The 134,055-nt window shown below is 41.4% G+C and overlaps 10 protein-coding genes across 16 annotated transcripts; 6 read left to right on the top strand and 4 right to left on the bottom strand.

Moving 5' to 3' along the window:
- Positions 1–13,316: 13,316 nt before the first annotated feature.
- LOC137124553 (trace amine-associated receptor 13c-like) lies at positions 13,317–16,191 on the bottom strand. The gene is made up of 3 exons (XM_067499624.1): positions 15,915–16,191; positions 14,366–14,546; positions 13,317–14,127 (listed from the first exon to the last, which is right to left on the bottom strand). The coding sequence occupies exons 1-3, from the start codon at positions 16,189–16,191 to the stop codon at positions 13,317–13,319; spliced, it is 1,269 nt and encodes a 422-aa protein (XP_067355725.1).
- Positions 16,192–28,812: 12,621 nt separating this feature from the next.
- Positions 28,813–34,055, bottom strand: etaa1a (ETAA1 activator of ATR kinase a). The gene is made up of 6 exons (XM_067499152.1): positions 33,807–34,055; positions 33,542–33,673; positions 33,246–33,316; positions 32,745–32,857; positions 30,741–32,221; positions 28,813–29,694 (listed from the first exon to the last, which is right to left on the bottom strand). The coding sequence occupies exons 1-6, from the start codon at positions 33,937–33,939 to the stop codon at positions 29,588–29,590; spliced, it is 2,037 nt and encodes a 678-aa protein (XP_067355253.1). The 5' UTR covers positions 33,940–34,055; the 3' UTR covers positions 28,813–29,587.
- Positions 34,056–45,048: 10,993 nt separating this feature from the next.
- Positions 45,049–76,028, bottom strand: meis1a (Meis homeobox 1 a). 3 transcript variants are annotated; one of them, XR_010913924.1, is made up of 13 exons: positions 75,603–76,025; positions 72,671–72,924; positions 70,570–70,711; positions 70,136–70,186; positions 69,154–69,204; positions 68,784–68,930; positions 67,573–67,684; positions 61,682–61,827; positions 53,057–53,133; positions 49,760–49,818; positions 48,293–48,382; positions 48,020–48,128; positions 45,460–45,600 (listed from the first exon to the last, which is right to left on the bottom strand). XR_010913924.1 is itself a non-coding variant. In XM_067498905.1 (12 exons), the coding sequence occupies exons 1-12, from the start codon at positions 75,612–75,614 to the stop codon at positions 45,317–45,319; spliced, it is 1,425 nt and encodes a 474-aa protein (XP_067355006.1). In that variant the 5' UTR covers positions 75,615–76,028; the 3' UTR covers positions 45,049–45,316. The 3 variants fall into 3 exon arrangements, 1 of the variants encoding a protein (XP_067355006.1); XR_010913925.1 differs by having other exon boundaries at positions 45,461–45,600; positions 48,016–48,128; positions 75,603–76,026; XM_067498905.1 differs by lacking the exon at positions 48,020–48,128 and having other exon boundaries at positions 45,049–45,600; positions 75,603–76,028.
- Positions 76,029–78,433: 2,405 nt separating this feature from the next.
- spred2a (sprouty related EVH1 domain containing 2a) lies at positions 78,434–90,463 on the top strand. Of its 4 annotated transcripts, XM_067498940.1 has the most exons (8): positions 78,462–78,503; positions 78,854–78,965; positions 79,630–80,128; positions 85,403–85,577; positions 85,746–85,914; positions 86,239–86,303; positions 88,712–88,855; positions 89,083–90,463. In XM_067498940.1, the coding sequence occupies exons 3-8, from the start codon at positions 80,103–80,105 to the stop codon at positions 89,773–89,775; spliced, it is 1,272 nt and encodes a 423-aa protein (XP_067355041.1). In that variant the 5' UTR covers positions 78,462–78,503; positions 78,854–78,965; positions 79,630–80,102; the 3' UTR covers positions 89,776–90,463. The 4 variants fall into 4 exon arrangements, with proteins under 4 accessions (XP_067355043.1, XP_067355041.1, XP_067355045.1 ...); XM_067498942.1 differs by lacking the exon at positions 78,854–78,965 and having other exon boundaries at positions 78,434–78,503; XM_067498944.1 differs by lacking the exon at positions 78,854–78,965 and having other exon boundaries at positions 78,486–78,503; positions 79,633–80,128.
- A 6,580-nt stretch (positions 90,464–97,043) lies between these two features.
- On the bottom strand, positions 97,044–105,509 carry actr2a (actin related protein 2a). The gene is made up of 9 exons (XM_067497042.1): positions 105,364–105,509; positions 102,977–103,087; positions 102,348–102,563; positions 102,054–102,126; positions 101,474–101,610; positions 100,717–100,866; positions 99,689–99,834; positions 99,212–99,344; positions 97,044–98,768 (listed from the first exon to the last, which is right to left on the bottom strand). Exons 1-9 carry the CDS (start codon positions 105,409–105,411, stop codon positions 98,598–98,600), a joined length of 1,185 nt encoding a protein of 394 aa, XP_067353143.1. The 5' UTR covers positions 105,412–105,509; the 3' UTR covers positions 97,044–98,597.
- Positions 105,510–106,193: 684 nt separating this feature from the next.
- LOC137123380 (E3 ubiquitin-protein ligase TRIM21-like) lies at positions 106,194–108,834 on the top strand. Its single transcript, XM_067497025.1, has one exon. It carries the CDS (start codon positions 106,700–106,702, stop codon positions 108,428–108,430), a length of 1,731 nt encoding a protein of 576 aa, XP_067353126.1. The 5' UTR covers positions 106,194–106,699; the 3' UTR covers positions 108,431–108,834.
- A 324-nt stretch (positions 108,835–109,158) lies between these two features.
- LOC137123381 (E3 ubiquitin-protein ligase TRIM21-like) lies at positions 109,159–122,397 on the top strand. 2 transcript variants are annotated; one of them, XM_067497028.1, is made up of 2 exons: positions 109,159–109,289; positions 118,534–122,396. In XM_067497028.1, exon 2 carries the CDS (start codon positions 118,536–118,538, stop codon positions 120,165–120,167), a length of 1,632 nt encoding a protein of 543 aa, XP_067353129.1. In that variant the 5' UTR covers positions 109,159–109,289; positions 118,534–118,535; the 3' UTR covers positions 120,168–122,396. The 2 variants fall into 2 exon arrangements, with proteins under 2 accessions (XP_067353129.1, XP_067353128.1); XM_067497027.1 differs by lacking the exon at positions 109,159–109,289 and adding an exon at positions 117,434–117,588 and having other exon boundaries at positions 118,534–122,397.
- Positions 109,164–114,961, top strand: LOC137123382 (E3 ubiquitin-protein ligase TRIM21-like). The gene is made up of 2 exons (XM_067497029.1): positions 109,164–109,289; positions 111,505–114,961. The coding sequence occupies exon 2, from the start codon at positions 111,507–111,509 to the stop codon at positions 113,151–113,153; it is 1,647 nt and encodes a 548-aa protein (XP_067353130.1). The 5' UTR covers positions 109,164–109,289; positions 111,505–111,506; the 3' UTR covers positions 113,154–114,961.
- Positions 122,398–123,618: 1,221 nt separating the features above from the next.
- On the top strand, positions 123,619–127,315 carry LOC137123387 (nuclear factor 7, ovary-like). Its single transcript, XM_067497038.1, has 2 exons — positions 123,619–123,872; positions 124,354–127,315. The coding sequence occupies exon 2, from the start codon at positions 124,363–124,365 to the stop codon at positions 125,860–125,862; it is 1,500 nt and encodes a 499-aa protein (XP_067353139.1). The 5' UTR covers positions 123,619–123,872; positions 124,354–124,362; the 3' UTR covers positions 125,863–127,315.
- Positions 127,316–127,910: 595 nt separating this feature from the next.
- LOC137123395 (ras-related protein ORAB-1) lies at positions 127,911–133,729 on the top strand. Its single transcript, XM_067497050.1, has 6 exons — positions 127,911–128,092; positions 129,983–130,055; positions 130,174–130,269; positions 130,360–130,455; positions 131,413–131,544; positions 132,411–133,729. The coding sequence occupies exons 1-6, from the start codon at positions 128,079–128,081 to the stop codon at positions 132,606–132,608; spliced, it is 609 nt and encodes a 202-aa protein (XP_067353151.1). The 5' UTR covers positions 127,911–128,078; the 3' UTR covers positions 132,609–133,729.
- Positions 133,730–134,055: the final 326 nt, after the last annotated feature.

Raw genomic sequence — 134,055 nt, 5'->3', positions numbered from 1 at the left:
AACTGAGCTATAGCCGCCCTGTGCCTTGCAGCAGGAAGAATATGTCAGTTTAAATGAGTCAAAGCCCCCAAGTCATATTAATTATCATGTTCCTAGAAGCACAGGCTGAGGTGGAGGAGTAGCAGCAATCTTCCATTCTAGCTTATCAATAATTCCTAGACCTAAACATAGTTATAACTCATTTGAGAGACTTACTCTTAGCCTTTCACACCCAAACTGGAAAACTCAAAAACCACTATTATTTGTTATCGTGTACCGTCCTCCAGTCCCTTATTCAGAGTTTTTGATTGAATTTTCAGATTTTCTATCTGATTTAGTGCTTAGTACAGATAAAGTCATTATAGTGGGTGACTTTAACATTCATGTAGATGCTGACAGTAACTGTCTGAGCACTGCGTTTAATTCATTATTAGATTCAATTGGTTTTTCCCAAAATGTAAATAAACCCACTCACTGTTTTAGTCACACGTTAGACCTTGTCCTTACGTATGGAATTGAATCGGATAATTTAACCATATTTCGTCACAACTCTCTTCTGTCTGACCATTTTTTAATAACATTTGAATTTACAATAACGGACTATATAGCAGTTAGGGAAAAATTCCACTATAGCAGATGCTTAAGTGAAAAAGCTGTCAACAAATTTAAAGCAATGATTCTTTCATCATTTGCTTCACCATTGGTCAATACAATGGAAAGTAGCCACCTTAATGTTACTCCTGCACAAGTTTAGAGTTCATCATAGTACAGAAACAGCACTGGTAAAATGTCACCAACAATCTTTTCATGGTCTAAGATAATGGACTCATCTCTATACTTGTTCTGTTAGATCTTTGTGCTGCATTTGATACCATTGATCACAACATTTTATTACAGAGACTGGAACATGAAATTTGGATTAAAGGAGCTGCACTAGGTTGGTTTAAAGCTATCTGATAGATTTCAATTTGTTCATGTTAATGATGAATCCTCCATGCACACAAAGGTTAGCTATGGAGTTCCACAAGGCTCTGTGTTAGGACCAATACTTTTTACTTTATATATGTCTCCTTTAGGCAACATTATTAGAAAACACTCTATAAATATCCACTGCTATGCTGATGATACCCAGCTATATTTATCTATGGAACCAGATGAAAGTCTGGATGTCCCACAATTTTTTACTTCTAAACAAAAATGAAGTCATAGTATTTGGGCCCAAAAATCTCAGAGATATGATGTCCAACCATATTGTTACTCTAGATGGCATAAGTCTGGCCTCCAGTACTACTGCAAGGAACCGTGGAGTTATTTTTGATCAGAATTTGTCCTTTACCTCACGTATAAAACAAATCTCTAGAACAGCCTTCTTCCACCTATGGAACATTGCCACAATTAGGAGCATCCTGTCTCAAAGTGATGCCGAAAAACTGGTCCATGCATTTGTTACCTCTAGGTTGGACTACTGTAATTCCCTACTTTCAGGATGCCCCAGTAACTAAAGAGCCTGCAATTAATCCAAAATGCTGCAGCAAGAGTGCTGACTGGAACTAGCAAGAGAGATCATATTTCACCTTCACTAGCTTCTCCCCATTGGCTTCCCATTAAATCTACAATAGAATTTAAAACCCTGCTTCTTACATATAAAGCTCTGAAACGTCAGGCTCCATCATATTTAGAAGACCTCATAGCACCATATCATCCCAGTAGAGCACTTTGATCTCAGAAAGAATCTTTCCTTCTGGTCTCAGTTTTGGACACTGATCTTCCTCCTCCCTCATGATATGTGCCATCCTCCTCATCTGCAGAAATTCTCCTCTCATGTAACAGGTTGCTTTTAGTTTGTTTTCGCTGTTGCACTGACAGCTGAATCAGTTATGGCCACAACATATATAGACTTTATTTAGTAGAAATATGTTCCAAAACTTGAAGATATGCTGCCGACACCTGACCTATGAAGTCAGACCCACTGAACAGCACTTGTTATATTGCACAGATGTTCACTCCTAAAGGTTTTTGAGTGAGACTCACCATCTAATCAATCAGAGAATTTTAAGTGTTTCTGCTTTACTAGTAAGTTCTGCACCTTCTTATTGATTGCAAATGGATAATGACTAATAGCTGAGAGTTTGTGCAGTGTGGCAGAGTGCAGAAGAGAGACAGGGCAAAGCAGCATGAAGCAGCATGACTTCTAGTCTCATGAACAAGCTTAGGTTGCACAGTGTAGCCTCTAAAATTGGCATCACAAACAAGATTTAATCTAAACTGACTGATGTAGTTGATGAGTAGGTGGATACTGGCAATATTGTGGCTTTCACAATAGTAGAAGAGTGAGCTACTGGGAAGAATGGCAGTACTTAGGACTTGTTTGATGATTGCCATCAGTATGGGGTAATGTCAAAAATATGAAAAATGTTAGCAGACAATGTTCAGACTCACTTAGCCTTACGTTTACCTAAGTTTGCTGACATTAGTGTGACCCACTCAGAATGAAGCCACAGTTTGGTCTCTGTATCTGCTGGGTACTTATGTAAATGTACTAGAAACATTTGGATTAGTATAGCTTTCCGCATGGTAAGCAGTCTGAGATGGGATCATGACCAGGAGAGTAGGGGGCAGTAAAGGAACGCTTGTTACTGAGGCATTGCCTTCATGCAGAGACAGCCAGCTTCTCGTCATTCTGCTGAGAGCGACCATGCTGACAAGTGTTTCTCTGGCCATTTCTCGTGTTAAACAGGTTAGTTTGATGTGCAACTCCACCAAACGTCTTAAAAACCATTTCTAATTGGGTTAAAGATGTAGGCCACAGTTTTGTAGCTCATAGAGTGAGCCGAGGGCAAGCATGCTAATGTCTACGTACTGGCGTGAGTAGTCACAGGTTTACCACTCTCCCTTGTGAAACAGTAAGACGTTACTGCTCTGCGTTTTACTTGTGTTTTGTATGTTTGTTGATGAGTTTAGTCACAGTGAGGTTATGATTCATCCAACAGCTCAAGTGTGGTGGAACTTGAGAGAACCTGAATCAGTTGTGGTAAAGTTTATTCAAATACTGGGTGGAAGTAGATTCTGCTGAGAGCGTCCGCTCATACAAGTGTTTCTCTTGTCATTTCTTCTGTTAAACAAGACCTTTATCTCTTGCCGCTGGTCTTTCACCCAGGACCTGCAACAGATATTTGGAGGCTCGTCTGGGATCAGGGTTGCCATCAATGAAATGAGAACTACTGATCCAGTGATAAGTGAACTTCAGGACCAGAGTAACTGAATGCCAGCTTGTGACTACAGAGGCAAAGTGACCAGCTTAAGGAGGGAAACAAGCCAACAGAGTGCAAGACTGTAAATCCAGGTGCCTCCAACAACCAGGATGTCTGTTAAAGAGAGGAAAGGACTTGTCTGGACTCTTAAAAGAAACTTTATCAACTTACTGCCAGTGAGGCCTTTGAGGTTGCCACCAGTATTGGATTAGTTGAAGGACTTGACACAACCATATTAAGTAAAGATGATGAACAGAAGAATGTTGAGTATGTCTTAGCTGACCTGAACTGTTCAGTATAATTAGAACATGACGATGAAGGGATGCCAATACTACAAAGACTGGAACACATCATCAATGGGGTCATCACAAACCGCTACTGTGTGTGAGGTTGAGGTTAGCTCACCTGAAGCAACCTGTATGTCTTCAGAGCAGACTGCTCCTAAATGTGGGACAGACGATGTTGATATGCAGACACTGCTTGCTTGTTATGAGGAGTTAAACCAGAAAAAGAAAAAAGCAAGATATCCACTGATCTCCAGGCCAAAGACATATAACATCCTACTGCAGGCACACAGTCAACTTCTGGTGACCACAATCTAAACTTCGCACATGAGTATACCACACATCAATACTTCTGTCACTTTGACAGTGACAGAACTCAAAAGCTTCCTCCAATCCCACCTGGGTGAAACAAGTGGCACAGAGCTCTTTCAAGACTTGATGTGTACCAAACAGCATGAACATGAGACATGAAAACAATTCTTGTACTGGATGATTGAACCTAAGCAAAAGATAAAGTTCACCACCAAACTGACTGATTCAGTGGTCAAATATGATGCATCCACAAACCAGTGTATATTTTCAAACACAATCTGTTAGGGCATTGGAGAGGGGAATGAAGATGTCCCACGAGAGCTCAAACCTCTTTTGGCTGACTAGGCTAAGTGTCTGATTAGGCTTAGCTGCGATAAGTTATAAGAACTACAACAGAGGAAAGTGAAAGGAAGACACCTGAGCATCACTTTGCTTGCACCAACTACTATAACCCTGATAAACCTAAACCAGAAAGAAAGTAATGAAAAGCCGCTGGCTGCCCGCAATCCACCGCACAGAGCAAACTAGGTTGCAATCACTGCTTTGCGTGTGGAGAAGAAGGGCATCATGCTGCTGGCTAAGAGAAAAAGAACAGGCTGTCAGGAAACATGCCCCAGTCAAAGCAAAGGGACAACCTGGCTATGCTGTCACTGTTCTTCTCGACACGGGGGGCAAATGTAAGCCTACTTGACCGAACGTGGAAGAGCAAGTACCTGCCTGACCAAGCTGTCCAACCCCTCAGCGAGCTTAAGGATGATGACCTGAATGTATCTGCATTCACAGGGGATAAGGTACCGTATGATGGATCGGTTGAGGTTGAGGTAAACCTTGAAGGTAATTATGATCCAGATTTATCTATCCTGGTGAGCTGCTTATTAAGAGTAATGAGAGCCAACCTAAGCTCATATCGATGTTGTCCAATCTTCTCCCCGGTGCTATGGAGATAGATAGTGCTAATGCAAAAGCTGCAGAAGTGTCATCCAACCCCAAAAACCTCCAAAGCAAGATAAAGGTTGGCTTTAAAGGGATCACAATTTCCCTGTGTCATGTAGCTCACGTCATGTGTAGGGTACCAGTAGAAATAGGTTTGACCGTGTAAAGCTGGAGTCCCTGAGCATTGGTGCAGGACTCTGGGAGATTCAGCGGGCTGGGAAGCGCTTTGTTAAAGTGCCGTTGTCCAGTCACTCTAGGCACCTTGTAACTTTGCCTGGCTTAACAGTCTTAGGCAGTATGGAACCAGTTGAAAAGATCATTGACACAGACAGATCAAGCAATGATGAGAGAATCCATGTAGACACTGTTGACTCAGTACCATCTCTGTGCAATGACCAGAGCCTGCCCTCTCCAAATTTGTGGCACTCACCTGTGGATATTAATCAGCTAACAGATAACCAACAGAAGGAAGTAAAACAGATGTTGTTTGAGGAATCAGGGGCCTTTGCAGGCAATGATGGTACATAGGCAAACCCAGTCTTCAAATGACACAAGGCTCTGTGTTAGGACCAATACTTTTTACTTTATATATGTCTCCTTTAGGCAACATAATTAGAAAACACTCCATAAATTTCCACTGCTATGCTGATGATACCCAGCTATATTTATCTATGGAACCAGATGAAAATAATCAGTTAATCAAGCATCAAGCCTACAAGACATAAAGGCCTGGATGTCCCACAATTTTTTACTTCTAAACTCAGACGTAACTGAAGTCATAGTATTCAGGCCCCAAAATCTCAGAGACACAATGTCCAACCATATTGTTACTCTAGATGACATAAGTCTGGCCTCCAGTACTACTGCAAGGAACCTTGGATTTATTTTTGATCAGGATTTGTCCTTTACCTCACATATAAAACAAATCTCTAGAACAGCCTTCTTCCACCTACGGAACATTGCCAAAATTAGGATGCATCCTGTCTCAAAGTGATGCCGAAAAACTTGTCCATGCATTTGTTACCTCTAGGTTGGACTACTGTAATTCCCTACTTTCAGGATGTCCCAGTAACTAAAGAGCCTGCAATTAATCCAAAATGCTGCTGCAAGAGTGCTGACTGGAACTAGCAAGAGAGATCATATTTCACCTTCACTAGCTTCTCTCCATTGGCTTCCAATTAAATGTAGAACAGAATTTAAAACCCTGCTTCTTACATATAAAGCTCTGAATGGTCAGGCTCCATCATATATAGAAGACCTCATAGCACCATATCATCCCAGTAGACCACTTCGCTCTCAGAATGCAGGCCTACTTGTGGTTCCCAGAATTTCCAAAGGTAGAATGGGAGGTAAAGCCTTTAGCTATCAAGCTCCGCTCCTGTGGAACCAGCTCCCAGTTCAGATTCAGGAAGCAGACACCCTCTCTACTTTTAAGTCTAGGCTTAAAACCTTCCTCTTTAATAAAGCATATAGTTAGTTATAGTTATGCTGCTATAGGCTTAGACTGCTGGGGGACCCACCCCCCGATGCACTGAGCTCCTTTCCTCCTCTTGACCATCTCTCTTCTCACCCCACAATTGTCACCACTGTATGTCATTAACTCTGTGTGTTCTCTCCCGTAGTTGTCTTTGTACTTTTCTGTCCCCCTCTCTCTGTCCCTTTCTGCAGGTGTCTCTGGCTTTGAAGCTGTGTGTCTTCCAGCGTGCAGCTACTGGTCCTACCAATCTGCCCAATGTTTTGTTGTTGCTTTTTGTTGCTCTGTTCTTTTCTCTCTCCCCTTTCCACTCACCCCAACCGGTCGAGGCAGATGGCCGTCCACCCTGAGCCTGGTTCTGCTGGAGGTTTCTTCCGTTAAAGGTAGTTTTTCGTCTCCACTGTTGCCTATGGCTTGCTGCAGGTGGAATTGTTGGGTTCTCGTTATACATTTTTATAATCTTGATTTTTTCTGTAAGGTGCCCTGAGATGACTTTGTTGTTAATTGGCGCTATATAAATAAAGTTGAATTATAGAATTATATTGACCTCAAAGACAACATTCTGGTCCAACACACATATGCCTTAATACCTAAACTACTCGACAAAGATGTTAAGAAGTACAGTATATTCAAGACCTGCTTGCTAAAGGCTGGATAGTCAAGTCAAAGTCACCTTTCTCTGCAACTATAGTCTGTGTCAGGAAATGCGATGGAACTCTCAGACTTTGTATTGATTATAGACTTTTTAACCAGAAAACAGTATCAGACCGCCACCCATTGGCCCACATTTAAGATCTCTTGGACACCCTGGGCAGCCACAGTTGGTTCAGCATTGTGGACTAAGGTGAAGCTTACCACCAGGCCTATGTGGCTGAAGAATCTTGTCACATGACTGCCATAACATCACCTTGGAGACTCTATGAATGGGTGAGAATACCATTTGGCCTCTGCAATGCCCCTGCTGCATTTCAGCTAAGCAAGTAGGAGATGCTAGATGCTCTGCGTGATGACTGTTGTATTCCCTACCTTGATGGCATCTCCCAAGTCCTTTACAGATTATGTGGGAGTGTTGCTTCTGGTCCTGAGAGCCCTTCAGTACCATGGTGTTGAGCTCTGACCAACAAAAAATGAGTTGTTCAAACAAAAGGTCAGGTATGTGGGAAGAGTGGTCTCAGCTACAGGCTTTGATATCACTGAGGGAAAAAAAACACCTAACACAGTGGGAGAGGTTCACAAGTTGCTTGCTTTCCTTAGCTACTACAGAATGTTTATTCAAGATTTCTCCCGCATTGCCAATCCAATTTATAAACTGCTTCACATGAAAAGAAATCCTGGAGGGGTACAGGAAAAATAGAAAAAAGTAAAGGAGCCCAGCTGCCCTCGAAGACCCCTTTACAGTGGACTGATCAGACAATCCTGATCCATCAGGCAATCCTTCAGCAGCTCATTGGTATCCTTTCACACCTGCCTGTACTTGCATACCCTGATTTTAGACGACCCATTGTTCTTCACACAGATGCGTGCAATCAGGGACTCGGCACTTCACTGTGTATACAGACAATAATCCACTTACATATGTGATGAGCACGGCAAACTGAATGCAGCGGGCTATAGATTGGTTGGAGAGCTCTCTGACTTCAGATTCAACATTAAATACAGACATGGAAAGGTCAATGTTGACGCTGACGCCCTTTCTCACCTCCCACTCCTCCGGGTACTGAGAGCTCACCAAAGATGACATCCATGCCATTTGGAAAGAATGTGAGGCTGCTAAGAGGCATGACATTGCCTGTGTAGCGGCCCTCCACCTGTCACAAAGCCCAGGGCCACCAGTGGGATCACCATTACTAACCATTAGCCTCAGTGAGTTGATCAGATCCCAGCAGGCTGATGTGGCCATCCTGGAAGTAATCAAACTGAAAAAGTCGAAGGAAGTACTGACTAATGATGACAGAAGAGCAAGTGGCCCCGTTAAAAGACTTATGCATGAATGGGAGAAATTGCAGATGGAGGGTGACCTGCTATACAGGGTTACTGGTGAATGAAAACAGCTCGTCTTACCTGTTGAATATCGACCTCTGATATTGAGACATCTTCACAATGACATGGGTTTTTTGGGGTCAGAGAGAGTCATTGGACTAGCCAGAGACCGTTTCTAGTGACCCCTCATGAAAAAAGGCATTGAGGCCTATGTCACCCAGCAATGCCCTTGTATAAAACAAAAGAAACCAGTGGTCCATGTCAGAGCATCTATGGGGAACATCAGAACCAGTGCACCTTTAGATTTGGTATCGATAGACTATATGCATCTGGAGCAGAGTAAAGGTAGATATGAATATATTTTAGTAGTCATAGACCACTTCACAAGATTTCCCCAAGTGTATCCAACACGCAGCAAGTCGGGTAAAACAGCTGCAGAGAGAATATTCAAGGACTTCATCCTTCGTTTTGGCTTCCCAGCCAGGCTGCATCACGATCAAGGTCGGGAATTTGAGAACACCCTGTTTAGGACTCTGCAATGGTTGGCGGGTTCTCTCACTAGCCCGTACAATCCACAGGGAAATCCAGCTGAGAGATTCAACTGCACACTATTTCAAATGCTGAGAACACTGGAGAAGAAAAAAAAAAGAACAACTGGAAGGAGCACTTACTACAGGTAGTGCATGCATATAACTGCACTAGACATAAGGCCAGAGGTTTCTCATCCCACTCTCTCAAGTTCGGGGGCCATCCTCACCTCCAGATAGATTTAGTGTTTGACCTCCCCACTGACAAGACAAATGAAACACCACAAAGTTACGCTGCCAAATGGGCTACCAGGTTGATGAGGCCCACTGGATTGGACTGCAAACAATCAATTCAATTGAATTCAATTCAACTTTATTTATATAGTGCCAATTTACAACAAGGTCATCTCAAGGCACTTTACAAAAAAAAGTCCAGACTTGGTGAACCATCCTATCAGCCACAGGCATTTATCGACACTGCTGGACATTATGGAGCACAAACAATACCACTGTTTGAGGTGCAGTCAGTCCCGGTGCCACATTATATATTCAATCAGGCACCTCCATACCAGTCTTTGTCCTACACCGTCCCTGCATTTGTATATTAAAGCAAAGATAAATACACATTCAAATTATGTTTATTGGTTAAGTGAAAGAAAAAGGTTGAATGTTTGTGTGACCCACACAGAATGAAGTCACAGTTAGATCTCTGGATCTGCTGAGTAGCTAAGGTGAGTGTGTTGGTCTTTAGTTCAGGGCAGAGATAGACACAACCATACAGTGGAGTTTCATAGGGCGAACATCCTACTGCAGACACTTTGTAAGAGGGTTTCCAGAAGGGAAGGGTCTTTCAATGTAGGTGGATTCCCAAAGCACTTTGACTTAAGAGCTTCTTATAGCCCCCGTAAGAAATGATAAATGACATATGCAATGGGCCAGTGGCAATCGACACACTTACTTCTTTTTTGGCTGCATCTGTGTATTGAGGGACCCAAAAAGAGGAACAAATAAGCGTATGATATTAGATACAGTTGCCCCTCTGAAAAAGAAGGCAGTGAATCAGAGGAGCCGACCTCCATGATACAATTCACAAATGCGCAGCTTAAAGCAGCGACACGAAAATTAGAAAGGAAGTGATGTTCCACTAATTTAGAAGAATCTCAGAAAGTAGTCTCCTTAATGTTACTCCTGCACAAGTAGATTATCTTGTTGACAATTCTGCAGCCTCACTACGTACAATACTCGATAGTGTTGCCCCTCTAAAAAAGAAGGCAGTAAACCAGCAGAGCTGATCTCCATGGTATAGTTCACAAACACGCAACTTAAAACAGGAAACACGAAAGTTAGAAAGGAAGTGGCGTTCCAGAAAGTTAGAAGAATCTCATTTAGCCTGGAAAAATAGTTTAAAAATGTACAAAAAGCTCACTGTGATGCCAGAACAGCATATTATTCCGCACTAATAGAGGAAAACAAGAACAACCCCTGGTTTCTGTTCAGCACTGTAGCCAGGCTGACTAAGAGCCATAGTTCTGTTGAGCCTAGTTTTTCCTTAACTCTGAGCAGCAATGACTTCATGACTTTCTTTATGAATAACATTGTAGCTATTAGAGAAAGAATTCACCAGATCCTCCCCCCAAAAATTACAGATAGTACTTCATGTACAACAGCTCCAGAATCCTCAATAAGGCCCCAATCCCTGTTAGACTGCTTTTCACCCATAGATCTCACTGAGCTAAGTTCAACTATCGCTTCCTCAAAACTAACAACATGTCTTTTAGACCCTGTTCCAACCAAATTGCTTAAAGATGTTCTACCTTTAATAGACACGTTCATATTAGATTTGATTAACCTATCTTTAGAAACTGACTATGTACCAAAGGCCTATAAAGTTGCTGTAATCAAACCATTACTTAAAAAACCTCGTCCTGATCCAGGTGAATTAGCCAATTATAGACCAATATCTATCTTCCATTTATTTCTAAAATCCTTGAAAAAGTAGTTGCAAAACAATTATGTAAATGGTAAAATGGTATTTTAAAATTATGTGATCACCTTTACAGGAATAATTTGTATGAAGACTTTCAGTCAGGATTTAGAGTTCATCATAGTACATAGTACAGAAACAGCACTGGTAAAAGTCACTAATGATCTTCTCCTGGCTTCAGATAATGGACTTGTTTCCATACTCGTCTTACTAGACCTTAGTGCCGCATTTGACACCATTCACCACAACATTTTATTACAGAGACTAGAACATGGATTTGGGATTAAAGGAACCACATTACATTGGTTTAAATCTTATCTGTCAGACAGATTCCAACTTGTTCATGTTAAGGATGACTCTTCTTTATGCACCAAAGTTAGCTATGGAGTTCCACAGGGCTCTGTGTTAGGACCAATACTTTTCAATCTGTATATTTCACCTTTAGGCAAAATTATTAGGAAACATTCCATAAACTTCCACTGCTATGCTGATGATACCCAGCTCTATTTATCTGTGAAACCAGAAGATACTAACCAATTAGTCAAACTTGAAGCATGTCTAAAAGACATAAAGACCTGGATGTCCTACAGTTTCCTACTTCTAAATTCAGACAAAACTGAAATTATTATCTTTGGGCCTAAAAACATGAGAAATATGCTGTTTAACAATATAGTTACTGTAGCTGACATAACTTTGGCCTCCAGTGCTGCGGTGAGGAACCTTTGAGTTATTTTTGACCAGGATTTGTCCTTTACCTCACATATTAAACAAATCTCTAGAACAGCCAGAACATTGCCAAAATTAGGAGCATCCTGTCTCAAAGTAATGCCGAAAAACTAGTCCATGCTAGTCCAGTAACACACATGTTACTTCTAGGTTGGACTACTATAATTCCCTACTGTTGCGGTGTCTTAATAACTCTCTAAAAAGCCTTCAATTATCCCAAAATGCTGCAGCAAGAGTGCTGACTGGATTAGGGAAGAGAGATCATATTTCACTTTCACTAGCTTCTCTCCATTGGCTTCCCATAAAATCTAGAATAGAATTTAAAACCCTGCTTCTTACATACAAAGCTCTTAATGATCAAGCTCCATCATATTTAAAAGATCTCATAGTTCTTTATCATCCGATTAGACCACTTCGATCCCAGAATACAGGCCTACTTGTGGTTCCTAGAGTTTGCAAAAGTAGAATGGGAAGAAGAGCCTTTAGCTATCAAGCCCCTCTTCTTTGGAACCAGCTTCCAATCCAAATTCGGGGGGCAGACACCCTCTCTACTTTTAAGACTAGGCTCCAACCTTCCTTTTTGATAAAGCTTATAGTTAAAAACTGCTCAGTCAACCTGAACTAGCTCCTACTTAAGATGCTATAGCTTTAGAGTGTTGGGGGAGTCCAGCAAGTGCAATGAGCTCCTCTCCTCCTTTTTCTCTATACATTTATTTGTCACCATTGTATGCCATTAATTTTGTGTCCTACCAACCCGTATAATGTTTTGTTGTTGCTTTTTGTTGTTTTTTTCTTTTCTCCCTTCACCTTCAAGCCAGATGGTCGTCCACCCTGAGCCTGGTTCTGCTGGAGGTTTCTTACGTTAAAGGGAGTTTTTCCTCTCCACTGTTGCCTATGGCTTGCTCAAGCTTTTTCATTCACTGAAGTTACTTCTTTAAAAACGCTGCTATGTGGGCTTTAAGCCACATTCATTACAAGTGTTCTTACAACACGTAAACCCTAAAACTAATTCCAGCTTGTTTACATGTAGACAGCACAGTAAATTCCAATATTCTACAATTTAAGGGACAAGAATTGTTCTCATCTTGATGTGACTTATTTTCACAATGAGGTGAAAACTCATGCACTTTAGTAAATGTCACTATGCTCTTGTCCCACTGATTTGTGCTTTGTGGGAAATTTCTGTTTTGACTGAATGATGTTTCATTCACAGTGGACTGTTGTAGATGAGCCTTCATATTTGTTTCTTTGGTCTATTTGCTTTTTATTGTGAGAAAACACTGTTTTGTGCAAAATTTCATAACTTTTTACATCAAATTTATTTAATGTTTTGAATTAAATATAATAGATCTCAAAACTGCTGTATATATAATATTAATTTCTCATCTTTGAGAATGAATTGAGACAATAATATTTGATCGGATAATTCTTTGAGTTTATTCATTTACTACCCGAGTACAGCAAGTAGGGACATTTTCAGTATGTATGAAAAACAATAAAGTGTTAATTTGTATGTAGCCCAGCTGGAAAAAAGAGTAAATAATTACAAAAAAAATGGCATTAGAATATTGGAACATGTGTTTTTTTTAACAAGAAAAACTTGTTGCTTATAAGAAAAGTGATGGCAGTTAGTTAAGAAATAAATCTGCAAGGAAGATCAGCTCAACAGTAACCCGAATGCTGTCAGTGATGAAAAAAAGCTGCAACAGACATGATGACATCACTACATGTTAGTAATATTACATATTGCAAGACAGAAGAAACAAATAACATTTCTTTGTCCAGACTGAGTGTTTTAAACTTCAGCAACAGTCCATAAAAACACATTTACCCTGAAAAAGAAAAGCTTGTGTCTCTTTTCAGTCTCTACAGTACATTGATCCCACAGGAGTTAGGCTGCAGTATCTCTAGTGTAACAATGAGCTTAACAGATTTTCTAAACCAGGGGTAGAAGAAGGCGTAGATCACAGGGTTTAGAGAGGAGTTAAAAAATATCAGAAGCACAAAAAAGGTGGTAGTTGAAGAACCAATCACTAGTTCACTGCCAGACAGAGAGACACAATAAAATGGACAGTAACAAATAAGAAACACAGCAACAACAACACCCAGAGTCCTCGCTGCTTTCAGCTCTGATTTCTTCACAGTTACAGTCACTGAACACTGCAGTGTAACAGCTGTGATGTGTGAGCGCATGGCACGAGCCTGAGACACAGCCACCACAAACACTCTCACATACAGGATGATGATGGCAGAGATGGGAATGATGAAGGTTAACACAAGGTCAACAAGTAAAGGTGTGTTCACCACACATTCTCCATAGCAGGAGTTGTACCTGCCTGGTTGTTTCAGGTTGTCATATAACAACATGAAACTGTAGAAAACACAGTAAACCCAACACAGGAGAACAGAGACTTGAACTCTTTTGATAGTGACTTTGCTGGAATAGTGCAGAGGGTCACAGATAGCCACATAACGATCAGCTGATATCAGAACCATGTTTACTACTGAGGTGCAAACAGTGATAAAGGCTAAGAAATAATACAAAACACACACCAGGTCACCCAGCATCCAGCAAGGTTCCTTTAAGAGGATTCGAAATGGCATCACAAGGAGGCCCACAAGGAAATCTGAGACAGCCAGAGAGAGGAGGAGGAGGTTGGTGGTGGTGTGAAGCTGCCTGCAGTGAGAAAATATCATACGAACAAATATGAACACATGCAGCATTATTGTGAAAGAAAATTGCTGTTTTGTAAAATCCAGTAATGACAGTTGAAACTACAGCACTTTCAAATAATGTGAATACAGCAGGTAGAAGCACTGCTCATGAACATATTCCCATCAAACACCAGAAATCACTTATTTCTGGTAATTACATTAGAACAACATATGATCAAAGCTAAGACATGAATCTCTGCCTGAAGTGGGAGATGGAGATGATGACCAGCAGGTTGAGAACCACAGTGAACAGAGAGATGAAGGACAGCAGAGTGTATGTGAGCATTGCCTCAAAGTGAGGGCGAAAGTGCTTTTTGCAGGAGGTGTTGAGATGTGGAAAGCAGAGTTCAGCTTCTTCCAGGGACTCCATCAGAGGAGAAGCTGCTAACACAGCTTTCTGAGCAATGTTCTGTGTAATACAGCTGATTTATCTCTGTCTCTTCTGATCTCCCTCCTCCTCCATCATAGTCTCCATCTGCAATTTCATCACTTTCTGAAAACATCATCATCTCTGGGGTAGCAGGTTGCTCTAGGCTCATTTGGCCTGATGCAAGGACTCACTAATGACCTTTGTAAAAAAAAACTTAAAAGCTAAAAGACTGCCACGATTATTTTGTTAACCTCTTTCTCTTAAAATGTTTCCCAAAGAAGAATGATTAATCAAGAATAAGGATGTTGTCACATCTACTTTATTTTAGGCAGCTGAATCAAACTTAAGTTAATTTTTCCCGTGGTACATTAGTTTGCTCAGCTTATGAGCCAATGTGGTCTCAGTCAAACTCAAACAAACTCTGGAGCACTTTGTTTGCGGTGAGAATGTGATTTGCCCTCGGTCCAGCCTGAATCAGCAGGTTTTAAAAAAGCAGTGAGTTGTATTCAGGGTCATTACAGAGCCATCTCCATTAAACACAGGCTGGCATGGAGAGCATGTCAGCAGCTCCTGATTTCGATGTCTCAAACCCTCACAGTTCTGGGCAGAGACAGACAGAACAATACAGTGGAGTTTCATAGGACTAACATCCTTCTGTGGGCACTTTGTAAGAGTGTTCACAACACATGAAAGAGGAAACATTCATGTTTTGAACATGAATCAACAGTGATCAGTCTTTTTCCATTTTAAGTTGTTTGTTCATGCAATTTGTGAAGCAATAAAATCATTTTATAGTATCTTTCTCATGGACCTTTGTGACCCAGAACCCACTATTTCCTACATTCTATTGGGCCATGTACTCTAAACATTACCCACCTTGTGACTCCTTGTCCTTTCTGTGGCCTCTTTAATAAACCTTCCATAGTTGTCTGTTTGTTTATTATCTAAGCTTTATGAATAGCAATGTTACCTCATACCATGAAAATACCCAGTTTCTCACCTAAAGAAATCCGCCAGTGAGAGGTCTCAAAGTTTCCTGACCCTGTGGTGACATGGTACCAACAATCCCTTCCTTCAGTCTTCATTGGTGGTAGAATTATTCTTCCATTTCCATCTCTGCTGCTCTTCCCTGATGTGTAGAGTTGGATTTGTGCCACTATCCTGCATCCTGGAGTGCACCCCTGCAATGTCATCAGAGAACTTCTGCAGGTGACAGGTTGCTGATCTGAACATGAAGTCTATGCTCCAGCTTATCCCTCAGATGTGCAGGCTGGATGGTATTAAAAGCACTAGAGAAGTCAAAAAATGCTGAGCTCCCAGTCCTCTCCAGGTGAGAGAGAGCTCTGTTCAGGAGGAAGAACACAGCATCTTCAACTCACATGCCTGGCTGGTAGGCAACTGAATTGGATTCATTGATGGCCTCAGCAGACGGTGAAGATGGTTAAGCACCAGCTTCTCCAATGTCTTCATCAGATGTGAGGTCAGCACCACCGGTCTGTAAACCCCAAAGTCTTTTGGGGAATAAATCTTTGGTACTGGTACCAGACCAAACATGTGCTGCACTATGCCACACAGCTGGTCTGCAAATGACTTAAGGAGCCTGGAGCTGATGAAGTCTGGGCCCGCAGCCTTCCTCGCCTTGGTCCTTCTGAGCATCTTACTGCACAGTCCTGGTGGGTAGTGTTCTCCACACAGAAGCTAATGTGGTCTGTTAAACTGTCAATATCCTCCTTAGGTGGAATTCACAAATCCTCCCACACAGCTGTTTCAAAACAGTCCCTCAAAGCCTCTTCCATCTCATCAGGCAATGTCCTTACTGTGCTGGAGACAGTGAGTTTGCATACTAGGTTAATGTGGGCAGAGTGGAGGATGGAGAAGCATGATTAAAATCTCCAGAGGTAATGAGGAGAGAATATGGACTCTTTCTCTTTCTCTATTCACAAGCCGCTTAACTGTCAGCAGAGGGAGGAATGTATGTAGGTATCGCAACAACATGAGACAATTCCCTCAGCAGATAATTTCATGCTAATTGCTAATAGCTCAATGTCTTTGCAGCAGATCTCATCTTTAACAGTGATTTGATTGTTACTCCATCTATTGTTCACAAATACTACAAACACCCCTTGTTATAAAGTTCTTGAATTGTAAATGTGGTTTAAATATTGACAGCTGCCACGGCCATCTGATCAAGGATGAACAGGAAGGCTTATATTCTTTAATGGCAACTTGATTATAAAAAGGGGATCAGAGGGTGGTCTACGATAAAGAAATAAAACAGAGTAAATACCAGTATGTGTTATATGTACAGATTTTCACATCTGCCAACCTTTGTCCCCTTTATCTTCCTCACCACCAGAGTCATTTTACACACCACCATCCTGTGTTGTCTGGCTACACTCCCCCTACCAACACTTTACAGTCACTGATCTCTTCCAGATTACAACAAGATGTCATCCACCTGAGTGCTCCGCTATTATACGTCACCCAATCGAGGTGACCCATCAGACTTTTCTTCCAACAGGTACAGGTAGCTCCATGCACTGGCATTGGGAATGGCCCTATCATTTCACACTAGATGTTTAGCTTTGGTTTTCAAAAGTGCACGCTTAACTGGATTTACATTTACATTTAGTCATTTAACAGACGCTTTTATCCAAAGCGACTTACAAGTGAGGTACAAGGCAGCAAAAATCTGAGTCAAGGAGAAAACATCAAAGCAAAGTCCTATAAGAAAAGTGTTCACAGTTTGCGAGATGCAAGTGCAAGAAAGAGCAGAAAGGATTTTCTTTTTTTTTTTTTTAGAGAGAAAGAGATTTAAGTGCATAGGAAGATGTGGAAGCATCAATGTTGATGCTGATGTTGTGTTGTGTCGAAGGTCTGGCTGGGAAGACAAGGACTTCGGTCTTGGAGAGGTTTAGTTGAAGATGTCTCTCACTCATCCAGGCTGAGATGTCTGAGAGACAGGCAGAAATGTGCGATGAGACAGTAGAGTCGTCCGATGGAAAGGACAGGAAGAGCTGTGTGTCATCAGCATAGCAGTGATAGGAAAGACCATGTGAGTGAATGAGGGCACCTACGGATGAAGTATAGATAGAAAAGAGAAGTGGAGCAAGAACTGAGCCCTGCGGCACACCAGTAGAGAGGCTATGAGAGTGAGAAAGATGCCCCCGCCAGGATACCTTGAAGGTTCGTCCCGATAGGTAAGTTTTACACGGCAAGGATGGGTTTAATGGGTTTAGCAGACCTGTGCAGACCTATGTTGAATGCTTTCTATGTCACAGTGTGTTGTCCTGTCGGGTGTGTCAGATTCTCTTGTATGATACAGCTTCAGCATGTATCATGGTATAAAAAAGAATAGCAGTAGTCTCTAGAGTATTTTCAAGCCTATAATCCTAAACCAGTATCCTTACTGTTTAATTGGCCTCAATCTCCATTCTTTTAATTTCTAGTTGGTATTGCAACTGGGCTTGGCAACTGAGAAGGATCAGGGAAAGGATCATAACGAGGAAGCTTGAATGGTGTTTTACCCCATTCATTTCCCTCTAAATCCATTTCCCCAGATTTTGCAGTCATCATTTGACATTGGGCTACCAGGTCTTTGTGTACTAATTCCATTGTCTGAATCAGAAGCCTCAGCACATACCAACACAAGCACTCCATGTTCCACCAATTCATTTGTAATCAAGGCCTTCTGCCTTTAATAATTGCTTGGAATATCTCAAAATGAGCAGCAATAACAACTAGATCCTTTTTCTTACAATACTCAATTTGATCAAGAGAAGGCTGCGCAATGAACTTCTAAATCAAATGACACCATACTTGCTGGTCACATGCCACCCTAAACCAACAATTTTAATTGTCAGGTAAACCAGGGACCAAGGTGCACTGGCTGGGAGTTAGATGGAGGATCTGGCAGGGGACTGTGGGGAGAGCTGGGTATAAATGAACCAGGGAACAGGTGAAAACCAGGTAGTACTGCTAAACCTTGACAATCTCCACTGATCTCCTGTGGATGGTTGTGGTTATTGCTGCACCCTGTTTCATCATACATTTCCAAACAGGAGCTGTCACAACACTCCACAAAGTCCTGCAGGCCTAAGCCATGGTGCTGTATTGGTCTTGAAAGCATAGACAAGAAGACCATGTCATCCACAAACTTGAGGGGAGACAGTTGAGGTGTGAAGGAGTCCAGAGAAGGTGTTTTTAGCCAGAACTCTTTGTGACCAGTTGGTGAGAAACTCGATTATTTTCCAGATATGCTGCTCGTTCAGATGAAAGTGGCTGTATATTCTCTGAGCCAGAATGAGGGGCTGCAGAGTGCGAAAGGTTGAGGACAAGTCTGCAAATAGAAGTCTGGCTGTTGTGTTGGGAAGTTCCAGGTGCTTGTGAACGGTGTCTATGATGAATGCTTTGGTGTCGACGCCTCCCCTGCCTGCAAAACGTTCGTCTTACTGATAATGTGTTTTTTTTAACGACCCTCTCCATCACCTTCATCATCAGAGAGGTGAGGTGCACAGGGCAAGCGTCATTCAGGACTTTGAGGGTGCCACGTTTCTTTGTAATAGGAATGACTGTGGAGTGTTTCTACAGTTTGGGCACTGTGCTGCAGGCCAACTAGCTCTGGCAAAGGAAGCTGAAACACACCTCCTTGCTGCTCAGCGCAGTACCTCAGGGTGCATCCACTGATGTTGTCTGGCCCTCGTGTTAAGGTCATTAGGGAGAGTTGCTGGGCTACTACCTACAACCTGGATGGTCCTACTGGTGGGGGGGAGCAGTATTCACAGCTGTCATGTTCTTGAGGCGCTGCCAGGCTGAGCAGCGATTTCCTTCAGCAAAAGATTTCTCTACTTTGTCTTTGTATTTCAGCTTGGCTGTTTCAATGGCACAGCTGACCTCCCTTTTGACATCCTTCTTTTCCATCTCAAAGGCAGTGAAGAAGACCCTCTTGTTTAGGATTTCCTTGAGTATTGCTGGTGAAGACTATGACAGTCTTGGTAGGAATGATAGAGTCCACACAGAAGGCGATGTATGACTGTGTCTACTTGCTCATTGATGTTGGAGGATAGAGATATGAGGCCGTCCCAATTAGTGGCTTCAAAGCATCCCTGTAGTTTGATAATGATAATAGTTTTCACAACCTTCTTTACTTCTGGATTGCATGCTGGTGCAAGCAGTAAAGAATGATGGTCAGTAGAGCTGAGTGGGGGGAGAGCCATAGCATTGGTCCAGAATCTTTCCGAGGCGGGTCATACGTGTATCATACTGATGAAAACTTTTCAATGACTTGTCCACTGAAGAGTGATTGAAGTCTCACAGCATGAATTTGAGAGTGTCGGGGGTTAATGTTTCAAATCTGTCCAGTTCTCATATTGTCTGTGGCTGTGTCTGCATTAGCCCTGGGGTGGACGTAAACCAGAATGAAAAAAAGCCGTGGAAATTCCCTGGGAAAATAAAAATGGACGTTGGGAAACACCAAGTTGTTCAATATTCCTGGTGCATAGTCTCGCTGATGATGACCTTTGAGCACCAGCGTGCTTACATACTGTAGACACACTTCCCGGCCATGTTGTTTCCCTGTGAGCTCACTATCACGGTTGAGTCTTGGTGGGATCCCAAAGCTGTTTATATGCAGAGAGTTATTGTTGTATTAAGTGGAAGGAGTGAAGCTGTCCTGTATTCATGGATGTAATTTATGTTTGCCTGAAGTCCATCTGTTTTATTGCACAGGAAACACACATTAACCAGAATAACAGAGCGAAGAGGACGATGTTTACCTTTCTCCCATTGGAGTCTGGCTCGAACTCCACCTTTTTTCTTTGCCCTTTAAGTTTTCTTTTGTTTGTTGTGAGAAGATTCCTCTCGGTTAGGAGATTGCTTTCAGAGTATTTTCTCTGGAAATGTAGCTGAAGTTCTGGTGGAAGTAGTTAAGCTGTAAGAGAAAATCTCTGGAGTATGTGGCGCGATGGCCGCTGGCAATAGTGGGTCTATTAGCTGTGAAAATCACCACAAAGCGAAAAAAGGGCAGAAATGCAAAAATCTAAAAAAGTACACGACTGTCTATAATGTTAAAATTATAATTAGAAAATTAGCGGCAAGCTGTGGTAAGAACAAAGAAGGAGGAGCAGATGTGAAGGTGAGAAAAAAAATGCTTGGCACAAAAAAAGTTTAAAAGCAGCATAAAAAAGCCTCATCTGCACAGAATGTTTCACTGTTGTAGCACATATCAGATACAAATATGACAAGAAACGGAAAAATAATATATACAAAAAACTACTCTGCGTTATGACCGGTCACTGCATGAACAATGAGTGGGAAGTCATTATTTCTTAAAAGAATTATCAGATTAAGTGATAGATTTTCTTTGCCCCACTTCCATTCAATTTCAATTCATCTTTATTTATAAAGCACCAATTCACAACAAAGTCATCTCAAGGCTCTTTACAGAATAAAGTCAAGATTATAAAGATATATAAAGAGAACCCAACAATTCCCCCTGGAGCAAGCCCTAGGCAACAGTGGAGAGGAAAAACTCCCTTTAACGGAAGAAACCTCCAGCAGAACCAGGCTCAGGGTGGACGGCCATCTGCCTCGACCCTTTGGGGTGAGTGGAAAGGGGAGAGAGAAAAGAAAAGAGCAACAAAACCAACAACAAAACATTGGGCAGATTGGTAGGACCAGTAGCTGCATGCTGGAAGACACACAGCTTTAAAGCCGGGGACACCTGCAGAAAGGGACACAGAGAGGGGGACAGAGAAGGACAAAGACAACTACAGGAGAAAAGACAGTTTTCTAGTTGTAGTTAATGGGCAGGGTGTCTGCTTTCTGAATCTGAACTGGGAGCTGGTTCCACAGTAGAGGAGCTTGATAGCTAAAGGCTCTACCTCCCATTCTACTTTTGGAAATTCTGGGAACCACAAGTAGGCCTGCATTCTGAGAGCGAAGTGGTGTACTGGGATGATATGGTGCTATGAGGTCTTCTATATATGATGGAGCCTGACCATTCAATTCAATTCAATTCAATTCAACTCAACTTTATTTATATAGAGCCAATTTACAACAAAGTCATCTCAAGGCACTTTACAGAATAAAGTCCAGACTACACAAGTATGTAGAAGTAACCCAACAAATCCCCCTTGAGCAAGCCCTAGGCAACAGTGGAGAGGAAAAACTCCCTTTAATGGGAGAAACCTCCAGCAGAACCAGGCTCAGGGTGGGCGGCCATCTGCCTTGACCGGTTGGGGTGAGTGGAAAGTGGAGAAAGAAAAGAAAAGAGCAACGAAAAGCAACAACAAAACAACAACAAAAAGCAACAACAACAAAAAAAAGCAACAACAAAGCATTGTACAGGTTGTAGGACACAGAATTAATGGCATACAGTGGTGACAAATAAATGTATAGAGAAAAGCTAGTTAGGGTTGAGTGAGGATTATTAACTATAAGCTTTATCAAAAAGGAAAGTTTCGGGCGATACAGGACTATGAGATCTTTTAAATATGATGGAGCTTGACCATTAAGAGCTTTGTATGTAAGAAACAGGGTTTTGAACTCTATTCTAAATTTTATGGGAAGCCAATGAAGAGAAGCTAGTGAAGGTGAAATATGATCTCTCTTTCCTAATCCAGTCAGCACTCTTGCTGCAGCATTTTGGATTAATTGAAGGCTTTTTAGAGAGTTAGGACACCCCAGAAGTAGGGAATTATAGTAGTCCAACCTAGAAGTAACAAACGCATGGACCAGTTTTTCGGCATCACTTTGAGACAGGATGCTTCTAATTTTAGCAATGTTCCGTAGGTGGAAGAAGGCTGTTCGAGAGATTTGTCTTATATGTGACGTAAACGCCAAATCTTGGTCAAAGATAACTCCAAGGTTCCTCACCGTAGTACTAGAGGCCAAAGTTATGTCATCTAAAGTAACTATATTGTTAGAAAGCATATTTCTCATGTTTTTAGGCCCAAAGAGGAGGATTTCAGTTTTGTCTGAATTTAGAAGTAGGAAATTGTAGGACATCCAGGTCTTTATGTCTTTTAGACATGCTTCAAGTTTGACTAATTGGTTTGACTAATTCAGAGCTTTATATGTAAGAAGCAGGGTTTTAAATTGTATTCCAGATTTAATGGGAAGCCAATGGAGAGAAGCTAGTGAAGGTGATATATGATCTCTCTTGCTAGTTCCAGTCAGCACTCTTGCTGCAGCATTTTGGATTAATTGCAGGCTCTTTAGTTACTGGGGCATCCTGAAAGTAGGGAATTACAGTAGTTCAACCTAGAGGTAACAAATGCATGGACCAGTTTTTCGGCATCACTTTGAGACAGGATGCTCCTAATTTTGGCAATGTTCCGTAGGTGGAAGAAGGCTGTTCTAGAGATTTGTTTTATATGTGAGTTAAAGGACAAATCCTGATCAAAAATAACTCCAAGGTTCCTTGCAGTAGTACTGGATGCCATCTAGAGTAACAATATGGTTGGACATCATATCTCTGAGATTTTTGGGCCCAAATACTATGACTTCAGTTTTGTCTGAGTTTAAAAGTAAAATATTGTGGGGCATCCAGGCGTTTATGTCTTGTAGGCTTGAAGCTTTATTAACTGATTATTTTCATCTAGTTCCACAGATAAATATAGCTGGGTATCATCAGCATATCAGTGGAAATTTATGGAGTGTTTTCTAATAATGTTGCCTAAAGGAGACATATATAAAGTAAAAAGTATTGGTCCTAACACAGAGCCTTGTGGAACTCCATAGCTAACCTTTGTGTGCATGGAGGATTCATCATTAACATGAACAAATTGAGAAGATTTAAACCAACCTAGTTCAGCTCCTTTAATCCCAATTTCATCTTCCAGTCTCTGTAATAAAATGTTATGATCAATGGTATCGAATGCAGCACTAAGATCTAACAGAACAAATATAGAGACAAGTCCATTTTCTAAGGCCATGAGAAGATGGTTGGTGACTTTTACCAGTGCTGTTTCTGTACTATGATGAACTCTAAATCCTGACTGAAAGTCTTCATACAAATTATACCTGTACATGCGGTCGCATAACACAGTGGTCCCTAAATGTATTTGTGCCCTTATAATTTTACTTGTCGATTATTAAACTGATACAACCATTACATGTAGTTACCTGCCTGCACGTTTCTCCTCAAAGTGAAGGAATAAACTTTGGAAAGCAGCTGCTGAGGTCAGTGTGTGTCTGAATTGTATTCTGTTCTGTGACTGTTCACAGGTTTAAGTTTTCTTTTTTGGTTCTTTAGATTACAACAGTAGTAGTAGTATTGACATTTGTTTTCCACCTCAGAAGAGATTAAGCTGCTGACAAGAGTTTTACTCAATTTTCACCAGCAGATGTCAGCGACACACTTTTAAATTCATCAGCAGCTTCACAGGTGAAAACACAACATTATCTTGACTTTAATACTACTGGAGAAAAGGAAATTGTCTTTGGAGACTGACTGAACACAATGAGCATCTTAATGTGATTGTTATGTTACTATGATGATAGTTTATTTTCTTTAGTCTTCAGATTTTCTATTTTGGTTTTTCATTTGGAAAGAGAAGAATCTTTAAAATCATTATGAAAACATAATCCATTATGCTATTGTTTAATCGTGACTATGGCTGCAAACAGCAGTTTTTTATGTTGTTTTAATTAATCATCAGGACTATACATTTTTAGGTACTTAAATATTAACCGAGTTTTTCAAATATTAAATTAACAATAATTTTAAACAGCTGACTGGGGGATTCAAACCTTCTAGTATATTTATGAAAGACATTTATGTGTGTTTTGAAAAATTAAAAGGAACAAAAAATTTTAAATTTAAATGATTAATTAATTATGAAAATGTTTGCTGATAACCTTTCAGTCAAAAATTGAATCATTAGTTCACACCTGTGTTAATTCTGGATCCAGATTTAGATTTTAGTTTTTCCTTTTAAGAAAATGTTAGTAATTGTTTCTCATTTTTTGTGCTCCTCTCAATATTCACATCTTCTAAACATTTTAAGTTATCTTCACTTTTTAAAACCCTCCACAGTCTTTTTGAGGGAACAAAATTCAAGACTTTTTAAATGCTGCAGACACTGATCAGCTGCTGCAGATTGAGTTATTCATCCCTCATCTCACTCTCCAGCAGTGTTTGCTAAAAAGTACGTCACTATAGCATATGTGGTCGTTCATGGATCACTTACCCAGCATCCTACAGCGCTGAGCTGGAGCAGTGGGGTTCAGAGCAACATCAGTGGTGTTGATGAGTGAGCGAGTGCTTGGGCTGCTTTTTCAGCCCAAGGACTGAACTGGCAAACTCGCTTCTCTAAGCTTTAGGGTGATGGTCAACCACCATCCTCTTGTTTGAAAGTTGAGTCGGTTTAGCAGACGCTAAGTAGCAGACACTAAGGACAAGTGTCTTTCCCAGCGACACTTCAACATGTAGCAGGAAGACTGGGAATCTAACCATTGACACTGTGGTTGATGAACAACTGAGCTACAGCTGAGCAAAAAAAGAAAAACCCCAATAGAGTTAAATAAAAATTAAACACACAAGAAAAAAACAAGAATTAAAATCACAAAAAGACAAACAGAACAAACAAAAAGACAAAATTACCAAAAAGAGACAAAACATGGTCTAAAGTTGCACAAATTGAACTTGAGAGATGTGACTCAGCTTGTCTCTCTCTTTCAGTCTGGAGGGTCCTGGTATTAAGGGGGTATTATGTTTTACCCTCTCATGATCTGTCCTGTCAAATGTCAAAACTACATTTTCAGTTTCAATTTTGAATCTCGCAGCTTTATTTTTTCACTGTAACCTTTCAGTAATTTTCTAGATAAAAGGTGTTTGACATGAATCTGAGTTGGTCACGTCACACAAAACATTATTTTAATGGATGTGAGTGTGTACATACAGATTTACAAAGAAATGTGCTAAAATGTAGTGTATGAAATGAATTTAAAAAATACAACAAATATGTCAACGCTAAAATCCAGTGTCATTGAGCCATTAGGTTTTGATCCTACTCTGATCTGGATCAGCCTTTGTGACAGTTTCCAGACGTGTCACAGTATCAACACGGGTTCATGAGCTGACGGTGGAGCTCCGAACTCTTCTAACTGAGCTGCAGGAGGCGGCGGCTTTGTGCTGTCACTGCAGATTAAAAGTCTCATTCATACTGAGCTGTCGCTTCCTCGCACCTCGAAACAGAACCTGCTCATCTGGTTGTGATTTGGGCTCCAGCACCAACTTGAAAGGCTGCAGATCCTGAAACGTCTGGATGACTCTGAGCTGGAATGACTCAAAATGCATAAACACAGATCCTAGAAATGTGCTACGGAGGAACAAAGAGGTTTGAGTCTCACTTTGACAAACTGAAAGTTACCACTGATGGTCCAGTTTTCTCCTAAGTTACCTCAGATTCTCTTTTGGCTGTAGTTTATTTCTACCAGCAGATGTCAGCGAGAGGCCAGTGGTTATAACTACAGAAAGAAATTGTGTTTTCAGACTGAACAGAGATTGTTGTTTTTCTTTAGTTTGATGGATTTATGTGTTTTTATTCTCATTTTGTAATAAAACCTCCTTTATTATACTAAAATACTCAATTATCATATGAATCACTGGCTCATCCAATTACCAAGGCTGCAAAACTCGTCAGTTTTAATTAGTTTTGTCTTATTCGTCTGTCACCCCCCCAACGTAAAATGTTCACTTAACATAAAATTATCATCTTACTCTAAATTTGTTGTTGTGTTTTGGGGTTTTATTGTTTTTAGCATTTTAATCAGATTCAGACTGTCGGCTTCTTTTAAATGGTAAATACTTTTGTAGTATACTTCTACTTGTAGCGCTTTTATCCAAAGCACTTTACAGTGTTGATTCCCATTCACCCATTCGCACACACACACACACACACACACACACGTGACGTAACCAGATCCAGGATGTCAGAAAGCGTCTTTAAAGTGAAACCTGTCCTGTACGTTATTGGTGGAGCTGCCCTCTGTGAAAGCCTCCACCAGCTGGACAGACACCAACCCGTCCTCTCACCTGTCACTGTCCTCTTTGACTGGATTAGGAATAATTAAAGCAGCAGAGTGAGGTGAGGGGGGGGGTCATTCAGAGTTCAGCATACCTCTCAGATAACTTCATTTCACCTGCAGGTAAGTGTTGGCTGCAACGGGGAGGACGACTCCGTAAACACTTTCAGTCGTGCTGTTGTAGGTGTCAGGGCCATGAAAGTGCTCTGCTGCCCGACAGGACGCAAACAGGACCTGCTGCATTTACCAGCTTCTCTTCAAATGTGAATGTTTGCTTCCAAGTTCAAAGCTGCTCTAAGCAATTTTTGGCCACTAGGAGTGAAAAAAATTAAATCACGTGAAGAATCTTGTTAGAAACTCCACAGTCATTTCACGTGTTTTTTGAAACATTTTCATAAACTAAAATAAAAAAAAATTACTCACTAATAAGTAAAACAAAAACTAAATATTAATGGCTGCTAGAAAACTAAACTAAACTAATTAAATGAAAATAAAATAGCTCTCCAGAGGCTAGAAGGAGACATGGTGCCTCAGGCCTCATCCAGTGACAAAGTGATGCTTTCAGGGAGAAAATGTAGGAGACTTGTGTGGGACTATTTTAAACCAATGCTGAAATCTATGGTTGACCTCACAGTCGGCCCACATCACACTGATCCCTTCAGCAAAATCAAAGGGAAACTAAACTTAATTTGAAATTCACTATCAGAGGAACAGAAAAAGCAGCAGCAGACAAAACCATGATAGCTCCAGTCAGTCAATCTGTTCATTGCATCTGGTTTAATCCGATGACACAAGCTGTCAGTGAATTCAATGCTACACTTTACCTGACACTTCAAAGTCTGTTTCAGTTCATTGTTTTAGTTAAACCCACAGAAAAAGTTGCTGCTGGTTCATAACATGGTGTAAATGGGCCAAATGTTCCATGACGATATGTTAAAAAGGTTTAGTGGAAAAGTTGAATCTTGAATCTGTCACACCACATTAGTCTTTGACAACTTTCAACTAAAACAAGTCCATGAACTAAAAACTAGACTGAAGCTAATAAAACCACTGGTAAAACTAACTCAAACCAAATGAAAATTCAGATTGAATAAAATTAGAATGGAGAAACTAAAATGTTTAACTACACTAAGTTGCTGGTTAGTTCACGTCTGTGGTTATTTTCCTCTGCAAACGGAGTAATGTGAATCCTTTAGTATGTTGGAGCAACAGGAGCGTGATAAAACCAGGGGAGATCACATGGTTGCGCCTGAGATTTGCAGCGACGTGCAGGACTACAGTTACACACCTGTCTGCTGATAACGGGGCTCGGTTTACCTGCTGGGACCCGTATCTGCTCCATCAGACAGCTGCCAGACTGCTAATGAAGAGGCCTGATGAGGCAGAGCGGGGACAGTGACTCCGACCGGCTGATACGAGTTACACTTTGAGGCTTTAGGAAGAATCAACGTTTCTGTACGTCCACCTGAAAAACACTGCTCTGACATGGTGTTTACTGTATGTTTCTGTTTTCGTGTTCTGTTTAATTCTTTATGTCTAACATATAATCACAGGATTATTCAGTAAACATGTGGGACAAGTAATGAGAAGTTTATGGAAGTAAAAGTATCAGTAGCATAGTGTAGAAATACTTTTTAACTAAAGTTTTAAAAGTAAAATTACTAATTACACAGAATAAAATTTCCTGTTATTATAATCACTGATGTAATAATGTTGCAGCTGGTAAAAGCTGCAGCTAATTTTAATTACTTTCACCTACAGTTCGATGGAAATGTTTGATCTGCTTGTTTTGCTTTTTTGCCATTTCAAAATAAAGATGTTTTTTTTCCATCAGCACAATATTTATTGTATATTGTTAGTACAAATATTCCTTTTAATTAGAAATTGGTCAGTGTATAAACAATTTATAGTAAAACATTGAAAATTTTATAAGTGCAAAACTTTGCATCACCAATGACGAATTAAATAAGATTAATTACAAAGAATTAAAGAATGTGTTTTGCCATTTCAATATAAGGGGATGCAAACTTTTTATCTTATGTTATCACATGTTAATAAGTCATAATTGTATTATTGTTTTCTGTACATTTCACGTCGACTCTCTTTTCATGTCAGTGTTTTTGGATAAAAATGGTGATAATATTCAGCCATTGTCACGAATACTGTGAATATTAGAGTCCACAGAGTCACACAGCTGTGTTCAGGGTGCAGCTGTGCTGTAATGTGAAAACAACTTAAAGATCCCAATAAAGATCAAGTCAATTTAATGGTAAACACCTACAGAACAGTTTGCTAAAGTGCTTTACAGAAAACTAATTTTAAAAATATCAAAGAAGAAATAAAACCGTGGACAGAAATTTTAGAAAGTGGACTAAAACCAGCATGATACAAAAAAGAGAAGAGCTGAGTTATAGGTTCTTTAAGGAGCAGTTTGTTATTTCGGAAAATCTTTAGCTTAGCACAGAGAGCACATGCAGAGGGAAACTTCATCATCGTAACCATTATTTTTCAAATCACTGTGTAAATGAAGGCTTCATTAATTAGAACAGGGTATCAGCCTTGCACATAAAATGGCCTGGGGGCACAAATGATGAGTCAAAGCTTTAACATTTGAAATGACTAAAGTTTGTTAATTAAACCCGACTCATTCACACAGTTTCAGTCATCTCTCTAAGGTTCTTCTCCAAAATGCCTGATAAATTGCCTTAAGCTGTTTTTAATAGCAAATAAGCTTTTTCCTTTTAAAACAACATTGTGCAATTCCAAAAAAGAAAACCTGGGAAACAAACGTGACAGAAGAAAAACACTACATAAACACGACATTACAGTACAAGTACAGTTTACAAGAACATGTGAGATAATGTTAGCTCCGCTCATATCGAGCTGATTTACAGACTTTAGGTTTTAAAAACTGACCTAACAATCAGAAATGTGTAATGCTGCTAGAAAAAACACAGCAGCGCACCTTTGACCGTCCTCAGCCTGGTGAAGTGGACCCGTTCAGCTCCACAATTTGTCTCTGCTAAGTCAAAGCTCGAAGGTTCTGGGTGGCCTGAAGTCGCTGTCGTCTTCTCTCCATTGCCTGCTGCTTCTTCAGCTCGATCTCTGCTGCTGAACATTTAGCCACAGCTGCAGAGGAGGGACAGAGAAAGCAGCGTTTCTGCAGGAACCTTTTTGAAAACCATGTGGAATAAACCTTTCGCAGTTGGACCAGAAAATAACCCATTTTAACCCAACTAGTGGGGTCAATAAGACCTGTTAATGCTTCTTTTGGTCACAATGTCAGTGTTTTTGAACAAACTAGAATCATGGTGTCTTTGTGGGAGACACACTGTGGTGGTCTGTGTCTCTGAGAGCCAGTAAAGTTGTAGTTTACATGCATGTCCTTTCACACGTGCTAAGTTTGAAGAAGCTCTTTAAGAATGAGGGACAACGGAATGTAACAGTGACCTCGATCACTGACGACTTTGTCCTAGGTCCCAGTGGATGCTGGTTTTAAAATTAAAGATAATTTCTCAAGTCATTTCTGTGCTGCATTCAGAGGAATCCAAAGGACATGGAGCCACACTGACCTTAACCTTTGACCCACAAAATATAATCAGCTCATCATTGACTCAAAGTGGAAATTTGCAGCAAAGTTGAAGAAGTTCCCTCAAGGTTGTTCTTGTGATATCGTGTTTTTAGAATAGAGAGACATTACATTTCTCTTTGATCATGAAAAACAGCTTATCCTTGATTTCAAGGGGACGTTGCTTCAAGGTTTCCTGAGATATCATGTTCACAATAATGGTACAGACAGACTTATAGACAGATAACCCCAAACTAAATGCCTCTGGCTAAGGCTGTTGCTGGCACAGAGGCATAAAAATCCATATTGGATTTTATTAAAGATCAAATTATTTGGAACAAATTAAACTTTGTAAAACTTCATCTCTTGATGAATTAACAGTGGCCTAATCTTTCTGAAGACTCGCAGAGCCCCTTTAATTAACCAAACCAAAGAGTTTCCATTTAATTAACCAAAATATGAGTTAAAACATTTAAGGGCTGAAGGCCTGTTATTCCACAGACGTAACTGCTAAAAAGAAGTTGTTGCTATGGACCAAACTAGGGCTGATAATAAATCAGTACCTGCTAAAAGTTTCAAACTACTTTGTGTGTGTTTGTGCTCGTACCTTTGTTGCCTACTGGGTTGTTTGGCCTCTTGAAGGTGACCTGGTCTTTGACTGTGGATCGAGGTGCTGCAGCAGCTGACGCGACCCTGCTGCTCCCCTGAAGACATGTGGAGCTGCTGGTGGAACCTGAAGTAGTTATTGATTGAGTGCATCTGAAAGAACCCTTCACCTGTTTACCTGCAGCCACGTTAGAGGCAGAACCACCAGCCAATGAGCAGCTAGCTTCTCTACCTAAATCACGGAGGACAGCACCACCTCCTCCATATGAAAAATGTTGGTTCCTGTCATCCCAGGTTCTGTTGGACGGTTGCAGCGTTGCTCTCTGCTTCCCAACCTGAAGGCCAGGGACAGTCTGTTTGATGGACATGTTATCCACACTCTGGATCTGGTTCTCCACGTCCTCACACATTTCACACAGCAGGTTGTCTTCAGCTGGATCATCCCAGCCCAGGTCACACAAGAAGAAAGAGTCCAAGTCATCGTCCAGGAAGTCGTGGACAGCAGGAGCCTCGTTGTGGCAAGAAATCACCTCATGTTTATTTAGAAAACCCTGAGCCTTTTTTGCAGAAAATGAGTTAGTTACAGCAGAAGCAAACACACTGCTGGAACCAGACGTTACATGATAAAACTGTGACTTCTGTGGATCTGACTTTGCTCTGTTTGACTGATGTGTTTGCCGCTGAGGTCCCACCTCAACTGAACAACCATTACTGGATAAAAACCTGCTTGGCTGACTGTGTTTTTCTGCTGCTTTTGAGCTGGACTCTTCCTTCGTATTCATCCATGTGTCTTTGTGGTTTCCTTTCACAGAGAAATTTGGGTTAGACTCCAGTTTGAAAGTTGTTCTTTGTCTCACAATTTCTTTCTCTACTTTAGTAACTGCTGATTGGTCGAGTCTGATGGGAATATTTGTTGGCGTTTGATATTTGACTTCAGTGGCAAGTTTCTGTGTTGAGCAATGCTTTGGAGCGGAGAAGTTGTGTGGATTCTGTGTCATCTCCAACACCAAAGAGTCATTCAGCAGGTCATCGTTATCCCAGTCATCCTCAAACTCATAATTTGCTGAGGGACTTTTAGAGTTTGCAGCAGACGCACCTAAATCGGGACCATGTGAGGAAAGTTTTCCAGAAGGCTGTGATGGAATAAGTTTTACTTGTGAACGCTGAGGTGATGGTGCTTGACTTAAATTTCTGCTTATGTGTTGGGTCGGTCCATCAAACAAAAAATCCAGATCATTGTCCATTTGTTGGTCCAGGTGCTTCTGCACATCTGTTCCAGCTGCTGCGTTCACAACTGCTTGACCAATTCCAGGAAGCAAAGCTGAACCATCGTTCTGATTGTCGTTCTCAAAATCCAAGACATGCTCAGTGAGGTGCTCCAAACTCTGCTGGTGCATGTCCTCCACTTCTTCTTCATCTCTACAGAACATGTTGAAGTCAAACTGTTTGGCCAACTTCAAGAGGTCGTCCACTCCATTTGGTCTGTGGATAAACAAAAAAATAAAAAATAAATAAAAAAAATTCTGGATAAACTTTTCTGATTTTATCTAAATATTTGCGCACTACTATGTTACAGATTTAATTTAAAATTGATATTTACCACATTTAAATGGGTTTTTGTCCATTAATCTACTCAATAACACATAGAATCGAATGAAGTGAAAGCAGACAGAGCTGAGGGGATCAGTCAGGAAGAATGGGACAAAATCCAAGTGTGAGAAGTTTCTAGAGACTTAAAGGCTTCTCCACAGTACTGAACTGAGGGCCAGAGTTTTCATAAACGTGAAAAAGTGGGTTATTGAGGTTAGATTAGTGATTTTACTGCACAATTAACACGCCAAACAAAAAACGTTTGAGATACCAAGAGTTTGGCAATGAACAACAAAAGTATTTGGCTGCAACATGAATGTGGCACAAATAAACAAGCTGGAAACTTAAAGCTACATTTACGTTTGACCTAAGAGAGAAAGTTCTTTCTCATAACTGCTGCTTCCTCTGAACCTACCTCGGAGATTTCTTCTTGGGTTTGGGAACTTGAACATCTGGAGTGCAGGGGATGGTGGCACTGTCCCCGATCCACTGCTGTAAAGTTGGCTCTGCAACCTCTGGTCTGCCATGCTTCACAAAGTGGATTAACATGAAATCTACATTTAGTCATTTAGCAGACGCTTTTTTCAAGCAAAGTGACTTACAAGTGAGGTACAAGGCAGCAAAAATCTAAGTCAAGGAGAAAAACCTCATCAGAAAAGTGTTTACACAAGTGCAGAACACAAAATTGATTCTTTATAGCTCAAGAAACAGGGTTTAGTAACTACATGGCTTCTGTCATCTCCTACTTAAACATCGACCTTCGTCCATGTTGTAACAAGCATATTTATCAGGGGCACATGAAATGAATCTGGACTAGATCTGTACATTCATGTTATGAACAGCATCAAGTTCCAGCATGAACTTTGTGCTGCAACTATTGAACTTGAAGTATTAACCCATTAGTGGTGTTACTGACCTTTGGTGCGATCCTGCTGACGATCTCTGAGATGTCCACGAGTCCTGTACCATATTTTTTACCTCTTTTACCTTAGGAGTCGCACACAACACAAACACAGTTTGTCAAAGTACAGTGAATCAAATGTCCAAAAATGTGAAATATGTGTATATATAGAAAAAAGCTTTGGATACGTGCATTGAATAAATAACTGAAATTATCTATTAGGTTTTTTTAAATAACCTGCCACATTATTACAACTAAAATAATGAACTTTACTCAGTAATAAGTAATGTCGCTATCAGGCTTCAGCTTACCTGGTCTGTTGGGTGAAGGAGAGGTGGTGTCCCAGATGATGTCCTGCTGAAAATCTGAGTCGTTGTGTGGAGACTCCCCACTGAAACCAGCAACCACTCTGGATCTGGGGATTCTGGTGGGAGTCTTGAAGTCTGGAGGAATGGAACAAACATTTGCTGGTCAGCTACTTTAACTTTAACTTTAACTAATCCGGACGTTGTCCAGCCTTGCGTCGATCCCAGAACCTGAGATAAAGGAAAACCAGCAAAAAATAAGGTCACTAACCGGACTTCTGGCTCTTTGGAGAGTCGCCCTCCGCCGCTGTCTGGGTCTGTCTGAAACTTCTGCTCAGGCGGTTCGGTTTTGGTCTGGGCGCTTCCGGCTCCTGCGAGTCAAAGTGTCTGCGGCCTCGGTTCATGGTTTCCCGGTAAACCGGTTTTTCTCTCGAAGCTTTTCTTTATTATTTACACTTCATTTTGTTTGAGACTGCTTCTGTCAGCGGAGGTTTCCAACGTCCCGCCATCTTGTCGTTCCCACAATTCCTTTCGGGGGCGTGTTCAAGAGCAACAACGCTGCGCGGAAAATACGCAACTGTTTACGACAATCGTTACTTTATTATAAAATGTTGAAATTGTCTATTTTCCTGGAAATGATTTTGTGTATTTTAAATGTTTAAATTAAATCTAGAAAAAGAAATAATATACTTTGGTAAAATTCTTTGTTGGAACTTACAACCTGTATACAGGATACAAAAATATTTAGGTACAGTTACACAGATTACACATGATTATTTCATGCACAGCCGTCTGCTCATCCAGCTACCACCGTTTATACAGCACTGTGAACAACGTGTTCCACTTGATGCAAGTACAAAGTAAAACATGCTACTTGAAAATTAGTCATTTTTGACTTTTAATAATCGATCTAACACTTGTGGTCACTGGATGGTTTTTATTATTGTTTTATGTGTTTTGTTATATACTTTCAAATATAAAGCAACCCATTTTATAAACCAAACATTTTCAGCCATATTGCAGGGAGACCCACACTTTTCTGCAGTATGTGGATCTGTGATGCAGTAACCATCATAAAAGATGCAGAGCAGCAGTAAATCCCAGTTAATATAGAGCATCAGAGACATTGTACATCATATACACACGTGTGTGTCCGTCAGCAGCAGCAGGGGTTGTTTGTGAACCTATCAGCAGAAACGTTCCTCCTCAGGCTCCTCCAGCATTTCCCCAAAGGAAGGATTAATCATCACATCCTGCTGCGCTGACTGTACAGACACACTGCAATGGGAGCGAACTTCTGTTAAAAACAAGTTTACTTTGACATCAAACATATGCCAAAAAATGTCCATGGTGCATAAACCCTTTTCTTAAATTACTGCGCTGCTACACTGATATAAGTGAGTCGGAAGAGGAATTTAAGCTCCACACCTTACACATCTAATTTAAAGTAATTGGACTACAAATATTTTTATAAAGTAAGAACACAAAGTTGAAGTTACACTGGAATAATGACATTAACTGTTGTATCTACATACAGTAAAATCATATACACACATTCATGTACACATTACAAATGTTACTAATTTGCTGAATTGTGTACACATTTAGATTTTATATACACTTATTTCTGCACACATTTAAAGACACAGATTTATTTACAAGCTTATTTACTTTATTTACACAGGAGTTTGTGTATATATTTACAAATATCACGTTTGTAGATTTGTTGTTTTACAGTTTTACAAAGCTCAGTACACTTTTACAGATTAATATACACTTTTACAGGTATCTCTGCACATTTCAAGAGAATTCAGAAAAAACCCATTCAAAGTGTGAATGAATGCACATTTACTTCCACTAGTGTAATGTCAGAATCTGGAGTTGGTTGATTGAAATAATAATAATCCATTTGGACCCATGAAATCACTGCAGAAAGAAATGAGGACACACTGAGATAAAGTTCCAATCACATGTCTGACAATGAAAATGTGTTTATTCCGTTGACATCACTCACCACTGATATGATGTTTTTCTCTGTTTCCTGAACATTTAGGTCATGTTTCACATACATCAGCACTTATTCACTAAGTTTCTTTTGTTTTAATACACACATTTCTCACCTTTTTACAAATTTCAAATGTTTTGCATTAACTCTCCACTTTTGAATGTGGTTGAGAGTAAGTGGAAAGAAGTCCACCGACTGTTTATTTTTGCATCCAGGACATCTCCCAGTTCAAATGATCCAACATGGTCATGCTTGGTGGATTTCACTGAATAGAGAAGAGTCCATTAGGACCGAGTCCAACTGTGAAATGTTTGCTGGCGGGAAACCGAGTCTGACTTTAAGGATACAGTAACTTAAAGAGTTCAAACAAACCAATCATTTTACAACATCTGCATCAATCATTTGTAATAAGGTCTGTAACAGCTGTGATGGGGTCTTTTAGTCAAAATGAACATGTTCCATTTACACAAAGACTCCAAAAACGTCAGTGTAACAAGAGTGCAGTCCTGTTTCCAGCTCAGCAGCTGTGGGCTGAGGTGAAATCCGAGCGATCCATCACCACCCTGTAGGGCCAATATGCCGACCCTTTGCCTGGACCTCAGCCAAAACGCAGATACGCACCATATTTCATGGCCCGTGCATGCGAATAGAAAACCTCGCTGCTATAAAGAAAACACTGAAGGAAGAATCAGCAGCAAAACTTTCACGAAAACACATCTACCTGGTTTTTACATTACAGTGGCAGAGGCTAAATGGGTCTCTTCCTCCAGTAGACATTGTCCGTCTTTGAAATGTGATCTCGCACATGGGTGGATGCTCGTCAGAAAAGGCGGTGGATCAGAGAGCAGTGTCGGATACGCTGCTCTCTAATCTCACCAATCTATCACTGTCTGCTTAGTACCACGGAGCCTCCAGGGTGTAAACTGCAGTGCCAACGTTGATCTGTACACTGCGGGAATCAAACCCCAGTTTGCAAGTCAGTGCACAGCCAAGATGTTCTGTAGGTGTTAAAAAAACTGAAAAGCTCCTGAAAGCTTGGCCTTCATTTTAATGACACTTTTCTGGTGAAAAAAGCTCACTGTAGGACTAAATGATATATTCTGTTAAAAAAAACACCAGTACCACACACCCCCCTCTCTGCAGGACACTCTTGGCTGAATTATGAAGCAAAATCACAACTAATAACCAAAAGTGTCTCAGGTAGAATAAACTACATTTTAGCAGAAAATAAGTGTGTTCACATAGGACCCCAGTACTCACTAACAATGTAGGACTTCATGTCTAAAGACTGTAAGGAGAAGAGTTTTTAGATGATCCACTGTTTCCCAGTTCCAGGCTTGAAAGATCCTGTGTAAATGCAAAATGTAATTAAGAAAATAAAAATCTACAAACAAAAAATACAAAATCTCTGACAGATTTTTAGTTTAGATTTAGGAACATGGACATCTGTCTTTGACCCACTTTCTGTAGACAGCTACCACAGACTCCAAACAAAGAATGTCACGAATGTCCACACACGTCCAACATTTGTTGAATATCTGAACATCTAAAAAAAAAGATATCCAGTAGCTTTAATATGTAGACATGTTTATAGGACCCATTTTACGCATCCAGAATGGATTAAAATTGCCTTTCTTATCTGGATACGCTTGTTGCACTCTGTTCCTGCTTCCTTCCACCTGAGTTCTTTACATTCTGCACCCCGTTTGTTCCCTCCTGTTTGAGCAGGTTTGTCACCAGTTAAAGGGTTATTTTTTCAATCCCAGGCTCCTCAATTGTGTTCACTCTTCCAGAAGTTTTGGCCCTGCTGTGGAAATGCAAGTTCCAATGCACTGGAGGGGAATTTCACCCCAGGGGGGGTCTGGAACATCAGTCCCTGTGAAAGAAAGTAACAAATACTCTCTGGTCGAACCAAAGCTTAAATGTGAAGTTTACAAGTCATCCTGAAATAATATTGCAAAAACTTTTTAAACCAAAAAATTTAAACCTTATTTAGATGTCTGCTGGACGTCTATAATCAACGTTCAGATGTCCCAAACAGACAAAGCTTAGGGGACAGCTTTTGAAAGTGTCACACAGGCTTATAGACTTCCATGGCACAAAAACAACTTTGAAACAGTAGATGAACTCCTGTCTCCTATGTTGTCCACCCTGACCCTCATTTACACATGGGGACAGTTACTCTGTCATAGTTACTGACTATAGACGTCTGACTATAACACATATGAAAATTGTGTATCATCAGGCCTACAGGTAGGTGCAGTTAGTTCCATCTGAACCACAATTAATGGCGTGATAAAAACTGTCAATAACCCTTTAATAGGGTATATCATCTTTTTGCACATGGTGTGACGTCTTAACAACCAGATACGACATTGAGTCAGGTTTCCCAGTGTGCAACGCAAAGAAGAAACTGATCCTTTAACTTTGAAAACATCCTGCAGATCTTTCAGGTGCTTTGAATCACTGCGATTTTCATTTATTGGCATTTTACTGCTCCCACAGGGCGTCTCTCTGTTGACAATTTCAAAACCAGTCGTGGTCCTGTGTAGCATCATTCCACCTGATTGCGCCAAAGCACTCAGCAGCTCGATGGTTTCTTTCTTACTCATTTAAATGTTTCTCCTCATGCAGCATTTTTCTGTACATGCAACATTTGACAGTTGTGCAAACAGCATCCTGCAAATAAATCTATTTATGGAGGTCATAGTAGAGTTTAAAAAAACTGGTTAAACCAAAGCCACATGAAGCAAATGAAACCAAGCTGAAGTCATCATGACGTCATTTGGGCATTGTCCTCCCTCAGAGCTGCAGCAAACAGACGGAGACGCGTTCCCCAGCTGAGCAGCCAGTTTACAGCTCACCACACATCAGGTCTAATGTTCCTCAAGCCTTCCTTCACATTTCCACTTTAACACCCATTTTAATGCAAGAGCAAACAACTCTGGTCACGGTTCCATTACTGCCCTATAAAATCCACGATAAGTGGCTCTGTCAGCTCCTGGTTTGAGCTGATCTCAGCCCTTTGTATCCTGTGTCATATGTTGTCTTAAACTTTTGGTTTTGACATGAAAAGCAGCACTTGTTTTACCTTTAAAGCAGGATTCACTCTGTGTCCAGAGACACACAACACGTCTCAATTTTCTACAGATTAACAAGTCACAACATGTTGATTGTGAAAGTGTCAGCAGAACATTTACTGATAACAGTTTGTTTTCCCACTACAGCAGATTTTTATTTTATGGTTTTGTTTAGATTTTGATATGAGAGTTAGGACGGGGATGTACCTGCTCTGTTTTCTAATAGCACATACATGTAGACAACGGCTGTGTTGGTGTCACTGATTATGTACTTTCTGGAGTATTTTGCCTACTGTGTCTGCAGGATTCAAAATCTTCAGCATTCCAGCAAAAAACAGAATTTCTACCTTGGGAACCATTTTTGCTCAAAGCAGAGGTTTTAGTTCTGATTATGTTGAGATGAGGTGATTCATAGGAAGCTCAATGATCAAAGCGGTTCCTTTTCTTTTGAAGTGTGCTGCTGAGATGATAGTGCTTCACGTAAAATGGTGTTAGTTTCAAATATGTTCCCTGTTTCTGCGTGTGATTAGTGGTGAAGACTGGTTGGACTTAGTAGGTCCTGGTCAGTCGGTGCTGATAGAGACTGGAGAGAGTATGGTCTTTGTGTCTGTGAAGATTCTAGTCTGTGGTCTTTGCCAGTCCATCCACTTACAGATTATTTTAAACATGTTTAATATTTACAACCGACACCAACGACCAGTTCCATTGGACCACAGGAGACCTACAGAATCTACTGCTTTACAGTAGGAGTTCTCTCTACTTTAAAACGTTATTTCAACATTTGGGGGAATCTGATGTTAAGTGGGAACTGTTTAGTCCTTGAAAGTCTTTGCTAGTGAAGGTGGATGGTGGACGACAAAATAAAAGAAGTCTGAAACAGACATTTGGTTCAAACCCAAAGTGTGTGTTTTTGACTTATTTTAACTCAAACCACAATTAATTAACTAATTTCTGATTATGTCCAGCCCTGCTGTCCTCTGCTTGAGGATCGCTGAGTGAGTCCTCTGGACTACATGATCAAAGATTATTTAGATTTATGGACGAGTTCTACTGGAGTGTGGGAAACCAAACTGTGATGAAATGATGACAGTATTCAGGTTCTGCCATTTATATTCAGACCTGTTCGGACAATACCTCTGCCTTCACACCTTATTGACAAACCAGTTCAGAGGTTGAAGGGGGGAAGATATGTGACAGGAGAAGCACTCGTGGACTATTCATCAGCTTGGTTTCACTTCCAATGTTAACACCCCAATAAATGACTGTTATCAACCCCATAGATGTGGGTTAGTAGGGCCCTTTCCACCTGCTGACCACCTCAGTGGGACTTCATCAGCATGAGTGCACTCATAAATGTGAAACGTGCCAGATTTCGGCACCAAAACTAACTTGTTAGGTTTGCAAAAAGTTTATATTGTGGGTTAAATAACCACTTAGTGGTTAAACTTCTTTACCTGCAGTTTGGACAGTCCTGCACAGTTCCCTCAGACTTCACACAGACGCAAAAATATACAACAAAGATCATTATCATAAGCTGTTAAATTATCCTGGCTAAAAAAGAACAGTACAGCAGCTAAAGACATAAGTACAGCTGCTAGTTCTGCTTTGAATCATGATCATTGTATGCAACTGATACAAACCATGTATTGGCCTGGGATGAAACGAAAACAGGAAGAAAAAAAACATTTTGAAGAATCCTGAATTGTCTGATTAGTTTAGCTCCGCTTAAATGCTCTCAGTACTGGTTTTACATGTGAGATGTTTTGCAGCACTCTGTTTTCCTGCACTGCCCAGTTACCGTTCACAAATTAGTCATTAAAAAACTGCACCAAACGAGAAGCTCCAAAACTTCCTGGTCAAGCAGAGACATTTTAAATCTCTGCACTGCAGCCAGTGCCGTTTAGTGAGTCTGTGTCACGGCTCAATTCGTCAAAGTCCAGAATAAGATCAATTGTGGAGCATTTGTCTGTAAGAAAAATTAGAGAATGTTACAAACTGAACCTTTAATGCCATTAATACTGGGACTGTTTCTAGCTTTCACTGTTACTATTTTACTACTTTTTAAGCTTTTGCTTAAATAAAAATTAATCTCTTAGTGTTTGTTAATTCTCAAAGTCTCACAGGTCCTTACTCATGTTTACTGGCAGTTTGGGCTCCGCCTCTCACTAACGAGCTGAGATAATTGATTTGAGCTGTAGGCGAATGCCTCACTCTCATTAACCTGATTAATACGAAGAGTCACAGACGTTGCTGTGATGATCAGCCTATTTTACTCACTTCTTCAAAAAGACTTGAAGCTCCTACAGATTGTTCAGAAGTCAGACAGTCTGAATCAGGGTCATTTCTTAAAAGGCATCTTTATTGAACTGCCTTTCCGGATATGTGAGACTGTTGTTTTAACATAAATAGTATTTGTCATTTTGCTTATTTTAACCTTGTGCTTTTCTTTTTAATGTACAGCACTTTGTACTTAGTTTGATAACTGCTTTATAAATAAAGCTATTATTGTTGTTGTGGTTATTATTATTGTTATTATTATTATTATTCTGTCTTTTGAACAGAACAAATAAATCTGGCCTTGTGTCAGACTGTAAAACACATGAGGACATATTAGTGACTGGATGCAGATGTACTGTAGCTGTTGTGGATCAAACATCCTGCCAATTCCACTGTGATGGTCAACAACCAGGAGGTGGAGCAAGACTCCTCCTTAAATACCTCCAAACCTTTCTGAGCATGTGTCTTCATGTCTTCATACATGCAGAAGTTACCAGATGGACCTATCACCTAAAGGCCGAGGAGTTTTGGGGGCTCAGGTTAGAAGAGAGTGTCACTATTTCATGTTCGAAATGACCACAATGTAAATTCAACTGACCAAAGAGACGAATCTTAAAGACGCAAAAATAACCACAGACACTTTAAAAGTGACCAAAATCAGACGCAAAATGTCTGCAGACCATGTGAAGGCCTCACAATCTGGAAGGTTCAGTTCCTTTCACCTGTTTGTGTACAGGCCAATTTGTCTGTGGCAAAAACATGAAGAGCTCTGACTGAAATTATGACATTTCCTTTTTCTCAAACACAAACGTTTTTTCATTTCCTTTAGACCCTTTTCCATCCACACTGTGTCCTGTTTCGAATACATGACTCTCTCTACTAAAGTACTGCAGTACAGTACGAGTTTACTTTCTGCTTTCCTGTGTAAAGAAAAATCTTTTCACAGTGAATAAATTAGTTAAATCCATCACTTATAGACTAACCAGAGCAAATCATAATAGTTCATGCTAATTTTAAATTAAGCAAATTCAGTGTTTTCAGGTGAACAGCTGAGTGTCTTTTATAAACGAGGCCAACTTCCTGTCCACCAATGGGGTAAATTGACCCCGTCTTCACCTCCTCCACTTCCTCCCTGAAGGTAACCATGATCCACCCCTCCCTGAGTCCCTGGATCCTCTGTCCGACACTGAATACCTTCCCCTGTTGCCCCGCACATGGGGAAACACATTTAATCCCTCCTGAAGCAAGCATTTAATTAAAGGCAATAAATTATCCAGCTTTCCTTTCAGTTCGCCTGGATCCCACAGATGCACACGGAGAACAGAGAGTGAGCTCATGGCGGCTGAGTATTGATGGACCAGCAAGTCACAGGCCCAGACCTGGAGGAGGCGGATGTCTCCCTAGAACATTTGTTAGGCGAGTCCAAATTAGGAGTAGGCTTTGTTTAGATAAACCTTGTTACCTCTGAGAACTCACAGCCTGCAGTAGAGAGGATCGTCCCCCGGGAAGCAGCTCCCATCGCTCCTCAGGACCAGTTTATCAGCATCAGTTCATATCTGCTACATTCTTTCCTGCTGAGAAAACGCAGACACCAAGATTCAGATGATACATATAATGTCTCAATGGCACAACAAACAGGGGAAACCTCGATTTATCTGACGCTGTATAAAGCGACGGCAAATCAGATGATAACAGAGATGCCAGAACCCACAAAGACAGAAAAATGTGACACAAAATGAAAGAAGTCACATTAACGAGTTCCTGCTCTACTCTTCTGTCTACTCATCAGAGCTTGGATGTCTCCAAAAACCTGATGCAGTGTTGCTCTCTCTTTTTTCTTTATTGTGAAACACTTTGTGCAGGGGTGGGGGTGGGGGGGTGTGGGGGTGTGGGGGGGTGGGTGGGTACTGAGCTGCATTGTGGAAAATGTGTTAGATGATAAACAGTGTAGTATTGACACACAAACATATAACACATGTACAAATATAATACTCTGTTACTTTGGATGAAGCTCCGTTGGTTTGATCAATATTCTGCTGCAGTGTGGGATTCATCCTCTCATTGACACAGGCAGAGGATGACCTTTGACCCCTGTGGAAATCCTTCATGTGTTACTTTCTGCTGTTTCGTGCTGCGTTCACAGACTTGTTTGTTTACCGTCACTGGGTTGTTGTCACCAGCTACAGTCCCGGCAGCCTCCAGTGCCTCCAGAGACCCTTCACTTTCTCTAACATGTTCGATTTTCTCTGCTCTTTTTGCATTTTTAAGCGAGCACGTGGGATCCTCCGAGGGGCGCTGAGAAAACAGACATGAAGGCAGTTTCCACAGTCCCCTAAAGAGGGCAGCCCAGCCTGGGAGTTGAAGCTGCCGCCTGTCAGTCACTTCAGAGGACCAATGTTTGCTTTAACGCTCACGTTTTCTGCTTTAAAATAATCTCCAGCCACTGGCTGCACGTGAAGAAGTCGTTTCCTCCAGCTGCTGAATATCTGCACTCTGCTACACTTCCTGCTTCAAATTAGAAATAGATTTTAGGAGGAAGATAAATGATCAGTTCTGTGGCCTTCGGCTTTGAAATGGGGTGTATCTAGGAAACTTCTAGCGGACTGGGAGAGCAGAGCGTTGAGGGGGCCAACTGGAGTGTGAGGGAAACTAATCTCCATTCAAGTGTTTGGAGCAGATTTTCATAAATTGCATTTTTATTTTATTTCCCTCCTCAGCCAAATTCCAGGGGATGAGCTGCATGAGAGAGACAGAAGGAGCCGTCCCTCAGGTCTGCTGCTCACCAGGAGAAGAGACCACTGGCTTTTCTGTCCCAACAGGAGCGACTCTCACAAACTTCCCAAAATTCTACTTCCCCTCATTTCTGCCCAAGGCTTCAGGAGGTGTTTGGTTAATGTGAGTTGAACTGAATTTAGCAGAGCTGTTGGAACAAAGCAACAACTTGAAGCTGTGGCTGAAATAATATTTACATCATTTCCCATAATTCTTTGGTTTTATTTGACCTAATGAAAAATCTTAAAATTCCTCTTTTGCTCGTGTCTCTGCTGCAGCTGCTACTATCACACCTCAATGTTCAGTTTATGTTCTGGCTTTAAATACATTTCTTTCCGTTTTGTTTTTAAAAGCTTACACAGCTTCAAAATGGGCTCAAATGTATTTTAGACATTTCAGGTTACTTCTTTTAACGCAATGCAAACTCATCTTTCATTTATTTCATGTACAAGTAAATTCGTGCTAGTTTATTTTGTGTATTTTGACACTTTCAAGTAGTTTCAGAGAAGAAAACCAATATAAACATTTTGTGAAAACCTACTTTACAGTAAAGCGGTTTCTGATTCAGATTCAGATTTTTTCTTTTTTAAGTCCAGTTTAAGTGAACAGGACTTTAACCAAAGCGCCTGCACAGCTCAAACCAAACCGCACTGACAACTCAGTCTCTCTGTTTACTCTCACAACTTTCCCAGTGAACATCCCTGAAAATGTGTTTGGTCCAATAAAACCTATTCATGTTCTACATAAACACATATTTTCCAGGGCAGCGATTCATGAACTTGATAAAATACTTTAACAGAATTGCAAAGCTGAGGTTAAAGTTTCATGTTTGTTTAATACTAAAGAGACAAAAACACCTGTTCCCACTTGGATCCTGTAGAGAAAGTCAAGAAATTGGCTGTAAAGTTCTGACATGCTGTTTGGCATTTGGTGCCATCACTAGACCTTGTTTTGGTTGTAGACCAGAGTACACGAACCGGTTTTGTGCTGAACTGGTCTGTTTGACAATCTAATGATAAAATTTTTTATCTGCTGATGAAACCTCAACCTTTAACCATCAGCAGGCATCACAATACGAGAGTTTACAAGGAAAGACATGCTGCTTCTCCACACAGGGACAACAGCAGGATTAAGGCCCTGGCTGAACAAGTGGTTGAACACAGACAGACTGTGATCCATCAGCCAAGTTAAAACACACTATGGACAATTCTGTTCAGCTTTAGATGCACCAGTTAAATAAACAAAGAGAAAAACGTCATCCTCCACAAAGTTTCCCTGAATAGAAAATCTCATCCTCTGAACTCTGGTCCATCCACAGCTCCAATTTGTTAGGAACTTGAGCACGAACACCCAAAGGTGGTCAATAACAAAACACAAGGTTTCTTCACTTTTTTATTTACAAACTCAAAGGTTTGTGATTTTCGAGGACAGGACGTCTCTGAAAAAAAGACAAACACACACAGTGTGAAAAGTCCTCTCAGTTTAAGACAGACTGTTGTGGAAAAGACTGCGCCAGAGTGCAGACCAACGTGTCTCTAAGAGTCCAAACAGCTCTGCAGTCCATAGTCCACAGCTTCAGTCTCTGCAAAAACAAAAGAAATAAAGACATTTCCCTTATTTCCCTCAGCTGTAGACAAGGAGACATGTTCAAAATGTCCATTCTGTAGTCCAGAGATGGCCCAGAAACACCACGATCCCGTTTCTGTCTTGATTTTTTAAAAACTCCAAAGAAAAAAGAACAAGAAAAAAAAAAAGACAGAGCAGTTTTTTTGGATCTGCCCTAATTCTGTGTCTGTTTCTGCTGGTGTCTGTGGAGACAGCAGTGCTGGTGGTCAGGTGATTCCTCATCATCCTCACGGGGAACAGGGGAGGACAAGTGAGGGAGGGTGTGGGGCCCTGTTCCATTGCAGCCAAGGGGGTCAAGCAGAGTCCTGCAGAGGAAACAGAAGGACACATGTGAAAAGGAAGAAATGCCAGGAGAATCTCCCCCACGTGTCCTCGGCTGAGATATGTCCTCATTAAATGTTGGTCCAACCAGAACGAGCAAAGCCAAGTAGAGTTCTAGTAGTGGGGTGTGTGCACGGTTCAGTGATTTCTATTTTAATTTTCTAAATGAATCTCATAATCCACATTCACCTTAAAGACACTAAAGACAATACAGAGTCTCCTCCACTGACGCCTGGTCAGGTGTCTGTCTGCAGCCTGGATTAGACCTGCACTGTTGTCCACACAGCAGCCAGACACAGCGCTCCACTGGACAATAGGAAGGGACGGATGGATCAGCAAACTAAAAATTATTATTCATTCTAGAGCACTTTTCTAATTTATGAATGAGCCAGAAAAATAATCTACATTGATCAATAACTGATATTTTTATGCTGGTTTTAAGCCACAAAATGTAGATTTTTATTCAAGTATAAAATAAATGAATGAAAGTGACAGTAGTGTCACTTTATTAGGAACCCCGTTCAGTATATGCTGCTATTCAACCGCTGGTCATTTACCCTGTGATGTAAACGGGCTGGACGTAATAATTGAAACATTTCTCTGTGCGAGAACCTCACAGCTGTCGAAAACATGCACACGTTTGATTCTGATTGGTCTGAGCACGAGTGGATCTGATGTCAAGGTCTGTAAGTCAACATATATACTACAGTGTGTTTCATGATGAGGCTTCTCCCCAGACTGATGTTCACGGATGTTCCTGTGTGACTGAGCACCATCCAATCCTCATCTCTACACTTCTTTTCCCCCACCCCACCACTGCCACCCCCACCCCTACCCCTAGACCCCGCCTATGCTGTGTTCACTGCCCCCCTCCTCCTGGCTAATAATGAGAACTGCTTACACACTAATTGGACTCAGTGTAATCAAATAAAGAGATGAGAGCATTGTGCGTCCTCGTACTAACGATGCTTTCATTAGACACAATGTGCAGAGGATCTCAGAGGATTAATTGGCCTTTAAATCACAGGGAACTGGCTTTAATTAGTGAGGAGGAGTTGTTCTGACGTCCTGTTTGATAGCACTCCGACTCTGCTCACTTGGTAATTCCTTTATTTTTCTGTCCTTTCATTGGTTCCTCCCTCCATTAGGGTTTCTTTCATCTTGCAGATTTGTCTTTTGTCTTCCATGTCAGCTTAAAGCTCTTAATAAAGGATCAGTTCACCCAATTTATAGAAAGACGAGACATCCTGATCCAATCCTAAGTATCTTTATCTGTGATGATCTGGGCATATTTCAAAGGGCTGATATCAGCAAAAATAAAGCCGAACCAATTCTGATCCTTATTAAGTTTTACTGTCCTGTATTTGAGCAGATTAAGGTTGTGAGCTTCCTACGATCTGCACGGACCCTGAACACCTCCCACACACACAGTTTCTTTAAGTCCAAACACAAAGGCCTGTGAGAGGCCCACTTACAACAACTCACTGTCTCTATACAGTCAATGCCATAAGTACTTGGACACTGACAGGGTTTGTTATTTTTGCTCTGCCTGACCAATAAAATGATAAAGTGTAAACTGTCAGCTTTAAATGAATGGTTTGGTCCAAATATACTTTGAAATACAGTTCATTCACATACCCCTAATTTTAAATACTGAGGACTATTTGGACAGCTAGTTACTCACATGCACCTCAAAACCTCATCAGCTGATTTACAAGCTCTAGAGTTTATTTCATGTGATGCATTTGGAACCTGTTCTTGAGAAGTGTCAGTTTGAAGTCCAAAGAGCCGTCACGAGCACTGAAAACACCAAAACAGACACATCGGTTTTGTCCAAATCAAAGAAGAACAAACAAACCAGTTCAGGAGCATCAAAAGACCAAAGAGACCACAGAAAACAACTGTGCTGGATGAAAACAACTGTTTCTAATTTGTATTTTTTTTCACTTTATGAAGTAAACATGTACTCATTCTATCCTGGACCAGTTACATGATGGGTACTGTGAGGTGTCCTGCACTGACTGATTGACTGTCCAAACACACAGATTCACCTTTAATACACCTTCCGTCTATATCAGGGGTCAGATAATAATGGGCCTTTGTGACTGACAACAACAAACTTTTGTTCTAAGAGACGTTGTCTAACCAGACTAGGAGATTTATGTAAAAACCACAGAAGTTAGTGAGTTTTAATAAGGTAAATTAATTATCCATCCACGGTAAAGTGACAGCTGTCCTGGCCAAAACATGGAAAGAAACAACAAACAAAGAAAACATTTTTCTTCAAGATGGCGGCTGCTGTAATAGTCACAGTGGACAGAGACACATTCGTTTGGACAGTGAATGTGTTAAGTGGGACCGTAAACAGGAAGTGATTTCAGAGACGAGCGTTGACTCACTCACAGTGTTTCCTGGGCCGCTCCTCTGACAGCAGGGTGGGGGTGGAGGTGCTGCTACATGTAGTGCCACTGTCCCTCCACTCCCATCCCCATCCCCACACCACCCACAGGACCTGCAGGACACACACACACACACACACACACACACACACACACACACACACACACACCAGTCAGAGCTGAGCCCACAGCATCTGCAGCCTGGGGTAACTGGGAATTTTAAAAGAATGAACCACCTGACTCAGACAAATGCCTAAGTGTGTGTGTGTGTGTTTACCAGGTGGTCTGATTCCCATGTGTGTCTGTCCGTCCATGGCGAAGCCTCCCATCGGCTGACCATCTGCACCGTACGGTCCTGCCTGGCTCACTGTGGATGGAGATGGTGATTACTCTTTTTAATTATCTCACTCTCACATTCACACAGTGAGGTAGAGGACGCAATGACAGCTGCTGCCTCACACACACACACACACACACACACACACACACACACACACATACAATTCTTCATCAATCTGTCATTGATCATTTCTCAGAGGAAGATACTTAACATAACCTCCGGTTATAAATAAAGGGGACAATGACTTGAAAAGGGTGATTTTGGTTGTGTTGATTTTTAGCAGCCCTTAAAACTTAAAAAGGCACAAAAACAAATAATTTTATATATTCTGACAATGTTCCTCTTTAGATAAATACTAAGCAAACTGTCTCTTTGTGAGGTTTGATTCCTTTAAGATCAGTATCAAGATCTTTGTTGTTTGTTCACTGAAATTGTGTTTGTGTATCTTCCTGTTTTTTCTGCAGCTGTTTGTGCTGCGAATTTTTAATCATTTCACATTTGATCTTTGTGAGGAAGTAAGCAGAGGAGGAAGAGGAGGAGTGGCTCATTAATCAGTGATGAGATGACTTTAAATCGAGAATATTTATCCTCACGAGGACGCAAACATCAGAAAGTTTCTCATTCTGAACATAAAAATTCCCAGGACCGAACCGTCAACAGTTTGTCATCGCTGTCATTCAGCGTATCGATGCCTTTGTGTGGAAGTCAGCCCCGGGGTTAATGCCCACAAAGAGCGGGGGCTAAAAGGCTAGCGGTACTTTAGCCCCGCTTTAGCTGGGCTCCCATTTGTTTTAATCCCAGGTTAAAATGTTCAATGGAGTGGTCAGTCAAAGCGATTAGCATCTTTGTCTGGAGCTAATCCTGCTGGGGTTTAGAGGCCATTCAATCTGAGTTTAAGCCTCTCAGTTCTCTTTAACGCAGCGAGGAGCCAAGAAAGCAAAGTAAAGCAGGAGGAACTTCTGTGCAAGTAAACATCACATTCTGGTTTCAGAAACTCAGATCCATCTGTACACGTCTGCTGGATGCAACGGAAACTGGAATACTGCTGATTACTGCTATAATACCTCTGAATACTACACGTATATTGTCACAGTAGTTTTTATCCTTTTATTTCCAACTTCCTGCTACAGGACTGAAAATTTCAGTGATGACTTCCTCACTTTCTGCACATTCTGGATATATCATAGTGCTATTTCTTTTTCACTACCCAGGCGGCCAAAATGGCGCTTGGTCAAGCAGTTAATGAAAGAAAAAGAAACTTTACCACAATTGTTACAGTGTTTGAGGAGACTTTGACCTCTGAGACCCACCGCTAAACAGGAACTTTACCAACATTTCAAATGTTCATATTTGCCTGTTCTCCTGGATTTGATTGTCTGGAAACACAGACATTAAAAAACTCACCTGCTCTGTTGGACTGGTCGATCATGGGCTGAACAATCCGCCGCCTCGCGTTGATAAACCTAAAAAAAGAAAAGAGGGAGGAAAACTGTTTATATGTTCACAGATAGAAAACTGACTGATGTTTCTCTGATCAGGTTTTATTACTTGAGTGAAAATAAAAACAACATACAGATGATTTTTGTGGATCTTCATTAGCAACAAAAAATTGATTTCAAGTCTGACAAGGACCCTTTTTTACAAAAGATTATTTTAAAAACATATTGAGGGTTTCTGTGCTAATTAACAGGGAATTAGTTTTATTCTTTAGCGGCTAACACAGTTTGGTTCAGGTTAGCCAGTGGTCCAGTTTTAAAACTGCAAAGTCAGGTTCAGCAGCTAAAGCAGTTTGGTTTCATTTGGCCTTTAGTTCAGGTTAGCAGCTAAAACACTGGTTCTGATTAGCTATTGGTCCAGTTGGTCTTCAGTGGGTTCAATCAACGATTAATACTGCCACGATTTTCTTATCTCCGAGTAAATAAAGTACAGTTAAACATTTAGTAAAGAGTTTACAGTTTATTAGATCTAACATTTGTTCCATTTGGCTAGTGATTCATTCACATTAGGTCCAGGTTATGGTTCTGTTTGACATAAGACTTTGGTCCCATTTAGCTGCTGGATCAGTTCTTAGACTACACTGGTTTCAGGTCGTCTAAACTTAATGTTTCTGTGCTTGGTGTCATTAAGCTATATGCTCAGCTAACAGTTTGATTCAAGGTAAATTCAGATTAATGTACAGTCACTTCTTTATCACTGTACGCAAGGCGACATTGTACTTCTACTGTGTTTAGTGTTTTTCCACAGTTAATGAACCAGGTGTTAACAGCACTGAAGGCAGAGGCTGAACTCTGCTGATGGTGTCAGGGTTTCGGGGGGGAGGGAGGGGGGGGGGATCTGCTGCAGCAGCGGTGCATTCATACATGTCCCCTGCTAAGTACATTCTTGAAAGCCATCATCCTGGTATGCGCGACCTATGACCCAGCACCTCCTGTGACCCCCCCCCAATCCACACACATCCCCCCCCTTAACTCCCCATTTTCCCCAATGCGTCCCCTATGCAGTGCAGCGCTCTGGTCTTCCCCAGCTCAAAGCCTTCTGGACCGCCTGCCGACCCCTCCTGACCCACCCCAGAGTGAAAACTCAGTGCTTTTCTAGTTGATTTATGTCCTGCCTTAACTACCCCATCTCCTCACCCCTGGCTTCGATGGTTCCATTTGAAATTGTTCGGAAAAGAGGGAGGAGAGGGGTTTAAAAAAAAAACTGTTTCCTTTTCAGGAAAACAAAAGCTGCAACAGCCTTTTCATGGAGTTAAACTGAAGGAGAAGAGGAGGCAGAAGGGTGAGGAGAGGAAGATAAACTATCACAGAATTAGATATTGTATGTCTGCTCGGTGTCAGTCCTCTTTGATATCCATGCAGCTTCCTCTTTGAAGCTGATAACACAAAGAATTCAGTGCCTCAGAGGGAAACTTCAGCACCTTCAGAGAAACTCTGAAAACAGTTTCACAGGCTCAAATGAATCTTTAAGTGCATTGTTTTTGCCTTATTTGTTCAACTGGGTTCCCAGTGTCTGTGGTTAATAAGTTGTGCGAAAGATAGAAAAGTCAAACTCCCAAAGTGTGACGCAGTGGAGGAAAAGCTTCATTCATTTGTGACCCCTTAACACCATGAGATGTCTGACAAATGTTTTACGCGGACAACTAACTTGGAGCAGCTTGCAGTTGGTGGTGGCAGAAGATTGAGTGTTATAAAGGCTGATGATGAGGGTCTTTGTGACATATAGAGCTCTGTTCAGACATGGAATCCTTCATATGGCACCTTCAGTAAGATGTTAACACGGCAGATTAGTGTCGGACATGGGTCATGTTGATGCTCCCTTCGCCTTTTTTCAGTCATGCAAAGGTTGTTAGGGAATTAACCACAAATCAGAGTAGACAGTACAGTTATGTGCATCAGGAGTTTCCCTCTGGTCCAGATAAGTTGCCTGGTTATGAGTGTGAGGGGAGAGCAGCCAACTGGTGTCTGTTTTAAGTCTGAAGGGAGCCACACTGTACATAACAGTGTGCTATGTCAATGCACCACAGACTTATGTCCTAGTGGTTATTTGAAGTACTGCATCAAAAATACCCTTTCACTACAGACCTCAGTGATAAAGGAGATGTCTCTAAAAGGACTGAAAGAAACCCTGTCTACACAGCCAGACACCTGTACACACCTGTATAACATTTGATGCTTTACAACTTTTTTCCTTTGTTTTATGCTCAAACAATGAGCCCGAGCCTCCAAGCTGCTGCTGACCTACACTCTGCACTGTCCCTGAACGTCTCCACAGACAGAGCTGAGCTGAGCACAGCAGCTACCCTACCACAATCACCAAACACACACATGCTGTGGTTCAGTGGGTAAGTCGCCCACAGACACAGGGGTTCGACTCCCGGTCCCTCCTTGCACTTTACAGGGAAGAAACATTGTAAAGTGATTTGGCTAAATATAAGCACACACACACACACACACACACACACACACACACACACACACACACACACACACACACACACACTGTTTTTGAATAAACCAGTGCTGGAAAATGCCAGGTCAGAGGTCAGAGCAGGATTAGTTAATAGGAGCCTCATTGTATTGATGGAGAATCCTGAAGGTGCATTTAAACACTTGTAATGTAGGTGCCATGCTTAAGTACAGCATTCAGGTACTTGTACTCTAACTTGAAAATTTAAATGTTACTTTTTACTCCAGTGCAATTACAGCTTCAGTTCCTGTTCAGATGTAGATTTGTTGGAACATTACATGATTAAAATCAGCTAATTACTGCAACATGTTCATGTAAAAATTATTACAGTACAATATAATTTATATCATTTTGCATAATTAGTAACTCTTACTTTTAGTACGGCAAGTATGTTTTAACGAAAGGTTAGCCTGACTAGTCTCTGAGCATGTACTTAATACTTCAACTTAACTTGTTTGTGTACTTCTACTACCTCTGTGTGAAAGTTACATGATACTGATTTTTTTTTACTGAATGCTGAATCAGTGGAGGCAAAACACACAAGTGAACGAAACGATTCAGGATGTTCCCTCCAGGTCTCTACCTCCACCCTCCAATTAACTCTCAAACATCCCCTCCACCCCCACCCCACCCCCAACTGTAACTGGGGGAAATTTGGAGACAGAACCCCCTCAGGAGCTGATCATAAGAATCATTAGACTCAGGTTGCCTCTGAGGCTTTGGGAGAAGACTCACCAGTTGTTGACCTGCAGGATGGTGAGGCTGGTGTCCTGAGCCAGCTGCTTCTTCTGTTCCTCCGATGGGTACGGGTGCTACAGGGGGACAAAACAGCAAGATGTGAGCTTTTAGATAAACATAACAACCCTGGTTTCCTCTTGTTGTTCCTGCGAAACTGCTGCTAATTAGTGCTCAAGAAGAAGGAAAGGGGCCAGACTCATTAAGGGAAGATGAAGTGGAGCATAATTAACAACAAGAAGGAGTGAACCAATTAGAGAGGGAAGCCAAGTGGAGGAGAGGCCTGTAATGAGACTGTTTGGGGGGGGGGATCAGAACAGGCCTGAGGCTGTTTGCATATATCCATCATATCTATCTGTACATCTGCTATCTCTATACATATACCTGTTCATGTTTTTGACTATGTAAAGCCCCATAAGTTGCCTCTGTATGAAATGCTCTCTTTTTGCAAAGATAATCACATTTTTGTAGATTATAATAACAGAATCTGTTCTGTTACACAGATTTCTGAACGATTGAAGCTCTACTGTGCATTTAAAACAAGAGGTGTGTGAGGTGGACGATCTGCAAAGATGTGCTGAAAGTCTAGAATTTCACTGGTGTTTAGTCAAAAATCTTTAATACACGAGGCTCAAAAGTAAGTGGCAAATTGGCTGCTCAGCTGTTCCATGACCAGTTGTGTTTTATTGCCTCATTAGGTCTACAGCTGACTTCAAGTGTGGATTCTGGAATCTGTTGTTCAGAAGAGCTGTAACAACACAGAAGAGCCCATGACCAGACCATCATGAGGCTGAAAAACCTGAACTAATCAGAGGATGTAGATATGGAGACATCAACAGCTGGGTAAATTCTTAAAAAGAACAAGCAGGTGAGTTAAGGAACAACAAGTAAACAATTTAAAAACCACTTTGCAACAACTGTCCATCTTGATTTTTGATTATGTTTTTTAGTAGATCTACAAAGAAAAAGAGTTTTTAAATGCACATGGTTCATTTGAAACTTTTGATTTAATGATTTATTTAGAATATTTTTTAGGAATCCACACTGATCACACCAACTGTAATTTCATAAAGCAGTGGTCCAGTGTCATCAGGACAAAGCATAGTAAAGTTCATTTAGGAATGAATCAGACTGAAGCCTCAAAACAAAGACTTTGTCTCTCACAGTGTTACTGTCCAATAAACAGGATGCTGACATCTTTCAATACTGCTGTTGTTGTGGGGTTCAGATCTTTACACCATGTCAGTCACTGGTATGAGCTTTAGGAAACAGTCCAGGAGATCACAGTGAACTTCAGCTCCTGTGAACAATAATTAATGTTCCTCTGCAGCAGCCGAGAGCGACGGAGTTTCTTCACGTGGTGACTGAAACCAGCTGCTGCAGGTCCGTGACACAGAAAACAGCACTTTTAGTTAAGTTCAGACTCATTTAACTGTGCAAAGACCAGACACCTGGTGGAGACACATTAGATGAACCTGTGGAAGATCAGCAAACACTACCCAAACATTTTCTGCTTGTCTCCTGCTTCCTCACCTTGTAGCTCATTTCTGTTTGCTTTGTGCAGGTTCACTAACTATTCTGCTCTAAAGCCTCACTGATCTAAATGTGAATGGACTTTTTCTTTGCCACAGAAGAACCCACACTGCAGCTTTAGACCATCAGGATTCACCACATCCCTGTCTGTGGTGAGGACAGAAACTAAGGTCTCCTGTTGTTCTGCCCGTCTCTCTGCTCAAACTGCGGTTTCCCTCTGTTCTGATAGCCGGTGATTGGCCTAAACTTTAATTTGCCACAAAGTGCAATAATCAGGAGGTAGTTTCATCAGAGTAGCCTCCTCGTTCAGGGAGGAGCTGTAAATGTTCTGCTGAAGATTTCATAGAAAACAAGATATCAGGTCTTCCTTCTCACGATGGTTCTGGTTTCCTTGTCTTATCTACTCAATTAAAATTAAGGTTTGCTAATCTGAACTAGCACCAAATGTCATCTGAACCTGGAAATAATCTGAACATTTCTCCTCATGAATCATTTCCAGATTAGACATCAATCAGTGTCCGGGACCACGTTTACAACTGTTTACAAAGCTTTGAGTTGTCCGCACTGAGGCTCAGGTTCAGGTGGATTTGATCGACTCATCATAGCTGTGCCTCACGTTTCCAGCAGAACATTGTGACACTGGAAATCATTTTTATACTATGCAAACAGAGGTTTTCTCACAGTCTAAACGGTTCGAAGGAGCAGGCACCAAAAATGCATCAAGTCTAATTTAAATGACCACCGTTTGTTTCTGTCTCTCAACAACTCACAAGCGTTTGTTGAAAAACCGCCTCCATGGCAGCAGGTGTCTGTTGAAATTAGCTTGAAAATAGCTTTGGCACCTGCCAAAATGACGAGTGGCGTAAGGCGTTTGTTAAAAAATGTTGTCGACATTGGAAACATGGTGGTTTGGTTGGTTTACGCACTAAATAAACACGATAAGGTTCAGGAAAAAAATGTCTTAGCTGTGATTTTTTTTCTGTATATGAGAGGTAATTTTTCATCACCTAACTTCATCATTATGTCTCTGCTGTTAAATTTTACAGGAACACAGTTCCTAAAGGTGAGCACACCATCATTTGTTTGTTGAGAGGAAGAAAAGCAGCTTCACACATACGGAACATACTAAACAAAGACGGCTGTCCAATAAGATCTAAGAGGATGAGTAGTGCTCTGTAGAGGCCCACCACAAGCTTTGGGCCTTGTCTTCCTTCCCCCATGTGACATTTCTGTGAACAGTGCTGGTATGTGGTGAGTTTAGGAAGATTTATGATAATTATCAAAACTCACACACACGCACTTTCTCGTTAGACAGTGGTTCAAGTTTACAACACGTTTGTGCAGTGAAGGGTTCTTTGAGGTTTGGTGAATATGACTTGGACAAATCTTAAAATCCCACAGAGAAAAGTGTGAGAAAGTTGGGATGGTTTAAGTGTGTGGTAGCGGGCAAGTCTGAACATAAACAACTTTTAATGGAGACAAGTGAGTGAGACACCGTGTAAACACAAGCTACACACCTTCAGCCACACAGCACTTGATGCCTTGATGTGGGGGAGGTGATGCTGGTTAGTGTGGCAGTAAATCTGTTAAGAGCCTGTAATTACTCATTTGGTGTGTAGCTGTTTTACAAACATGTCAGCACTGGGCAGCAGTGGTTCACCTCTGATACAATGCACTCAGATTTGTTCCATCTTAGAAAGGAACAAACAATGAGAAGCATTTATTTTTAGGAAGAAGCAGCAGATTATTCCTGGGAAAAGGAGAAATCAGCCAGTTTCTCTTCTCCATCTGTCGCTTCATTATCTGACCGACTCTCGTTTACTCTGTCAGGGAAGAAAGGCTGCTCCGTGATGTATGTGACCACATGCTGGACATTTTTATGTGTGTGTGAGGGGGTTGAGAGGTCAATAAAGGCGACCCCCACAGAGAACCGGGGCCCCGGGGTCCCTGGGGGGCCTGTCACTGAGGTAATGGATGATGTTTTCACAGAACAGCCTCCCTCGCACTGGGTCTGATCACAGACACCTTTATTTTAACCAAACCCAGAGACGCTGTGATGCTAAGACCTAACTGATGGTCCACATTTGGTCCTTTGCTGGTCTTAGCTTTCAGGAAGCTCTGCTGCACAGAAATAAAATCTCTAAACGATTCCTACACGTCTGGATCCATTTCTGCGTGAATTTGCACCAACAAGCCTGAATTTAAATAAACGACCATCAGTTTGTTTCTGAGCCACTGCAAATGATCAGATTTAAAACGGGCTCAACTTTACAGTCCGGGCACAAGGTACTGTGCACAGACACTAGGAACCTGAGCGGCCTCTTCAGTCAAGTTTAAAAAGGGTCTAAAGTAACAAGAACACAACTAAATAAGTCAATGTTAACAAGAATTATTCTTATTATTATGTGTTGTCTAGTTTTGAAGGAAAATTCCAGGAACTATTGAATTTAAAATCATCAGCATTATCAGGACCAGAACAAGTCAGCAACTTGTTCTGGTCCTGCTTCAGGGACTCTTATGGCTGAAATGCAGTTGAAGTTAAACATGGTTTTGTTCATAAAGAAGCTGCTGTAATCCAACTGTAATTAGCTCGAGTTCTAAAAGATTTGTTTTCTCTCTTTAAGCAGGTAAATTTCCACTAAGGTTAACAACGTGTTTGTCATGGCTGAACAGTCAACCCTCTGAAAGGTGTGAGGGGTCATTAGGAAAGTTTAAATGAGCTGTGAACAGGGATGAATAAATCTTTACTCTCTACAGCCGTGGATGCAGAGACAGAGTGTCTGGATTTATCTTTTACTGTCCCAATGTGTGGAAATATGACGTTTGAGTTTAAAGAACATAAGCAACTACTGATGCAGAACACAATCATGTACGTGAAGAACAAAATTGTAGCTTTTTGCTGCAGAGGTCCCATTTTCTCATCCACACATAATTATTGTTGATCACTTCTTCCAAATCAATCCAAATTAAATCATTCGCTAAATATGCAGACACACACAAGTCTAATGATGGACACGTTGGACTTCACACTGGCAGCGTTTGGTGCTGTTATTAGAGCAGCACTTCCTGTACGGCTGGGGCTCGATGGCGGTAATCGAACTGAACATGTGCCGGTGACCTTGGGCCGCCGTGGCCTTGCCATTACCTACATCTGCAGCTCAGTGGCAGTAAACAACCTCTGATGGATGGATGGAGGTGTCCTGGTGCCCTCCGACCTCTGATGGATGGCAGGCAGGGGGCGGCGAGGTCAGCGCTGGGGCTTCCTGCTAACTCTACGGCCCCGCTCGGCTGAGGAGGCCCATTCCTCAGCCTGCGGACAGCCGAGTGCGGCGAGCCTCTCTCTGTAATTGTGGTCCTGGCTTTGAAGCCCTGGGCTCCTTTCTCACATTACTTCAAGACGATGGTGGAGAGTTTTTTTTCTGTCCCCCCAGTCTTTGACGTGCAAAGTCCTTCCAGCTGTTTTAATATAGTCGTGTGTAATTAAGGAGTCAAAGCAGCTCTTTAATGAGCTGGGTGACTGTAAACAAATGGTAACATCCACAAAGCCTCCACCTGTTTGTGCTTGGGTTTATGAAAGGGCAAATAACGTGTGAGAGAAGGTTAATGACACAGTAATGACAGTAACGGGGGGGGTCATGTACAGTTTTACACTTCTACATAAAATGCTAAATAAAAACATAAAATGTGCGTGTTGGTCTTGTGGTTCTGCGTTTATGAGTTGTAGCTCAGAGGTTTCTATGAACAACTTCAGGGGACAAATCAGAAAACACACACACACACACACGCGCACACACACACACACACACACACACACACACAGCTGATTTAATCAGGCGTTGCATTAGTGAACACGAGGAGGCATCGCTCCATTTAACGTTCTCTGATTTTATCCGTATGCTTCCCTCCACTACTTTCTCTGTCTGCAAACTTTTGTCCTGCAAATGCTGTAAAAAGCTGATTAGGAACCTGGTTACATGTTTGGGGGATTCAGGCTTCTCTGACTGGCAGTCACACTGAGCAGGAACCTGAATGAACACATTGGGATTTGATTCCTAATAAATCTGCTTCCACATGTTGCTTATACAACATTTTCAGTACACGACTTCTCAGGTCGAGCATAGAAATAATTATGTTCTGTTTACCTATTTTGATGAACGTTTGACATCTCAATGGTGCCTGAGGTTACAGTGACATAATGAATAAATATTTGTGACCATTAAACACATCAGTGTAAATGACAGTACAGTAAATTATGAACCTGGACAGTCTTAACTGGCCCCAAGCCTGAATGAAAGGGGGGTGTTGTAGCAGGAAGGGCATCCGGCGTAAGAGCTCCTGCCAAATCAACATGCGGAACACGTTCTGCTGTCGTGACCCCTGAAGCCGAAAGCTGTTGATTTGATCTCCATTTTTACATCTCAAATCGAAAACATCTCTACTTATATCACTTTATTTTTAACTTTCTCGACTTTTCTCCCCGTTTTTGCTGTTTTGTACCCAACTTGTAAGTCGCTTTAACTGGAAAACGTAAATGTCTCCATGTAGTTTTTTTATTTGTGGTTTTACTGCTTCCTGTGTTGAACACAACGTCCTTCACACAACCTCCAAAAGCCAACGCCTCCTCCTCTTCTTCCCCCCCCAATATCACTTAGGAACCGTGTCCCCTCCCTCCCATCAGTTTCCTCACCTCCATCTGCTGTAGGACTCACTGTCCTCCAGGTTCAGCTCAGAGTCCTGGCAGCAGCCCCTGACCCCCGCTGAGCAGGGACCGATTTAGCATCTCCATGTTTGGAGTCAGGCAGAGGGAAACAGGGTGGGGGTGGAAGTGAGGTGGTGGCTTTGGTTGTTCTGCTGGTCTCAGCCAAAATTATGAGTCGGCCTGTGCTGGTAACACTCCCACCCCCCACTTTCATCGCAGATTAATTTCAGCTTCACACTCATAAAACATCATATTTCCCTTTAGGATCTTAGAATTTGTGCTGACAAACACACAGACACAGCTCTCACTGGGAAAGACCTTTGTTCTGATCCTCCACACACACACACACACACACACACACACACACACACACACACACACACACACACACACACACACACACACACACACAAACACACAGACACACAGACACACACACACACTTTCTATTTAAACTTGGACAACTAATAACTAAATATCTATAAACTGGAATATTTGGACTGAACCAGTAGATGAAACCCAGCAGAGTAACAGAGCTGCAGCCAGGAATTTAGAAACATTGTCTTACATCCGACTCCATCCAGCCCATATTTCTTCATGAGTTAGAAAAACAACTCAAAAAATGTGAGTATTTAAACAAATCCAATAGTTTTGGAAGAGCATGTAACAATGAGGCCAATTCCTTTATTTTTGCTGCAGACTGAAAACATTTGCGTATGACATCAAAAGATTTCAGCTTTTACTTGCAGGTATTTACATCTGGATCACATACACAGTTTAGTAGATAGCACGTTCTGTTTGAACCTACCCATTTTTCCTGTGAGCAAAAGTTTTGGAACAGATAGATTTAAAATAGAATAAAGTACATAATACTTAAGATTTAGCTGAAAATCCTTTACTTGCAATAACCGCATGAAGCCTGTGACCCACTGACGTCACCAAACGTTCTTTTATGATGCTTTTCCAGGCTTTAACCGTCATCTTCAGATGTAGTTTGTTTTAGGGGGTTACTCCCTTCAGTCTCTTTTGAGCAGGTAAAATGCTCTATAGGGTTGAAGTCCTTTGTTGTTTTGGGGTATTATGGTGCTGCATGATAAAGAATCTCCCAATCGGTTTGGTTGAATCTTTTTTTTAAATCGGCAGACAAAATGTTTCTGTAGACGTCTGTTACACAGAGGAGCTTGCATGTTTGGGATCATGTGCAGATCTTTTTCATCACGTTGGAAAAAGGTACATTTTTGTCTAATCAGGCCATAACATTTGTTCCAGAATTTCTGAGGCCAACTTCCAGCCTTGCCTTCCTATTCATCTTTGCATCTTCCAGTGTAGCCTCTGTACTTCTTTGAACAGTAGATTGTGATACCTTCCCTTCTGCCCTCTGGATGATGTTGCTGATTTCACTAACACTTGTTTTAGGGTCTTTCTTTACAGCTCTCACAATGTTTCTGTTGTCAACTGCTGTTATTTTCCTTGGTCTACTCCTTCAACATCTGTTGCTTCGTACAGTGGCTGTGGCCAATGTTTGTGCAATGGCTCTGATAGACAGCTCTCTGGTTTTCATGGTGCCTACACCTCTTAACTGACCAAATCTGAAACTGATCGTAGACTTTGATGGCTATTTTTTGTTTGAATAATCAGTTTCATAGGACACATCTAGGCAATAAAATACACCTGTCTGTCACATGTTGCAATACTTCTGCTCACATGAACAAAATGGGTGGATTCAAACAAAAAGTGTCATCTTCTAAGCTGTGCATCTGATCCAGATTTAAATACCTTGAAAACAAATTAAATATGGATCTTGTCTCATATTCATCTTTTGATGTCAAAAGTATTGGCCTCACTGTTCCAATACTTGATGAAGATTAATTATCAGACTGATTTTAACTAAGTGGGAACAAGAAATCAGTTGATCAGTTACTTAGATATAAGTATCATAACTACAGTGCACAAATACTTAAATAATAAAATACAAAGTAAACATTGTTTTCAGTACAATAGGTAGATTATTGGATTTGAAGTATCAAAGCCTAAATACATCCATTTCTTTAATGTTCTAAAGATCGAACTCAAGCTCAGGATGAGAGATTTATTAGACACCTTACAACCAGAGCCCAAACATTCAGGAAATGTTTTTGTGAAGGTTCTGAACTGTGCATCCAAAATATGTGGAGACAGCAAGATAAACACCAACAGCCACACACTCAAGTTTGTTCCTGCGGGAGTCATTTCAAAGTGGGACATCCAGTGTCCAAGAGCAAATGACAAACACTGAATAATTCTGAGAACTCAAAGGTGAAGACAAGCCACTGCAAACATGGCTGACATTGACACACACAGACTGCTTCAGTTAAATTACAAAGGGGGGGGGGGAGAGATTTTGATGCACCCACCGTCAGGTGCTGGAAGAGCCAGGCTCTCAGGATGTTTGTAGCCACTTTGGGGAAGATTCCTCTTTTTTTGTTGTGCAGTTTGTCTCTGTCGGGGTCGTCATCATCCCCCGTGCTGGGAGACGCCATGCCGTTATCCAGACAGTCACCTGAAACAAAGCCACAGGACATTAGTTAAGTCCAGTAAAGGAGGCCGTGTTTGAGTCCAGGCCTGTACAAGTCTCACTAAATCTCAGGTTACAACCCCTCTGAAGAAAAGTTTCTCTGGAAAAAGGAAAACAATTATTTAAAAGATGTTGGTCGCTAGGTTTAGAACAGTCCTTTTGTATCTTTGGTCAAACAGGACATTCTTTACACTTATGCACTTTACGCAAAAAAAGGAAAAACAAAACAGGGAGGAAAAGAAAAAAGTTCCAACAAAGACAGAAACTTTACTTTACATTTCTGGTAGGTGGTACTGTGTATATTACTGCAGTTTCCCACGAGTACTAGCTAACATTACCACATTTGAAGCCTCTCTGCTCTGTTCCACTGTTTAACACTTTGAGAAAACATGTTTTAAACTTTCCCTGCACGTATTTTCGCAGTTCAGTGGGGTGGTTTCGAACCGATGACCCTGCAGTGATGAGCCGGCCTTCCCTGCTCCGTCACCCAGTCCCAGTATCCCCTGTGGCTTGTGGATCGTGGCACATAATGCAGCATTTCAGCCGAAAACCACTAAAAGCTGCTGTTTTTACTGCATGTTCTCTGCCTGTTTAATGAGGCTCATTTTCTCCTCACTATTTTAACAGCAGCGGGCGAAGGTTAGGGCCACAGTCCCAGCAGCCTGCAGCAGGAGCTCCGGGTCCTGCCCACAGCCAGTGGTGGACCAGAGCCTCGCTTCACCTCAACAATGCCAGAGTTCTGCTGCATGGCAGAGCCTGAAAAGGTGGAAATAATCATAAAAATGATGCGTAACTCCATAAACAAGCTCTCAGCCTCATTAGGCTGAACCTCAAACTCCCCGAGGCTGATTTACACACCACCCTGCAACACACCCCACTCCCCTCTCCTCCTCTGCTAATGTTTTGTGACAACACCAACAACCTGTGGACTGGAGGAGAAGAGGAAGACCTTTGTGGGGCAGAGGAAGATGGACAAAAATAGAGAGGAGCCATGTCTGATTCCAGCCAAACGTTTTCCACGTTTACATCAACATCCACAAATTCAACCAGTCATTAACAAAAAGCAAATGAAAAAAGATGGAAATACATTTGTCCAACAGTGGAGAGGCAGTCCTCCTCTGTCCCAGACCTTTTTAAGAACTGTTCTTTAATCATCCCTGGTCTGAACACTCACCATGGAGAGAGGAGAGGAGCTAGTCTTTACTCTCCAGCACATTTCACTTCGCACAACTTCGCCAACACTGAACTAAGGGTGACCTCAGTGCCGAGGTCAGGATGACAACATGAATCTGATGTCACAACACACACACACACACAAACACACACACACACCTGCTGCTGTGAGAAATGCACTGTATATGATGAAAGAAAGCCATCTATATTTTATTGGATTTGTTTTCCACAGTAGTTTTGTGCTGTACTACACATGCAGTATAGAAACACTATGATATGTTAAAATTAACCTCTTTGTATGTTTTTTAACAGAAATATGCTCCAACACTTATCTTGATGGGAAGCTTCCGATGACCAAGTCACATTAAACATCACTGGCACCAGTCTGAAGTTATTTAGCTCTACAAGGCATTTTGAGCGATGCTTAGGCTACATGTAGCCATTTCTTCCTGCTTTCAGTGTCTTGATGTTAAGCCAGGCTAACCACATCCTGACTCCAATTCAGATTGATCCTGTTGTCCCGCTCCTTACAATTCTAAGTAACAGGATTATGATGCTCTATCCTGACGATGTGCTCATGTTTATGATGGCAAACGCACACTGAAGGTGTTATAGTTTGGGCATTAGCAGAAGCCATCTGAGGTTTTCCGTAAAGTAGCAGAAATCTCTTATTAATCACATTTGGCTGCATCGTAGCGAACAACAGTCGAACTGACGCAGGCTGTGGTCTGGCTGCAGATCCATCCAGCCCGAGTTTAAAACAGTCTGATAAAACAGATTCATTTCCATATGGAGGTGTGACAAAGATTTTTTTTAGCTTCAACTTAGTGGGCAGCTGAAATTCTGTTCCAGGCTGGGTCTTACTTCACACACACTTTGTGAAGTCAGACTCCTGTAAAAAAAAGGGTCAGATTCTGATGCTATCCAATAAAAAATTACTGGATTTCCCTTTATACCAGCTCGGGACATCTCTGTAGATAACTCAACTCAGTTCAATCTTTATTTAGATAGTGCTTTAAAAACAACCAAAGTGCTTTAAAACAGAATATCCTAAGCAAGCAATTACAAATGTTTTAGTAAGATAAAAACAATTTAATTAAAATAATTTATAAAATAAAAAGTATAACTTATTTAAAAAAAACTCAAAGGATTTCGCAACAGATGATGAAATCCACAAAATAAACAAATTTTACTTTTGGCTGAAATGGTGTTCAGCTGCTGTCCAGTGTTGCAGTAAATACTCATTAATCATATAGTGGGCAGAAAAACACAGGATCCTGCTCATTTTTGTACAGGGACACATTCTGAAGGCATCAGGAAGAAGGTCACTGTTTGAACCCCGGAGCATTGTGGACATCTCTAATACTAATACTAGTATACTAATACTGCCATTACTACATTATTGTTGTCTTTTGTGAGCATTCAATTACCTGCTGTTCTTGCGTAGGCTACATAACTGGGCTGTTTGTACAAAAAAGGAAACTAGCAAGTAATATCCTGGCCACCAACAATCTGACACATTTCACTGTTGTGTGCACCTGATTAACAAATTTTCTTCATGTGTCCAACTCTGCTGTGGTTGCTTTTCTTTATGAAGGTCAGACTGGAGGTGAACCCCCCCCCCCCACCCCCCCACCCCACCCCCACAGCGGTGTTAAACTGTAAATGTGGACAGCCGATAGAGAAACCGCAGGCCCTGTTTCAGTTGGCCCACTAACAGAACCTGCTGGACTGAGACCAGCAGCCTGAAGCCAGAGCTGCTGGACCCAAGTGGATGTGCTGTTAGTGTGTATGAACAGGTTTCTGCTGCTGTGTTCTTACTTGTGTGTGTTTGTGGGCATACAACAGTGATTGTGTGTATTTGACATCAAATCATTGTGTGTGTAAGATAGTAAAAAAGGGGGAAATGTCACAACTTTAAAGGCTGAAGAGACTAACATTCAGGAAGTATTCACAGTACTTAACTTTTTCCACATTTTGTTATGTTACAGTCTTATTCCAAAATGGAATAAATTCATGATTTTCCTCAAAATTCAAACAATACTGCATAACGACATCGTGAAAGAAGTTTAAAATCTCTGCAAATGTATTTTAAAAAAATAAACAGCCTTTGCTTAATACTTTGTTGAAGCACCTTTAGCACCAATTACAGCCTCAATTCTTTTTGAGTATGATGCTACAAGCTAACACACCAATTTCTGGGCAGTTTCTAACATTCTTCTTTGCAGTACCTCTCAAGCTCCATCAGGTTGGATGGGGAGCGTCTGTGCACAGCCATTTTCACATCTCTCCAGAGATGTTCAATCAGGTTCAAGTCTGGGCTCTGGCTGGGCCACTCAAGGACACTCACAGAATAGTCCTGTAGCCACTACTTTGTTATCTTGGCTGTGTGCTTAGGGTCATTGTCCTGTTGAAAGATGAACCATCATCCCAGTCTGAGGTCCAGAGTCCTCTGGAACAGGTTTTCATTGAGGACGTCTCTGTACATCGCTGCATTCATTTTTCTCTCGATCCTGACTAGTCTCATCCCCACAGTATGATGCTGGCACCACCAGGCTTTACTGTAGGGATGGTGTTGGTCAGGTGGTGAGCGGTGCCTGGTTTCCTCCAGACCTGACACTTGGCATTCGGGCCAAATAGTCAATCTTTGTTTCACAGGAGAGAATTTAGTTTGTCATGGTTTGAGAGGCCTTCAGGTGGGTAGCCATGCGCCTTTTACTGAGGAGTGGTTTCTGTCTGGTCACTCTACCATACAGGCCTGATTGGTGGAGTGCTTCCAAGATGGTTGTTCTTCTGGAATGTTCTCCTCTCTCCACAGAGAAATCCTGGCGCTCCTTCCAAGTGACCATCAGGTTATTGGTCGGCCCGCTGTACGAAGTGTCATGGTGGTTCCAAACTTCCATTTATGGATGATGGAGGCCACTGTGCTCATTGGGACGTTCAATGCTGCAAACATTTTTCTGTACCCTACCCCAGATCTGTGTATTACTACCATCCTGTCTCAGAGGTCTACAGACAATTGCCTGGACTTCACGGCTTGCTTTATGCTCTGATATGCACTGTTAACTGTGGGACATTATCTAGACAGGTTTATGCTTTTCCAAATCATGTCCAATCCACTGAACTCCAATGGTGGACTCATCAACTCAATCAAGTTGCCAGTGTCATGGAAAAGATACTTATATACTTATGTGCATGTGATTTTTTTAAATTTAGAACAAATTTGCAAACATATCAAAAAAATATTGTTAAATATTGTTTGTAGAATTTTGAGGAAAATAATGAACTTGATCCATTTTGGAATAAGGCTCTAACGTAACAAAATGTGGAAAAAGTTAAGCGAATAGTTTATCAATTAACAGAATTTGTCAAATTGCTCTGTTTAATTTACTAATTTGTTGAAGAAGCCACATTATAAATAATGTCAGGTTTTTTTTTTTCCTGGGCCTCTACGGAAGTAGTTTGGATGATGTACAGTTTTAAAATAACCAGTTTTACGCAGTACCACTTCTAGAGCTCTGTATTAAACTGTTTGTTTTAGCTCCTGTCTTCTTTGGCCCCTCTTCACTCCCGGTCCACTATGCTCTGGTTGGTCAGCCTGTGGAAGCCTGCTGGGTCGAGCAGACATGTCATAATAGAGGAGGTGGATGTGAAAACGCAAACCAGAAGTCCGTTTATGGACTGCCAAGGTTTGTATGTAGAAATGTCGGGAACATTTCATCATGACGTCAACATGAGGCCAATCTCGTATTTTCATTTCACTCACATGAGCATGAAGCAATAAGATTAGTGTATTATCCCAAATCATGTGAGATACATCACTTCTCCACTTTGCTCTGAGTGAGAAAAAAAAACAAACACTATTAGGAGGATCTGGAACCACCGCAATCCGCTATTTCAGATGTGAAGAACCGGAGATTCTACTCCAAACTCCCCCTGGATGTCTGAGGCTAAACCTGGCCACCGGAAGACAAAACCTCATTTCAGTTTGTATTACTGAACTCGTTATTTAGTTTACTACCTAAACAGCTAATCGGATTTGCTAACCTCATAAAACTGTTCGTCAGTCTCCCGTCTCCATTTTAACCTCACTCATGAACAAGAGATGCTTAAACTCCTTCACTCCGGGCACTGACTCCCATCAGAGAATCGTGGCCTCACACTCTGAGGCTGACATGTTTCAGTGTCACACCTAGCACCTGATCCTAAATATCTAAACTTCACTGGTTTCCAGCTCAGTGAGATTTAGGAGCAGGGTTTTGGATTGACAACAGATTTTCCTACATTCCTCTCTCTGCTTCCACTTCCAAAAAAAAATAAAAAAATCACACGGCGCAAAGGAGCCTTTACATTTTGGGACATAGAGCTCTTTCTTCCCACTCAGCACTCACATTGCTCTCACTCCAAATTCTCCCCTTACTCCTAAACTCAAGTCCAGCATGTGCAAAAACTTCGGCCACCGCCTCCTTGCCTCCTAACGTAGCGAGCAGCACACACACATTCCTGAGTTCACACTGAAAACACACACCTGCTCTACTCAAACATGTTCATCTGTACCTTGTTCACTGCTGTTGTCGCCGCTGTGAGACGTGTGTCCACCGCTGGATGGTCCCGGTGTCCCCGCCGACCTGATTGAAGCCGTGTCGTCATGATCTCCTCTCCACGAAATCTGCACAGGAACACGGTTTCAATGAAACAGTTACGGAGACAATCAACATGTAGTTTCTCTCTGCTGCACTGTGTGTCACAACTATGAACATGTTCTGTTCTCGGGTTGTTTACTTCTGGTAAAGGAGAAAAATGATTTAAAAAAACAAGTAAAAATCTGTAAAAAGGCAGGAAAAGCTCAGTAAACCCTGAAATGTCCAAGTCACAGGTACTGACGAACACAACAGGTCAAATTTCAGTACTGCTGCAAAGACAAAACATGCAGCCAGCATCAACATGACAACATCTTCTATTAAAATCCTAGTGGGCAGGAGTCTCAGGATCAAATCCAAGTCCACGCACTAGGTAGCCCCACTGCCCCCCCATGGGGATGGGTTGGACGCAGAGGATGAATTTCATAATAACATAATCATAGTAAATGTGTCCTCAGTGACGACAGCAAAACATTCTTCTTCTAAAACCTGCACTTACCGACAGGTGATTGACGGGTTTAGTAACAAACACGGGGACAATATGGACCAGGAGGACAATCAGGATCACAACCAAATGGAGGCACCTGAAACTGTAAGCAGAGGTTTCCAGCTGCCGGTCACCTGACACTCAGTGACTTAAAGCCTTAAAGCCCTGATGATTTCAAACCTTCACAGACAAAATCACTATTCACTTCTTTTATTTCCCGCTTCTCTGGGAAAAAAAAAGATCCATGTGTGGGTTTAAAACAGATGTGACCGTTGCAGCTGGATCATTAAACCTGCTCATATTCTGCACTGTTGGGGATTTTAGTTGTTGAACGAACCCTGCAGAGGCTCTGAGGCTGTAGTTGATACAAGTTAACTCAAAGTCCTCTGACTGCCTTTTCCCTCCACATGTCAGGGTCGGTTATTATTATCAAATTTAGTCAGAGTCGTTTACACGATCTCAACCAGATCTGTTGACTGATAAAGACCACGAGATGCTGGATTTCACCAGAAAAGGAAAGAACGATTAATTTTATCAAAATATTATTACAATTCATTTCTGTTTCTCTGTAAATACATGGACTCGTTTCAAACACTACACAGCTGTGAGGAAATTATCCCAAACCGTCTCGATGAACTCACCTGATCCGTGCTGTTCCCTGACGACCTGAGTAAGTCCTCGCTGTCTGATTTGTTTCCGTCTCTGTCATCTATGACCAGGTCGATCGGCATCTTCCCTTTCAGACAGCTGATGTATCGATGGCAGAAATTATCACAGAGCTCATGGACCTGAGCATAAAACCATGTAATTTAACAGTAACATCAAACATGGGAGGAATGCAACAACATTGCTGTCGTAACATTACAGAGATGCTGTGGGATCACACTGGTTTAAGCTCAGGACTAAGCCTGGATTAGCTCCACAGTGGACATCTTTGCTCTAATCTCATTATACAGATTAATCAGGAAATTAGATGCAAGAGGTTAAAGACACAAGTGTGTGTTTTCTGACCTTCTCCAGCTCCAGCAGGTGGAAGCGCAGCACTTGTATGGCCTGAATCATCTGGAGTGAGACAGAACACGGTCAAGTTTACCAGAGAAACAGTGGCCAAGATAACATTTTAGTTAATCTTAGGTAACAACATCTATTTTATTATGTGGTTGTCCAACCTTAATCTTGGAAATCTTGAAAGTGGGGATGTCCTGATGCTGATACTGCTATTGGGCATCAGGCAGATACTGCCTTTGTGTACTTGTACACCTAAAACTTGCAATGCTGCACCCGATACCACGTTATCCACTGCAGGTAGGTGGAGGTGGAAAAATGTCTGGTTTAGAGCCGTTTTAAGATCCATCCAGGATCTCACCCTAAATCAGTTCTGTTGTCTTTATCTTCTTTGTTCTTTTCAGTAAAAGTTGTTTCACACCAGTCGCTGCCACGTTTGGTTTGACAGGAAAACGTGTGAGAATTTCTGTTCTCGCAGGATTTGTTTAACCTTGGAGGTTCTAAGAGGATTTTACTGTCCAGCAATTCATACTAGAAACAAAACATTTTAGTACTTGTATCAGTACTTGGCGAGTACTCAAATGAAATATTTGTCTGGAAAAAAGTGGTATCGGGACATCGCTACTAGGAAATTTATCACCATTCATACACGTGTTCTCCCCAAACTAGAACCACAGGAAGCAGAACATCTGTGAAGGTGCTCTGAAAGAAATAAACCTGGACCAGAATTTAACATGAACCAGTTTAAACTGCAGATTGTGTTTTTCATGTGACAGAAGTTCAAACTGTGATTGGATATTTGACTATAATGCACAGTGGGAATTGTAGAAACGTCTTCCTTTAAAGTTTTATGAACATAAGCTGGAACCATCGTTGTTCATTTGTTGTAATGGTTAACGCAGAAAAAACAGCAGCGTCTGAAACAGCTGCTAACAGCTGCAGAGTTCTTACAAATATCTAATTTCAGTTGGATTTTAAAAGAACTCACCAAGTTATCCAGCTCAGGGTTGGATGAAAATAAAGGCTTCTCTGATCGAATCTAAAATTCAACAGGTAAAAGTTAGAGTACAATTAATGAAATTTGCAGAGTATTTTCTCTTTATGCTACTTCATACTGTTCTCTACATTTTAGAGGAGGATGTTTTCCTCCAGTACACACAGACACATTAATATTGATGCAAACTGAACTGATGCATTCATTGGTTTCAATTTATTTTCTGCTACTTTGTTGATTCAAATTAAAATCAGGATTTGGCCAATTCAATGTGAATTGTCATGTGAACGTAGTCTAAACAACAACAACAACCACAAACAGTGGGAAAGATTTAAAATCTTGACAAAGAGATGAAAAATAACACAACTATACACTTGGTCTCAGTCTGGGGGGTCCTACATAATAGGTGTGGGGGGCACTGGGTCTACCTGTTTGGAGAAGACAGCAATGTCTTCGTTGAAGGAGTCCGAGGAGCAGACGTCTCCTCCGGCCACGCCGCTCTCTCTCGGTGTGCTCGTTGCCAGTTCACATTTTTCAAAGATGAGCGCGAGCAGCGGGAATAACGGATGTCTACAGGAGAGCAGAGAGGGACGAAGAGGAGTTAAAGAGGTTTCTCAGCGGTTACAGGAGGATTTCACAGGAGATCACAGAATCTGTGTATGCAGATAGTTTCAGTTTAATTTCCTCAGAGGAAAGACGTTGGAGGATGTCAGAGTTTAGAAGGTTCTCACATCATCGTCTTTAAAGTGTAGAAGTGCACGAATGTAAGTATTCAAATAAAAGTACAGACCTATGATCAGCAATACCTTTTAATACCTAAATTTAAAAAAAAATATGCTTTCAATTTTCTCACCGAAGACGCTTTAACTGTTATTATGTCCACTTGTTTATTTTCTCTGATGTGATTCAGGAAAAATTTAAAAAGTGAAAAAATAAAACCTTTTATCGTCACTAAACTATTTTTTTCCCCACCCACACAAACTTAACTGTATCCTGCGTTACGGAAAATGAAGTAGTAGCCAGTGCTGTAAAGTGGCCGAACTTTTACTCAGGTTGTGCACTTTGACCCTCAGTAACGGGTCACTTGGTGCTTTGAAGGTAAACGATCGTAAACACGACAGTGACGTCACAACGCATCTGTAGGCCACTGTGACAGTTTCTGGGCAACGTGACGATTCTGTGTCCAGCTCTAAGTTTGGTCTCCTCCACTTCCTGAGGGACACAAATCTGCTCTTTAGCTGTTGAATGCTGCTCTCTGATGGAGTGTTTTCCTCTGCTGCAGCTGGTAAAGACGCACTTTTACACTCCACTTCATAACACACCTTATGTAACAAATCAGTGAAATGTTTCACTAATGCATGAATTAATTTAGGATGCATCATAAATTCCTGTTTGATTTGCAGAGCTGGGTCTCAGAAATATGAAAACTTTAACTGTTCAGACACACACATTCACATAGTGCTGCACCACAAAGCAGTTTTACAAGCTATAAAGTGCTTTTTAAAACTATTTTTGTTGAAATCTGTTGTGTCCCAACATGGGTGGACAACTTTAAAGGTCAACTGGGGACAGAACCAGGACCTCAGTCTTTGATTAAAGTGGCGTTTTCTTGTTGGAAACTCAAAGAGCTACAAGAAAACCAAGCACACAAAATGACTCAAATAGACGTAAAACAAGCTCACAAACAAAAACCAAACCAAACAACAATGGTAGAAAGAAATGTGAAAAAAAAAGAAAAAAACATTCTAATTTAGACACAGAACTGTGAATTCTAAATTTAAACACAAATGGCACAAAAGGCACAAAACAACTAAATGTAGACACACAATGGCTAAAAAAACAGGACAACTACAAATATATGTGAAAGGAGCACAGAGACACTAAACGGCTAATAAGCAAACACCAGAACAAGCACAAAATGAAGAATAAGCATGAATTAAAATGTCTCCATCACCTGTGCATCACAGCCTGAGGCCTTTTACAAACACTTAAATCATTTAACGCCTAAAGTTTGTGAAACTGGGACACAGAGGACTCACAGTCAGATCAATAAATATGTGAAAATGATTCATTCTGAATGATCAGAGACTTTTAGTATTTCAATCCTCCGGCATCCGTCAAACATCCGAGTTATTAATTATTACTTATTAGTAGTGGAAATACTACAGCATGTAAAGAATCATGAGACTGACGGGAGCCATTTTTCTGCGTAACAGCTACTGTAACTTTTGAAACTGGGAGCACGTTTTGTCATTTGTTGCAATACTTTTACTTGTACTGGAGTATTTTGACTTTAAGTGAAGCAGCTACGGTTTCCTCCACCCCCCATCTGCAGACATCTCTCTCTGTCTCCACCTCCCTGTGGACGAGCATCAGGCTTCATTTCATCACACCAACACTGCACACTGACCCGGCTCAGGTCAGAGCTGCTCGTCACTCACAACAGTTGACGAGAGGAAACCGATTTGACACAGGGAGGAGGAGCTTCTTTTCTGTTTTTTCTAAACAGTGTCAGTGAACTCATCATACCCATAAATGGCGTCTTTGTCCCTGCTGACAGCGTCTCCAGCTGGGGCGGCCATACTGCCGCTGCTGTGGGTGGACTGGGAGAACTGGTGTGGAGGGTAGGGACCAGCAGCAGAGGCTGCAGCAGCCAGGTGGACGGCCTGCAGGGAGCGGGCGGCGGCGGCCGCAGCGGCGTGATGGTGGTGGTGGTGGTGGTGGTGAGGGTCTCCATACACACCACCCATCCCCTCCAGCCCGTAGTGGGCCAGGTCTTCATACTGAAACACAGAGGGGTGACATGTGTGACCGTTGACCTTTGGAGCTATACATTTTTCTCTCTGGTCGATAAAGACGGAGAAAACAAAGCGACTGATGACGTTTATTAAACGTGTGTGTGAAAAAAGCTTCAGATTTAGAACAAAGTAAATGTTCAAATTAAACTCATTTTCAACAACTACACTAAAAAAACAACAACCACTGGTGGGTGTAATGTATATTGTATATCACACACACACACACACACACGCGCACATAAGTGCCTCCAATCCAAGTTGTGTATTTGAGTGCAGTTTAGAGGTATTTCTACTTTATCTTTTGATTTTTGTTTTTTCATACTTCAACTTTACAACATTTCACAGGGAAAAAAATTACTTTTACTACTAGTAACTATACATACTTTTTGTACAATCAGGTAAAAAAACTAAAACACAGTAAAATCAAACTTGTGGTGGACTTCTTCCAGCAGCACATAAAATAATTAGCATGTATCGTTTTTGCAGTCACTGTATGAGGTCGTAAGAATGAGCTCCATCATTAGCAACTGAAACACTGACGAGCACATTAACCATATATAATTATCATCCAGTAAAATCCTTTAAAATACTTTTGGTTTAATTTGATGCTGATACTTTTACTAGTACTAGGAACTTTATTTGTTACAGAGTATTTTTCACAATGTGGTACGGATATTTTCATATATTTTTATATAAGATCTGAGTACTTTTACTTCCATGGTGAAAGAAAAAAAAAAGACCAGCGAAGAATCAACACATCTCCTTCTTTTCTGGAGACATATTCAGAACTTAGTCTAATTCAAATACCGCACTATGAAAATACTTCAGTATTTCATTGTCAGTAAAAGTTGAAGTCAAGTCAGGAAACTGTACTAACGAAATGTAAAGTACTCTGAATAAAACTACTGACATGGAGCCAATTTTAACAGTTTTCTCCAGAACTAATTAGCAATGTGCTCCTGCTTGCTTTCTTTAATAATTATTAATTTACAGAAATATTAATTTACAAAAGTTCAGTCATGTGATGGAATTAGATCCTCAAATTAAAGAATCCATAAAAACAGCAGCTAATTCACTTTAGAGCTGTTTATATTATATTTCTACTTCAGTATATAGCAAATGTACTTAGTCCACCACAGGTTATAAGTGTTCCTGTTGTTGTGTCCACCCCCTATTTTTGTCTTTGATGTGATGATTTGGGTAAAATAAGTCTTAAACGTTTTGTTCCTTTACATTTAGTGTGGTCTGTGGAGCTTTTTAACTTTTATTTTGTTAGACACACGTCTTTCAGACGCATCTTTCAAACTTTTAAAATAGTAAATGCCACGCACACACTAAGTATTAATAACAGGGGGTGGACAAAATAATGTAAGCAATAAGCAAAAGGCCAAATTTATGAAAATCTGCTTTAAGATTTAAAAAAAGTGGATTTTATTTAAAAGGTGCAAAATTCCTAAAACACATCAATATTCATCATTTATTCTCTAACTTTATATAAAGTGATTTGTTTTTATTTAACCTGGTCCTGAACAGATGTTTAAAAATTCTCTTTGAAAACCATGTGACTTATATCAGTTAGTTTTTTCTTTTGAAACTGAAGTCTTTGTAGCTCCTTACGTGCAGATGTTGCAGATGCTGCTTTTATTTAATTCGAAGACAGAAATAAAAAAAAACTAAAAACAATAAATACTTAAATAATTACTGCAAGAAATAAATGTTGCAAACTAAAAATGAAATTAGCTCCATGTTTCGTTTTATTCCTCCACATAAACCGGTTCATGTTTTTATAAACGGTGTGAAACTTTTAACCTTCTGAACAGAATCGAACAAACTCCATCAAACTAGTACACAAATAACTTTTCCTTTAAAATTTTCTTTATTTTCGCTTTTTCTCACAAAATTTCTAAAAAACAGTAACAGTTTTTACTGGGGTTTAAAAACTGAATTGTTCTTTGTCGAAATTTACTTAAAACGTTTTATAGGGTTAAAAGCGGCTCCTGTTGTTTCCGATAATTCGACATGAAACTGATCAGAAACCAGTTTTTTTGTTTATAATTAAAGTAAACTTGATTTCTCAGTTTGAACGTTAAACGAACCGTGAACATACGAACTTTTCCTCTGAGAAAATGTTGGACTCTGCGCCGCCGGAGCGCGAGGACACGCCGTAAAGTCCCGGTCCCAAACGGGAACCAGCGGCAGCTATTATTAAAAAACCTAAAATTCAGTTGTTTTTTTTTACTTTTGCCATAAGCAGCTGAAAAACGAAAAGGACTGAAGCTCGAAATGAAACTAAATCAAATACACTTTGATATGAAAATTGAAACTATTTATGGGACAGATCGATGGTTTCAGTTTTTCACCGGCTCCATCTTATATTTAATGTGAACAGAAAGTGGCTGCTGCTAAACAAACGTTTTACTCAAGAGAAATTTCACGGAACAAAAATTATCGTAAAACGCGTTTTAATAAATTGAAAATTTGTCTTGAATTATCTGCGATGCCTGAGAAAGTGAACTAAGAAACTTTATTCTAACGAGCAAATCTGACATTAAATAAAACTCATTTTAAACCAGTTTGAAGAAAACTACTTCCCACGGATCCAGAAACTGAACCAAACTGGACTCAAACCGTCTCGTCGCTAATAAAAGTTGCTTTTTACGCACCCGCTGCGCCATCGGCCCCGTTTCTCCACCCGGACTCCAAGAAACTCCTGCAGGGAAAAACACTCATCCAACTCCCCGGTACCGGAGCGCTAGTCACTTAATCCAGTGTGGGTCCCAAACAGAGTCCTGCCCGCGGACTAACCCGTACGAACAAGCGCACCAGCAGCAGCGGCGGGTCCCTGCAGGCTCCGCTCCGCGGGAACCGAGCGGCGGTAACCAACCCAGGCACACGCTGTCCCGCTCGCGGCCTCCAGCTCCAGGCAACCAGCAAACAAGCAGCCCTGAGTCTGCAGGGTCAGTCCGATCAGGTTACATCCAAACCCGTGCCGTGCCGTGTTCTGTGCGGAGCTGCGTTCAAATCCCCATCACAACTCCGGCGCAGCGCCGTCCTCCGCCCCGAGATCCAGGTCGTCAGGGTGTGTGTGTGTGGGGGGGTCTTCTCTCACTTAAAGGAGCAGTGACTGTCTGCGCGTGCCCGAGAGGGAACGTTGGAGGAGACAAATGATAAATGATTTTAATACCTTAAAAACTATTTCATTATGGTACTTGTGCGTTTTTGTGAGGCTTGTACTTAAGGTGGAACTTCAAACACAAACAGAATAAAACGTGGACAAAAACACAAATCCAAAAAGTAAAGGAGACTCCAGGTTCACTATGAGACAAATACTCTGTGGTAATGTGGTAATTTACAATATTTCAGTCACAGTATTTAAAACTATGAGAAGTACTGGAGGTGAAATAGTTTTAGGGCCTTTATTTCCTACAATGATATTGAGTATTTCCCTAAATAAAAACAGTCAAACACCAAAACCTGTGGTGTTTGAGTGACACGTTTGGTCTTTACTGTCACTAACAGGTTCCTCGTGGTGCGTTCACTGAGGCTGATTACTCAAATATTACTGTAGTATTTCCTCAGATACTCAGACAAACATGCAGCATGATCCTCCAACAATACCTGTATTTCCTGCTCGTTTCTGTTCTTTCTGACGTCACGTTTCATGCTACAAGCAGATTTTGAAAGAACTTTATTGAAACAAACCAATAAATAAGAGGTTTCATGTAACGTCAGTGTGAAGAGCGGCCGCTGAAGTGTTGGACACCTGCAGCCCCCAGTGTTCACAGCGAGTCATTACAGCGCTGAACCCTGAGCTCTGTTCGTGTGATGTTCACTGAAGGAAAATACTGTTGGCCAACATCAGACCGAACACGAACCTGTCGCGAGTTGTTCGCGCGGTAAAAACGTGCAAACGTCACAGGGGCGTGATGACAAAGACCCGATTTCTGGCCGGACATGTTTAATTTCAGTAGGACGTTTCAATATTAAGTTGATTCCATGGCACCTTAAACACAGAAAGTAACTGACTACTTTTACTTCAGTTCTGTACTTAAGTGCAGTTAGGACATGAAGTTTGTTTGCATTTCACTGCACAGATGTCAAATATTTTCTCCTTTTTATTGCATCTAGCTAAAGGGAAAGTTAGTGGACAGAAGATAATCAGTGTGGATTTTTCACAGTAACTAGTCAGAAATTAGGGTTTGTGAAGTGCTTCTCTCCTTGAATCTGTCCACGATTGTGTTTAAAGTTTATTTACGAGGACATGTGGAATACATTTACATACTGCACTTTTGTTCCTAAAGTACATTTACTACATGTACCTCTCCTCCTGTAAACTGTGGACAACCTGCGAAAGGGGTTTGTACTATGGTTTCATGAAGGCAAAATAACATCTCGTGTTTCTCTGTGCAGATAATGAATGTGGATTTATTTCTGTGATTTCAGATGAGCTTTGTTTATTAAAGTTATATAATAAAGTTTATTAAACTGCTGCAAACTGATAGGATGATGCTTTATGAAGGAAGGTCATTTTAATGTAAAATATAAAGAAGCATTTTGGTATTTTTACCTGGTCTTTATAAAAATCTGAGTGCATTCATGAACCATGGAACAGGCTGTTATCCTGGTTTCCACAGTGTCCCCTAATGTCCCCATGTACTTTAAAGTTCACCCGAGACTCATGTGAAAGTCCATAACTGAACTGGAATATGTTAAAATTGCAGCATTTCAAAAGCTTCACTCCGAGAGCCCTTTGCCTGCTGACATGTTCCTCCGTTTCTTGATGTTCCTGTCACCGGCCTCCTTCACAAGTTGTGACTGGAGTTAAAACTTGTAGTGTATTTGTACTTTGCAGATTTTGTGCTTTGCCAACTTGGATCTTGTTTGTTGTTCTGAAAGAAGCAAGTGATGGGTGAAATTTTTCCACAGATTCCCTCTGAGATCCTGAATGCAGCAGGTCAACTCAGTTCCAGGTGGCATTTTATCAAACGAGTTTTTTTAACCAAAGAGGATGTGAGTGTTTCTGAAACTTCCAGTTAGAAACTGTCTCTTCTGCCCCATGATCCCATCTGCTCTCCACAACTCCAATTATTTTCTATATTAAACTTTCATTTTGCTTCAACGTTTGAAATGGTTACGTTTTCCTCGTCATCAGCTGTGACTGTGGTAAATGTGAAAACGTACTTTGCAGCACAATCTGAGCTTCACTCTTCATCAGGAGGTTTTTACAGCAGACACAACACAGTCCACAAGATGGATTTACCCCAGTCAATCAACCAATCAGACGTCAACATACACATGGTCCACGTCAGCGTCAGGCTGCTGTCACTATTGTTTTCCTTTGAGCCGCACTGATCAGGGATCAGCCGTCACCAGGTGTTAACACGTCACACAGGTAACATGAAGTCATCAGAGGACTTTTCGAGCAGCCCAGTAGGTGGCAGTGTCTGACTGCAACTGCTTACTACTACTACAGTAACGTCACTGCCGCTACCGCAATTTTTACTACTACAAGAACTCGCAGTAGAGTAGCAAGTAGCATTAGTGAAATTTTTAGTACTACAACTGTAAGTACTACTGATATTGTTGGTACTGTGACTATAACTATTTCTTTTATTATCATCATCATTATTATTATTATAACAGCTATTTTTACTACATCACTACTTCTACTACTTTTATTACAACTTCTATTACTAGTACTACTATTACTACTACTACTAGCATACCAGTAGGCTAATGCTGCTTCTGAAAGGCTACATATCAGTACTAATGCTCTTAATACTATTTCCACTGATAATTTCTACTAGTTCTTTTAATAAAGTAGGTTTGAAGCTTTGTCTGCAATGTGTCAAACGACTGAACTTGTCCTGATGTTGAGACGAATCTAGTGAACAACGTGTCAGTACCTCTGCAGCCCCTCCTGAAGACCATCCGTGAAGTACTCTGTACCAGATACACTTCAAATATTCAACCAGCTGTGGAGCAGATGTGAGGACGTAGCTGCAGTAGCTTCGTCTGACCACTAGGTGCCAGTAAAACAGTGACGTATCATAGTACTACAGTTTAATAGTAACTCAGAGTAACAGGCTGATTCTCCATAGAAATCATTGCATTGTTTGCCCGTTTTAAGAGCCAGTCAGCAGCTGCTGAGTAAAAGCATTTATGCCTCGTTTTAGTTGGTGTACAGCATGTTTACTTTAGTACTGTTGTATTTAAAGTAGTTTCCAGCACAAACTACTGCTACTACAACTGATACAGTTAGTCCTGCAGTCCTACTACAGCTTCATTAGTGCCAGTACTGCAACTACTCCTACTACTGCTTCACCAATTCAGCTGTTAAGTATTAGTATTAGTATTACTTAGTTAGTGCTGAAACAACTTTTACTACAACTTAATCTGAAACTACTAAAGCTACGATTATTATTACCACTACTAACTGTTTATACTACTACTACTACTATTACTAGTATTAGCATATCAGGAGGTAACAGTCTACTACTGCTGTTTTTAGGTTAAATATCAGTACTACTACTTTTTTCAGTTATATTTAATACTACTTCTTTACTACAACTGCTACCAATACACATGACGCATACTTCATGTTAGTAGTATCCTGTAGATGACTTATACTACAGAATTTCCCTATTCTTCTTCTGATTATTATTATTATTATTATTATTATTATTATAGCAGCACGTGACTCTGCAGTCCTTCGGGTCTGACGTCACTCCTTCCGCTCCCCCCTCCTTCGCTCCGCTCTCTGAATCCAACATGGAGTAAACGGGAGATGGGGCTCGTCCGGGGCCATCCTCACCGACACCAGCGCACCATTTTCGGTCACCGCATTCCAACGCGGCCCGCCGGGGGAGGAGGTGGAGGAGGAAGACACAGCGTAGGAGGCGCAGGAGGAGGCGGCGGAGCAGAGCGAACGCGCCTCTTTGGATGCGCTCCACAGATTGAGGAGTGAGGAGGAGGAAGAGAGACGGGGATCCGATTATAGAAAGACCCAGAACCCCGATTACCACACCGGGCGGAGAGCGGCAGAGAACCGGAGCCGCCGCCACTGCTGCCGCGTCTGCCGCTGCACGGCGCGGAAACATGAAGACACCGCACTGTGCAGCCGCGGCGGGAGCTGATTATTACCGGAGGTGAAACGACAGAAAATGAACGAGGACACGCGCCCAGACGAGTGAGTACCCCCCCCCGCCTCCACACACACACACACACACACACCGAACCCCATAATTATAACACACCTCATCATTAATCACGGTGGTTCTTATGACCAGAGGCAAACTGACGCGCGGCCGCTGAGGTCTAAGCTTTGATCACATGGACACGGTTTGGTGCTGGGCTGTTGTTGTGGCCTCAGTGATGAGGGGGTGCACGGGCCCTCATCCTCCTCTGTCTTCAGGAGGCCCGTTGAGGTCTGGGTGGAGAAACACATGTGCAGATGTGATCGTCACATCGGGGAGAAGGTGACAGGTTCTCTGTTTTCCAACTCTGAGGTCCAGCTGGTCCAGAAGCTGCTGCAGGTTGTGAGTCATCGTCAGGAGCTGCTCTTGTCCACAGCTTCAGACAAACCGTCTTCATTCCTCAGCTTCAGTTTGTAGAGAAACTTGTACTGAGGCCACGATGTTCAGTACACACTGATATTACAGTACTGCTGTTAGTACTATCAATGCCTCCAGCCTGCAGTTTAAACAGGAACTGGAAAAAGTACCAATAAACAACTGGTTTCTACTTGTACTTTACTGTAGTAACAGTGAGACAGAGTCTTAAGTATTTAAATACCTAAATTCAGTAACACTACAAAAAGTCAAAATGTACTAAAGGGTAAAAGTACTTATGGTTATGGATGAATATTTTCAGTTGAGGTAGATCCCACTGATTTACTTTACTTTGTTGGGTACTTTAACCTGTAACACTGTGTTAGATTTGAAGTATAGGTACATAAAATGTACTTAAGTGCAATACAAGCATACATGTACTATACTTATACAACTGGTACAGTGGTACTACTGCCACTATTACCACTACACTAGTGCTAATGCGCTTACAGCTACTAGTACACTTCTAGTGCCAGTACTACTACCACAGCAACTGCCACTACAGTTCCGTCAATGCCACTGATATTAGTACTACTACAGAAATTTTTGTCACACTATAAGATATAACAACTGCTACTACTATTAGTAGTAGCAATAGTATTACTTGAAGTGCCACTGCAGATATTACTACTACAGTATTTTTAGTGCCACAACTACCACTGTAACTACTACTATTGTACACACCTGTAAGTGCCACTGCTACTGATTATACTAGTACGTAGCTGCTAATACTATTAGTAATACACTCTACAACCGGCTCCACCACTTTATGACATCTGATACTATTAATACTACTACTGTCCTACCTGTAGGCTACTATTCTTTAAACTGCTCAGAACTGGACATTAGAGAAGAAATGGTATTTTGGTAAATACTGGTACTTAGATAGTACAGATAAAAATGTCAGTCATTAGGAAACATTGTTAATCTGTAGAGATGATGAATGAGGGAAGATTCGGGGAAACAGATATTTACTTGTGCATTTGTGACAAAAATACTTAAATATTAGAAACCCTTAGTATTTGTGGCCAAACTCTCAGTAAGACTGTGGACAGGAGCAGGAAACCTGAAGAAGCAGGACACCTGTTCTTGTGCACACACCCCTGCAGGTAAACACCTGACTCAGACTGATGAAAGACTCCACCTGTGAAACACTGGGTCAAACTGCACCAGACGAGTAACAGGTCTCTGTTCATTTCCACTGGGGTCACGGTTTCCAGATTTCTTCCAAAGCTTTAGAGCCTGGTTTATTCTCTCTGTTGTCTGACTGCAGCAGGAGGACGGGGGGCAATTTGAAAACAACACGTTTTGAAAATGTGTTCAAAATGTGGAGTCAAACGTAAGTCACACAACCAGTTGTTACAGTGAGTAAAGACAGGGACACACCTGTCGACTGAATGAATCCAGAAGTGACAGCTGGTCAAACTGAGATACGCTGTGGTCTGTGCTGAAAGTTGACACAAATCATAAAGTGTTTGATGGATACAAATTCTAATCTTCAGTGTAAAGGTCCAGTCACTGTTGTTTTTTTCATGTAGTATTTTTAAAAATAATAAAAAAAAAATTCTCATTTTACAACATCCCGATTACATGAAAGTAGCCGTCACAAAGGCCCAGTGCCGGGCAGGCGTGTCTCCGTGGACAGAATCTCAACCCAACCGCAGAATTATCCACCTCCATCTGAAACAGGTCATCTACGAGTCTAACAGATGAATGAAAGCTGCTATATAAGCTGCACCTTTACCATTTTTGAGAACGTTCTTAACTGGACCCAAAATAGTCGTTAGAGTTCAAATATTTATTTTACTCCATGTTAAAACAAATATTTGAAATTTGAATAAAAAGTGACAGGAAAGGGACCTTCTGACCTCTGATTACTTAACATCTCACCCAGTCATGGACATGTCTCCACCAGTCACTCATCACTGCACCAACATTTAGGCAAAAAAACAGACTATGAGAAGCTGTTTGACGTGAACTGCACCGTCCGAGTCTGAATGAGAATATGACCCGGCTAATGAAAGATGCATTTCCTGTAGGGTCGAGTCAGCACGGCTGCACATTGACTTCACTGCTGCTCACAGCATTAAAACAAACATCACCCAGGAGTCAACAAGACGCTCAGCAGAGAGCAAACCAAAGTCCAGGAACACTGGTCATACACATGTATAATATACATCAGGTTCTACAGGGTGGGGGGGCGTGGTGGGTTAAGTGTCAGAATAACTGAATAACTGGAAGGTTTTTCCTGGATTCTCAGACGCAGCTCTGATCTGATACTGTTAGTCATTGATACAGCCTGTGTGTGGGACAGAGGACTTACTGTAACCAGCAGAGACAAGATGTCTAAACCATGGTGGCACCACATTGGAAAAATCTGACATTGCATTTTGTTTCTCCAGTATAAATTGCAATTAAAAAAGAAATGCAGGAATTTTCATCCTTTGTTTTGAAATAGCTCTATTTGCTAAGTTTTCATGTTTCCTGATTGATAGAGGAAATGTTTCTACATAAAACCCCAACCAGCTACAGCTCAGTATGTGAAGCAGTTGTCCACATACCAAAGGGTCAGTGGTTTGACAGTGTGTCCCGACTATGTGTTGAAGTGTCCTTGGGCAAGACACTGAACCCCAAGTTGCTCCTGGTGGATCAGGCGAGCACCTTACATGGCAGCCACTGCCATCAGTGTGTGAGTGTGTGTGAATGGGTGACTGAGAAGCAACATTGGAAAGAGCTTTGGATAAAAGAGCATTTCACTCCCGTCCCTCCTGGCTATGTGTTGAACTTACTTTGGACAAGATACTGAACAGTCCCGATGGGTCAGGTGAGCAAGTCTCACGGCAGCTGCTCTCATCAGCGTGAAGAAAAATTGGTTGACTCATCATTAAGCCAACGAGGCTCCTGTTTCTGCTTAACATCATCCTTTGTGTTTCATACAAGCAGCACTTGATAAAGTGATTAGGAATGATTCTGATCAGTGTCCTGCTGCGTACGCAAGGCTGCATCTCAGTTACAACCAACAAACTTCATGTATAAAAAAGCCCAAACTGACTCTTGTAGATTAGTCTTGAAAAATGAGATAGAAGTCCTGTCATGACATGTTTGACTTAATTTGCCTTTCTTGGTATTACAGGATGTGCATTGTGCACAATGACAGTGCTGAAATGATATGTCCTGGGATGCACTTGATAAAAGTGACCTCAGTTTCTGGAGAACTGATGCACTGATTGTGAAATTAACCTGTCTTGCTGTCTCATTAGTGGCTGGTACTGGGCCCTTTGGCTCAGTGGGCAGATGCAAACAGTTGGGTAACTTGCTGTTGTCTCCATCTCAGGTTCTAATGTAAGTGCTTTCTGAAGGGGGCTCATACCAAAGTACATAGCTGCTTACATGTCCGTGGAGATTCCCAGTCATCCAGGTCATGGTTAATGTTCAAGAACCTCACCAATGACCTGGAAGATGTTCTCTCAAACTGTAAGTCAGTGTGAAGGTGAAACAACGGGCAGAAAGTATCGGATCAACAAAGTGATGCACTGTGGGTTACACAGTGGACTGGGCAGTATGTAATGTACAACAGTTTCAACAGTTCATCAACATTGTGAAGACATTTCTGAACCGTCTTGATTCCTTGAAAGGGCTGTTTAAGGGTTCGGGTTAGACCCGTGAGGTTAAGGTTAGGGTCTGGGGCCAGGAAAGGCATTTTGTCAATGAGGGTCCTAACAGAGATACCAGTACAGATAAATGTGTCGCCGCACACTGCCAGCAAATGCAGTGATGACTCATGCTACACACACACACACACACGCCATCTGTTTGACAGGCAGGCTGAATCACACAGTGCAGGGAAGCAATGTGTGTGTGTGTGTGTGTGTGTGTGTGTGTGTGTGTGTGTGTGTGTGTGTGGCGAGGCAGGTAGCGTTCCAGACTCTCCCTGGCCCGTTAGGATGTGGCGTTGTGCAGCAGCTCAGTTTCATTTGTTCCTGTGACTGTGGAAACCGGATGTACGAATGATGCTGGAGAACAAAAGGCAAGACTACAAGACCAGGCAGCATCATGTTAATCCCAACTTTGATTTTAAATAATTTGTTTGTATTTTGTCTTCCTGCTGCTGTGCTTCATGCTCTGTAAGCATTTGTGAGAAGGTTTAGTCTCCTTGCACCTCAGACGAGGTGGTGGACAGGGTTTGTTTTGGTATGTGTGTGTGTGTTTGTGTTCACTTGAAAGTGAAAGACTCAAACATCATCGGGTCTGAGACTAATTTGTTACTGTGCTGTTCAAGAAGTACAATACACTCATCGGGCAGTGGTCAACACGGATTGGTTGTGGCTGCTAAATGTCAGGGCAGTGTGGGCCATGTGGTGCATTCCATTTCAACTGTGAAGTGAGAAACTGGGATCTTTGAAATAAGATTCCTGACTTGTAAAGTTGCAGGAGCGTCACCAACCCCTATCTTAAAATCCAAGATGGCTGCTCCAGGCAGCAACAGCTGTCAAAACTGCAGTGATGTGCTGTTAAGTAGCACTTTGTGTGCACTATGTTTTACAGTTACAGTTAGTCATTTAGCAGATGCCTTTATCCAGACTGACATACTTGTAAGTAGCAGACACTGGGGGAGTCAAACCACTGACCCTGTGGTTCCTGGACAACTGCTCTATTTACTGAGTAACCGTTTTACACACAGTACAGTCTAAATCTGTGGACGCACGTGCACGCTATATGAACCAAATACTGCGTAGTGCAATTATAAACCGATTGCTAACCTGGCTAGAACCGGAACTGTTATCTTTACCAGACTTGGCGTTCTGGAACCCTACAGTTTCTCGTGGTCCTATTTCTCTGTGTTTCTGTTGCAGTGACAGCTACATTGTGCGAGTCAAAGCGGTGGTGATGACCAGAGATGATTCGAGCGGTGGCTGGTTGGCACAGGACGGCTGCCTGAGCAGAGTGGGTGTGTGCAGGCTGCTGCCGGCCCAACTGCTGGGGCGCAACACTTTTCTGATTCACGGAGAGCGGCTCAAAGACAAACAGGTGCGACCGCCACCAGCTGTGTCTTTAGTCTTCATGTTGGCTCCATTGGAGTCATTTTGTCTTTGCAACAGTTTTCACTTGAGTCTGTTTAAGTGTCTGCTGTCACAGTGCTCAGTGTGTCAGTAATAATCACTGTGGTGCATCATTTTGGGTTTTATTTTATTCCAGGTGATTCTGGAGTGTTTCTTAAAGAAGGATCTGGTTTATACCAAGGCCACGCCAACGTTCCACCACTGGAAGGTGGACAACAAAAAGTGTGGTTTGACCTTCCAGAGTCCGGCTGATGCCCGAGCTTTTGACCGCGGGGTGAGGAAAGCTCTCGAGGCCCTGACAGAAGGTACACACCCACTGCAGGGTGCTACGCCGAACATATCTCCTGTAGTAACTTGAAGTAAAAATATCTCTGACGTGTTCTTCAAGTAATTTGTGTTCTTGAATCTTTGTAGAGAAGCTCTCACAGTTATTTACTACAGTTGATGCTGCTGAAAAGGAGAGAATAATCTGAGGTGTGGTAACAGCTTTTGACGGTTCTGTCTCCTCAGTCCCAAATAGATATAAACCTGATTTAGAAACTAGTGAGCATGGACTTGAACACTGCTCCAACCAAGTCTGCAGGAACTGCAGCGAAAGAGTTGAACTTATCTCCCTCTCTGTCCTCCAGGTTCGACCACATCTTCGTCAACGCTGCAGAATGAAGCAGAGCTTGGAGACGATGACGTCTTCACGGTGAGAAACTCTTACGGGATTCTTTCAGTATCTGAGAGCAGTAAACATTTCTCCTACACCACTGTGGTAAACTGTCAGGTTGGTTTAATTTGGAGGATATTTATCAAACTGTGTGTGGAGCAACATTTTTCCAGCTTCAACTCCCGCCTTCTTCATTCCAGTGACTCATCATTCCTCTAGTCCCTTTCCATTACAACCAGATTGACTTATGTAGGATTTAAACTAAAAATGTAACTTTCCCTTTGAAGTTTTCTTGTAAACCTTACATGCATCTGGTGTATGAAGAGCATCTGGTAAGTTTCCCCCACCTCTATGCTGCTCTCTGCTTCCCCGTTCAGTCGAGTCCTTCTGTCTTCAAAGAAAAGGGTGTATGATTTCCACAGGATGTCCATGCAGTGCTGGACCTGTCAGTAATCCATCCCCAAACTGCCTGTTTACGTAGCTGCTTCGTTTGGAGAAAAGCCAGGTCGACTGGAGGAACGTGGCTGCATATCGTTCCTGTCTGCAGGTCCAATGCATGAAGTCTGGCTCCATGAGGAGGAAGAGGAAAATGAGTGTTTTCCACAAAGCTTCTTGAAAAGAGCATGACTCCGAGGCACTTAGGACAATGAGGATGTGAATCAACATTTGTGAGGAACAAATAAAACCCTCCCTGCATGATGCAGCATTTCCTCCCCTGAATAACCGAGGACATCTGGACTGAAACCGGAAATGTGTCTCTTTAAGGTTTTGAGGCTCGATACAAAAAATCCTGAAGCTGTTTTTTAGGAACCATAAGTCTAAGAGCCATTCAGAGTAGTTCAGTGCTAGTTGGCTCAAAGGAGGCTGGGTTATTATCAGTAATATGTTATAAGTGACCAAAATACCTCTTTTAAATAACTTTGATTGATTCACTAATGCTCTGTAACAGTAAAGATGACACAGATGCACGGAAAACGTGACATCTTGCAGATCGGTCATCAGTAATGCTCTTTACACACTGCAATTACACAAACATTAAGATGATTTCATGGCTACTGCTCCTGTATCTGGATAAATCAGTTCTATGAGTAGAATTCCCACATTAAAGTCTACTAATTGATCTAATTTACCTGAATTTGCTCTTCATGCTGCATGTTCTCCCCGTGCTTGCGTGGGCTTCCTCTGGGTACTCAGGTTTCCTCCCATAGTCCAAAGACACGTATGTTAGGTTAATTGTTGAATCTAAAGTTGCATAGTTGTAAATGTGAGAGAGAATGTCTGTCTGTGTGTGTCTCTGTCTTGGCCCTATGATGGATTGGAGACCTGTCTGGGGTGATAACCACCTCTCGCCCAGTGACAGCTGGGATAGACTCTAGCCCCCAGAGACCCGGAACATGATAAGTGGTTACAGATAATGTAGAGATCATAAATGGATGGATGTCTATTTCAGGGCCATCATCACTTTGAGTCCACTTTGTTCTCGTTGGTCAGCTAAAAATAACCTGCTGGTTGGCTGAGCAGTTTGGAGAGCGGGGGGGACATGCTGACCCCAAACAGAGATACATTTTGGACTGTGGTGTTTCAGGTTGGGTCCAGAGAAAGTCTCTGAGAGGTGGAGATCCTTGGTAAATTCTTGCGACATATTGTATGATTTCCGCCACATAGGTTCAGTTCACGTTTTGGAACCCTGGCCCTGTTAAATGCAAACACCACAGCAAGTCATTTGTCTGCATGTTGATTTGGCGCAGTTTTTTCTTTTTGTTTTAACGCCATATGCCCCTAATGACGCAACCATCCCCAATATCTACCGGGCTTGTGACTGGCACTGCACGGCTAGGGATGGGCCCAGAGACACTGCGACATGTAGTCGGTAGGAGCGGGGCGCGAACCCACGACCTACGGTTGGTAGGTGTCCACTCTACCAACTGAGCCAGTGACACTAAAAACAATCACGAATGTAAACTCCAGAAAAATATCTGCTCATCATTGAGTAAATGACCCAGAAATGTGAAGCTTCTTCTTGTGTGATCCAGATGAAAGTGATGGCCCATATAAGTGCTGAGCATTTACTAATTAGACCATTTACTTCTTTAGCTGCTGGTGGGTTTAAGGAGGAACTAACAGGATGTGATCTCCACCACTAACCGATTTCAACTATTAGTTTATTCACAAATGTTTTATCTCAACTGTAGACGACAAACTAGCAGGTCATCTTGACATGATGCTACAAAAAGAAGAAACCTCTAAACACCAACACTGATTTTCCATTACCCATCCCTTTATTTCCACCTGTGCAGGACTGGAATCTTCCACTAACATCTCCTTTGGTTCATGCAGGTAAATTCAGTCAGAACAGCTGCAGTGACATCACTGATGGGGCGTGGCCTGAGCAAATAATCAACTCTTTAACCTACCTGCACGTTTACACCTTTCTCTTGTCCCTGCAGACCGCCACCGACAGCTCGTCAAACTCATCTCAGAGGGTGCACACGCTGGCCCCATCTAGCTTCTGTGAGCCCCGTCGGCACCACTGCATCCTGGGACATTTCTACGACCAGCACCAACCCTCTGACCACTGCTTTCTGGACCAGGTGAGATCAGTTAAACATAACTATAGGTTATGTGAACTTTGAGTGCACAGTGCATAGATTGCACCAGTTTATTTTGTGCGTGCATGGCATATATATATATATATATATATATATATATATATATATATTTTTTTTTTTTTTTTTACACACACACAATTTGGTTGTCATTAAATAATTTGAGGCTACTGTCGACAGCGGGAAAACCAAATGTCTCCGTGTCCCCGCAGGCAGTGCACATGTTTCCTCGTCACGTCAGTTTCCAGTTGGAGGAGGAGGAGATTGTTCGCATCAACCCCCGGGAACGAACCTGGCTCACGGGCTACGAGGACTATCGCCACGCCAACTCCACACGGGAAAAACTCACGCAGCCCGAGAACCCCGACGCCTATGTGCACTTCACCAAGAGTGAGTCCCCCAAACACGACTACACGTACCCGTACCCGCTGAGCTGCGACGCGCAGAGAGGCTGCGACGGGAAAGCAGGGTGTGTGGAGGTCGGTGGGGGCCACAGGGCGGTGGTGACGGTGCAGCCACGAGCTCTGCGGCCTAAAGGCAAACGACGGAAGGAGAACGGAGAGCGTTCACGCTGCGTGTATTGTCAGGACATGTTTAGCAATGAGGACAACAGGCGCGGACGCTGCCAGGAAGCCCCAGACCCCATCCAGACCTGCATCAGGCGGGTCAGCTTCATGTGGTGCGCGGACAGCCTGTTGTATCACTGTATGTCAGACCCGGAGGGGGACTTCTCTGACCCCTGCTCCTGTGATACCAGCGATGAGCGCTTCTGCCTGCGCTGGACGGCGCTGGTGGGGCTGTCGCTGCTCGCCCCCTGCATGTGCTGCTACGCCCCCCTCAGGGCCTGCTATCGCTGCGGCGTGGCCTGCCACTGCTGCGGCGGGAAACACAAAGCTGTGGGCTAAGGTGCGGCAGGACTAGGACTCATGGGGGGAGGTGGGAAGACAGAGCTTCTGTGGTCTCTACGTGCTGTTTGTCCTCATTCGTCTTGTGTCCAGTTTCCAGAAGGAGCAACTTTCTCAACTGATGGTATTTTGTCTTTTGTGACGTTGGAGATTAAAAATCTTCCAGGTGTCAGAGACCACACCGTTTCTATAAATTATATATATATATATATATATATATATATCTCAAAGTACATACACACACAGGTACTTTATATTTTTACACATTTGTGTATAAAGGCTTCAAAGTATTCTTATTTTTCAGTGTTGTGTGAGTTGGGATGAATGTTGTTTGAAAACTGTATAGAAAACCAAAAGGGTCATAATCTTCTTTCTTTGCTGTTTTTATTAGGGTTTATATCATCTGCAGCCTTTGCAAATGACATTTTCATGTACCAGCATAGATGGTGTGAACACCATCCTGTACACGACAACACAAGTGAAATTGGCCACATTTTTAAGTTATTCTAGTCATTTTTTCTGCTATTTGGTAGCAGGAAAATGATATGAAACCGATATGAAATGTTGAACAGCAGGGAAAAGGAGACGTCTTGTGACCCTTTGGCTTTTATAGAACAGCAGCTGACACGCTGCCAAATGTGGTTCAACAAGTTGTTTCAGAAAAAATAAAACTGGTGCCATAACTTTACCTATGTTTTTTTTTAAATTATTATTTATTGTAATTTACTGTAAGTTGAACACAGTCCCTCGTGGTGTTAAACAACAGTTTTGCAACATTTGAAATATACATTAAAACAAATGTCAGGAGTCTATGGCTGATTTTAGTGCCACATTAATAAAACAAACATGATTCTGGGAACAAATGGAATTTTTAAACACATTATAAAAATAGTCACTAAAGTGTAAAGTTACGTTTCAAAAGAAATTAAGTTTCAACTACAAACACTTAACCTATTAAGGGTTGTGGGGGGTCAGAGCTGATTCCAGCTCAGAGGGGGTGAGAGGCTTCGGATTTGATTCTCAGAATTTACTTTTGGAGAAGTCAAATTCTAATCTTTTTGTTGTGTGTCCACAGGTTTTTCTTGCTCTAATGATTCCTCCTGTTCTCAACTGAAAAATCCATTTTTAATGCACATGTATCAGAAGTGATGGGGAACAAATTTCAAAATGTCAGAAGTTTATTAGAGCCCCAGTCTAGATTACGTAATAGATTTGTGTCAATAAAATCTAGTGTGTATCTTCTAAATTAAAAGTCTTTGTGGATAAAATTCCCACTTGGTTGAAAGGGGTTTGGTTCTAAGGAGAAAACTCTCCTCAGACGGATTTTGTTACCGTATCACAGTGCAGGTTGCATTCGGTGGGAAGAGGAGGAACAGTTCCAGCAGGAGGGAGATGTTTCTGTGTCTGCTGTTTAAAGATCAGCTTTATGAACTGGTCCTTTAAGGTAAATGTTTGGCATCGTGTCAGCAGCTCAGGGTTGTGGCGTGGTCACTGGTCTGGGAGCTGCTATATTTCTCCTCCCAGTAAACTGAAGAGATAAACCAGCAAGATTGTTCCCAGTTCTGAATATTCCAGAAATGGACAGTGAACAAAAGCTTGGACTAAATCTTCCACTGTGGCGTATTTTTTTTTATGTAATGTGTCTGCACATTTGTACCTCATGGAATCATTGACTGCTGTGTGGCAGACTGGTCATACTGGTCTATCTTTACTGGTTTCTTTGATCAAAAGCCTCAGTGAGAGAGAAACTATTGAAGTTTGTGTGTGTGTGTGTGTGTGTGTGTGTGATCCCTGACTGGTATAAATGTTACACAGAGACCAGAAAACAAACTGACAAACTCAGATTTCTTTACTAGTTGTCTCATTAAAATGATTTATAAAATGTTTAGAAAACATCAATTATATAAAATACTTGTGAAAAAACTTCATGGGGTTGTTTATTTATTTGAATTTCAATGCGCAAAATTGGAAATTGCACATAAATGAGAGTTTTCTCTTCCTAAACTGCTTTATTTTAAATCAGTAAGTTGACAAAGATTTGGGTTTTATAGGGATCGTGGTCATAAGCGTGGGACCAGCAGGTGGACTGATGCCGTCTGTCTCAGGGCCATAACAGAGACACACACAGTCAGACAACATTCACACTTCCATTCACACCTACAGGCAATTTAGAGTCACCAATGAACCTAACATGCATTTCTTTGGACAGTGAGAGGAAATTAAAGTGAACCCACACAAGCGCAGGGAGAACATACAAACTCCACGCAGAAAGGCTGCAGGTGGCCTGGGTTTTGAACCCGCAACCTTCTAGCTGTGAGACAGCGGCGCTAGTCACTCTAACAACGTGCTGACCCATCACAAATATTCAAAACACACAATATCTCTAAGCTGATCAAATAAATTCATGAGTGTCTCATGTCACACACATCAAACAAACAAAGTGATGACACGAGGTTTCTGATGTCACTAAACATCACCCGGAGCCAGGTGTTAGCAAAGCTGGAGTCCAGTCAATGAAACAACAATGGAGATGCGTTTTAGAAATACAGTGACTAAAAAAAGAGTTAAACAGTGTCACTGTGCTGTACAGTGTTCATCACTCAACACTTACACATATTATCTGTAAACGGAGATGATTTGCTACTGTGGCTACTCTGCATAGCAGTGGGTACCCAGCCGTGAAGGGTAACAGCTAAGGAGAGGAAGGAATTGTTTTAGTTGGTTAACATCTCTACTCATGAGCCAACTAAAGTCAAAACCTTGAACAGACCGGGTTTACATGGCAGGTCACCACAGAGGAAGCCATTAGTCTCCATAAACACAGTGCAGCATGTCTGAAACTTGCCATAGATCACCATGAAGCTACACCAAGTCTTGTGGACTGATGAAACAAAGGTACAATTGGCCTTGAAGAAGACAGCGTCTCAAAACATCAGCCCAGCAGTGAAGTGCAGTGGACACAGCATCATGATTTGGGGCTTTGCTGCCTCTCGACCTCGACCACTTGCCACTTGTGGAGGGACATATGAATTCCCATGTTCACCAAAGTGTCCAACAGGATAATGTCAGGGAGTCTGTCTGCAAGCTGAAGCTCAGAAGAAGCTGGTGAAGCAGCAGAACAAGGTCCCGACAAACGTATTACAGAACAGACACAAAATCCACCTTTTGGAAACGTGAGCCAAGACCTCACACGAACAGAGATGCTGTGGAATGAGCTCAAGAAGTTCTGTACGGAAGAATGGTCCAAAATCAGCAGTCGTTCTGATGTTTGTTCAGCAGGTCTAGTTTACAGCTTGAGGTCACTGTTGTCAAAGGTCGTTCAACCAGTTACTAAAACACTGTTATCATTACTTTTTCCACCATTTCTGTGTTTTTAATGGGTGTGTTCAGTAAAGACATGAAAGATCATGACTGCATTTTATCAGCTTAGATATTTGTAACTCTGCTGAAGATCAGATAAAATCTTTTAGAAAATATATCCAGAAAACTAGGAATCTGCGCCATTACTTTTTCTAGTGACTAGTACATTTTTGTCAACTAACACTACAAAGTGTGACAAGTGTTTTTAATCGCAGGACTTGATTGGAATCGGACAAAAGTACCGATGCAGATAAAGGTCTGCTACTCTTCTCTCTGCTGGTGTAAAAGCACATGTGTTTTAGCTCCCAGGTGTCCTGGGTGCCCCGGGGTCACTCGCAGTGTTCTGTCAGTTTCGTGACTGTTGGGAACGGCACAGGACATGAACCAGGATGTTATCGTGCACGTTTGACAACAGCGGCTTTCCTGTGACCGCTGCAGGGAGAGGCGGTGTCCTACAGTGCCTGTGGACAAATGGAGGTCTTGTTTGTGTGCGTACGTGTGTGTTGGGTGGGAAGCTGCAGCTCTGTTTATCGTGCAAATATCTGTAGCCCTCAGTTTTTAAGCTACAACATCAACAAACTACAACAACTGAGTGGCTTCTGTGAAGCTGAAGAACAGCACTGGATGTAGAAAGCAACTAAGAATGTTTACTGAAATACCATTTATCGACCGTTCAAGGGTCCAGACTCTGTTGCCGCCCTGGCTTTACCCAGAAGAAGTAAGTTTGTTGAGTTGAAGATGCACTTGAGAAAACAAACAAAAAACAACCCAATCACCAAAATCCCCCTATGCAATGACTCAGAGACCCCGCTCTGTGTGTGCTGGGGTCTCGTCTGGGACTGATTTACCAAGGCCCCACAGAGTCTGCCGGCCTCACTTTGTTTACTCTGTTCAAATACGAAACAAATGTGCCGCCCACTCCCCAACACAAACTCAGCCATGAGTGTGTGTGTGTGTGTGTGTGTTGTTTCCTGCAGCACCAACACTGATCTCATCTGTCCTCACTCTCCTCAAAGCCAACAATTGTGGACAGACATTATTAAACTTGCTCTGTTTGTAATGATGCATTTTATTTACTGAATGCTGCTCAGTAAAACTGATGTACACAATACATAAATGATAAAGACACTAAAAATAAAGATAAAAACACATTAAGTATCACTGGTGGACAGTACAGAGTACATTTACTCAAATACTGTATTACAGTACATTTGAGGTGCTTGTACTTCACAGTTCTGTCTGTTTACAACCCTTTGTACTTAATTCACTACATGTTTGCTACTTTACAAACAAATCATGTTAAGACTTTATAAAGTATTTAGACATTTTAATAAATTAAACAACGTGTGTAAATATGTGTGGAAAGAAATTTTGAGGATTTAGTTTCTTGTTCATAAGTTTGAGGTTTGAGAGAGGTTTGTGAGATTGCACAGCAAATGCTAAATGGGTCTTAAACTGCATCAACAGCGGTAAAAAACTAACTTGGAAAAGCCACAAATGTAAGATTGTGAATTAAAACTTTGTGGGACATCAAAGAATTTCCAAACTAGAATTTTGCATTGAAAATAGGATTTAGCCTTACAAACGAAACCAGAATAGAAAATACACAGGCACAAAGATCTGAATAAAAGTGAACAAAAAAAAGTAACATGAGCAATTGTGTTACATTAATTTATTAAAAGTTTGATTTGGTTTTGTTGGGTGTGTTTTATATTTCCATTCATGTCTCTGTTCCTGTCACAGCTCAGCAAATTAGAGGTAAATGGTAAATTGTCTGCACAGCACTTATGTTGTGCTTTTCTACCTATTGGTGCTCAAAACGCTTTACACTGCTTCTCATTCATCCATTGACACTCGCACACTGATGGGGGAGCAGCTATGCAGCTGGGGACAGGAACCAACAACTGCGGGATTTGTGGACGACCACTGTACCTCTGTTTCCATCAGAGTCACGCACGATTTTAGTCATAGGACAATTGTAAGGTATGGACATGGACATGTCCCACACATGCTCACTGACAAACATGTTGGAAGTTCTGTAAAGAAGCAAAAGGAAGAAGTGGTGATTTGTTACATATCAGAAAACATGATTAATGGGTAAAAATCTGTGTACCTGCTTATCCTGTTCAGGGTTGTGGGGGACTGAATCCTGTCACATCTGTGAGTGGGTAAGAGGCAAGGTCCACCCTGGACAGGTCTCCGGGCATCGCAGGGCCAATGCAGAGACATACACAGACAGACAACAATCCCAATCACATTTACACCTGAATGCAATGTATGATCACCAATGAACCTAACATTAGACAATGTCTAATGCGTGTTAGGTTCATTCACAGCAGTGGAAATTTATGGAGTGTTTTCTAATAATGTTGCCTAAAGGAGACATATATAAAGTAAAAAGTATTGGTCCTAACACAGAGCCTTGTGGAACTCCATAGCTAACCTTTGTGTGCATGGAGGATTCATCATTAACATGAACAAATTGAAAGATTTAAAGCAACCTAGTTCAGCTCCTTTAATCCCAATTTCATGTTCCAGTCTCTGTAATAAAATGTTATGATCAATGGTATCAAATGCAGCACTAAGATCTAACAGAACAAGAATAGAGACGAGTCCAGTATCTGAGGCCATGAGAAGATCGTTGGTGACTTTTACCAGTGCTGTTTCTGTACTATGATGAACTCTAAATCCTGACTGAAAGTCTTCATACAAATTATTCCTATGAAGGTGATCACATAATTGTTTTGCAACTACTTTTTCAAGTATTTTAGAAACCTTGCAGGCTTTTATGTCTACAAGACATAAAGGCCTGGATGTCCCATAATTTTTTACTTCTAAACTCAGACAAAACTGAAGTCATAGTATTTGGGCCCAGAAATCTCAGAGACATGGTGTCCAACCATATTGTTACTCTAGATGACATAAGTCTGGCCTCCAGTACTACTGCAAGGAACCTTGGAGTTATGTTTGACCAGGATTTGTCCTTTACCTCACACATAAAACTAATCTGTAGAACAGCCTTCTTCCACCTACAGAACATTGCCAAAATTAGGAGCATCCTGTCTCAAAGTGATGCCGAAACTGGTCCATGCATTTGTTACCTCTAGGTTGGACTTCTGTTATTGTTCTGACTGGAACTAGCAAGAGATCATCATCATCATCAATCATATTTCACCCACCCAGTTCAGATTCGGGAAGCAGACACCCTCTCTACTTTTAAGTCTAGGCTTAAAACCTTCCTCTTTAATAAAGCATATAGTTAGTTATAGTTATGCTGCCATAGGCTTAGACTGCTGGGGGACCCACCCCCCAATGCACTGAGCTCCTCTCCTCTCACCGCACAGTTACCACCACTGTATGTCATTAACTCTGTGTGTTCTCTCCCGTAGTTGTCTTTGTCCTTCTGTCCCCCTCTCTCTGTGCCTGGCTTTGAAGCTGTGTGTCTTCCAGCGTGCAGCTACTGGTCCTACCAACCTGCCCGATGTTTTGTTGTTGCTCTTTTCTTTTCTCTCTTCACTTTCCACTCACCCCAACCGGTCAAGGCAGATGGTCGTCCACCCTGAGCCTGGTTCTGCTGGAGGTTTCTTCCGTTAAAGGGAGTTTTTCCTCTCCACTGTTGCCTAGGACTTGCTCAAGGGGGATTTGCTGAGTTCTCTCTATACATCTTTATTTTCTTGACGTTATTCTGTAAAGTGCCTTTAGATGACTGTTGTGAATTGGAGCTATACAAATAAAGTTGAATTGAATTGAATAGACTGTGGGAGGAAACTGGGACCTGCTTCATAAGAACAGAAGTCAGTATTAAAAACTTTTTGGTATTTTTCTGCTACATGTGCAGACCGTGACGACATCTGTGGAGATCTCAGGGCCTGGGTGATAGGAAACAACTTGAAGACACAGCAACAGCAGGCGTGTAGAAATAATTTTATTTAAATCAGGGTTTGCCAGTTATGCTAGAAACAAAACATATAAAGACCAAAGATAATCTCCAGCAGGTATAACCGTACTTGGCTCCTGTAAACTGTGTGGCTGAGAGGAAATTACACCTTAATATTTATATATACGAGTCAAGTTCCTCCATTATACACATGAAAAAGGAGATGGAGACCACAAATACCAGCTTTTACCTGGTCTCCTTTTCCTGACAACACAAACATTTTAGTTACACATGGATTTCACCTCCTGAAGTCCCAAACTTCAGCTGCCACTAAGGGACAGAAAAGAGAAGGAAAAAAAGCTAAGTAAACATCAACAGAATGGAAAGCACGGTGCATTACTGTCAGAAGAGGAATGAATAATGCTGATCTAGAACCAGCTGCTCAAAGACTCAAAACAGTGCTGCAGGACTTTATTACAGTCCTGGATCAAGACTGAGGAATGATTTGCTCTGCAAACGTTAAGGAATGGAAACCGTTCTTTCGTTGGCCAATAAACCTTCTGTGATCTGGATACAGAGGGACTAACATCAAACTCATTAAATGCTTCTGTTTGGCTTGTTTCTAAATCATGCTAAGCACAAATACTGATTTATTTGTGGATCATATGAGCACTTCCACATAAAGACAGAAACTGTCCCACCAAAGAGACCAAGTACTGAAAGTAACTGCCCTCCTGTGTTTGATCTCAGGGTGATCTGTGTTTAAAAAGCTCAGGATGTGAGGAGATCTCACCTCTATGATGCTCAACTATTCGAGTTCTTGTTTTGGAAGGCGCTTCACCAAGTATCATCATCATCATCTTCACCTTCACCTTAAAAACAGTCATGAGCTCAACGTGGCCTCTACTTATGTAACCAGGTCTCTAATAGAAAACTTTGATTGTCTCACTGTAGGTTTCATTTTTTAAGGGCCACTTCCACATTTTAGGAGAGTTAAATGTTTCGACTGACAGCACTCTGACGTCTGTTCAGTAAATATGAAGCCACAGCCAGAAGCTGGTCAGCTGTACGCGGGCAGGAACCTGTCTCACCTGTTTCAGCTCACCGATTAACACATTACGTATTTATCTGTCCAAAAACCCACAGGAAAAAACAAGTGTTTATAAATTCTGTTGCAAATGGCTCCTGATGTTTGTGAATGCAGCCTCATGTCATACAGGATGATATTGACATGTAGACACACAGGAAATAAACTGGAGTCAGCAGCCAACCAGAGTTAAGTCAACAGTGAGTGAACAGTGGGTCTCATTTGCAACAGTGTTTATAGTCGGCCCTGCTGTCTAACCAGCTCCTGGCTCCAGTTTCACATTTACTGGGAGTTTTGTAATATTCCTTTGTATGAAGTTGCAGTATTTTTGCCAACAATTTATGCCTCTACTTTGTGTATGTCAGACCATCTCTGTTCGTATTTTTTTGACATGGATAAATAGTTAAGGGCTCTGTCAACTCTGCGTCCCCTCCATGACACCTCCACCTTCCCTCCCTCCCTCCCTCCCTCCCTCATTTCCCCTATAAACCAGGTGTTTCATCTGACGGTGACTCCCAGCTTCTCCAGAACTCTCGTCCCTTTTTCCTGGTACTCATCCCTTGTCAACCAGAAGTTGTCCTTGTCCTTCATGATGTCAGCCAGCACAGCGCCGCCCAGGAACACCATGTGTTTACGCCGAGGGGGGTCCTCTATCCTGATTTTGAATTTCTGTGTTGGAGATGAGACAGAAGAGAATTGTAGTGGAGGGGAGGAGGAGAAAATAACATGCTGAAGCTCCCACCACCCAGTGAGCAAAGACAAACATCATGAACAAGATTGTGTTTTAATTACAGGCTGGAGGTGCAGCAGAGCGTGATTCTTCTTAGGGACAAACACTAGAACAATATTACATGTCCACCTTAGCCCCGTTTCCACCAACAACCTCTAACTGGATTTGCTCCAAGAGCTCAGCATCCCAAAGGAGGATTTTCAGGTGCTCAGGAAGGAAAAGGGGGAATTTTCTTAAACACAAGTTTCATCAGGTATCAAGTATGAATAAAAGGAGGCGTCAGAGAGCTGCCTGTGTTTGAACAGATCACATTTTTATAAGTTTGTGCTCTTCGGCTGTTTGATTGATCTGCTTGGAAAGTCACTAAGGTCACTGTACTCACAGAGAGCTTGTCGACGTCTCCCTTCAGCACCCGCTCCAGGTAAAGCTGTTTGAGCTCTCGCTCCAGGCGAGACGGCAGACCGGGATACATGGTGGAGCCTCCAGACAGGACGATGTGCTTATAGAACTCAGCTCTGACCCGAGAAACAGAGGGAAGAAGGAACAATTAGGAATAAGACACTTAATCTATGGGTTAATTGTGTTATTTCCCACATATATGTACAGACACTAGCCTGATCAATTTTTTTAGCACGTTGTGGCAAAAACAGTGTCACAGTTACTATGTTACTATACTAAACCAATACTTTGATGTATCAAAGTATTGGTTTAGTATGGCAATACAAATTGGACAATAAAGTTGTTTTAAAGATTTTTTGTGTTCATACACATGAAGCAACATATATAAGAAATGATTGAACACTGTTGATCATTAAGGAGAAAACATTTCTAGAAAACGTTAACAGGCAAAACGACTCACCTTGTGTCGATATCTGCGGCCTGGATGGTGTTGAAGAGCAGCTCGGCTACGCCCACCCCCTCCACGTTGATGAGGTGAGGTTGAAACAGAGCCTCAGGGGCTTCAAACCTCTCACCCCCCACCTTGATTATCCTGCCATCAGGGAGCTGAGGACACAAACAAAACTCTGCCTTCAGAACTGCAGTGACTAAGTTTTATTTATACGCAAATACTATTTTGTCTTTTCCTAAATCAGGTCATTACTGACCTCCAAACGCCATTTCACACAAAATATTAGTTAGACTATTTAGCATTGTTTTTGAACATCTTTAAATTCATCATGGCTGTTCTAAAACTGTGCTCTTTCTTCCCACATCCCTTTCTGTTTTATTCTCTCTTACTGTCCTTTGTCATTATCAAGTAGCCAATGGGAAACCTGCTAATCATGCTTTCTAGTGTCGATATATGTTGTCCAGTCAACGAGTACAAGAGCGTGCAGTTATCGGTTGCAGTTTAATTAGTTAGTTTACAAGGTAAAGTTAGTTAGAAAGCACTGCCTTCATACCAGGCGCTGAAGTTTTGAATCAGAAATTAGCTTTAGTTTTAAATAAGCAGGTTTTATTCTTAACACGTTTCTCAGGTTCTGCTGATGTTTTATAGCAGGGGACAAGGCACAAGATTCTAAATATTAAAAAAAAAAAGCTCTAAACTGCTATATTACACTGGAGATTGCGTGCAGCTGACTGGCTCACATCAAACAGCTGTGCACATAATGTACAGAGTATTTTCAGGAGGAAGTTTCGGAAATCAAGAAACATGGCACCTATCGGAGGGCTGTGTCTGGCCGATGTGTTTTTAATAGCTTTGGACAACAATAGACATCCATGACACAGATGAAAAAGCTAATCAAGGCTGCAGACTGATAGACAGAAAACACGAGCGAAGTGAATTCGTGTCTGATGTTGGTTCTGTATGGAGATTGATGGAACACAAAAAACATTACATTTAGATAATAATTGCCATCCTCCTTTAAATTCATCACAACTGACCGTATACGACTCCACCAGCACAGTTGTCTCGAGCGCCAGCTTCTGCTCCTGCTCAATGTTGTAACCAACATAGCAGAGCTTCTCCTTCATCATCCTCACCGTCTCAAAGTCTGCAGAGTGGTTGAAGGCATAACCCCGCAGCAGCAGCAGCTGGTGGATGGAGAGGGGGACACAACAGGGTCAGAGGCCCTTAATGGGTCTGATGATTTTTACTAATATTCTTAAAGTAATACAAACAATTATTTAATTCCATTTTTCTTACGACGTCCAACGTTGCCTGTTTTGCTGAAGCAATAAAAAACCAAACAGATGAAACTGAAAACATTTTATGTTTTTCATCAATGGCAAAAAAGAGGCCAGTGATATGTAGAAATAATTTATTCAAATTGAAAGGAGTGTTCAACCCCTTAACTGTGACATTAACTCAGTGAGGTCAGGACACATCAGTGATGAGTTTGACATGCAGAGGAATCCTTCTAAACAACAGGGCTTAAATGGTATCTAATTAAACAGTGCCATCTTGTGACAGAAAGACATTACTGTTCAGTTTCTCCAGATGTTAAACTTGGTATATTACATTTCCCAGTAAAAAGATCACTTTGTTATATTTCAGCTCAAAAACCCTAGGTATTATGTGGCTATAACTACGCAGACAAACTGTATGTCCACACACTTTTGGCCATGTAGTGTTTCTATATCCAACTCATTGCATGCAGCAAATGTCAAATGTTAAGATGCGAAAAGATGCAGCTGGTACCTTGATGAGGTAGCGTGTAATGTCCCTCCCTGCGATGTCGAGGCGTCGTGTCAGGTGGGGCAGGGAGAAGCCCTCGTACACCGGACAGATGTGAGTCACACCATCGCCAGAGTCCACCACCACTCCAGTCAGCAGACCTGGAACAAAAAAGAAAACGTTTATCACACTGTGCTCGTTGTGTGATGGTAAAATACTACATATAAACACACAGAGATCTTGAACCACACTGAAATGGTTTGTGCCAAATATCTGTTCAGTTGTCAAAAGATTAACAGCCCTTCCTGCTGCACACCTGGTGGGGTGGGATTCGAACCTGCTGTCTTCTGCATCCCAACCCAATGCTCTACCACCTAGCCAACAGCCCCCCCCCTTATCTGTTTTCAGTTGTCGAAATCTTTTATTGTATCATCATAGGAAGTGAATCACCTGTCCTCATACAGTCCTTTAGACAAAACATGATATATTGTCAAACAGGTAAGAATGAGAAATAAAACTAACACTAACTTGTAGCTATGTGTTAGCATTAAGCTAGTGGCTTTTTTTAAACGGGATAAAACATTTGTTGTGAAGGGAAACATACCTTGAGCGTAGAGAGTGAGCACAGCCTGGATGGCGATATAAACTCCTGTGAACTGATATGTTTCAAACATCACCTGGAAACAGATGTTTCAGCAGAGTGCACCACATTAAATTTGGTTACAGCCTTTAGTCAGAGTTGAATTCAATGTTAAAATATCAGGTTATTATCAGATACACAGTAACAGCACAGGTTGCTGTTTGTGTGCCTCTAAAACATGATGAGCCTGTACAGTTTTATAATCCTTTAAGATCACTGTCACATCAGAAATGATAGATTTAATTCACAAATCCCCACCTCAATTATCTTTTCTCGGTTCTTGGTGGGGTTCATGGGTGGTTCGGTCAGCAGGATCTTGCAGTTGCGTGAGTCGATGTTGAGTTTCTCTGGGCCAAAGGTGTAGTCCCACAGGTGCTTCATGTCGTCCCAGTTCCTGACGATACCATTCTCCATGGGGTAGTTCACCTCCAGCATAGAGCGCAGCTCGCTGGCCTCATCCCCCACCATCAGGTCCTGGAGACGTTAAAGATGAGGTTTACTTCCCCCTCAGGGGTTAAGTAGAGTGTCACAGCAGCAGGAAGATACAATACTCAGTTTGTACTTTTTACTCTCACACAAACTTTTTCAGTTTCTAAAGGGACAATAACACTGTTAATTTAATAGTGGGAGTCTCCCTGGACACTGTGGATGGAGCAGCCTATCGTGTCCATAATGAAAGAGCTGCTTAAGTCTGATATAGGGCGTGACCAGGTAAGTTTGTCCATTCTCTTCTTGTCTGCAGTACAAATCAAACCGGCTCAGAAAACCAGCACATAATCTCAATGTTACGTCTTATAACTCCACAGAACCGGCTAAATCCCACCTGTAGTTACACGAGTGTTTGAACAGACAAAACCATTAAAACAACCTCGGGCAGGTCGAGTTACCTTGATTTCGATGTTGCCAACTTTGGCTGTGGAGCGGATGATCGGCCGGCCGACCAGTGCGGGAAAAATGTGTTCAGGGAAGTTGGAGCCTGCATAGCCGCACTTGACAAACTGGGATGAGATTAAAAGGGGAAAAGAAGGAATTATTGCAGTCGCTCAAATGCAAATTCACATTCAGAATACTACTACTACATTATTGACGCACTGTAGTGATGGAGGTAAAAAACACTCTTTATTCCTATTAAAATCACAACTTAAAACTCACATGTGTAAAATGGATTATTCTTTGTGATTTTATCCTTAAGTAGTTTGTTCTCTGTTCACAATTTGTTTGTTACTGATTGTTGCTTCTTTGTACAGTGACTTTGAGAGACCTGAAAGGTGCTTTTAAATTAAATGAATTATTATTATTAGACTAAAACAACACAGAGCTTTCAGTAAATATTTCTGATTATTACTATATGGTAAATGTATGCATTGTTCATAATATTAAACACATTTAATACAATATACATTTTTTCATGTGCAAACTCAGTGAACATTATTGAAGTATTGGAACATTGGGATGTGGAGGGTTAGTAATGACCTTTTTTTTAACTTCCTGCCAAGACTCACTTTAGCATATACAATACTGTGCAAAAGTCTTAGGCCACCATCAGATTTGCTGTTAAACGTTTTTAAATTTGCCGTTTCTAAACCTTGAGGTGTCTGTCTTTTGTGTCTTTCCCTGTCCATTCACTCTACTAGCAGTGAGCTTGGGACCACTGTCATGCAGAAACAGAAAACCCTTTCCAGTCACACACCTCCCAGAAGAAACGGCTTTATGAAATAAACCTGTCTGTCCTTTTCAGCATTTATGATCCTAACACTACAGACTTCGTAAGGATCAACTTGGAATCCAGATAAAGCTGTCAGATATGGAAAGAGGTCCTTTCTGCAGTTTATCAGGTTTCTCAAGGAAGAAACTCTGAGAAGCATCTCAGGAGATTTTGATAGTTTTCTTGGTCTTCTGCTCAAATGTCACTTTAACTTACAGGAGCTGTTTTTTTACATTTATATATGTACATATTTCTTGTATTTTCTAGGTGTATTCATAAGATAGCTGACACATTAGATCTAACAGTGGCATAAGACCTTTGCACAGTTTTTCATTATGTAGAACTAATGGTTTGCACAGCCTAAACCAGGACTTCAGTAAACAGGCTTAGTTATACTCCACGCCTGGAACAGGTGACACAGGTTGATCCTCTGTGTTTAATCTGAACCAAAAATTCATCTGATGACTTCTGCTTAGTAAAAATGTCCATTCAAACATCAGGCCAATGAGTGGGCTTCTTTACAGGAAGAACTGCATCCACTTCCGCAACCACAGTGGTTCACCACAGGTTCACTAAGTTAACAAAAACGATTCTGAACCCTGAAGCTGGATTCTGGTGGTTTGCTTTAAATAGAGGATATTTAGCAAATAAAAGCTGAGGACACCACATCTAACAGAGCTGACTGTTGGTTTCTCGTAAAGTTAAGGACCCGGCGGTTTTCGAAAACCCCATAAAGGTCATTAAATACCCCTTACTGCTGTCTGGTTCATGCATTCAAAGCCTCTATTGACTCCTCTAAGCACCTGGATATAAAGAAAGCCCCCTTCAGCACGATTAACAAAAGATTTTAACCAGTTTCCCCAGTTTGTGGTTCTGTTTTCTAACCAGGAAGTTGACAGGCCGCCATCTTTGTGTTGATTCGGAAACACAGTCGCTATTTTAGGAAGAAAGTTTAAAATCTTTCTTTTAACAGTTTGTATTAAGCATTTTATAATCCAGGTAGTTAGGAATGTCTTTATTGGTGCTAGAAACACTTTCAATGCAACGTTGACTGATTTTAAATAACATTCTGGGTTTTTGGAACATCGTCTTATAATTAACTTTTCAGAGCGCACGAATGTCTGATCTGTGAGTGGCTCGGGCTGGCAGCGGTGGCTAACGATAGATTAATGTAACGTTACCGACACAGTTCACGGATCATTAGAGTTTTTAACTTCATCTCTTCAGTAAACTAAGTGTGCTGACATACTGTGTTTATTAGAATCTCTCTTTGCTAACGTGTTCGTATGTTACTCAGATCGTCAACTCTGGTAAATGAAACTACGCCGCTTGTCAGAAAGTTTCTTGACTAAAGAACAGAACCAGAAACTGGGCCAAACTCGCCCTGCTGAAGATGAATGAGGTAGAACCAGCTGACAGACACATTCCTCTGAAAGCGTCCACAAGCTAGCACGTTAGCCTGTTAGCTCCCTGCCACTTCCTGTTCCCAATTCTCTCCATTATCTGCTCAAAATGCACCGACAGCGAACCGGAGACACGTTTAACGCTACCACCTGTTTAGAAACTCACCCCGGTGCCGTTGTCACAAACCACGACTTTTCTTCCTTGACTGTCCATGTTTTAATAATTAGCCCTGAATTCTGCAGCAGCCTCCTTTCCCTGCAAACTAGCGTCGAGCTCAGCGGGCCACCGGAAGTAACGCATTTTTACCCGTTCGAGTAAAATTCCTTCAATATAAAAGCCCACACATATCAACCTAGTTAACGCATTTCACAGACAGATGCTTTGAAGGTTTTCGATCAGGACACTGTTTGATCCGTTTTACGACTCTTATCTGTAAAGGAAATATTGACTATGGTGAGTTTACAGGCACTTTCCTAAACTTGACAAACCTCTGAGCATTACAGAAATTACAGAGCATTTCCATGTAGCAGATCTTTACTTTTGTACGAAAGTGCAACTGATGTCTATTTCACCGTGTTTGTGTGTATTATCCACAGTTTATCTTTACTAACAAACAAAAACTTTGTTTCATTTATTCATTCAATGGGACCAATTTATTTCTATTGTCACTGTTTTTATCTATCACACCGTTACTGAAAAACAAAAATATTTAGTATTATTTATTTCTCTTTCTATTGTATTGGGCCAGAAAACATTACTGAAACATATTTGTCAGAATAAGTTATGTTAAAAATAAAAAGCTTTTGGCTTAAAACTGATCTTTGCTCTGTGTCCAAGATTGGGTAACACCTCGGATTCCACATCTTCCTAATTACTTTATTATATTATGATAATATAATATAATATATAATAATATACTAGATTTTGATCAATGCAGGAAACAGAAATTCTCATCATATAGTCATTGTTGTCTGTAGTAGTAGTTATTTCCTCTTATTTCCTTGGTGCAAATAAAGTGGCAACAAATCAGAATTCACTCACTATTTTGTATTTCATCATAATCTCTAAAATTGTAGACAACTGTGATATCAATGTTTCCATGGGACACATTAGGATTTGTGTTGTCTGATTTCTGTTTGGCTTTGTTCTGCCTTTACCACTATTTTTCTGGCTCTGTATTCATGGCTCTGTATTAATCACACACAAGATCTCATTATCTCTACATAAAATGATGTTGTCTCAATTGCCTAATAACCTGTAAACTGGACAAACTGAAACATGGGAAGGATGGAATGTAGATTTACCTTCAGTGTTACATATCTCAGAAAAGGTAGAGAAAGTTTGACAGAGAGACAACAGCAATCAAGACAAGAAAAATTAAATTCTAGTTCATCAGACCTTTTCTCAAAATCACAACAACATCAGAAAAGTGGTGAGTAAAAGACCATGTATTTATTATCTTTCAACAAACAATGAGTACATTTTTTCAGGATTGAGCACGATGTCCCTAATGTCCCTCACCCTTGTAAAAAGAACATCACAGTTTTGTGTTTTTTTTATTCTGCCCTTTCACTTTTGTTTCCTTATCAGAGAAATGTCTGCTGCCAGTTGTCTGCTGTCTGAAGACCAGTTTCTGTGCTCCATCTGTCTGGATGTGTTGACTGATCCAGTCTCCACCCCATGTGGACACAACTTCTGCAAAAACTGCATCACTCAGCACTGGGATATTAATGACCAATGTCAATGTCCTATGTGTAAAGCGATTTTTACCAGAAGACCAGATTTGAGGGTCAACACCCTCATCTCTAAGACGGTTTCTCCATTCAGACATGAAGCTGAACTGAAAAGAAGCAGCAGCTCAGAGCAACAAGTTGTCAAACCAGGAGAAGTTACCTGTGACGTCTGCACTGGAACCAAACTGAAGGCCCTGAAGTCCTGCCTGGTGTGTCTGGTCTCCTACTGTGAGACTCACCTGGAACCTCATCTGACAGCTTCAGGTCTGAAAAGACATCAGCTGATGGACCCTGTGGAGAACCTGGAAGACAGGATGTGTAGGGAGCACGATAAACCTCTGGAGCTGTTCTGTAAGACCGACCACACATGTGTCTGCATGCTCTGCTCTGTTTTAGACCACGAGACACATGAGTTTGTTCCTCTGAAAGAAGAATATGAAGGAAAGAAGGCAGAGCTGGACAAGACAGAGGCTGAAATTCAGCAGATGATCCAGAAGAGACGAATGAAGATTCAGGAGATCAAACGCACAGTCCAGATCAGTAAAGAAGGTGCAGACAGAGAGACAGCAGAAGGGGTTCAGGTCTTCACTGCTCTGAAGGAGTCTGTTGTGAGAGGCCTGAACCAGCTCATAAAGGAGACTGAAGACAAACACAAAGCTACAGAGAAACAGGCTGAAGATTCCATCAAAGAGCTGGAACAGGAAATCTCTGAGCTGATGAAGAGAAGCTCTGAGGTGGAGCAGCTCTCACGCTCTGAAGACCACCTCCACCTCCTCCAAAGCTTCCACTCCCTGGAAGCTGCTCCACCCACCAAGAACTGGACACAGGTCAGAGTCCATCCTCCATCATATGAGGGGTCTGTGGTGAGAGCTCTGAGTCAGCTGGAGGAGATGCTCAGTAAAGAGACTTCCGAGTTACTTGAAGCAGAGCTGAAGAGGGTCCAGCAGCATGTAGTGGATGTGTCTTTTGACCCTGATACAGCAAATCCCTATCTCATCCTGTCTGATGATGGGAAACAAGTACATCTTGGCGATGTAAAGAAAAATCTGCATGACAACCCAGAGAGATTTTCTCTCAATCCCTGTGTTTTAGGAAAAAGTGGGTTTTTCAATGGCCGGTTTTACTTCGAGGTCCAGGTTAAAGGGAAGACTGGGTCAGATATTGGTGTGGTCAGAGAGTCGATCAACAGAAAGGAAGACATCCCCCTGAGCCCTGAGGATGGTTACTGGACTATATGGCTCAGGAAAAAAACGAAGTACAGAGCTCTTAATGACCCTCCAGTTTGTTTGTTTTTGAAGTCAAAACCCAAGAAAGTGGGGGTGTTTGTGGATTATGAGGAGGGTCTGGTCTGCTTTTATGACGTAGATGCCGCAGCTCTGATCTACTCCTTTACTGGCTGCTCCTTCACTGAGAAGCTCTACCCATACTTCAACCCTGGTTTGAATGAGGGTGGAAAAAACTCTGCCCCTCTTGTCCTCTTCCCTTATCAGTCCCAGTGAGTAGACAGAAAAGAAAAACAAAGAAATTTAGTCTGACTTGCTGGTGACATCACCTAAAATCCCTTTTGGTTACTTGACATACAAATCTGGTCTTTTTCTCCTGCATTCTGCTGAATTTCTGCTCCATAATTTCGGTTCATGACAAGATACATAAAAGACACAGAAAAGCTCAAACCCATGTCAGAGCTCTCATCTCTTCAGGATGTGAGAGCTGCTCCCCCCTTTGACCCCCCCTGCATTCAGTTAGTGGGTGACTATCTACAGGTGATTGTCTGTACCAGAGCTTGTCGTGCAGATATGTTACATACATGTTTACTTGTTCTATCAGGTAGAAAATGTTTATTTCTGATATAAATTTGTATTACAATCATCAAATGGTATAGCCTCAAATTATTTTATACAAAGACAACATTGAAAACAGGATGATTCATCTGCCTACTATTATTAAATACAGCCCTCGTTATTTCTCCACAGACTTTTACTGTGAAAAATTCTGAGCCACGCCCCGCTTTTACTTAATGAGAACTTAATCTCAGCGTCTTCCCTCCTCATTCAACTTTTAAATTTAACAACAACAAAAAATCTTGTTTGTCAATTAAACATATAGGTAAATATTAGCAAAAATTTATATTAAAAAAAAAGACGTGTTTTTCCATTTTTCCAATTTTGATCTCAGACCAAATATGTACTAAAGAAAGGGTAGACAGATTAAGAAAAAAACTGGAAAGAGAACTGCAGCGTCAAATTCCTGAAATGAAACTGAAACTTGAAATAGTGAGAGAAGAGCTTCAAGTTATACTGGCGATTGTGCTTCTTAAAAAAAACTAAAGTTTATCAAGACAGTTTCTGCCAAACACAAGTGAGTACAGCTGATTGCTTTCCTTCTTTTCTCTACTCAGACATTTGGGAACAAATCACGAAGTCTCCGAATAAATGGGGTAAAACTGGGAATTATTGTTTTAACAGCTGCTAATTTAATATTTAATAGGTGCTGAATTGTTTATAAAAAAACAACTATACTGGTTTGCTTATTTTAATTATGAGAATCTTTGTGATGTAGACCTTTAGGGTATGGGAATATGAAATATTGCATAGTAGAAGTGAAGAAACACATACTGGACAGGGTGATTCATCAGTGTACCAGCCCATTGTCTCATGTTGTTTGGATTGACCACAACGTAGTACAGAGAACTTTAACTTGCTCATTTTCTGTGATTGTAAGGAGGTTGGATAATTGTACTGGGGTGTGGTATAAGGCATACGCCAAACGTTGATATGGCTGAAGGCCTCTTCATGCTTCTTAGCGAAAGCACAGAAAACACTGCACGTTGTTAGTGATTGGCTCATTGATCACAAGGAATCTTGTGCAAGACTTTTCTGCCACTTTCCAAAACACACAGACACTTAAGGCGTTTCTAGAAATGCACTGGAATTCTCCTGATTTTTTTATGAGGGCGGTGTATGTGTGAACCGAATGTCCGAGTGAGACACTGTTGACATTATCTTCATATCTTTCAATTTCCGTATTACAGTATGTGTGTGAGCTTGTGTGTGCAGCATGCTGGTCTGTAAATAACTTTCCCACAGCTTAAGTTTTCTTCCACATTGTGCCTCCTGCGCACACTGATTGCGCACAGAAATGGAGCCAGTTTTTACATGTGAGGACGGTTCTTACTCAGGGGATCTATGTTTTACATGTGTGAAAAGTCAATCTGCACAATGTCCACAGCTGAATTCTCTTAAGATTATCCAGAGTTCATATGTGAAATAGGATATTTATAGAGACCAAATGCAGCATAAAAGCAGTTAGAACCAAGTTCATGTTCTGTCTCATGTTTATCTACAGAAACTGTAAAGTTTTAAGACAAGACTGTCTAGTTTGTCTGCAGCTGCTTCCTATTTCTAAAGCAGCATTCTGTGAGCTGCTGTAAACTGGTCCTTAGGGCCCCATTAAATGTTGGAGTAGTGTACAAGTGGATGTGCTTCAGTAGGTAAAGCAGCCTTCCATGAACCACAGGGTCAGTGGTTCCACTTTTAGCTGAACAACTAAAGCGCTTTGGATAAAAGTGCTGTATACTCATTTACCACATGCAAATATCTGTGAATGGGACACACTCACCTGCAGGTTTACTCATGGGAGGACATGTTTGACCTTTGAGGAAAACCTTGAGCGTATAAACAGTTTACAGGTGTCATGGCAAAAAATGACAATTTCTGGTCTTAGACACCTCCAGCGTAATCAGTAAAGAAGCTTCAACATCCAGGACGTCTTTTAGGGTTTTATTATCTTGCAAGAGAGAAGAACAGAGTTTCAGTTCTCCATCCTACACAGTTCTAAACTTCATACATCACACATTAGTTTTATAACTTTCTGTTGCTGGGCAGAACATTCTCCACCCTCAGGCTACTGCTCCCAGCACTTTTCTCCTTTTATGGAAACCTTTTCCCTTTTCAGCACTTTGATAAGCAGCTGTGAGCATGGAGTGACTCTGGGTCACTGCAGTGTGGAATGGTCTGCTGTTAGATAATAACTGACCTTGGAGCAGTTCTGCAAACACTTCAGGACAAAACATGGATATGAGACAAAGTTTGAACAACATTTCAAAATTACACTGAGTACAAGTTGCCATTATAACCAGGTAAAATGCTCAGAGTAAAATGCAATCATTTAATCAGACTTGATTTTCCATCACAACAGGGCAAAGTGATTAGTCAGGTGGGAACAGATGTGGTGGCTGTGGATGTGAGGGCTGAGTCAAAAGACACTAGGTCCAGGGACACTGGGTGGCTGGTAGTGTTATTCAAGAAACACTCATTTCAAAGCTGTATTTAAAAGAATTATTGAATTTCCATGTTGTATTGTTGTAATCCCACAATATATAATGTCAATTGATTTATGTCCTACATTATGAAATGTTTACACCTTTTTTGTGGGCTATAGCATAAACATTTTACAAACAACAAGCAACAGTTCAGCAATTTAGATTCACAGATGGAAATTGTCAAATAAGTTATCATAAGGAAACAAGATGTACATTTGTTTTCCCACAATTTCTCATTGGTTCTCATTGTAGACATGTCTGGTGCCAGTTGTCTGCAATCTGAAGATCTGTTTCTCTGCTGCATCTGTCTGGATGTGTTCACTGATCCAGTCTCTATACCATGTGGACACAACTTCTGCAAAATCTGCATCACTCAATATTGGGACACTACTGACCAATGCCAGTGTCCCACATGTTCAAAGTCTTTCCTCACCAGACCTCAATTACGGGTCAACACCTTTATTGCTGAGATGGTTTCTCAGTTCAGACATGAAGCTCAACAGAAAAGCAGCAAAAGCAGCTCAGAGGAACAACTTGCAAAACCAGGAAAAGTTCCCTGTGACATCTGCACTGGAACCAAACTGAAGGCCCTGAAGTCCTGCCTAGTGTGTCTGGTTTCCTACTGTGAAACTCACCTGGAACCTCATCTGACAGCGTCAGGTCTGAAAAGACATCAGCTGATGGACCCTGTGAAGAACCTGGAAGACAGGATGTGTAGGAAGCACGATAAACCTCTGGAGCTGTTCTGTAAGACTGACCACACATGTGTCTGCATGCTCTGCTCTGTTTTAGACCACAAGGCACATGAGTTTGTTCCTCTGAAAGAAGAATATGAACTAAAGAAGGCAGAGCTGGAGAAGACAGAGGCTGAAATTCAGCAGATGATCCAGAAGAGAAGACTGAGGATTCAGGAGATCAAACGATTCGTCAACTTTAGCAAGGAGCATGCAGATGGCGAGATTGTTGAAGGTGTTCGGGTCTTCAGTGCTCTGATGGAAGCTGGTCAGAGAGGAATGGACGAACTTATCGAACTTATAGAAAAAAAGCAGAGAAAGAAAGAGAAAGAGGGAGAATCTCTTATCGAAGGGCTGGACCAGGAAATCTCCGAGCTGATGAAGAGAAGCTCTGAGGTGGAGCAGCTCTCACGCTCTGAAGACCACGTCTACCTCCTCCAAAGCTTCCAGTCCCTAATAGCTGCTCCACCCATCAAGAACTGGATGCAGATCAGTTTTCGTCCAGAGTCACATAAGGGGTCTGTGGTGAGAGCTGTGGGTCAACTGGAGGAAATGCTCAACAATGAGATAAAGAACCTGATTAAGACTGAACTGAAGCGGGCCCGGCAGTCTGCAGTGGATATGACTCTTGATCCTGATACTGCACATCCTGAACTCATCCTGTCTGATGATGGAAAACAAGTATTTCACAAGGATGTGATGAAGTACCTTCCTGACAATCCAGAAAGATTTTCTGCAGCTCTCTGTGTATTGGGAAAGCAAAGTTTCTGTTCAGGTAGATTTTATTGTGAAGTTCAGGTTGAAGGGAAGACCACATGGGATTTAGGAGTGGTCAGAGAGTCGGTCAAGAGGAAGGGGTTGATCAACCTGAGCCCTGATAATGGTTTCTGGACTATATGGTTAAGAAATGGAAATGAGTACAAAGCTCTTGATGAACCTGATGTCAGTCTGTCCCTGAAGTCTCAGCCTGAGAAAGTGGGGGTGTTTGTGGATTACGAGGAGGGTCTGGTCTCCTTCTATGACGTAGATGCTGCAGCTCTGATCTACTCCTTTACTGGCTGCTCCTTCACTGAGAAACTCTACCCATACCTAAGTCCAGGGCTTAATGATGACAGAAAAAACTCAACCCCTCTAATTATCTTGTCTCAACCACACACAGAAGACTAAAAGTTAAGACAAACTCCTGGGTTTTTACTTGGAAATGCCCCTTGTTTGTTAAGTGTATTCTGTGGACTGGAGAAATAAAAAAAACTAAAGTATATTTTTGGACTTCATCAACAGCCGTATATACAGTTGTGCAATAGTTAGTATCCCCTTGTTTTGAAATGGAAAAACATTATTTCTTTCATATATAATATTTAACGTACAATTAGTTTTTACAAAGGGTTCCGCAAAAATCAGATTTTTAAATGAAGTCATCAAGGTGGATGCAAACGTTTGCACTTTTTATTTTTTTATTCTTTTACTGTAATCTTTTTATTAAACACTCCTTAACCATTTTTGTTATGATGAAAGAACATTTGTTGTGCATTTTTGTGTACAATATGTATTTTTATTGTACTAGGTTTAGGGTTACATGTAAATCCTCTTACATTCAAACTGTATGTAGAGATGAGACTGTAACAATAACATAGTCAGGGGCAGTTGGAAAACAATCAAGGCCTTGGTATATGAAGACCTGGCGTCCTATGTTTGTCTTAAAATCTGGTTTATTTTGGTATATTGGATGTATAGTTTAGGTTGTAATGTACAGTATAAAGATAACAGTTTGAATATTATAGAGAAATGCTGATTCTGGTATTTGAGTGGTCCTTCCTTCACTGTTGAACCAGGTTTGAGAAACGCATTACCTAAAATTCATGAGATTTGAAGGAAAGTTAAAAAGCTGACTACATGTTAATGTTTGCTCGTCCTTGAAATGAACAGTACAATGATCAGCCCCAAAATTAAAACCAGTGACAGAATAACATGCATTATCTCGTTTCACTGGCACCTGTAAGGAGTTGATATTTTGAAAGTAGAGAAAATGGGCAACGTAAAGATTTAATTGATCAAATGCTGGCTATGGCTAAAAGGCTCCAGAAAGGCATCAGAGGTCTTCAGTGCAATATTTTATGATAATTATCACAAATAAAATGTAAGATATTGAGCAAAACACTGAAACCCAACTTAGTTGCTCCCAGTGAGTGTTGGCCAGCTGCATAGCAGCTCCCCCATTGGTGTATGAGTGTGTGTGTGTGTGTGTGTGTGTGTGTGTGTGTGTGTGTGTGTGTGTGTGTGTGTGTGTGTGTGTGTGTGTGTGTGTGTGTGTGTGTGTGTGTGTGTGTGTGTGTGTGTGTGTGTGTGTGTGTGTGTGCGTGCGTGTGTGTGTGTGTGTGTGTGAATGAATAAGAAGCTGTGTAAAGTGCTTTGAGTGCCAATAGCTAGAAAAGTATAAATGCATTGCAGAACATTTGTCCCCCTCAGGATCCTATATTGTCTCAGCTGCCAGTTGGCTGCTTGACAAAAGCCCCTTTCAGACATGCACTGGAATTGAGACATTTTCCAGACTTTCTCTGGGGGGTTTATGTGTGAACACAAACACCCAAATCTGTTGGCCCTCACATTACCCGAACTTTACCCAGCCAGATCCCTAGTGCAAAGTCCAGAACATGTCCAACTGAGTATTTCTTTACAAGTGAGAACATATCTTACAGACTATCTCCTGATGTTGTCTAGATGTCTGACAGGGAAACTCCTGACAATTTCAGGACCTGATCCTCCTGACATAATCTAGAGTTCATGTCTGAAACACGCTAAACACTAAAGTACTGTTCATTTTAAGCTAGATTTGGGCTTCTGTGTTTAATCTAGAGACACTTACATACACTTGAGGACATGGCAATAAACGTCTGTTAATGATGTATTTGAAGACTTATTTTTGCTGAGAAAAGGATTGTACAACATTTATAATAATAAATGAAATAACTAACAAATTACTGGTCAAGCTTTAATTCATTTGGGGTTTTCTGACATCAATACAGGGTCAAAAATATACATACAATATCAAATTTACCTACCTATTAACTCAGTTGAGCTGAAAGTTCTGCCTTAGGCATCTTATAGAATATATTGCACTTAAGAAACCTGGTAATCAGAAATCTGTGTATACAAGCAGCAGCAGAGTAGATTACTCTTCACCTTAAAAGACTTGCTCAGATTTTAACTGTATAGTGACAAAAAAAACTGCCTCCTGACTTTTCTTTGTTTTTTGAGGAGGGTCTGTCTGAGACAAACAAAGTTGATCCACATCAGAAAACAATTGTTAATGAAAGCAACTTATTTAGACTTCTACCAAGAACTTAGAGTTACATTTTCTGCCGTACTTCAGATGGGCTTTAATCCATTAATGATCTCTCCCTCAGTCTGTTTGCAGTCTTTTGTTATGCAGTTGGAGAAAGGTCATTAGAAACCTGGTTGTGTGTATACAAGGCAAAGAAATTGAAATTCTTCAACAGAAATCTACCTGGGGAAACCTGGTTTCCCTAATCCCTTACCCGATACCATGAATCCCACTCTGGACTGTGTTTACCCTCACCCTTGACCATCTCTGTCCTGATCTGCCCACTCTTAAACCCAGTTCCCCGTCAATTCCCTTATCTGCACTACCCTTCTCCATCTCTGCCTCTTAGTCATGCTCATTCTTCCTTTCCAACTCTACTTCTTGTTCCTGGTTTTTATTTTGGTAGTCTCTCAGTCTCATGGCGGTTTGATTTGAGTGTTGCTACCTTTTCACCACAGAGTGCAGGTGTGATAGAATGACCAAATTAACAAACGGGTTGTGAAGTAACAGGTTGGACGTGGAGTAAACACTGGAGGCGGAGACTTTCACAGGATCACAACAAGTACTACTGACTTCTAATACGGCGGTGATGATGGAGAGACGCATCATGTGGGTCCATGCCAGCCATTGCAGGAGGATCCCCACACTGGAACTGGAGGGGGAACTACAACCAGACGTGCACCTACTCAACGTGGATGCAACCGCTGTTTAAAACGACCTACAAGGCACAGACAGTCCAATTTGTCCTCTGAATTGTTTGCCTCTGTGAGGGGGGAGAGGTGTTGATTGGGCTTGGCCCACACTTCAAGCCTCAACATACGTCAGAAAGGTGAATACAGGAAGGTGACAGAGGTGACATCTGATGGCCAATGATTGAGAATCCTGCACAGCACGAGGACCCACTCAGAATGATGACATGGGAGAACAGAATGGCAACTGACATGTCGCTTGCAGACAAGGGAAGAGTCTGCACCATGTTTTGGAAACTCATGTTGCACCTTCATCCCAAATGACACAGCCCTAGATGGGGGCTGGAGGGACTGAGGTTACTGCGACATGACCTGAAAAGACATTCTGGCTATGATGACACACTGAATCCTTTTACATCTCTAACTGGGACCCTCCATATCATGAGATTGATGATATCACTCCCTGGTTGTTGTTTGTTGCCCTTTTCTTTTCTCTCTCCCCTTTCCACTCACCCCACGTGGTCAAGGCAGATAGCCGCCCACCCTGAGCCTGGTTCTGCTGGAGGTTTCTCCCGTTTGGAGTTTTTCCTCTCCACTGTTGCCTAAGGTTTGCTCAAGGGGGATTTGTTGGGTGCCCTTTCCTCTACACATCTTTACTATCGAATTGAAAATAATTTTGGGAACATGATGATGAAATGTTTTGAAAATCCTTGTGACTTAACACTTTTGATAAACCGTTCCTAATATTGCTTAGCACTGATGAATCCTGACCATGTTTATCATAGAATGATAAAAGGGGGATGTGTGAGAGAAATTATCCTTAAAGTGCAAAATGCCTGTTTATGGTGACCAAATGCTACATTCACACCTCTGCAGACCTTCTGTCTGCACTGTCTTTAGACTAGAGCTTCATCAGGAATTGTCCCAGTGGGAAACACATAGGAGACGAGTGGTCTCAGATACTTGCTGGTTAGATTCCTGACCACTGAAAGCCACAATCTTTAAAGCCTTGTCAAATCTGATTTCACCCACTCGAGTGTAGTTCTGTTCTGCTCTGTATGTTTCTGTTTTGCTGATTAAACTCACCATAACAAAGACAGTTGTCACACTACATTAAATGATGCCTGTGTTGCAGACAACTTTTTAATACTACACAGGTAGCAAAAAACCGACAACTAGCTACACTACGCACTTGACAAATTTCCATTGCTACAACAACTGGCTATTTTTGTCTATGAAACCCGAATCTTTCAAGATTTTATTCAAGCCACAAAAACAACAGTATCAGCCTCTGATACTATTGTAAGGAATCTTGGAGTTATTTCTGGCAACAACCACATCCAACCTGCTGCTGTTAAGGTTTGGTTTAAGGTTTAAGTTGTGCTCCTCCCTTGCTGTATGCAGCTCAACTGGAAAGTTTACCTTTGTGCTTCCACTGGTTTTCAGGTGGGAAACGTTCCAAGTGAAAGGACTAATGCAACTAAAGCTTGTTAGACTGAAGCCATGACAAGTCTTTTTTGTTCTTTAAAGAAAAATTTAAATAAGTTCATTAGGCCTTTCTCCACAGCACAGCAGCCTTTGACAAACACTGGTGAGTACAGCAGTTTGTTATTGCTGTTTCAAAAAACACAACTTAATGTACTTTTCTGTCATTTAACTTAGACATTTAAATATAAAATGTTTTTTTTTTTTCATTTTGAGGCCTGCATTGTTCAAAAATTACACTCTTTTAATCTGACAGTTTGCAATGACTAACCACCAAATTACAATAAATTAAAATGAAGTACGAATGATGAACATAAATCTGACGGGTACAATGCTGCAGCACGTCCCTAATTAAGTTATACCATGAACACACTGGGTTGGTACACTACTGTCCAACAAACTCATTACTCACTCACAGTAACATATAACAAAGTGTGACCTTGTTCACTTCAGACATTGATGTGTGTCCATTGTCAAGCAACTGACCACATTTTTCTATTTCAACAACCAGCACGAACATTAAAGTCAGCAGTGCTCCTTCAGATTCATTCAATGTTGTCAATAAGGTTTTTCTACTCTGTAGACAGATGAGGTCAATCTGTGAAGGGTGTTATATGGGTTTTATTTTTTAAATCTGGTGGGAAAAACGGGATAAATTAGAGGCAACACATTATTATAAATTTAGTAGAACAAAACTGTACTTACAAAAATCATGAAATACTACTAGGCAGAGCCACACCCCAATCCAGAGCACTGGAGTTGATCAGTACTCAAACAATTGCAAGGAAAGAATTTCCTCCTCCTTTCTGGCAGTTCAGGCACATCAGCGTGTATTCTACTGTCCACCACAAGTAGTCAAAGTTACTTATTAGATATGTTCTTATTCATATTCTTAAATATAGTCATTTGGTGTTTAAGAACTGGATCAGTTGCTAATTCTCAGCAGTAAAATGGACAGTTCAACTTTTCAAGCACTTAAAAACTAAAAAGTACTCCAAATAATGAATCAAAAACTGTTTTTTTCACAATTTCACTTTTCTTCTCATTGTAGACATGTCTGCTGCTAGTTGTCTGCAATCTGAAGACCAGTTTCTGTGCTCCATCTGCTTGGATGTGTTCACTGATCCAGTCTCTATACCATGTGGACACAATTTCTGCAAAAACTGCATCACACAACACTGGGATGTAGGTGACCAGTACTGGTGTCCAATGTGTAAAGAGGTTTTTACCACAAGAGGTGAGCTGCATGTCAACACCTTGATCTCTAAGATGGTTTCTCAGTTTAGACATGAAGCTGAACAGAAAAGAAGCAGCAGCTCAGAGCAACAAGTTGTCAAACCAGGAGAAGTTCCCTGTGACATCTGCACTGGAACCAAACTGAAGGCCCTGAAGTCCTGCCTGGTGTGTCTGGTGTCCTTCTGTGAGACTCACCTGGAACCTCATCTGACCGCTTCAGGTCTGAAAAGACATCAGCTGATGGACCCTGTGAAGAACCTGGAAGACAGGATGTGTAGGAAGCACGATAAACCTCTGGAGCTGTTCTGTAAGACCGACCACACATGTGTCTGCATGCTCTGCTCTGTTTTAGACCACAAGACACATGAGTTTGTTCCTCTGAAAGAAGAATATGAAGGAAAGAAGGCAGAGCTGGACAAGACAGAGGCTGAAATTCAGCAGATGATCCAGAAGAGACGAATGAAGATTCAGGAGATCAAACGCTCAGTCAGGATCAGTAAAGAAGGTGCAGACAGAGAGACAGCAGAAGGGGTTCAGGTCTTCACTGCTCTGAAGGAGTCTGTTGAGAGAGGCCTGAACCAGCTCATACAGGAGATCGAAGACAAACACAAAACTACAGAGAAACAGGCTGAAAATTTCATCAAAGAGCTGGAACAGGAAATCTCTGAGCTGAGGAAGAGAAGCTCTGAGGTGGAGCAGCTCTCACGCTCTGAAGACCACCTCCACCTCCTCCAAAGCTTCCAGTCCCTGGAAGCTGCTCCACCCACCAAGAACTGGACACATGTTAGAGTCCATCCTTCATCATATGAGGGGACTGTGGTGAGAGCTGTGGCTCAGCTGGAGGAGATGCTGAGTTATGGGATTACAAAGCTATTTCAGGCTGAGTTGAACCGGGTCCAGCAGTCTGAAGTGGATGTGACTCTCGATCCTGATACAGCCAATCCTGAACTCATCCTGTCTGATGATGGGAAACAAGCACATCATAGTGACGTAAAGACGAATCTCCCAGACAACCCACAAAGGTTTTCTAAATCTGTCTCTGTCCTAGGAAAGCAAAGTTTCTCTTCTGGCAGATTTTACTATGAGGTTCAGGTTAAAGGGAAGACTGGCTGGACTTTAGGAGTGGTCAGAGAGTCGATCAATAGGAAAGAAAACATCCCACTGAGCCCTGATGATGGTTACTGGACGATATGTTTGAGAAATGGAAAGGAGTACAAAACATTTGCTGGAAAAGATGTCTTCCTCAATTTGAAATGGAGGCCTGAGAAGGTGGCGGTGTTTGTGGATTATGAAGAGGGTCTGGTCTCCTTCTATGATGTAGATGCTGCTAATGTTATGCATTGCTTCACTGACTGTTCTTTCACTGAGAAACTCTACCCATACTTTGGACCTTGTCCTAATGATGGTGGTAAAAACTCTGCTCCTCTGATTATCACTCGGGTCAAATAGACCAATTATTTGACTTAACATGAAAGTGATCAGGGTTAAGTACCAAGAACATATTCAGTCTATTCTATACATGTGTAGCCGTGGCAGAACGCTCAGTAACGCCTTCAAGGAATTGTTTAAAAAAAGTGTTACAAATGCCAACTTAGACTCAGTAATAGATGAGATTATGGATCTTCACAGATATGCATGTAAACTACAACCTGACTGGGTGTTGGAGGCATGCGGTCACATGGTGATTGTAGTTTGGTAAATGGTAAATAGTTGCTTATACAGCGCTTTTATCTAAAGCGCTTTACAATGTTGATTCCCATTCACACACTGATGGCGGTGGCTGCCATGCAAGGTGCTCACCTGACCCACCGGGAGCAACTTGTGGTTCAGTGTCTTGCCCAAGGACACTTTGACATGTAGCCCGGAGCAGGGATGGAACCACTGACCCTGTCAACTGCCTTACCAACTGAGCTACGTACCCGTATTTTATTCCATTTCTGTTTGATGTTATTTCTTGCTGGTGTATTAAACAGGTTTTTTTACTCACTACTGCAATGTGTAGGATTCTCCATGCTGAATATTAAACCTCTGCCACTAAAATATTTTCATTTTAATGTTACTTGTTTTTGTAACTAGAGCTTCAAAGGTCAAAATCAGGTTTCAGTAAGAACCTGTGTTGGAACATCTTTATCAGGTAGGGATTTATAGGACCCAGTAAGGAGCAGGACGGCAGTACCTGTTTTATTATTGGTAAGTGTAACAAATGGAGCAAATGGGATGGTGGTCAGAGTTTGAGTGCTCGGTGGAGGTGGCCGGGAAACGGTAGGAGGATCTAGGAGGAGATAAGAGACCGGGTGAGGATTATAGAATGCTTAGTGGTCCAGGTGGAACGTGGCGGCGCTGCAGTAGGGCCAAAATGAGCAGGGTGAATGTCAGCACGAAACCAGGAAGAAGGAAAACTAAAAACGGCTGGAAACACCAGGGGGAAAACCACAACAGCAAGTGACAAAGAAGAAGTAATAATTCGAAATAGTAAAGTATCAACTAAAATGGTCTGAAGCAGTAATCACAGAAACTCTTTTTACATCTTCAATCTTATGCAAAAACCTACTCTAACACATAATCCATCAGGTTTACAGTCCATGGACTATAGTACAACCAAAGTCACTTACTACCTGCTGAAAGTAGGCGTCCACGGGAACCAGCTGCCAGACGGGATACAAAAAAATGAAGTACTGTCCAAGGAAAACACAGAAAACTCAGAAGGCAACACAAAATCAGAAAACGAAGCTAACACAGAAAACTTGAGAGACAATACAAATCCGAGTACCTGGAGAAATAGCAGCTTGTTACTATGGAGAAACAAGAAGAACGATGTGGCAGAGGGAAGCAGGTGAATGGGGCATAAATAGGGGAGGCAACAGGTGAAGCCAGTGAAAGCTGATTAAGAGACAGAGGAGCGAGAGAAAGGAGACCGTTGGAGGAGAGACGGTGCTGATCACCAGGGCAACACGGATCAGTGTCACAGCTGTGACAACCTTAAAAGAAGTAATCGATTACAGGTGTTGAGATTGACTCATATTTTGACAGTTGCTGAATGTGATGAAGTTTTGCATTAATTTGAAAAGTTTGAAAAGAAAAAAAAAACAACTAAATGGAAAAAATGTTTGTAAATTATTTTGTCTGCAGTTCAATTATTATCGAATATTTTTGATTAATATTTTCATACTCATAAATCAAATCCACTCTTCCCAGTCAGATGCTTTCCAGCAGGAACGGCATAATGATTTATCATCAGTTCGGACAATATCACAAACACCACTGGCAGAAATGCAGCCCCAAACCATGACAGACCCTCCACTATCTTTTACCAAAGAATGCAAATACTCATTCTTCCACGTCTCTCCAGCTTTCTTCACTGTATATTAAATCCTGTGCCACTACTGTTTTTGGCCCAAAAAGGTTTAAGGTATGTGAAGTGCTATGAGTGGTCATATTAAATACTCATCACTCGCCTGTATATTTGATTTTTTATACCGTGTATATGTTTCCAAAATTTTCTAGTTGTATTTGAATAAGGAAACTGAAATAAATACAGTTTACAGTCACAAAAAAAAAGTAATGACACTGCTTGTCATTTTCTGTTTTTCTGCATAAATAGCCCATGAAGTGTGATATGATCTTCACAAAAGTCACAGATATCAACAAACACTCGATATTTCTAAGCTCCTAAAACACAAACCAAAGAATCCAAAGAATTCGCGTCCCTGGACGACTGTGCGTGTTCTCCCTGTTCTTGTGTGGGTTTCCTCCGGGTTCCTCCTGCATGCACATTAGGTTAACTGCTGACTGTAAATTGCCCGTAGATGTAATGTGAGTATGAATAGTTGTATGTCTGTGTATGTCTCTCTGTGTTGGCCCTGAGACAAACTGAGACCTGTCTAGGGTGGAAAGACAGCTAGGAAAGAGTCCAGCCCCTGGCTACCATAACCAGGATGAGTGGTTACAGATATTGCACTGATCCAGTCTCTGTGCCATGTGGAATCAACTTCTGCAAAATCGGCATCATTCAAAACCGGAACATTAATAACAGGTATTTGAGTGTTTCACCAAAAACACTGTTCAAAAAATTTGAACAGTGAGGGATTGAACTACCGTCCCTTCAGTTAGTGGGTGACTGTCTATACCAGATCCTGCGCTGCAGATATGGAATATACAGCGTATGTATTCTTGTTGTACAGGGTAGAAAATAAGATAAGAATTTTTATTGAAATCATCCTGGCACAAAAGATCAGTAATAATCAATAGAAACATGTTTGGTTTAAGAAATATGAAATGGAGGAGATTTTACCTTCATTTTAAGTTTATAAAAGAATTGACACCACAGATCTGATGTTACAACTTTATCATGTGCTTTTTGACTGAGACATTTGATCAGAAGCTTCTATCAGCTGAAAAAAGACACAGTGTGTAGCCAGGAAGATCCCAGTGGTTTGGGATTTGGGTGGATTTGTTTTTGTCTTTGTCTCTACGGTACAATCAGAAAAACATTTGAAGCCCACTGTGCCATCAATTATTTGACATCTCATAATTCGGATCCTTCACTTTGAAATCTGCTTTGCCACATGCAGCCTGAGTGATTACACTAAGTGCTGATGACCATAGGTGCTTCTCCTGGCACCACTGTATTCAACACAAAGTCCAAACTCATTTTACTAACAAAACGCATTATTTTGACTTCTGACTTTAAACTTTCAGATCCTGTTCCAAGGGCAATTTTTCTGCTGAGCTCAGTTTCTTAGAACATCCTCTAATCTGAGTGTGTGATGACTAACAATAGGGAACCAGTACTGCAAATGCCTGCAGCTACCAAATGATGAAAAAGCTGCTACTAGTCTCAGTTGTGGTTGTGGCTGAAGGGTATCCCTTCCTCCCAGGTACAGCCCCACAAAAAACTACACCACCTGCTGTGAAGGTCCAGTGTAAATCCTGTGTAGTTTAAGGTTCACTCTTCCTCTGCAAAAGAGGCAGGACTAGTTTAGTCACAGCTATAACACAGGAAACACAGACATGTTGCAATTAGAAACCAAAAGAGAGAAGCACAAACAACAGAGCTGAACTCATGATGAGTCTCTGAGTTTCTCTCTGAAAACAGATTTGACTGAACTCATCCGGTGATTTTCCACAACACAACAGAATCTCTGACAAACACGGGTGAGTACAGCTAATTATAATTACTCTTTCAAACAATGTAAGATGTCGGTCACATTAAAGTTACACAGACAGGAACATCTTATGAACTGCCACCTGCTGTTGTGAATCCTCAATCACACGTCAATGTGAAGTATTTAAGGTTCCACTAAAAATACTGTACATGATCTCACATTTGGGCCAATATGGTGTCACACAGTATGATGAGATGCCTGTAAATGTAAAAGTGTTTGCACCTGCATTTTTCTGTGCCATTAATGTAGTCAAGTGAATTTTAAAACTGTTTAGCCCCATCTCTTTAAACAGATAGTCTTTGATTGATCCTTTAATATTCCAGGTGAGCAGTTTCTTCCTATTGCTGACTTGTTTTATTCTCCTGTAAAGTGAGGCCCCTAGTTTTCCAGATTTGTGATATAGAAAATTCTTCCTCAGATAATTTAACAAAAAGTTACTTTTTAAAAAACATTTTCACTTTTGTGTCCAGTGTGTAGACATGTCTGAAGACCTGTTTCTGTGCTCCATCTGTCTGGATGTGTTCACTGATCCAGTCTCCACCCCGTGTGGACACAACTTCTGCAAAAACTGCATCACTCAGCACTGGGATATTAATGACAGGTGTCAGTGTCCAATGTGTAAAGAGAGTTTTACCACAAGACCTGACGTGCATGTCAACACCTTCATCTCTGAGATGGTTTCTCAGTTCAGGCATGAAGCTGAACAGAAAAGAAGCAGCAGCTCAGAGCAACAAGTTGTCAAACCAGGAGAAGTTCCCTGTGACATCTGCGCTGCAACCAAACTGAAGGCCCTGAAGTCCTGCCTGGTGTGTCTGGTCTCCTTCTGTGAGACTCACTTGGAACCTCATCTGACAGCGTCAGGTCTGAAAAGACATCAGCTGATGGACCCTGTGAAGAACCTGGAAGACAGGATGTGTAGGAAGCACGATAAACCTCTGGAGCTGTTCTGTAAGACTGACCACACATGTGTCTGCATGCTCTGCTCTGTTTTAGACCACGAGACACATGAGTTTGTTACTCTGAAAGAAGAATCTGAAGGAAAGAAGGCAGAGCTGGAGAAGACAGAGGCTGAAATTCAGCAGATGATCCAGAAGAGACGACTGAGGATTCAGGAGATCAAACGATTAGTCAACTTTAGCAAGGAGCATGCAGATGGAGAGATTGTTGAAGGTGTTCGGGTCTTCAGTGCTCTGATGGAAGCTGGTCAGAGCGGAATGGATGAACTTATCGAACTTATAGAAAAAAAGCAGAGAAAGAAAGAGAAAGAGGGAGAATCTCTTATCGAAGGGCTGGAACAGGAAATCTCTGAGCTGATGGAGAGAAGCTCTGAGGTGGAGAAGCTCTCAAAATCTGAAGACCACCTCCTCCAAAGCTTACAGTCCCTGAAAGCTGCTCCACCCACCAAGACCTGGATGGAGATCAGTTTCAGTCCAGAGTCACATAGGGGAACTGTGTTTAGAGCTGTGGGTCAACTGGAGGAGATGCTCAGCAAAGACATGAAGAACCTGGTTAAGGCTGAACTGAAGAAAGTCCAGCATTATGCAGCGGCTGATCTCATGTTGTCCTATAATGGGAAACTAGTACATCGTGCTGGGGTGAGGCAGCATCTCCCAGATAACACTTCTCTGTGTATTAATGGTTTCTCTTCTGGCAGATTTTACTATGAGGTTCAGGTTAAAGGGAAGACTGGCTGGACTTTAGGAGTGGTCACAGAGTCAATCAACAGGAAAGAAAACATCCCACTGAGGCCTGATGATGGGTCCTGGACTATATGTTTGACAAATGGAGACGAGTACAAAGCTTTTGCTGGCTATGATGTCTTTCTGAATCTGAAATGGAGGCCTGAGAAGGTGGGGATGTTTGTAGATTATGAAGAGGGTCTGGTCTCCTTCTATGATGTAGATGCTGCTGCTGTTATGCATCGCTTCACTGACTGTTCTTTCACTGAGAAACTCTACTCACACTTTGAATGTTGGTAGAAACTCTATCAATTCAGTTCAACCATATCTGTAGACCATTTATCGGAGTCAGCATTAAAGTGGTTACAGTTAAGTGCCAAGAACATATCTATAGCTAATTACCAGTGTTTGTTTTTAGGGCTTGACATTAACACCTGCCAAAATCAAGTTGATTTCAGTAGTGGTTGGTAACACAGAAACTCCCACTAGCCAATTTGGCAGGTTCAATTGAATATATATATCTTTTAAAATGTAGTCTTAAAGCCATCTGAAAAAATTTCAGTGTGACACTATGACACTTAAACTGCAATGATCTTAAAGCCTACTGCTGTGTGACAGATGCTAATAAGCAAGCTAATGATACTTCTGATGGAAAATTTCTCTGTACCTTAAACTCAGGGTGGTAGTTGGATGGAGTGGGCATTTCTTCTCTTCTTGTTGTAACTGAACAATAACTGGATTATTTCTCTTTGAGCCTGGTTACATACGTAGTCCTCGTCTACTCTGATCTGGTTTATGGAATACTGCCCTAGGTCCATTTACCAACAGCTAGAGAGCAAATATGTCGCTTATCCTGATTTGATTTAGCTATGTCTCTAATCTGCTTCTTAACCAGACGTTGTGAGGTTTAGTCAAATAATGGTCAAGATGGCCAGATGCAAATCGCTCAGTGTATAAATGATTTAATGGGGATAAAGTTGACAAACAGGCAACAGGATGAATGTGGTGAGAGAGCTTGCAGGGATTCCTCCGGCTCACTGGATGGCGCAGTAGCCCAGATCTCTCTGTCAAAAAGGGAAGAGTTGCAGGGAGAAAGACAACCCGAAAGCCAATAGTAGTGGGTGGAGAAAGGGCTTTGATGAGACAGTGGGAACAAGCTCGGTTTCACGGAATCCAAATTTAAATACAGTGTCCAACCTTTCCAATATTACACAGTACACAACTTGCTGGCAGAAAAATCATTATTTCTGGTATATTAATATTTGAAGTATGCCACTGGTACTTATTTTTGTAACATACTTTTTGTCCATGCTGATCTTTTAATCTCTCTAACTCTGCAGGAGCCAGTGAAAAACTTTCATTATAGGTAAAGATGTAGATCCAGGGCTCTGGCTTGTACATTTACCTCTTTAAATGTTTTATAATGTTTCCATGTATTTTTGTGTGACTTTAAAACTTCTAAGGATACATTAAGGTGGAAATTGGGAGTGACAGCATTAAACTCTAGTCCTTATTAATAAGTGTTTCGTAACATCCGTAGCATCTTTAATCTCTTAGAGGCGTTGAGATCCACTGCTAATTTATATAGTGCTTTTAAAAGTCTAATCAGTGAACAAAGAAGTTTTGGATTTAGACTTTGCCGAATGAACATAATGGAATTATGGAGGATGTGTTCCTCATATTCAGTTTTCTTTGTATACCTGTACAGAAAGAAATAAAAGCAAATGAAAAAATCTTGGATGTGAGATCTGTCGTGTGCAGTTAAATTATTTATTTAGGGTAATTTTTCCTATTTTCAACACGATCCACATGGAGACTAAAATCAATAATGACCTGCCTTTAGTGTCTGACAACCAAGAACCTATTTTTCGTACCAAACCAATGTGTTTCAAGAGAGGTCAGTGTGCGGCACACAAAATGTTTTTCAATGTTTTTTCCCCTTCAACAACAGGGGAAACAGATTGGCACAGGAAAGACAGACGACTGCTCCTATAGTGGCTCAATGCACAAGAAGGTGTCTACAGTTCAATATGGCCTCTTTATTGAATTAGACACAAAATGATCACTACGGCCAGTTAGAGAAAACCAAAAAATGGCTACAGGAAATTCATGAATATTTGCATACTACCTCAGCGCCAAACACCCAAAGAGAATAGTGGTTTCTATTTTATGTCTCTTTCAGCCTGGGAGCTCTATACAGGAAGAGGGGAAGTCGTTTATCTCAGTGCGTCCATGTCCACGTCATTAAGATTACACCTGGATGCTGCGTTAACGCCCTTTGCTCCAAGACTACAGTACCCATGATTCCTGCCGACCGGTGTTTCCGGGTAGCCAGTGCTGACGGCCATATTTGATTCGATTATGCTGTTCTGTCTGCGACAACCAGTTTAGCCAGAGCCAGAGAAAAAAAAAAACAAAACGGTGTTTTTCTTCACTACGAGGCCAGCTTTAAGGTTCACCTGTGACCGATTCCAGCTGCATCCACAGTATCAAGCGTCTTTAACCCGTAGTCAACGATGAATCCCGAATAGTAAGTGGGAATTTTGATGTCGATTATGACAGGTCTGGCTGAGCTGTCAGATTAGCCCGGGGAAGCTAAGCTAACGTTAGCTCTCCCTCAGACCGGTTTACAAAATGAACGTCAGCTGCTTTGTCTTCGGTGCTAGGTTAGCGACCCGTGCGCAGTATCAGGTGACAGCTGTGGACTGTATGATCTCACACAGGGCAGTCAGCATTTTGTGATCAATATAACAGATTAAACAGAGAACGTGCGTATGTTTGCTCAGTAGTGGCTTTTAGCTCTCTTACAGTAAGGTAAATGGAAGTAGCATCGGTGGCTAAGCTAGTAGGCTAACTGTGAACTGCTACGTAGCGTTACTCCGACCCGACTGAGGATTTAGTTGTTGCAAATAAACGATGACAGATTGATCAACCGTGACACATCCCTGTCGGTCAATACGGATGAGATAGAAATGCACCGGCTACATTTAACGAAAAACCAGCGTAATTTAGCTGCCGTAAAGAGGAAGTCACTGCATGAGATCCTGATGTGCAGTTAGGTAATGTCAGTAACGTAAAGTTGCACCACACGACTCAAACTGCCCTTTGTGTTTCAGTCAATCATTTAGTCAATAAAAGGAAAGAAAATGGAGAAACCCGAGTCCAAGGTGACCTCCTCAGGTGTCCAATTCTGTCCAATCAACATCCTGTAAAATAAATATTTTAAATTTCCAGTCATTTGCGACCAGCGGTGCAAAGTAACGGAGTACTTTTATCCACGTTAAGTACAGTTTCTACTCTTCTACCTAAAGTAAATTAAGTTTGAAATTGTACTTCTACACGTGTTGGAGCACTTCTTTATGCAAGTACTAGTACTTTTACTTAAGAATTACGTATATGTACTTGACTTAAATTGTGAACAAGAAAACAACTGATCCTCACATCTTAAAACAACAAATGTTTTCCTTTTTATTCTAAAAGTGGCTTATCGATTAGAAGTACTTAACTGTTGCAGATCTAAATCACGGTTCATATATTTATTTACCCTTGATTGATTAACTAATTATTTGATTATGTTATGTTGTATGTACTGTGTTAATGTGTTATTTAACTTCCTGGGCCAATGTTGGAAAAAGGTGAAGTAACATTAAAATATTAGCCTTTCGACAGCTCCAGTCATGTAAAACAAACCAGAGGGGAAAACCTCCCATTTGAGAATCTGGAAGCAGAAAATATTTTAGTTTTTATATAATTAAAAAGGTGTGTATTGGTGATTCATCCTCATTTGATGGATAGTTTTTGAATTAAATAAATGTTCAAACATCACATTATTTAACATGTGTTGTGTTCTTAAACTAAGTTTATTCGGTTTACTAATTTGTTACCTTGGTGCTGTAATTTCTCCTAACAAAGAATAAATTATTGACCATTTTGATGCTTTTACTAATCATTTAAGATATTTATACAAAACCTTTTGTTTAATGTGATCATTTTGAGCCTTTTTCCATGATTTTATATTATTGTAAGTCAAATATTGTGTGTTTGTCTGTCAATGCATTTTTTACCTACAGTTTGTTTTTACCATTGTTGCTGTTGAAGAGTGTCACCCTAAAAATTATGTCGTGTTAAATACATTCAAATTAGCAATTCAATAATTGAAAAGGGTTAAAAAAAAACTTGGTTTATAAAATATATTACTATTTAAATAATTGAAGAATATGTTTATTGATTAAAAACAAAACACCCACCCACCTTTTTTTTATTACGTCCATATCAGTGTTTAAATACATCATGAATAGAGCTCTAAAATGATTGAATTTTTATTATTAGTATTTTTATTTTTAAAAAAATCTACATGATCAAGTCATTTGTACCATGTAATAATAAAGTTGTGTTCCTGTGTTTCCCATCCTCCTCACAGTGACTATTTATTCAAACTGCTGCTGATCGGCGACTCTGGTGTCGGAAAGTCTTGTCTCCTTCTCCGGTTTGCAGTAAGTGCCTTATTCTCAGCTGCCATTAGATAACAGGCCTTCAGCTCTGTGATGGTTGTTGGGCCTTCAGGTTATCATATCTGTGACCCAGACCCACCTGTGTGTTTTCTCCACCCAGGATGACACTTACACAGAGAGCTATATTAGTACCATCGGTGTGGACTTCAAGATCCGGACCATCGAGCTGGACGGAAAGACCATAAAACTTCAAATTGTAAGGAGAACGCAGTGTAACAGCCTGTAAACATATAAGTGCTATTACGTGTTGAAATGTTGACGAGCTGTTTGCTGTTCACTTCCTCAGTGGGACACGGCCGGTCAGGAGCGGTTCCGCACCATCACGTCCAGCTACTACAGAGGAGCTCATGGCATTATAGTAGTTTACGATGTGACAGACCAGGTCAGTGCCTTTGTGCGGTGTCCCCACATGCTGTCATCATGCTGTCACAGTCATACTGAGGGTAACTTCATCTGCTTTAGTAAGAGATGAACAATACAACAAGGCTCCTACAAGATCTGTGCTGATGTGGGCTGTTGAGTCACTGCGGGGCATCGGATTCGAGTTGGCAGAGTTGGGCACTTCTGGTTCACTGCTTCTTATCCACACAGAGTGTTCTAAGGCCTGTTACATAAGTGTGTTGTTTCATGTACTGGTGAGACAGAAACCAGAGTATATTACAGTTAGGTCAAGCCTTCTTTATGATAGCTCTGCCTGTTTGCTCAAACAACACCAGCAGAGCACTGCCTGAGTGTTGTTTGACATTGCTCTCACTTAGAATAACGTTCAGCATCATGGGTCGCACACATCAGAAAATACAAACATATTGCTTTCTAAGACAGTGGTCTATGAACACAGTGTTAATGAGTTCTTTTGCACATTCCTTGCACTTTTACAAATATATTTGGCACTTAAGCAAAGTCATAACATCATGCTGTGGCCACCTAACACCTTACTTCAACACTTTAGGGGTTTTTCCTTGTAACACATTGCTTGGACAAATCTGAACTCGTGCCAGTCATCACTGACATATTGTGCATGAAAAAAACTTTGCTCAAGTCTGAATCATGTTGTAAAATGTACAGTAAATGGGACGTTCCTCCAGCTGAAGGAACCCTAGTGGATGGTTGCAGAAAGAACATCTAAAGCTCACTACTTCACCTCTGAGCCAACTCATTTCCCTGAGTTTTTTCCAGTAGTGAGAAAGTGTCTTAAATCCCAGAATCCTTAATTGTTGCCTTTATTGGATGTGTGGGAGTGCGTCTAATGAACTGATGTTGCCAGATGTCTGAACTGTTAAGACTGTTGTGTCTTCAAGCAGACATCCACATTGTCTCGTTTTGTCCATCTTATCCTCAGGAGTCCTTTAATAATGTCAAACAGTGGCTACAGGAGATCGACCGCTATGCCAGCGAGAATGTCAACAAGCTGCTAGTAGGCAACAAGTGTGACCTGACAACAAAGAAAGTGGTGGACTACACCACAGCTAAGGTATGTGGACTGCATGGAACCTCCGGTAAAGCAGGGTAAACCCCAATTTCTGTGTTGCAGTTGTCAGTTTCTTATGAACCCCAGGATAAACTTAGTCAGTCTGATCACACAGTTCTCCAGTAGCTGCTCCTTATGAAGGTGTCTGATCATTGTGGAGGCTGCACTTTGTTCTTCTCTTTTAGCCTCGATAACGTAAATGAGACCGACAAAATGATAAAATCACTTTCATTGTGAGCCTCAGGACATTCTAAGGTAAATCTAAGTCTCATGACCTGTTTATACATTAATCCCATTTATTTGACCTTCATTTATTGAGGGTGGGTTCAGAGAAGTAATTTGATAAGTTCTGTTTGAATTGTGAAAACGAGCTCTGTTCTGTCTTTGTGTACACACATTTTGTGTATGTGGGTTTACAGTAACCTGGCTCGTCGTGCAGGCCTATGATCGAAAGCTCCACCGGTTACTTTCATCAGTTTGTGTTCCTTTTTTTAGTCCAGTGTGGTGTAGAACATTTCTTTCTGACTGGCCAACACTCTCAATACACCTAACTGATGTGTTGGTTTTCTGTACCACAGAAACACATTTAACATTTACATTAAATTGGAAATCATCATCAGTCTCATATGGGGCTCCAACATCTTCCTCCTGATAAAGTGGCCTGACTGCTTCACCTTACCTATCAGTGAGCAGGTGGAGCTCTTGTCTCTGGATCTTTGAAGCTGTATACCTGACAATATATAGAATGAAAACAGTTATTTGTTTGGTATTTAAATTCACTGTTTCTTTGTTTAAAGTTATAATTCTTAAAACAGAATTTGATTCTTATGCTAAATAATTTCACCCTGCCTTGTTTTTCTCTTCACCAGGAATTTGCTGACAACCTGGGCATCCCCTTCCTGGAGACCAGTGCTAAGAGTTCCACCAACGTGGAGCAAGCTTTCATGACCATGGCGGCTGAGATCAAGAAGCGGATGGGCCCTGGGGCCACGGCCGGCGCCTCTGAGAGGTCCAACGTCAAGATCCAGAGCAAGCCAGTCAACACCTCATCCGGAGGCTGCTGCTGAGACCGGAAAATAGCCACGACCTGAATCCACCCCCGAGCCCACGACCAGTCTCAATGTTACCATGCTCCACAGGGAGGGAGGAGGAGGAGGAGGAGGAAGAGGAGGAAGAGGAGGAAGACTTTGAGTGGACCGGTTTGTAATTGTGTGTGCAGCTACAACACCAGATGCCCACCCTTTCAAAGTCAGCAATAGGACGGTAAGCCCATCCATCCCCACAGAACACACTGGGCAATTTTCTTTTTTTTTCTTTTTTTTTTACTTTACCAAAACACTCTTGTACTGGAAAAAAACAAAATGTCTTCAATTTTTAACAGTGTGTGATGTTAACCAATGAAAGAAAATAGCTTTTCTTCTGTATTTGTTGTGTTTGCCCTGCTCTTCTGTTAAGCCCGTCACTTTTTCTAAAACTCCATCATTGTCTTTATTTCGCTGTGGACAGCAGCTCGACTTCTGGCTCCAGTCTCCTCTGATACCACACAAATTAGTGAGCTCTTCTAATGAAGCACGTGCTTAAAACAGCATCATGCATGTTAGAACTGATCACACGCTCTCTCACTTGCATCTGGAATGCAGTCATGAGACGAGCGGCTTCCTGCCCTAAACTACAGCCAGGAAATGCTGCGATAACGTCACCTGCTCCGACTTCACGGTGTCACCCCTAAAAAAATAACAAAACACAAAAAACATGCCAGTGCCTTTGTGGCAGGAGATTTCATGTCATTATGCCTTTGGTGCTCTCGTGTTGTCGGCATATTCCCCTCATCTCCCCCAGTCACGTATGATAACATTCCTGTGTGTGTATATTAGGCTACGTATGCTCTGCTGTAATAAGCATGTGCTACATTGGGAGACGTGACGTCAGCCATGTGAACTTCTCTGCTAACAGCACAACCACCACAGGATAAATAAAAATCACATCCCTGCTCAGAATAATCTATAAACTGTATATATTTATACATAAATGTAAGAAGTGATTTGCAGATTATGTAGAGAAGCAAGTGAAGTGAATGACCTGATAAATAGCTGGAATTAGTAATCTCAGCACGTGATCTGTGGCTGCGGACAAGACATTTTTGTGGCACAATGTCTACTATTAAAACAATGAAGGAGATCTTTGATAACTGTTGGTGCTTGTGGTGTCATTTTGTTGTTGTTTTCTTCCTCTACACTTTCCTCACACGTTCTCTGCTGTCAGTGTGACCTTTGTTTCATGGGACTATAAGCTCAGAGGAATGTTTGTCTGCCTGCTATTGTATTCAGACCTGAACACACACACACACACACACACACACTGGTTCTAGTTATTAACACCGGGTCCTGAAAGGCATTAATGTCAGTTTCCTTAAAGAAGGAAGTATAAAAAATAAGACATTTTATAAACCTTGATTATAACATGTTTTTGCCTGTGATTATTTTTTCCTGGTAGATCACCAGCTCTGTTAAAATT

The sequence above is a fragment of the Channa argus genome, chromosome 3 (genome assembly GCF_033026475.1).
Source record: "Channa argus isolate prfri chromosome 3, Channa argus male v1.0, whole genome shotgun sequence".
NCBI classification, from domain to species: Eukaryota; Metazoa; Chordata; class Actinopteri; order Anabantiformes; family Channidae; genus Channa; species Channa argus.
The sequence above is the reverse complement of the archived record's forward strand: the minus strand, read 5'-3'. Positions and strand labels throughout refer to the sequence as shown.

Coding starts and splice junctions, on each gene's coding strand:
- LOC137123395 (XM_067497050.1), top strand. Junction 130,456..131,412: donor TTTACGATGTGACAGACCAG/GTCAGTGCCTTT, acceptor TCTTATCCTCAG/GAGTCCTTTAATAATGTCAA. Junction 131,545..132,410: donor TGGACTACACCACAGCTAAG/GTATGTGGACTG, acceptor TCTCTTCACCAG/GAATTTGCTGACAACCTGGG.
- LOC137123382 (XM_067497029.1), top strand. CDS start 111,507: ATGTCTGGTGCCAGTTGTCTGCAATCTGAAGATCTGTTTCTCTGCTGC.
- LOC137123387 (XM_067497038.1), top strand. CDS start 124,363: ATGTCTGAAGACCTGTTTCTGTGCTCCATCTGTCTGGATGTGTTCACT.
- meis1a (XM_067498905.1), bottom strand. Junction 53,134..61,681: donor GGCTCTTCCAGCACCTGACG/GTGGGTGCATCA, acceptor GTCCCCCTGTAG/CACCCGTACCCATCGGAGGA. Junction 48,383..49,759: donor CGACCAGTCCAACAGAGCAG/GTGAGTTTTTTA, acceptor CTCCATCCACAG/TGAGCCAGGCAGGACCGTAC.
- etaa1a (XM_067499152.1), bottom strand. CDS start 33,939: ATGAACCGAGGCCGCAGACACTTTGACTCGCAGGAGCCGGAAGCGCCC. Junction 32,222..32,744: donor CCCAAGAAGAAATCTCCGAG/GTAGGTTCAGAG, acceptor GTTTATCCACAG/ACCAAATGGAGTGGACGACC. Junction 29,695..30,740: donor CAACCCAGTAGGCAACAAAG/GTACGAGCACAA, acceptor CCTCCTCTGCAG/CTGTGGCTAAATGTTCAGCA.
- LOC137123380 (XM_067497025.1), top strand. CDS start 106,700: ATGTCCCTAATGTCCCTCACCCTTGTAAAAAGAACATCACAGTTTTGT.
- actr2a (XM_067497042.1), bottom strand. CDS start 105,411: ATGGACAGTCAAGGAAGAAAAGTCGTGGTTTGTGACAACGGCACCGGG. Junction 100,867..101,473: donor TTACACGCTACCTCATCAAG/GTACCAGCTGCA, acceptor TCCATCCACCAG/CTGCTGCTGCTGCGGGGTTA. Junction 98,769..99,211: donor GAGACGTCGACAAGCTCTCT/GTGAGTACAGTG, acceptor TCTCCAACACAG/AAATTCAAAATCAGGATAGA.
- LOC137123381 (XM_067497027.1), top strand. CDS start 117,501: ATGACAAGTCTTTTTTGTTCTTTAAAGAAAAATTTAAATAAGTTCATT. Junction 117,589..118,533: donor GCAGCCTTTGACAAACACTG/GTGAGTACAGCA, acceptor TTCTCATTGTAG/ACATGTCTGCTGCTAGTTGT.
- LOC137124553 (XM_067499624.1), bottom strand. CDS start 16,191: ATGCTCAGAAGGACCAAGGCGAGGAAGGCTGCGGGCCCAGACTTCATC. Junction 14,547..15,914: donor GTTGCCTACCAGCCAGGCAT/GTGAGTTGAAGA, acceptor CTGTGTTAGCAG/CTTCTCCTCTGATGGAGTCC. Junction 14,128..14,365: donor ATCTCCATCTCCCACTTCAG/GCAGAGATTCAT, acceptor TTCTCACTGCAG/GCAGCTTCACACCACCACCA.
- spred2a (XM_067498942.1), top strand. CDS start 80,103: ATGAACGAGGACACGCGCCCAGACGA. Junction 80,129..85,402: donor GAGGACACGCGCCCAGACGA/GTGAGTACCCCC, acceptor TTTCTGTTGCAG/TGACAGCTACATTGTGCGAG. Junction 85,915..86,238: donor TCTCGAGGCCCTGACAGAAG/GTACACACCCAC, acceptor TCTGTCCTCCAG/GTTCGACCACATCTTCGTCA.